At 34.5% G+C, this 144,179-nt stretch overlaps 1 protein-coding gene across 1 annotated transcript; it reads left to right on the top strand.

Annotated features, from left to right (window-relative positions):
- The first annotated feature begins 36,509 nt into the window (after positions 1 to 36,509).
- On the top strand, positions 36,510 to 98,643 carry LOC143234218 (rho-related GTP-binding protein RhoE-like). The gene is made up of 6 exons (XM_076471403.1): positions 36,510 to 36,780; positions 65,338 to 65,499; positions 78,220 to 78,307; positions 85,834 to 85,943; positions 92,754 to 92,888; positions 95,582 to 98,643. Exons 2-6 carry the CDS (start codon positions 65,404 to 65,406, stop codon positions 95,816 to 95,818), a joined length of 666 nt encoding a protein of 221 aa, XP_076327518.1. The 5' UTR covers positions 36,510 to 36,780; positions 65,338 to 65,403; the 3' UTR covers positions 95,819 to 98,643.
- The last annotated feature ends 45,536 nt before the right edge of the window (positions 98,644 to 144,179 follow it).

Below are 144,179 nucleotides of genomic sequence, written 5' to 3'. Positions count from 1 at the left end.
CCATCACTGATTTATATACATATAAAAAAATATAAAACGTAAGTAAACAGGACACTTGCTACTTATTTATGTCTATCTTTTTCAACTTCAGTTGAAATGTTTGTTAATAACATCTGTTCAGTCTGTAACAAAACTTTGTTTACATATCAACACCGGAAACGGAGAACCGTGAGAGACAACACACCACAGCCATTGACTGGTTTGTTTGTTTATAAACAGCTACACAACAGACTATCTTTGTTCTGCCCACCACGAGTATCGAAACACGGTTTTAACGTTGTAAGTCCGCAGACATGTCGCTGTACCGCCAGGGGTCGCTATTGATTGGAAATGACTGAATACAAACGCAGTTTTCTTCCTGGAGTATACACGGGTTTTGTATCATCACGAGGAAAAGAAGGTCCATGCCTTTTCTTACTTTAAGAAAGATAAAATAAGAGTACACCTTAAAAATGTGTATTTGGGAGAAGCTACGTACGCGCAAGTTGAATTTGCATTTAAAAGCAACAATATAATTTTGTTATAAGATGACTAAGCTTGAAAGACTTAAAAATATGATTAATGAAACAAATTACTGTTATACTTAAAACAATCACATATCGTAGGTTGAACGTAATTTACGCACCGTGTTATCAAATAGCTTTTAACGAGTGTTATTCTTCATTTTAGGGCAAGTTAAGAAACGTTTAAATCTGTCCTATAGGTTCTCTTTAGTATGCGTTAGTAAACGTTTAAATCTGTCCTATAGGTTCTCTTTAGTATGCGTTAGTAAACGTTTAAATCTGTCCTATAGGTTCTCTTTAGTATGCGTTAGTAAACGTTTAAATCTGTCCTATAGGTTCTCTTTAGTATGCGTTAGTAAACGTTTAAATCTGTCCTATAGGTTCTCTTTAGTATGCGTTAGTAAACGTTTAAATCTGTCCTAGAGGTTCTTTTTAGTACACGTTAAGAAACGTTTAAATCTGTCCTAGAGTTCTCTTTGGTACACGTTAATAAACGTTTAAATCTGTCCTAGAGATTCTCTTTAGTACACGTTAATAAACGTTTAAATCTGTCTAGAGGTTCTCTTTAGTACACGTTAAGAAACGTTTATGTATCTCAGAACGCCTGGTTTAAGTATTAACACTTTTACTAATAAAACAGAGAACAAGGTTTCGTTCTTCTTAGGTCATCTTTAGGTCAACACAGACAGTTTACAACTGACCGTTGCCGGGCACATACATGTCTTAGCGAAGAGAGTGTAAACGGGCACGGAATTGTAGGGGGCGTTGTGTTAGATGTTTGGTTATTAATTAGTATAGTTATAAAGGTGTTCCTTTATATTTGTTTAATTTTGGTTTTATTTGTTAAATAAGTAGGGTTTCTTTGATTTTCCATTTGTTTGTATTTGTTTCCCTACTTAATATCTGGGTGTTATCTATGGTTATCATGTGTTTATTTGCTTTGCAATAATTAAAAATGTGTGTTGTTGTTTTTTTTAACTTTTTGAACCTGGTTTCAATTCTTTTGCTTGTTTCTCCACTGTAGAAGTCGTGGCAGTTGAAGCATTGTATTTTATAAATAATGTTGGTGTTGTGTTTGTCAATGTAGTTTTTACATAGTATGGACTTTAGTTTCGTACCTGGTTTTTGAATAAAGTTGGTATTTACTGGAATGTTGTGTTTTGTTATAAGTATTTTTACAAATGTTGGTTATTTTTTCGCTGATATTGGGAATATATGGTATGCAGCAGTGTAAGGTTTTGTAGTTTATTGTATTGTGAGGTTTATTATCGTTTGTTTGTTGTTGATCTAGGTGTGTGCGTATAATTTTTCAACGGTTTTTAGAGAAAATTTGTTGATGTTGATGAAGTGTTGTTTTATTTTGTTGATTTCATTGTTAATTTTATCAGGTGAACACAGTTTTGTGGCTGTGTTTATTTTGTTTATTAATATGTTGAGGTTTTGTTTTGTTTCATGTGCCGAATCCCAGGGAATGTATAATCCAGTATGGGTGATTTTTCTGTGGATTTCTGATTTGAATTGTGTGTCGGTTCTAGTGATTTTGAGGCTAAGAACTGCTATTTGAATAGTTTTTTCCTGTCCACAGGTGAACTTAATGTTAGGGTGTATAGAGTTAACGTGTTTGAAAAACGTGAATCCAGCAAATGTATCATCAACATACCTGTGCCAGTGTAGTGGTGGGTTTAAGGTTGAATTGATCCTTGAGGTTCAATCTGTGTCATAAAAATATTGACTAGAACTAGTGACACGGGATTCCCCATACTTAGGCCATTAATTTGTAGGTAGTTTTAGTGGTAGTGAATTATATAAGGATTGCTAATTGGTTGCTGGAAATGTGTATTAATGGGTTGGGATCTTGAATATAAAGTTCTAAAGCTATCTTGCAGGTTTCAATGGTTGGGACTTCTGTGAAGAGGGAGATTACATCAAAACTAGTCATTAATGCTTTATGGTTTAGTTGATTAAGAATAGATTTAAAGTTAAAAGAGTCTTTGAAAAAAAGCCGGCAAAACTACCTACAAACTAAATGGCTTAAGTATGGGGAATCCCGTGTCACCAGTATGGGGAATCCCGTGTCACCAGTTCCAGCCACCATTTTTATGACACGGATTGAATCTCAAGGGATCACTTCAGCTATTTAGTCTTCTAGAGTCTAAAGGAGTTCCAGTAAATTTTTTTATCTCTGCTAATTCCGACTGGTGTAATTTTTTCTATAATTTTTGTTGTTTTTACTTTACGACCATCATGAATACCTTGTTTGCACCATAATAATTGATCATTGATTACACAGCTGAACATATAGCAAACATTATTGGAAATAATTATAAAAAAAATTAATAAATTCGGTATACAATGCAAATATTATAGAATTTTTCTTCCACTATGTAATGAAAACGAGCTGTATCATAATACTGTGACGTATTGATAGTTTACATTATGATTGGCTGTCAAGCAACCAATTAGACAATGAAATGTCACGGTAATGTTTATAAACGTGCTGGCATTCATACTCTTCCCAGCAGGTGTGTTGTGCAAGTACTCATAGCTCCCGGGGCAGAAAGATCACATGACAAAGACGTAGAAACTTAAATTTTGGGTGGTAAAGGTACTCTACATGACATATTGAGTTACATATTAACGCGAAGTGGTTTTGATGAATGTGTAGCAGTTCTAAAACCACTTTTGAGAGGTAATCAAGCCAAAATTATTAAATGGGAATCAAGTATCAAATAATGGAATCAAAGATGCTGCTTTATAGATGAATCCAAATTCAATTTGTTTAGCAGCAATCAGCGATAGTCTTATTGGATGTCAAAACTTAGTACAATCGCATGGTCAATTAACAAAGTCTTTTGTGTAACAGAGTAGGGAACCAATAATGTTGTAGGATGTTACTGGAAAGTTACGTAAAATTGATGATACTTCAATCTCTGACAGTTAGAAGCGTATTCTTCTCCATCGTGTTATTACACCAGGAGTAAGATCTGTTGACTAGAAGCATATTCTTCTCCGTCATATTATTACATCAGAAATATACTAAAGTAAAAAGATTCATCTTCCGGGTTAACGCTGATCTCAAGCATGCAGATATACCAAAACGACATCTGAGAAGAAACAGAGGCTGATGTGGCACTTGGAATGATAATTTGGCAAACAATAGGTCCCGACATGAATGTTATTAATTCAGTTTACATGTGAACTTAAAAGTCGAATGATGCAAATAAATGTTTTGTAAAACTTATATGCATGTTTTCTCTTATATTTTATGTTATAATGTATTGTACCAATGTCAAATTGACCCCTTACTTGCATTACTCATTGACTATGGCTCCTGGGTTATGTGTGTGTGTTTATGTACACACAAATACACATTCACATGTTCACTAAAGGATTGGTTTGTTTTAAATTTCATGCAAAGCTACATGAGGTCTATCTGTGCTAACCGTTCCTAATTTAGCAGTGAAAGACTAGAGGGAAGGCAGCTAGTCATCACCACCCATCGCCAACTCTTGGGCTACTATTTTACCAATGAATAGTGAGATTGATTTTAACATTATAATGCTCTCACGGCTGAAAGGGCGAGCATGTTTGATGTGACGGGGATTCGAACGACCTTCAGATCACGAGTCGAGCGCACTAACCACTTAGCCATGCCAGGCATATGCGCGAGTGTAGGAGACACAATCGTAATGACTAACCTTAATCAAAGGTAACGCCCACATTTTTACATATTTGACATATATAGCAGCTGTAAATTATATTATTATATTAATTTGCTAGGGGGGATGCCCCCAGACCGTTCTAGATTGAGCGGCACGGAAGTTGCTTTCAGTAGCTCCTTATGGTTTTAATCTCTTATTGTAAATTCTGAATGTTTCGCCAAGCATACCCACTTTGTAACTCCTTCCTGTACCACTGTTAAAATAAGTAAAGAACCCTCAGTAATACTTCAATGCTTCTTCAATAATATATGTTCATACACTGGCGGTTTTATTACTTTCATTTTAAAGAACTGAAGACACGGTAGCAGTATTCTTTCTAAACTGTAAAAAAAAACACACACACATACACGTTATACGGCAGTAACGAAGCTATGTTAAACACATTGGGCGTTGGATCTACAGAATATTGGTTAACTTAAAGGGTAAAAAATGCAGGAAGAAACGAATGATTTAAAATGAGTTGCTACAAAAGGAAAATTAAAAAAAATTATACTTTCAGTCAAAATGAGAACTATGGTTGAAAACAGAAAGAAATTAGCTGTACCGAAACACACACCGATTGTTTAAAAATTGGAAGAAAGATAAAAAAATAAATGTTTATTACTTCTGAGAAGTGAAGATCTATATGTCCTGAAAAAAAAAAAACAATAGTAAATTGGTGTTTCAGAAGAATGCCAGAGTGCGAAACAAAGAATAAAAAACAGTAGTTAGTTAGTTAGCGTATTCATGAAGTTTTCCAATAGAAGAAACGTAGGAAAGGCCAAAGAAAGTCTAAAAACAGATGTAGGTAATTAGAAACTAGCATTTCCCAAGTGATTAAGAAAATCTTATAAGGAAGAAAGAAATTATACTAACTCCTGGAAACGGTGCTAACCCAAGTTCTGTAGTTTTTCCCAGAATAACGCTGTAAGTGAAAACACATTCTAAATATTATAACATTCTTCTTTCACAAAAAACAACGTATCGGAGAACAATAACGTTGAATTACAAATGTTTTTATAACTTATCTTAGCTACAGCCAATATAGATTTCATATTCTATTAAAACAATAAATATAATAAATCATATTTGTTTATCTATTATTCACTTTTTAACACAACACAAAACATTGATGTGTCAACAATAATTATGGATTACAACTAATGCTAAGGTTTCCTGATGTCCACCTCTGATATCTCGAACGGTTTCTAAAGGTTTATGTTGCCTCAACACATCATTGTTGGGCTGTAGTTCATGTTGGCCAAAAAGACTTATCAAGATAGAAATAATAACTTGGAACACTATGCAACTCTGATTCTACCAGCGCAATAAACAGTTTAAATGATACATTATTCTCGTTTAAAAGTCACATTAGAGTGTGTTTTTTTTGTGTGTGTTTTTTTCTTATAGCAAAGCCACATCGGGCTATCTGCTGAGCCCACCGAGAGGAATCGAACCCCTGATTTTAGCGTTCTAAAACCAGAGAGTTACCGCTGTACTAGCGGGGGGCCACATTAGAATAAATGTGACGTGTAGGTGGAATTTCAATTTAAAATAAACAAACAAGGCTAGGAAAACCTCTGAATCGATAAGTTAACTCATGCTCGAATAATTTCTGTCAAAATTTGAACAAGTCAAAACACCTGTTTATGACAGGAACCAGGTCAATATAGAGGGTGCTACTGCACCCTCATTACCCCTAATACTTGCGTTCCTGCATAAGCCATCGGTGATGCTACAGCAGGAGTTGAAGATTAGTTCAACCCATGTTACTTTTGATAAAACCCACTTCGAGCCCAAGTGGCTTAATTATTAAGATAAAATTCATAGACAAACACTTAAACACATTTAATCCCAAAACATATCATTACTGATTGATTGAAAAAGGCATGGATTTTCAATGCATTTTCCAATTACTGACAAAGTTTTATACTAATGGATATCATAATTGTTGTAAATGGAGTTCAATTAGGACCTATCAACCGTAAGAAATGTATAACTCCACTTAAAAATGCATCATGTATCTCAACTAATTACATTTCAAGATTAAATGAATAACATGGGTTGTCCTACTCACGCCGCTGGTACAGCGGTAAGTCGACGGACTTACAACGCTAAAATCAGGGGTTCGATTCCCTTCGATGAGCTCAGCAGATAGCCCAATGAGGCTTTGCTATAAGAAAAATACACACTCTTGTCCTACACCCTGAATCTTCGCTGTTTTTTGGTACTTGAATTAAAACTTTGCTGAAAATGTGCACATGATAAGATCGTATCGTCAACTGACGTCATGCGTCTATAGTAATTATCTTTAAGGATAGTGTAAAACTAACTCAGTGATAAATTGTTGTGAAGGGATACACCTTGCATGATGGATGTCTCTGGACGCCGAATGATGGCCACAATATTTTATATTGCCTTATTTAAAGATCTCAGGTGGTCCGGCATGGCCAATTGGTTAGTGTGCTCGACTCGTAATCTGAGGGTCGCGGGTTCGAATCTCCGTCTGACCAAACATGCTCACCCCTTCAGCCGTGGGGACATTATAATGTGATGGCCAATTCCACTCTTCGTTGGTAAAAGAGTAGCTCAAGAATTAGCAGTGAGTGGTGGTGACTAGCTGCCTTCCTTCTAGTCTTACACTGTTACATTAGGGGCAGCTAGTGCAGATAGCCCTGATGTAGCTTTGTCCAAAATTCAAAATAAACAAACAAAGTTCCCAGTGTCTTAACAGTAAGTCTAAAGTTTTATAACACTAAAAAAAAGTACAGATAGCCCATTATACAGATCTATGGTTAACTACAAACAGCTTTATTTACTTAATCTCAGAGATCATTTCATGGTAAAGCTCTAAAGTTTTGTATATCATAACATGGTCTTAACCAGATAAACATAGGATTATTTAGTAAAGTTAATTTGGTTGTTTCATTTCTACATGAATCTGTTTTATTACAGCAGTTATTTTCTGCATTTCGAATTATCCTGGAATGGTAATAGTAAGGCATAACCTTGGTACTAACGTCACAGTTAACATTTCCATACTGGATAGTGTGGGATAGTAATGGTATGGTAGAGCATTAGTAGTAAGTGAGGCTATCTGGACACATGAAGTAGTCAAAGATGAAGAGGTCGTAATTCCAGTTTTTACCATCACACATTCAAGCCTAATTTCTGACTTTACAGTATTGCAATGCCATCACAGAAACTCTTATGGCTGAAATAATGGAACACAGTCCTTTTCAATAAAAACAATGTGTGCAAGAGTGTAGTGCTGTAACCCTATCCACTAGTAGATCTCTTTCAGACTACCCATCAGGTACCGCGTCACTCTCCCTTATGAACTGGTGTCAGGCACCACAGTAAGTGTTAGAGCATTAAAATGATGGCGTGTTTTTGTCATACATCATATGACTATTAAAATATGTATGTGGGATTAAAGCACTTAAGATATATTTTCCAAGTGTACTATGTATGTAAAGTGTGCCCCCCAGTGGCTCAGCGGTATGTCTGCGGACTTACAACGCTAAAAACCGGGTTTCGATAACCGTGGTGGGCAGAACACAGATAGCCCATTGAGTAGCTGTGTGCTTACTTCAAAATAACAACAGAAAACAACATGTAAAGTTATACATTTTTAAAAAGGCTTATTATTTACATAAAGTAGAATGAAGGTACATAGAAGGTGTGCAAAGCGTTATTAAAATTAAAGTTATTAATGCTGAAGTGCAGTTGGAAATATAGTAAATTAGTAAAATATGTTTCTAAAAATGTTTTAAGTGATTTTAATGTGCTGGCCACCTAGATGTTTTTTCTTACTGCTTAATTTAATAGAAGTTGAGTTGGATATTTCATTTTGATGTGTTTGTGTTTTTCTTATAGCAAAGCCACAAAGGACTATCTGCTCAGCCCACCGAGGGGAATCGAACCCCTGATTTTAGCGTTGTAAATCCGGAGACATACCGCTGTACTAGCGGTAGGCTTCATTTTGATAATATTACGGCTTTAATTTCGAAATAATATAAGTAACTCAAATAGTTTTCATATATACATATTACTTAAAATAAACTTAGAAAACTAGAAATAACGTTTCCAATATAACGTCTTTACCTTATTATTGACGACACAGGTTTCTCGAGTTTTAGCAGGATTCCGACACTATAAAACTACATCACTGATTTTATATTGATGTTGTTAAGTGATACAGATCCAAAGGACACAAACATTTGGAGAGAGGGACTTTCATTGTTTTCCATGAGTACAGAAGGATATGCACAGCAAAGCACATTTAGGACACCAGTTTGTCTGCTTTAAACATTCTATTAGAAGCAACGTTCCTGTACAATGGCACGTTTACGTGAAGTCTGTAAAGATATAAAAACTCACTACAATGTCCTTTGCCAAACATGCCACTGTTGAAATTGTATAGTCTTGCAAGAGTCTGGCAAACTTGACCATTATCAATGATCAAAGAATTTGTAACAAGAATATCAGTGAGATTAAATCGCCACTCTTGTAATATGTGATAAACTCTCACTTTGTAACCGAAATCTGTTCGATATAACTCCAGTAGATAAGTTTTAAAAATAGAATCATCATAGTTACCTCATCAGACTGAACTTTTGTTTGTTAAGTTGAGTAAGAATACTTATCATCAGTGACTTTGACTGAATATTATATGCAAAATATACGACAGATATTTCTCCATAACGTGAACTTCGATTGGAAATGTAATGATCACAGTTATGTCGTCTTTACAATTCATTTGGTTCAGTTGTACGTTTTGGGATAACAAGGAAAAAAATCGAGTTTTGATGCCATTGAAAGGCTCAACACAGCTAGCTGGTTGTGTAGATATGTGCTTAACAAAAACAAATAAATACATCTCGGGTTTAGTTACTTTGAATTTTAATGAAGTTTTAAAGTTTGCTTAATAAATTCATCGGTACTGTTTCATGTTTTATTTACTCGTATAATAAACAGACTTTAACTTGTTTTTCCCCCTTTCCTATTATTTAATTTATTTTACTTCTCAAGAAACTAGCCTCCAGTAGTTCAGCGGTAAGTATGAAGGCTTATTATAACGTAAAAATCAGGTTTCAATCCCGTAATGGACACAAGATAGGTAACCCATTGTATAGCTATGTATTTAACAAAAACCAACTAACTGTAATTCTTAGTTCATTTTTTTTTTGGAGGGAACAGTATTCATGCAATTATTAATTTTCCTTTTACACTTATGAAATTTGAGGGTGGCCAACACCTAATGAAGTACATAATTATAGGCTGTATTACATTTATTCTCTTGTTACGTATTACAGTTTATCCTGGACGAGTCTCCAATTTATTACGACTTCAAATAGCCTGAAAATTTAACTCGGAAATTAATTGAAAGCCGATATGTATCAAATTTATTATATTCACCAACAAGATTGATACACAGTTTTCTTTCTTAACACAAATATATTTCAATATGCGATCAGTAATATTTACAATAACAATTATCACAAATAATGATTTATATACAAACGTTTCACAAACTTACCGACAATATTGAGTCTTTTATCCAGTTTGAAACTGAATATTTCATCGAAGGTTCACGATGAGTGAATTACTTTCGAGTTGATATCAGTACATTTTATTAAGAGGGAGCCAGCAAGCTAACTCTCCATTCTTCACTGGACTTACGCCATTTACAACGTTTTCATCACTAAAATTGTATAATTTTTTGGTAAAAATTTTTATGTCTAATGTGAATTCGTTGAAGCTAAATATTTCGTAACGTTCAAAATCTATAAAACTTCCTGGTTAAATATCTATAGTTTCTCGATTAATAAGTTTATAACTCCGATGTTTATAGTATACATACTAACTGTAGCAAACCAACAATATATACTGTCTCTCCGCATATTGCGATGGCTGCCTTTTAAAACTATTAGGCAAGATTCTCGAAACTTCAGTCGGCACAATACTGGAAATCACTAGTATTTACATACACAGATAGCACGCTGTTGATTGTTACATACGAGTTGTTTTTATCAATTTAGTGAACAGGCGTGATATCTGCGATACACATTTAACAATATAAGTTACATGCATTTCTAAATATATATTTAACTAAAACAAACATTAATATTTAAAAAAAATATATAATAGTAAATCCGTTACACACTGTGTCGTGTGGTACTCAAGGTTTGATTTATAAAATAAAATACATTAAAGTTTGATCAGTTGTACCAAAAAGTCATTTTAAACTGTTCACTGCCAAGTATTTCATCTGCTACAATACAACTCTAATGCTTCTTCATTTTGTAACATTTTCGTGACGCCATTTCGGATCGAAAGTGAAACAATTTGTAAGTAGGCCAAATGCATGTATGGTGCTGGCATCTAGCGTTGAAGTTAGGTATTATTGAGAACGAATTAACTCGTCCATGGCACTGTGCTACCGATCGGCTTGGACGAGTTATCTCGTCTACGGCACTGAACAAGTTAAACTCGCAGGTGAGCTGAATAGCCTTTTCAGTTCAAGTCGATGTTGTTGTTCTTTCCTTAAAACATTTACAGAGATTTATAAGTATTAGTGTCATATATGATACAGAAGGAACGTCGATTCTACAGTATGAAACAAACACGTGAGAAATTCACTAAAATTTAATTCAAGTAGCTAGACGAGCCTAGACAATGTGAGGAGTCTGTGATGGTCAAATAGAACAGTAATGTGATAATTGAATAGTACTGTGACATGAATGTGACTTCACCGGAAACTGACATCAATACTACTCAGATTGTTTGTTTGTTTTCTATATTGTAGCTTGCGTATATTTTATGTAATATGATAGTTATGAGAACTTAAAAGTTGTGACTATTTTGTGCCATCTACGTTTGTAGTTGCTTATAATGGCATCAGGTTGTATTATATTACCGTTAATGATATAAAACTAACAAAGAAAACTAAGGCTTTTTAAATAACTACTTTATTGTTACTAATGTTGTTTTTTAATATATATTTAATGATATGTTTTGCAGTAAAAATAAAGAAAAAACTAATTATACAAAATTCACTTTGAGCACTACTTACGAACAGTAGTGATGTGCAATTATGTATACATTTTGTTTGTTTGTTTTGAATTTCGCGCAAAGCTACTCGAGGGCTATCTGCGCTAGCCGTTTTTAATTTTGCGGTATAAGATTAGAAGGCAGCTAGTCATCACCACCCAACGCCATCTGTGGGCTACTCTTTTACCAACGAATGGAGGGATTGACCGTAATATTATAACGTCCCCACAGCTGAAAGGGTGAGTATGTTTAATGTGACGGGGATTCGATCCCGCGATATCCAGATTGTGAGTCATGCACCCTAACCATCTAGCCATGCCACGCCATTTGGAATTAGAATGAGAGCAAGGTATTTCTTTAAAAAATTAAAGTTCGTTTTATTTACTTTCCTAAAAACTTATATTTTAACTGCAAGCAAAGCCTGCTATTAAAACAGTATAGACTTAGTGAGTGTGATACTTCTGTTATTAACAAATTGTAGCCTTAACCGTTTCAATGTATTTGTTACTAGTAAAGCGCAGCAGGATTAGAAAGTTCACATATGAAGAAACTATGGCACAGTTTTATTCTTTGGTGGCCACCAAAATAAATAATCTACAATATATTCGTTTTTCTAATTATTAAGAAACTAGAGAAGTGTATTATTGAGGCTGTAAGTTACTGAGGTTGAGAAATCAAAGCTGAGACGCGTCAAGTGACACAGAAAGATGAAAATTGAGAAAATTTTCAATATGTGTTTTGGACATTAACCTGTTCAGTGCCGTAGACGAGATAACTCGCCCAGGCCGATCGGTAACACAATGTCACGGACAAGTTAATTCGTTCTCAATAATACCTAACTACAACGCTAGATGTCAGCACCATACATGCATTTGACCTACTTACAAATTGTTTCACTTTCAATCCAAAATGGCGTCACGAAAAAGTTACAAAATGAAGAAACATTAGAGTTGTATTGTAGCAGCTGAAATACTTGGCAGTAAACAGTTTAAAATCATCAAACATTCATAACATAAAAAACTTGAATTATAAACTACAACATTCATCGACATAACATAGAAACGCACGATATGCTTACTTTTATTCGGTTTTAGCGATAGCGTTATATTTATCAACATTCAATATCGGGTCATGGACTTAGTAACGACGAGATATGTGTTCCAGTAGACAACAAACAGCATTCAATCATGAGTTTGAACCATTGTCAAAAAACGTAAACAATGAACTTACGACTGACATGAATCTCCGATCTGTTTGGAGACGAATGGGAGAAAGACGCTTCAAGACCCACGCTCAAAGCCAAGGTGTTCGAACAACTAACTTAGTCTGATGTGTTTTTATATATAAAACTTTGCCATGACTTATTCTCTAAATATCAGTACATTCCTTGTATATTCGTCAAATAGATAATTATAATTGGTTTAATTAAGTGTTCCCCTGGTGTATTTTCATAATTTTCTGCAAACCAGTCTTCTTCACATCAAATGTTTTGCATCACTATTGTTTTAAATGATTCATAAAATCAGAAATTAAAGAGAACAGGTTAAAAGCTTTTGAAATGTAAAATTACACGAAAAAGCTTGAAACCTTTTAAAGCATGCTGCGGGGTGGTGTGACTAGAAAACAGTCCTGGATGTACACATTTCTACTAGTTTGTTTTATGTTTAGAATCACCGCTGTATCCCTATTCAACATAATTAGATATTTTATATACTAAAAACTAAATAAAAAACTTTTCTCGTTCATAAGTAATTGTTAAATGTAGTATTATAGATAAATACCGAAACTTTACTGTCAGATAGTGTATTGGATTGAATAGGTACTGTTACTGCAACATCACAGCACGTGAGCCTCGTTTTGCAACTAAAAGTAAGTATCTTTGTTTACTTAACCATTCGTCAGATTCCCTCACGTTTTCAACACAGTACAGAACGTACAGAAGCACTTCATTTATGATATAGGTAATGGATTTAGCAATAAAAATTAATGACGTTTAGATAATCTGACCTTCAATCGTTTTGACGCATCTGTTAATATAAAAATGTGGCCTTAATTGCCTTGCTAGCTTTCCTACTAGAAACGTGTAGCTTTAACTGGTTTGATTTTACTGTTACTGGAAAAGTGAAACCTTAATCGGTTTAATATTTCTGTTACTTGAAAGGTGTATCTTAATCGGTTTGATATTTCTGTTACTTGAAAGGTGTATCTTAATCGGTTTGATATTTCTGTTAATATAAAGGTGTATCTTAATCGGTTTGATATTTCTGCTACTAAAAAGGTGTATCTTAATCGGTTTGATATTTCTGTTAATATAAAGGTGTATCTTAATCGGTTTAATATTTCTGTTACTTGAAAGGTGTATCTTAATCGGCTTGATATTTCTGTTACTTGAAAGGTGTATCTTAATCGGTTTGATATTTCTGCTACTAAAAAGGTGTATCTTAATCGGTTTGATATTTCTGTTAATATAAAGGTATATCTTAATCGGTTTAATATTTCTGTTACTTGAAAGGTGTATCTTAATCGGTTTGATATTTCTGTTACTTGAAAGGTGTATCTTAATCGGTTTGATATTTCTGCTACTAAAAAGGTGTATCTTAATCGGTTTGATATTTCTGCTACTAAAAAGGTGTATCTTAATCGGTTTGATATTTCTGTTACTTGAAAGGTGTATCTTAATCGGTTTGATATTTCTGTTACTTGAAAGGTGTACCTTAATCGGTTTAATATTTCTGTTACTTGAAAGGTGTATCTTAATCGGTTTGATATTTCTGCTACTAGAAAGGTGTATCTTAATCGGTTTGATATTTCTGCTACTAAAAAGGTGTATCTTAATCGGTTTGATATTTCTGCTACTAAAAGGTGTATCTTAATCGGTTTGATATTTTATTAATATAAAGGTGTATCTTAATCGACTTGATATTTCAAAGCGAACTATAATTATTTATCACACTCTTTGATGCACTATTTATTTACTACAGCTGTGTTTATCATGTTATACCATGTCAATGTCTTTCTATTTTTAAAACATGTTTTACTTTCTTAATGTTAACTATGAAAGTTATAGGTTCTCTGACAAGGGTAATTTTAGGTAAAACTGTTTTTTCTTCTTCCATAAGAGAACTAGGATCTCGGTTGTTATTTTTCTAAAGTTTTCAGTTATATCTCCCTTAAAATAAACTACAATCTTATCATAATCAGAACATTTGAGCCTTGGGAGAATATAAATATATAAAACTATTAAGTACCACCCGCCCTCTACAAGGATCTGGTTTCTGTTAGAGAACAGTAAACGTACTGTGCATCCCCATCCAGTCCACTGTTACTTGAGTAGGTCGCCAAGTAGCTTACAACGTACTCTACTTACTAGTGTAAACTGCTATATTTATCCATTTTTTTTCTAATCAAGTGTTAGAATTGAGAATAACTGTTGATTTAGAAGTGTAACATTAAATAGCCGTATAGTAGTGTCGAAGTAGCCGATTAAATGTTTACGGTTTTTTTTTGTCAGTTATAAACAAGGAAGAGATGTAATTTGACACATTTTGAGCAGGAAAGGGAAGGTGTATGCAGACGAGCATAGTTGGGTGTAGTTAGTACGTACAATAGTATAGTATTACACAGTTGCTAACACAATGTATTTACGTTTCAGATTGCTATGATATCATCAATAGTCTCAACGCATTTTATTTCACGTCACTGATTCTAATATAGTAGGCACAAACAAATTTGTGATTTTAATATAGTAGGCACAAACAGATTTGTGATTTTAATATAGTAGGCACAAACAGATTTGTGATTCTAATAGTAGGCACAAACAGATTTGTAAAACTTATATACACCTTTTTAAAATGTTCATAAGCTACTGATTTTACTGTAGTAACCTTATCAATAATAAACAGAAGACTTTAGGAGTGATATCCTACCCCTTACTGGCCATAACATAAAATTTTAAACCTATCGTGATTATACGTAACTACAGCCAGAACAGCTAATATTTAGTGTGTCCTATTTTGCATTCATTTTCACATTTTCGATCAACAAATGAAATCTCTAACTAGGAGGCTAAAACCTTTTTGTTTCTTATCCACTAACATTTGCCGAAAAGTAAAATTATTGGTTAAAAGATTGATAAATGGCCGAATGTGAAATGCGTGGTGTTAGTTACTGGTGTTATTTCCTTAAAACAAAACTATACAATGGTTTTTCTGCACGCTCTCTATCGAGGGAAATCGAACCCCAGATATTTGTGCTGTAAGCTCGGAGTCTTACCACTGATGCACCGGGTGACTAGAAAGCGTGACAAACTAAAGCTATTTAGGTGTTTGCCACAAAATTCTATTCCTACTATATGGAAAACACTTAAACTGTACATTCATTGATTGCCACTAACTCCTTATCAAAACAAAGTAACTACATAGATCAAAACTAGAAAGCAATCTTGTAAAGATTGCACCTCATTTTACATCTCACTCTCATTATGGGTGTGCAGTGTGAAACAAAAACTTACATCTCACTCTCATGGGTATGCAGTGTGAAACAAAAACTTACATCTCACTCTCATCATGGGTATGCAGTGTGAAACAAAAACTTACATCTCACTCTCATGGGTATGCAGTGTGAAACAAAAACTTACATCTCACTCTCATGGGTATGCAGTGTGAAACAAAAACTTACATCTCACTCTCATCATGGGTATGCAGTGTGAAACAAAAACTTACATCTCACTCTCATGGGTATGCAGTGTCAAACAAAAACTTACATCTCACTCTCATCATGGGTATGCAGTGTGAAACAAAAACTTACATCTCACTCTCATCATGGGTATGCAGTGTGAAACAAAAACTTACATCTCACTCTCATTATGGGTATGCAGTGTGAAACAAAAACTTACATCTCACTCTCATCATGGGTATGCAGTGTGAAACAAAAACTTACATCTCACTCTCATTATGGGTATGCAGTGTCAAACAAAAACTTACATCTCACTCTCATTATGGGTATGCAGTGTCAAACAAAAACTTACATCTCACTCTCATGGGTATGCAGTGTGAAACAAAAACTTACATCTCACTCTCATGGGTATGCAGTGTGAAACAAAAACTTACATCTCACTCTCATGGGTATGCAGTGTGAAACAAAAACTTACATCTCACTCTCATCATGGGTATGCAGTGTGAAACAAAAACTTACATCTCACTCTCATCATGGGTATGCAGTGTGAAACAAAAACTTACATCTCACTCTCATTATGGGTATGCAGTGTCAAACAAAAACTTACATCTCACTCTCATTATGGGTATGGAGTGTGAAACAAAAACTTACACCTCACTCTCATGGGTATGCAGTGTGAAACAAAAACTTACATCTCACTCTCATCATGGGTATGCAGTGTGAAACAAAAACTTACATCTCACTCTCATTATGGGTATGCAGTGTCAAACAAAAACTTGCATCTCACTCTCATTATGGGTATGGAGTGTGAAACAAAAACTTACACCTCACTCTCATGGGTATGCAGTGTGAAACAAAAACTTACATCTCACTCTCATTATGGGTATGCAGTGTCAAACAAAAACTTATAATAATGATAATGGTATTTCTGCTGTTATCGATAATTTCGTCCATAATCCCAATAATATATTACAAAGTTTGGCAACGTAAGAAATTTAGGTCAGTCCCACGTTTATATACCAGGCTTACAATACAGAATAATCATCATAATAATAATAAAAATGTCAGAAGGACATTTTAAAAAATATATATATAAAAATACAAATATGTGAATTAAAGATTCAGTTATTGTTTGTTTACTTATTTCTTATTTCAGAAATTCAAGCAAACTACACAAGAACTGTATTGAGCTGATAGATTAGACAGACGCAGCTAATCAACAGTACCCATTGCCAACTCTTGAATTTTTATTATCGAATAGAGGGGTTTGACTATTACTCTTATAACGAAACTATGGCCCCAAAGTGCAGAGTGCCATTTTACGTAAAATGGATTCACAGTTCTGCACGCTAACTACTCGTACATGCACACTTTCTGTTTAATTATTATTCACATTGATTTATCTAGGGAATAGTTCATTTTATCAGAATGGCCATTTCAATTGGAGGCCCTTGGACAAAATACAATTTAAAATGAGGGACAAACACTTAAATCTTTTTATGAAAAATAAAATGAAAAGCGATAGAACTTGTACTTTATTACATGGTCCAAATAATTATCTGTTTGTAATTTACAAGTTTTCAATGACTTATAGAAATTCTCAGACGTGGTATAAAATTATTAACGTAAAATTCAGGAAGTCAGAATTTTTACGCATGTAATTGTTTACATTCATGTCAGGTAGATTGTGTAAGGCGGGAAGTAGTATGGTTTTTCTTTCGACTGTATCAACAGACACTTATAAACTCCAAACATTCACTTTGCACACAGTTACATACTCCAAGTAACAGACAAAGTTAGATAAAGAACGTGATGCTGCCGGTGTACAACGGAGACCAACTTCGGTACATGAACTTGGATCTGAGTTCTGATATTTGAAAAACTGGAAAAAGGAAAAAAAGTTATTAAACGCACAGCTGAAATTATGGGCTTTTCATCAGTAAACGCTTAATGAAAGTTCGCTTTTTTCTCAGCTATTCGAGTTGGCAGGATGAGAGTTATGTAAATCATTACAAAAGTCAAGATTGTGAGCCCCCATTCACTGGCACAGCGGTATGTCTGCAGACTCCCACTGCTAAAATTCGAGTTTCGATACGTGTTGTGGGTAGAGCATAGGTAGCCTCTTATGTAGCTTAATTACAAACAAACAAGATTGTTAATATTATAGAGTAATTCTAAAAAAAAAATAGTAAATTATTAAGGTATACGATTTTAAACACACTTTTAAGCGAGTGATGTTTAACCTTGCTGGTTAATTTAAAGGAAGTTGAGTCGCGTGTTTTGAGTTGTGTTTGCGGATTACGTTTGACTTTAATAAAAAGCGGTCTCAAATAATTACTGCTGGATATATGTTTCCTTTGTTTAAAATTTACTTACAAAACTGGAATTAGTTTTTCATATCTTTATCAAAAGTGCTGATAATACAACTGGTAAGGCTCAGTTTCGCTAGTCATTTAACTTAGGAAAGCACTAAATAATAACTTAGTTTTAGAAAAAACACTACATAATGACTAAAGTTTTGTTTGTTTTCTCCTTTGTTGTTAAGCGCAAACTTATAAAACTGGCTATCTGCGCTCCGTCAACTGCGTGTATTTAAACCTGATTTTTAGCTTTATATACCCCTTTGGATGTACCGCGAAGCTTTCGGACGAAACAGTTGAAAAAAAAAAAACTTATGGACAAAATTACATGATAGAGCAAGTTTTCTTTAATCACTCAGATCAAACAAGTTACTACTTAATGAATATTATGTTGCGATGTCCACCATTCGTTGGTAGAAGAGTAGCTCAACTGTTGGCGGTGGGTGGTAATGACTAGCTTCCGTCCCTCAAGTCTTTCACTGCTTAATTAGGGACGGATAGTGCAGATATCCCCTTTTGTAGCTTGCGCTTAACCTCAAATAAACATGTAATAACTTTTGTTAATAAATCCATAATTACTTCATCAGATGCTAGTTATATATCTTGCTTTATCGAATGTAATAAGTGATCCACGTAACTGATTGTGTCTCTAAATTAAAAGACAAACGTCTATTAAAAAAATGGAATTGTGTTCAGTTTCAGTGTATTTTTCATTACCCCTCTAGGGAAAAAAAATCCTAAAATAATAGAACCTTGTACACCGTCGAACAGTTTCCAGATACCATTGATAATTTATGGTAATCGAGATAGCCAGTTTTGGGTTATGGATGCCAACGCAGACATGCATAGACACAAGATATGAATCATCTCTTTAGAAATATTATCAATCAATAAATATGTTTGTTTTAATTCTTACAGGAAATTCTCGATCTCCTTTGTACTTTATGTGTATAAAGCGAATTTAATATCCTTATCTACATAGATATGAAATACCGTATTTCACGCCTTGTGGAAGACGCACCCTAGTTTTCGAAAGACAGTTCTAAGAAAAAATATTTTGACTCAGCAACCAACACCTTGATAAAGTTTTGACTTTTTCAACGTACTGAATAAATGCAGTCAAATATATCATATTCTTCACCGTATATGAACAATGTTAGTTAAATTGAATGTTTTACGCTATTGAAAATACAGGGTGTTCGGAAAGTCACTGTGCACTTATATATTTATTAACAGACATGTTTCAATATAGAATACAGGGGGTAAATATGAATGACAATTATAAACAATGTTGAAAGTGACCCCCGTGACAGGCTTGGATCCTTCTTATTTTGTTTCTAAACACCGCTATCAGTTGCTGGCTTGAAATAGACTGAATGAATACTGTTATCGCTGCTTTCAGAACTGCAAAGTGACTTTCCGAACATCCTGTACTTGTAATTGGTAAGTAACAAGATTACGATCTGCATAAGAAGACATTTTGAGTAGGCCTAAAGCTAACCTCTTGCTTTACCTCCTCACTTCTGTCTTGGAAGACGCATGGGGATTTTTCAAGGTATTTTTGAAGAAAAAAGTGCGTCCTACAAGATGTAAAATATGGTATATATTTATTTTTATTCGTGTTACTAAATTACATCAATCAAATATGACATAATTATACAAAATAACTTAGTTTCATTTTCATGAAGAAGCGACATCTGGACGATCCAAATGATATCAACGTAGACTAAAAAAACAAATAAAAAACGCTTAATTTTAGATTTAAAATTAATTACGACTATTAATAAAGTTAAAATTGTTTGCTGTTTTATTCTTAATTAGTGTTATAAGTTCTCAGAGTTACCGATGAGCCACCTGCTTAACTGAACAGTGATAACGAAACGTTCAGACTTAAAACAGGATAGAGTTGTTAATGAAATGTTGTCTGACTATTAAAAATAAAACATAGATACCTGTCGCAGACAAACTAACTAGTAAAAACAAGACGTACTTACTGGTGACGGAGTAACTAACTAGTAAAAACAAGACGTACTTACTGGTGACGGAGTAACTAACTAGTAAAAACAAGACGTAGTTACTGGTGACGGAGTAACTAACTAGTAAAAACAAGACGTAGTTATTGGTGACGGAGTAATTAACTAGTAAAAACAAGACGTAGTTACTGGTGACGGAGTAACTAACTAGTAAACACAAGACGTAGTTACTGGTGACGGAGTAACTAATTAGTAAAAACAAGACATACTTACTGATGACGGAGTAATTAACTAGTAAAAACAAAACGTAGTTATTGGTGATGGAGTAATTAACTAGTAAAAACAAGACGTAGTTACTGGTGACGGAGTAACTAACTAGTAAAAACAAGACGTAGTTACTGGTGACGGAGTAACTAATTAGTAAAAACAAGACGTAGTTACTGGTGACGGAGTAACTAACTACCAAAAACAAGACGTAGTTACTGGTGACGGAGTAACTAACTAATAAAAACAAGACATACTTACTGGTGACGGAGTAATTAACTAGTAAAAACAAAACGTAGTTATTGGTGACGGAGTAATTAACTAGTAAAAACAAGACGTAGTTACTGGTGACGGAGTAACTAACTAGTAAAAACAAGACGTAGTTACTGGTGACGGAGTAACTAACTAGTAAAAACAAGACGTAGTTACTGGTGACGGAGTAACTGACTAATGAAACAAGGTATAGTTACTGATAACAGAATAATTGACCAATAAATATAAGATGTAGATAGAATTCATTAATGTATTGATATCAGTATTAGTTATTGCCGTTTCAACCTCAATAACATCTTATGCGCACATGCGCTTAACGGCCACATCAGAGAAATATAAGAGGCAGGAGTAGCGGTTTCTAATTTTAAACTACTAATCAAAGGGAGGACATACAATCAGCAGTACCGTCTGTCAAGAAAATAATCCACTTTTGGAACGTAGCTGAAGGCGAGTAGCGTGTTCATTAGCATCGTTACACGAACATAGATTGGGTTTTGGATTGTTTTGAATTTCGCGCGAAGCTATTTGAGGGTTATTGCGCTAGCTGTCCCTTATTTAGCAGTATAAGACTAGAGGAAAGGTAGCTAGTCATCACCACCCACCGCCAACTCTTGGGTTACTCTTTTACCAATGAATAGTAGGATTGACCATCACTTTATAACGCCCCCACGGCTAAAAGGACGAGCAAGTTTGGTGTGATGGGGATTCAACTTGAGACCCTCAGATTGCGCGTCGAGCCTAAACCACCTGGTCATGCCGGACGACCCGAACATAGAACCTTCAGCTCCATTACTGATATCAAATCAAACTTGTTTATAGTCTGAAACACGAACAACCAGACTTATGACACTGAACATATGCATAAAAATTCTTATTTATTTACTCAAGTTCCATTAAACCGAGACACTCGAAAGAACTGAATACACTGATAAAAATAAACACACCTTTTACTTAAGTTTAACGCAAACAAGAGACTGAAAGGAACGAAAATTTTGAGTAAAAATATGACTTTTATGCAGACTTTAACTCTGTATGAACACAGGTACTTCAAATAGCACACAGAGATACTTGAGTAAGGAAGCACATTATGCTAAAATAATAATAGTTAAGCAAACAACGATCTGTCTTCTTCAGTTCAGTTGAAACATGTAGTATGTTCGTTCCACCATCAATAAAACTCTTCCTTATGCTTACAAACAGTTGTTTGCCTACCTATTATCAACCCATATAAAAAAAAAAACGTATTTAAATCATAATACGGATATTGGCGACGTATTATTTCAGCATAGACAAATAAAACGCATTTGTTTTTCTTATTCACTTTTATCTATCTCCAATGAGAAAAGAATAATAAAGTATATAAGTACTGGCTTTTATTAGACCGTTGATTTGGAAGCCGTTATTACTCACTCTTAGTGGCACAGCGGTACGTCTACAGATTCACACCGCAACAAACCGAGTTTCGATACCCGTGGTGGGCAGAGCTCAGATAACCCATTGTGTACCTTTGTGCTTAATTCCAAACAAATAAAAAGTCGTTATTGTTACATATTATAAAGACATACTCTCTACTAAATGTGATTCAATTAGTACGTCTAGTTTATTTTCTTAAGAATCTGTTTAGTTTTGTTTATGAAGCATTTCGAAAGCACTAGTCGTCAGCTTGAAAGTATTCATTTCTCATTTTACAGAACGTATCTCCTGATATGGCAAAGGTAAGTATGAGAATCTAAAACACTAGAATCAGGGCATCGATTTCTCGGGGTGGACAGAACTTTTAAAGCTCATTGTGTAGCTTTTTACGCTATAAAACAAATACAGACATTTAAACTACTTATTTATGTTTGATAGCAATCAGAATTTTTTTGATTTCATTCAAGTTCATATTATATTTTGCTAGCTAACATACCCATTACATTGGAAAGACGCAAGTGTCCCAGAAGCACCAGAGTGACATGTCTGAACACCTTTATTCGTCTTCTGTGGATACTAAGGGAAACACGCCTGGTTTGATGAAAATCATTTCAGGGGTTCGCAAATTATAAGAGTACACACACATACATACGGATTTCAATACTAGAGAACCATTCGAGATTTTCTTTGTTTCCGTTGGTGTTTTGTACACAAGAAAAAAAATTAATAAGGTTTCATTTTCAGCCCATACGTATGGATACCCATAGTTCATTTTGCTGTGTATGTGTGTTTTTCGTATAGCAAAGCCACAAAGTGCTATCTGCTCAGCCCACCGAGGAGAACCGAACCGCTGATTTTAGCGTTGTAAATCCCGAGACATACCGCTGGACTAGCGCGGGGTTTCATTTTGCTACCTTCAGCTAAATATGCATTTTAATACATTAATCAAGGGTCAAAAACAGAGAATATTACAGTCCGTGTAAGATATTCTATTTAAGAGATGAAATCAACAAGGAAAATAAAATTTTTTTTTAAAGCCTTCATAAACACATACGGCCGGGCATGCCTTATGCTCGCACTGATAATATAAGGGTTCATGAATCGCGCCTTGTTGTCGAAACGCGCTCTGCATTTTGAAGCCGCGTGAGTGCGCTACAAGAATAATCGTTAAATCGGTCAAATAATAGTAGCCAACGAGTTGGCGATGGGTGCTGTTGACTAACTGCCTACCTTTAAATCCAGCAGCTCGAAGTAAGGAACAGCTAAGTGCAGCTGACCCTTGTTTAGTTTTGCGAGAAACTTCTAAACAAATAAACAAAAATATAAACACCTACAGCGTGTTTCCACATTACGTCTTCATGTAACTTTAATTGCTCACAGTTTCTAATTGTTTCGAAATACTTTAATATATTAAACAACACGGATTATTAATTATTATACACAACCCACTGCTTCTGTGTAAAAATAAAACACGAGCAACAACAACAAAAAAGAATTTTACCCTTGTATTTTTCGTTTAATTTTTCTTAATTAGTCTTAGTAAAATACTGTAAAATATTAAAAAGATATAAGGAAGTGGTATTGTTTGGTTACTCGGTATTTTATTCCTAAGCGGCACCTTATGTGCACGTGAGCTAAATGGCCAAATCAGAGACCCCTAAGACTCAGCCACAGCCGTTTATAATTTTGAATCACTGATTAAAGATAGAAAGAGCAGCAGTACTCGCTGTCACAAAAAGGCTTTTCTGTCTGACTTTGAATTGAATAATTCAGCCCTGCACGATAAGAGTTAGGCCACGCTAGGCCTCGCGATCAAAAATGGCTCAGTTGATAAACATATTTTAAAGATCGTCTCTCTTTCCAAGTAACATTCACTGATTAAGTGAGCTAATGCAAGAAATATTGAAAATTTATCACACAGCCTTCTTGCACCAATGCTTTGTAATGTTCTAACACCTCATGTGTGTATTTTCCGATATTTAAAGAAATATTACAAAAGGAAACAGAAAACGATAACCTGAGCTTTTTTCAAATGATAGACATTATTTCTTTAGGGGTTATTGGGTTTCCTTATTTCGATATATCCTTAAGCGATTTTTTAAATGTTATAAATAATTTGAAGATATAATATTTTCAGGTCTTTATACACTACTAGCTGAAATTAGCCCCACTCTAGACATGACTGAAAAAAGGTTTGCGGTAATTACGTTATCGTGCTTCCCTCAAGCGGTGTGACAATTTGGTTCGTGATACGAATCTGCAAACGAAGTGAGACAACTTTTCCAAGAAAATCGTTGAACTGAAGTAAATTGTAAATATCAATAAAAACATGCATGCAACTGTCAAGCAATTTAATCATTTTCGTTTATCTTTCTGTTTATTAGGTCTTTTTAACAGCAGGCTTGTCCTAATTCATGAATGGAAGATATAAATACATATGCAGAAAAAACAAGAGATGGCGCTAGTTGTACTCTTAATATATACTTTTTTTTTTTAATTTAATTTCGCGCAAAGCTACTCGAGGGCCATCTGCGCTAGCCGTCCCTAATTTAGCAGTGTAAGACTAGAGGGAAGGCACCTAGTCATCACCACCCACTGCCAACTCTTGGGCTACTCTTTTACCAACGAATAGTGGGATTGACTGTAACATTATAACGCCCCCATGACTGAAAGGGCGAGCATGTTTGGTGTGACCGGAGATCGAACCCGCGACCCTCGGATTACGAGTCGAACGCCTTAATCCACTAATTAATATACACATAAACGTTTTTATGTTCGCACTTCGACGATCACAGTAATAAATTGATGGGCCTGGCATGGCCAAGCGCATTAAGGAGTGCGACTCGTAATCTGAGAGTCGCGAGTTCGCATCCGCGTCGCGCCAAACATGCTCGCCCTCCCAGCCGTGGGGGCGTTATAATGTTACGGCTAATCCCACTATGAGTTGGTAAAAGAGTAGCCCAAGAGTTGGCGGTGGGTGGTGATGACTAGCTGCCTTCCCTCTAGTCTTACACTGATAAATTAGGGACGGCTAGCACAGATAGCCCTCAAGTAGCTTTGTGCGAAATTCCCCAAAAAAAATAAACAAATAAATTGATGCGGGACTGACTCAAACAAATAGCAAGTATTACAAAAATTGTCACAAGTAATTGAAATGTATTTCATCGATAAATAGACCTTACGTTCAATTCAGAGACAATATAAATGTTATTTATAATCTGTATTATACACAATACGTACCACCATGCAAATATAATTAATAAAATATCCAAAACCAGTTGTTAAGTAGGTGTATTGGCAAATACTTCAATTATTGGTAATACAATCGTGAGTAACGTTTGATTAAACATTGAGATAAATGCATACAAATCAGATCAAAAAGTAATTGCAAATTAGAGTTTGTTTGTTTGTTTGTTTGTTTGTTTTGAATTTCGCACAAAGCTACTCGAGGGATATCTGTGCTAGCTGTCCCTAATTTAGTAGTGTAAGACTAGAGGGAAGGCAGCTAGTCATCACCACCCACCGCCAACTCTTGGGCTACTCTTTTACCAACAAATAGTGGGATTGACCGTAACATCATAACACCCCCACGGCTGAAAGGGCGAGCATATTTGGCGCGACGGGGTACAAATTAGAGAAGCGAATCTTATAAAATAAACTTTTGTAAAGTATTCAGTCTCACAAATCAATGCACACACACACAAACATGAAAGATTTTTTAAATAAAAACCTATAACAAAAAGATTACACAGAATCACCTTCTGTACACCCCTGAAATCGACATTTCAGTTACATCGATGTTAACGATATTTTCACTAATGTTGTTGACAGGAGCGTTGATTTTTTCACCCGGTGGGGGGATGATTTTTGCAACCACTTATGTGAACTGTTCAATTTGCAAATTGGTAATCTCTGATTACGTGAACCTAAAAGCTGTTAACGTGCAGTCACAGAGTAATCTTGTTGTCAGATACTTCGAGGTTTCCATGTAGGTTTGTATAAGTGAGGTGTTTTGAACAGTTATCAAAATGTTAATAAAATAAAGACAAATGTGTCACAAATTAATTGCCACATGAATTTATTCCTGCACAGTGCACAGTATAAAAGATGGCCATTATACTTGACAAGGTTACAAACAACTTTCATTGCATGAATTACGTTTTCAAATATTAATAAAATTAGTAAATACCCTTGATAAGTTTATATCTACTGAAAAACTGTTCATGTTGTTTGATAAAAATAATTGAAATGTCTTTGCGAACTCTTGAAAATTACACATCAATACAATGTAGTACATAATTATTCATACTTTTCATTGAAGTAAGATTCATTTAGTCCTCTAGTCTACATGTTCCCAAACGTAGACCTCCTTTGTGATGATCTGTTCATAAATTCTTTCATAAGCTCTTCTATATTTATCTTGTCGATCTCATCTTTGTGAATGTGACAAACTGCTACATGGTTGAGGCTGCACTGAGACATAGTTGACCTTAACCACGTCTTCAACCGTCTCAATGCAGAAAAACTGCGTTCATATTCGCAGCTGGATACTGGACATACAAGCAAAATTTTCATGAGAAGAAACACTTCACTAAACATCTGCTGGCTTGTTTCATGCATTTTGCAGTAAGCATCCTTCGCACCTTTCAGAGATACTGATTTTGTTGTTCTTTTGAACATGGGCAATTGAAACTCGAGTCGTTGTGCAGAGATTTCTGGATATAAGTTTATAACCGAGTTGTCAATCTTGCCAGATGTGATCATGTTCTCAAGTGCCTTAAGTCATTGTTGTCTGCTTTGAATCTTGTTGTAATTTTCCTCTGTTCGCAATACCCGCAACGACTCAACTGTCATTGCAGATGCTTCAATCATGCCAGATACTGTCGCTGATTTTGCTTGGAATGCACGGTTTAGTTCCTCTAATGCAGCTAATGGATGCTGAGCCATCAACAATCCTAAAACTGTCTTTCCTTTGTCAAATCTGTTCAGCAGACCTCGTGCTTTTACTGCTACATCTGATTTTTCATTTGCTAATTCAGACAAAGAATCAACAATGTCACTGTAGTGATTGTTAGCACATGTAATTGCAGATAGGCGGCACAACCAGCGTGTTGGACAGAGTGGGCGGATGTATTTAACTGGACCATTGTGGCTGTCTGACGATACAATACTTTCAAAGATTGTCTTGTATTTGTCTGACTTCTGAAGCAAGACACCAAGTTCATGTACCCACTGGATAGAATCTCAAACACATTCACAAGCTTCAACTGCATGTTGCATTATTAAATTAGCCTTGTGTGCTCCGTAGTGAAAAAAACAAAGCTGACGGTTGCTTCACTCTTATTTTTGCCTGGCATCCACTGTACGAACCATTCATGTTAGCGGCTCCATCATAAGTTTGTGCTCTTAATCCTGACAGTGGTAAATTGAGTCTAGTCAGTACATCAAGTTTTGTCGAGGATATTGTTTCACCAGTTGTATTGGAAACACTGTATAAACCAAGAAATGTCTCATGGACGTCAATGTTCTCATCTACGTATCGTACACATATTGCTTCCTGTTTGGCACCTGTAACATGTTGAGTGCCATCAACCATTAATGCAAAGATTTTACTTTGCTGCACTTTGTGTGCTATGTTTCTCAGTATTTGATGGCTGAACATCTCCATTATTTCATTATGAGCCTGGGGTGATGTGAATGTGGTTTTCTTTGACAAGTAGGCCGTCAACTCAGGATCTTCCTCTTCCAGGAGCTTCATTAACTGCAGGAAGTTCTCCTCCGTATCAGTATGTCCACGTAATGCTAAACCTTGACGCAGTAAGAAACGTAAACTTTTCAATATTTTGGCTAGACTTCTTTTGCATTCTTCCTGCTGCTTCTTTTTTCCATCATGTAACTGGACAGTCACTGGAGTTACATCAAGTGAACCTTCTGGAGATATAGCGAATCTGTACTGAGAGGAGGACTGGTGTTCGTTGAATTTCTGTTTTGCCTTTTTCCAGTTGCAAAAACCGGTGAATGTGAAAGTATACTCCACTGGCCTCTCCAATTTCCCTGTAAAAAGGCCTCTATTTTCAGCCTTGGCACAATGAAAGCATATGACTTTTTGAGTCTGATTGTCTAAGTGCAGCCATGGGAACTCATGAAACCACTTGCCCTGGAAGTTGATATTTTAAGATTTTGCTTTCTGTCGTGGTATTAGTTGTGCGTCTGGATAATATGGCTTTCCACACTGTATCTGTGGAGTGTCACACTTTTCATTACTGCACAAACTTGTTTCACAACTATCTGGTGGTTCATGATGTGCAATAGTTGCACAAGCATTTTCAGACTCGTCCTCCGATGAACATGCAATTTCCTCTGTATGGCAAGTTTCTATTCCTTTGCTTGAGGTTGTTGGATTATCTGCATCTGCATTGTAACTTGTACTGTTAGTAATTGGCTTGCAGAACTGTCTAATATCGGAAAGTTTCGGACGCTTGCTTGTCATAATTGGAATCTGTTTCCCAGATGACTCAACAGGATAAAATAGTCTTTATTGAAAAACTCTAACGTACAACGAACGAAGATAGAACAGAATGGAAGTAGGACTGAACTGTACAATGTATTTAAGTCGAACGCGCGAACCTCACAGTGACTATCGAGCCGACTGACCGCCTGGGCATCGCTGGGACAATAATGTGTGCTAGTTACAACACAAGTAATTGCAAGTTTCTCGAAAAGTACTTAAACAATCACAAATATATTATATTCCTGTTAAAGCTCATCAAAACGCAAACACGTTGTGATATAATGTTTATAAGCACGTCTATTAAATTAAAACACCTAAACAAAAACTAGCAATACAATTCAAGTAGAGGCTTCAGGCCGTTGAAATTGTTCCTTTTGTGTTCTGATTATACAAGAAAATACAATATTTTTACTATCTATGATATAAGAATATATTGTTCTTTTACCATAAAGCACCAGCACTTTATTAGAGGGTGGTGATAATCTGAAATTTAATGGATTAATGAGGGCCACAAACACAGGTCTAATGAGCCCTGTTGTAAAATCGAGGCTCAGACTAAAGGGAGCGGAGGGGGGTGATGTAGGGCGCGTCTGGATCCGAGTGGCCCGAACCTGTCGTTAACTGTACACTAAACGTACACTACGGTCAGCAACTTCGGCAGCTAAGGAGAGTAAGGCATTAGACAATAAAACCGGCTAGACATGCATAAGAACAAATGGCGTGGGAAAACCACACAATATACAGGTAAGATTGATGCAGCTACAAGCTACAAATGGCCTGCCAGATCTAGATCACAGGAGTTTACGCTTTGGAGTAATATTTTCGAATTTCATGCTCTGTTCAATCTGTTGTGATGAAAATATTACTTAATCTTACACTACGTACAAGACGTAGGTAGATTCTGTGATAGTGCTTGCAAGCCTTGCATGTATACTTAGGCTTACTGACTGATTCTTACGAACTATCGTTTAAATCGAAAAACTTAGAAGCACGCCTATATTAAAGATGTACATTTCGCCTACTGACAAAGCCTACATGTAGGCCTAATTATGTAATTCGATTGGTAAGATCACGAGAATCACAAGAATAAACACACAATTTGTAGGCCTGTGATGCAATAAAACAATTCAACAGACCAAACTGTGAGGGGGAATGATTGTATGCACCATACCCCCCACCTAAAATGAAGGGGGATGTATCCCCATCCTTCCAGGATCTACGCCCCTGGTTATTGATATTTTATACAGTTAGGTTAATTCAGGAGATTTAATCTAACCCTAAATCCAACTACTTTGGTAACTAAGCCTACAATACAAAACGGTATTCGTGTTAACAAATAATTCAAATATTCTAAATTATTTTTACATTTAAATGAAGACAAATAATAATACTGGATTTTTAAAATAAATTTGGGGTTTGTTATTAAAGTTTGTCTGCATTAAAACTTTAAGAAAGGTAATATGAGAAGATTTTACGCTTTTTAGAAAATACTCGATTTTATGCTCCAGGCTCTGAGAAAAATTCATATCATTACAATTTAACATTTGCTAGTGAATTACAATGTAATTTTATTACTTGTACGAAGAAATGAATAGATTAAGCCTACAGGGGATAAAAAGGTAGTCCAGTAACAAAGCGACCAAGGTTAAAAACTACTCACTAGACTTCTCTTGAAAACCTAAGGCATCGCTAGATATTGGCACATGGATCCTATGTCCTGTTTCTATGTAATAGTGCCCCAAATCTCCAGTTGGTTTCTTAAAAATTATAACAGAAAAACCATGATCAGTGTTATTCTGAAATGCCGAAAACTTCCCGAGCTCCAAATCTTTTATGCACCTAGCGACGTCTCAGATAAAATCTGCAAACTAAAATTAAAAACGTTTTATATTTATATATTAAAACATTTATATTTTTTTATTTTTCTCTACTTTAATTGATTATAAGATATTTATAATGATTTAGAATTTCCTTAATATGTTTTATTATTTAAGTTTTGATTTTTAAAACACTTTCACTCCGAAGAGGAAATCCTGAACGTCTAGATGTTCTTTATATTTTCATTAAAAGACAATGTTCAATTAAGCGAGATTTGAAATTCAAAATGAACCTACGACAAAACATTATGAGGAATTATAGGTTGTGTTAGCTGGAACGGAGTGTAATTTACAGTGAAAGTCCAACAATCAGACATCTGATTGCTCTTTCGTGCCTACATTAGAAAGGAGTGAGAACAGTACAACCCTAGGGTAAACGTTATAGAAGCTGCGAAATACAACAACAAATTCTCCAAGAAAGTTAATGACTATCAATATTACAACATGCAGATTTCTGTGTAAGTTTCACCCGGAAGTGACATATGTAATATCCGGAAAGGCGTGTACGATTGAATTTCTCGTTCAACTTTTGTTATACAGTTATTTCCCAAAAGGCAGAAGTCTAACAGTAAGTAACTGAGTTGTATGACTTTATAAAGTCACATGGAGAAGGTGAGAGACGATGAATGAGCTAAAACTTGCTAAGCATATCGACAGAATAAAAAAAAGGGTAACCATAGAAACAGACTCCACGAGCGGATGAAGGTTTTATAAAGGGTTACAATAATATTGCCAGATGAATCTTTTAATTTACCAACTGTTTCAAAAAGACAGTTGGCACATTGTACCGCTCTTTGATATGGAATGTTAATATCATAATATGATTGGTATGTGATTAAAAGCTGAACCCAAATATTTATAACTTCAGTTAACATACAGTAACTTGGAATCGAATAAAAATATTGTAGGTTATATTACCGTGTTTGATGTTTATCTGTTTTACACAATAATTTGTATTTTAGATGTTTGTTTAGTAAAACTCCAAAAGTTCTGTGTTCACCATGAGTATCGAAACCCAGTTTTTAAATTTTAAACCTTCATACTTATCAATAAGTTACTATAAGGATATGGAATTGTTTAACAAATTCCTTATTAACAGAGCAACAAAAAAGTATCGCATTGTTTAACTTGGATTAATGTTGGTGGGTACAACAAACTACGCGGTCTGGCTAACTTATGATTTGTTTCTTTAAAATTAATCAGAAAGCTACACAATGGGCTATCTGTGCTCTTCCCACCACGGGTATCGAAACCCGGTTTTAGCGGTATGAGTCCGCTAACTAATGAATTACTATTTGCTGCAAAATTATTATTAATTATATAAGTGTAACTACCAGTTTTGCTGCCAATTTTGATTTCAATACTTTAAGTCCCACACTCTATTCTTTGTTGGTCGCACATTTTTTTCACATCTAAGGTGGTTCTGGTTAGATATCATGACTATTTTTAATTGCACACTAACAGGGCATAGCGAGTAAAAAAGTGAAGCTCGATGGTAGCCCACATTAACTTTGGGATTGCAGCCCTATTATTCAGAATAAATATATACTTTAGAGAATCAGCCACAATTATATATATATATATATATATATATATATGGTGGTAGTTTATTCTCTCCAAAACAGTGTTAATAAACACCTTTATAGTAACGCTATGGAATTTAGATAACAGTTTCTTGTAATCCCCGCACGAAATCGCAATCGGTGCAGCTGTATCAAGCATCATTATTTACACTAATTACTTAAGTCAATATCACGTGATGCTAAACGTTTTTAAATTAAAATAATTTGATAAAATTTAGTAAACTTTTGCTTAAATGTTAGCAATGAATAATAACCATCCACCCCTTTGATTCTTTTGAAAACTTGAGCTGGAAACTGCTAATCTAGTTTGCTTGGCCTAAACAGTATTTCTGTATCTCCACAAGTTTTCACTTTATAGTTTTGCTAAAAGTGGTTCATTGTTACTCTCAGGAGCAACCGTAATTAAAAATTCAAACTGACAGCTCAAATGATTTTTTGAGTAGGCATGCGCAAAATTTTGGCCAGAAATGAGCGGTTACTGTTGAAATGTCTTGTACTTGGACCAAATTTAACACTTAATGGTAGGTTCTAAAGTTCTATCAGTGTACTAAACTTAGAAAACAATTCACGAAAGTTAAATAATAATATTTTATTATATAAACTTCGGTGCAAATAAAAAAATAGAAAGAAATTCAATCATAATTACAGATTTTATATTTCGTTTATTTCTTAATGGATTGTTTTGAAATTTAATATGTGAAGTAATGCTCCCGTAGAGTACGCTACTGATTGTTTTGAAATTTAATATGTGAAGTAATGCTCCGGTAGAGTACATTACTGATTGTCTTGAAATTTAATATGTAAAGTAATGCTCCGGTAGAGTACACTACTGATTGTCTTGAAATTTAATATGTGAAGTAATGCTCCGGTAGAGTACGCTACTGATTGTTTTGAAATTTAATATGTCAAGTAATGCTCCGGTAGAGTACGCTACTGATTATTTTGAAATTTAATATGTGAAGTAATGCTCCGGTAGAGTACGCTACTGATTATTTTGAAATTTAATATGTGAAGTAATGCTCCGGTAGAGTACACTACTGATTGTCTTGAAATTTAATATGTGAAGTAATGCTCCGGTAGAGTACGCTACTGATTGTCTTGAAATTTAATATGTGAAGTAATGCTCCGGTAGAGTATATTACTGATTGTTTTGAAATTTAATGTGAGTAATGCTCCGGTAGAGTACACTACTGAAAATATATTATGGTTTGGGTTGTCATATTCCGAGCTACAGAAAGTGAAAAATTGCTAAACTGACACTCTTATCAATAACACATAGTGTATCCTGCAAGTTCTTTTGACCGCATAACACACTACTACGTGTCTTGATTCAAAGTAAAATTCAAATCAGGCTTAACAAAACAAAATAAGTGTATTATAATATTGTGAAGCTTTACCAGTATGTGACTCTACTGTAGTTTTACCAGTATGTGACTCTACTGTAGCTTTACCAGTATGTGACTCTATTGTAGCTTTACAGAAACGTATACTGTTTACTCTCCATTTATTATAGTGTTGCTTTTACTAAAACCTTTATTACATAAGCATATATTCACAGGATTAACTGCGATTTACACATGTTAATACGAGATATGTCCCTAAAGATGCAAGTGGTAGCCCTAGCGGCGGATATCTAACGGATATCTCACGAAGTAATGCCACAATGCTATTCACCTAGATGAATACATCATGTTTTCGAAGGATAACATGTCAAAAACAAAAGTAGTGAATTTTCAGTTTCTCCTTGACAGCTGAAAATCTTATATAGTTCACCGTTTAGGACAGCAACTGGCTTTTGATCCCAACGTCTTGCACAGGTCTGGAGCAGCACACTCACTCGCAAAATGGAAGTCACGGCTAAAAAAGAGAATCTTCCGACCTCAAACTTTATTATGATAAAGTAAAGATTTTAACCAGGTATAATAAACCTAACAACAAAAGAGGATCTTAAGTTAAGTAAAGCTAAGAGCCAAACCTCCACAAGCTTCAAGTTACACCTGATAACACTATGTAACACAAATTTTGTTCCTGGATAGTATGTGTTATTTCTTAATTGCTTATGTTGTAAAAGTACAGAAAATGGCCATTATTCCCTTTAAACTTTGCTTTTGTGACCTGGGTAATGAATTTTAGAAATTAACCTATTTTTCTATGTAAAAATGGACAAATTTGCACATTTTCATTTACATAAGGTCTGAATAAAACATCATATGAATCAAGATTTACATGTATTTATACTAAAGTTATACAAACATGTTTAGAAGTGAGTAGTTTTTCGAGATTTACGACTGTAATGTAAATCACTTTCACGTATCAACCCCCAAACATAGTCTCCCATCATGTTTTCGTTATGCGCTTCTTGGTAGCAGGGTTCAAAGCCCAGTATATTTTAGTGGAAGCGCTCGCCCTGCTCCTCAAGTATGCTCTCATGTTCTCCTTGAATTTATTTGAAAGATGAGCATCAAGGATATGGACTTTCAGGGACTTCCTGCAGCCCATTTTGCCGTAGTTCTTCACCAGAGCCTCAACCAGTTCTGTATAATTTTCGGCCTTGTGATTGCCCAAGAAGCCCTGAACCACTACGACAAAGCTGCCCAAGCTTTTTTGTTCTTTCCTACTGAGCTTCTTGGGGAATTCTATGCATTTCAGGATCTTTTTTTATATGTGGTCCAACGAAGACACCAGCTTTGATCTTTGCCTCAGACAGCTCAGGGAAGAAGTCTCGAAGGTACTTGAAGGCTGGAGACTCTTTATAAAGAGCTGTGACAAATTGTTTCATAAGACCCAATTTTATGTGAAATGGTGAGAACAACATCTTCAGATAGGTCTATGTATTCACTAAGGCAACTAGAACCAAACTGAAGTGGTGAGTGATGAGCCCCTGTATATATATTACTATGCAAAGTTCTAGAAAATTCTTGTAAGTTCTACAACATTCTAGAAAGTTCTTGAATATTTTTGTAAGTTCGAGAAAATTCTCTAACGACAATTCAGCACTGAGTCTACCTGTAATGTTCTGGAAAATGGGTAAATTTGAAAATTTCGTTACCAAGGTTACAAAAGCAAGGTTTGAAGAAAAAAATAGATCTTTTCCATTTACTTTAGGCATAACCAATTGGGAAATAACACTTTATGCCCGGAAACAATAAAAAGTAAACATTTTGTTACGTAATGTAATCATCGACAAAGATGGCTCAGGAAACCGGAATATGAGCAATCTCGTTTGACCAAGTACTTTTAAAATCTATCCACACCTCTTATAATAACTCCAATAGATCATTGTGCGTTCGCTTTGCTTAAACATGTTCTTCTGAAGCTGACGCTCACGTAGAGCACAGAGTTTATCTACAGACTACCGACTGTCATGACGTGTGGTTTAAAATTCTACTCCTACCTTTTACTGAAACTTGTTACAATGGAAAATATTAGGTAATAACGTAAAACTACACCCTTCAGATTCCGCATCATCAATGACGAAGAAAGTAGTTCGTGATGCTAAATCAATTAATCCTTTATACATTATTACTCTGAAAGTAAAAGAGTAAGAATGTTCTTACTTTTTTCACACTTAATACAATGACATTTATTTAGAACAAAACCATGTATATAGTCTTAAGAATAATTTATCCGGTTTTGAACTTTCACCGTTCTGTTTACGATAGTGTGATTAACTTACCAGTAAGTACAATATTAAAACAAAATATTGGCGCATAGCAAGTTATAAGCGTTATACTTGCAACATGTCTATGAATGCAAAATAAAACTGATAAAATAAGGGAACATTCTAGCTTGATGAAACTGTAATACGTCATATTTACTGTTGATAGTCCTTTCTGGCTAGATGAAGCTATAGCACTGTTTCTACAAGTGAAGTCGTTTAGTAACACGCTGTGCTTATCTGCGCTACCCATTCCTTACCTTTCATATGTAATGGTTATCTATATGGTATCTGTTACGCATTGTTTATAAAGTTGGTAGCTTGTAACAATAAGGAGGCAAATAAAAACTTATATAAAAACTCGGTTGCATTTTCCCATATAAGCAAACAAGTCTCCAAAAGGATACCACACGAATTGTACTTTTTTTTTTTTACAAATTTCACACATGTGCATCAAATTAATAAAATATTTACCTATAAGTGAGCAATACCCGTGATAAGTTCCTCACGAATTTCTAAGAACAGCAATAAGAGAAGATTGGGCCAAGTTGATAGGTGTTTGCTGTAGACATTTCTACCTCGAGCATCGGTTTCACCCGTATAGGAAAATGGACTTCTCTTCAACTTGCGGTGCTCGTGTTCGGATCTAATTTCCTTATCAGTTCCCGCCTCGCTCGGCGTGGAGAGCACGTTGATTTCCGATCGAGTCATACTTGGTTTTGGATTTTCAACTTTTCATTCATTTGTTGGTCATCTTGTGCCTTATTAACTTACAACACATTTTCGAATAATAGTAATAATACAAACCAGTCACGTACCATTTGAATGTTCCACGAACTATCATTCCGTTTTCTGACTCAGAGATAAGACAGTAGCCGATCTGTAGATTCAGTGTGGAGAAACACATCAACGGATTTTTCCTATCTCATGTAAAGTAAGTATTTGATTTTGCTGTGTGACAGATGTGTCCTTATTCTATATGTTTTAATCATATATGGATCAATTTATATAACAATGTAGTTAATTAACCTTTGGTATAGGTGGATGAACTCAGAGACATTAAAATTACTATAGTGAGTTTTTTTTTCCGTTTATTTAAGTTGAAAATAATCCACTGGGCTATGTGTGCTGTTCTCACTACAAGGAGCAATTGATTGGTTGGTTGTTGTTAAACACAAAGCAATACAATGGGTTGTTTTTACTGTGCCCACGAAATATATCGATTTATTGACTGGGTGTTATTAAACATAAAGCCACAATGGGCCATCTGTGTTCTGCCTACCATAGGTATCAAAAACAGATTTTTTGGTGCTGCAAACGTGCTGAGCCACGGGAGAGGACAAGTTTTCCACTATTTTGACTATTTCTGAAATAAAACATATTTTATTTCTTTTTAAACTTATTGCCTTCAGAGAATATGCTAAATGAATCCTCAAACCAATAAGTTTGGAAACATGAAATATGTTTCTTATATTCAGAACATCAGTCCATTATTTTAAAATATTCATGTCTGTTTTATGGTGTCAGTTAATCTTTAGCACGTTTACCATAGCCGATGAACTTTAACGTATATATATATAACATGTTTCATTGACTTACTTTTATTCTCTAACTACTTTGTTATAATTCGTACTGAAATAATTTTTCAAAAGAAAATAAAAAGATATGACAATAATTCTATAGACATCAAACTAGCCTAAGTTCAGTTATCGTTTATTCCACACTTGAATTAATCTTGTAATGAATGTATTGTCACGTGGTAGTGGGAATATACATGGAAATCAACATTAATAATGCCGTGTTTCTCCGACAATAAGACCTACCCATAAAATAAGACCTAGTGTGATTTTTGGGTATAGTTTTAATATAAGCCCTACCCTTAAAATAAGCCCTAGTTAAGAGTGGCAGGAAGAGGAAAGAAATAAAAAAAAATTAATTTATTAATTAGTTTAATAGTTAGTTAATTAGTTTGTTTAAGTATTAATCAGTTAGTTTAATAGTTTATTTTAAATGGTTAGTTTAATAGTTTTACTTTGTAACTTCATTTTTTTAATATATCAAAATAAGACATCTCCCGAAAATAAGCCCTAGTGTCATATTTTGGTGTGAAAATTAATATAAGCCCTGTCTTATTTTCGGAGAAACACGGTGTTTGCAGTCTGTAAGGAAATTAATTATTAACTGCTGTGTATAAAACTGTCACGTGCGTTTTTCTTTATCAGATTGTATAGAAATTACTATTAAGCGTTCGGTACACATACTTCTAATTGGGGAAAGAAAACTATTAAAAATTGAATTTTTCCCCTCAGCTATCCTTATTTGTAAACGAAAGGAAAGAAAATTATACTCGTTTTCTAATAATGACTTTTAAACGTTCCACTTTTTTTAATTGGATACATATGTAAGAGGGAAGTAATGAGACATTGTGGGAAATTTGTTAAGCGCATATTCGATTTTTTTTTTTTTTTGTAACTACGCTATACATTCCATTCATTTGTTCAAAAACTAGGTTCCGGTTTGTTTGGAATTTCGAGCAAAGCTACACGAGGGCTGTCGAGAGAGATTGGTTGGTTTGGTTCGAATTTCGCGTACAGCTACACAAGAGCTATCTGCGCTAGTCGTTCCGAATTTAGCAGTGTAAGACTAGAGGGAAAGCAGCTAGTTATCATCATCCACCGCCAACTCTTGGGCTACTCTTTTACCAACGAATAGTGGAACTGATCGTCACATTATAACGCCTCCACGGCTGAAAGTGCGAGCATGTTTGGTGTGACGGGGATGTTAAATAAAAAAAAAATTATGTAGGGCTGACTACTGAACTTGAAAAAATGGAACCAACACAGATATCTCTCGATCCGGCTAATAATGACATATCAGAATAAGCTGTCTCAACTTTACATAGAGAATAAAGTCCTTACATTACTGGCTTTCCTAGTCTGTCTATCGAAAACTTGGTGTTTTAATAGAATCACAGTTTTCATCATTATACTTTTCCTTTAGTTAAACTTACAATACTAATTTTATGACTATTTTACAATAGAATCACATTTTACGATTGTAAATTCTGGTTGCATTTGTTTTGCTAGTGAGGAATTGTTTTCTTCGTTACTAAAATATAGACAGCTCAGTCTGCTACATATTAATTAACGATCAGATGATATGTCCACTTCCATCGCTATTTTGTTTAGTTTTCATTTTGAAATTCAGTAGCTAGCCCTACATCAGTTTTTCTATTTAAAGTTAATATTTATTCTTGATACTTCTTGTTTACTTTTTATAAGATGGCGTACGTGAATGATTGGGCTATGGAGTGTATTTAGGAGCTTTATAGATTTTGCATAGAATAGTAATAAAATAGGTGGCCAAAGACGGTGAAGACTGTTTTTATCTAAGAGTGATGATAAAATTATACAGTTACTGCTGGAACTAGATAGCCGCTAGGCCTACTGAAGAAAAATGGTGATGAATGAAAATAAGAAAGTTAAGTTTCGGTTAGTCGCCGATTTTCGATTTTGGGACGATCTGGATTGCTGAAAAGCGGCATACACACTGGAGGTACAACAACTATGCCACGTATCTCTTTATATCTAACTTGTGATGACCTGTAGAGAAGAAAATCCAGAAGAGTTTTGTATTGCTTTAATACTGACGCCCATGCCATCTCTACGTAGAGAGTAAGTAACGCACTATCAGATTTATATTGTCTTTTTATTTATTTATCTCTCTTGATGGGTCAGCGGTAGATATGTGACCTTATAACACTAAACATCGGGTTACGATATCCGTGTTGGGCAGAGCAAAGATAGCTCAGTGTGTAGTTTTGTGGTTAAACAAAATTCTTCTTATTTCAACATTAAAAATAGTATATGGTAACCACTTTCCTGTTACGACTTCTGAGAGTTACTGTGTAAATAGGCCTAACATGACCAGGTGGATAAAGCGCTCGACTCCTAATCTGAGGGTCGCGGGTTCAAATCCCTGTCACACCAAACATGCTCGTTCTTTCAGCCGTGGGAGCGTTATAATGTCACGATTAATTCCACTATTCGTTAGTAAGAAGAGTAGCCCAAGAGTTGGCGGTAGGTGGTGATGGCTAGCTGCCTTCCCTCTAGCCTCACACTGCTAAATTAGGGACGGCTAGCGCAGATAACCAACGTGTAGCTTTGCGCGAAATTCAAAAAACAAACAATACTGTGTAAATAAAGGTCTCGTGTTTCTTCAGTTTTTAAAGTTATTCTTACTTATTGATCTTTGACTGGTGGTGTTGCACAACACATCCAAAAGGGAATGGAAATGAACTGTCGTCAAGAAATGGTAACATTATGGAAACAAATACGATTTCTGTTATTACTTCTGTATTTTTTCCTTATGGTGTATGAACATGTACCTGCAAACGTAATCTCTTTCTTTATGCGTTCATACATTTTCGTATCTTCAATATCAAGAAAATTGGCATATGTAGTGTAGAGTCGAATACGCAAGTCATTATCCGCTGTGAAAGTTCTATCTGAGGCTAACATTTTTTCAATAAAGTACAGTTTTTAAAAACCAGTCGTGTGTGAAAATTCTTTTAGATTTTTGTACGCTTTATCAGAAATAGAAACACAGAAGAATAGATAGAAAAAAAAACATTTGAAAGAATTGTAATAGGAATGTGGAATAATCTTTGTACTTCGTTCAAATGACTATACTTGAATACAAACTGAAAAAAACAAAACAATGATGTTATTCACGTGGATGAGCTTGGATAACCATAAGATGTGTTCTATTGTATAACCTGGAAATCTAGTTCTTGTATTCGTGAATTTCCTTAATTTTAAAAGAAGAAATCGTGTACGTGGCTAAGCACTGTTGTTTTGTTCTTGCACGAATTACAAATACTAAGAAGTTTTAATTTCCGGGTATTTCTTTATAAACGTAACATCGGATTTATTTCAATGTGTATGTGTCACTAGTGAAGGTACCTTAGATCGTATCTAATGTAGATAATAAAGGGATTTATTTCAGCGTGTGTGTCACAAGTGAAAGTATTTTGAATCGCATCATATGTAGATAATAAAGGGTTTATTTCAGTGTGTGTGCGTGCGTGCGTGTCGCTACTGAAAGTATCTTAAACCGTATCATATGTAGATAATAAAGGTGTTTATTTAAATGTGTGTGTCACTAGTGAAAGTATCTTAAATCGTTTCATATGTAGATAATAAAGGTGTTTATTTAAATGTGTGTGTCACTAGTGAAAGTATCTTAAATCGTTTCATATGTAGATAATAAAGGTGTTTATTTAAATGTGTGTGTCACTAGTGAAAGTATCTTAAATCGTTTCATATGTAGATAATAAAGGTGTTTATTTAAATGTGTGTGTCACTAGTGAAAGTATCTTAAATCGTTTCATATGTAGATAATAAAGGTGTTTATTTAAATGTGTGTCACTAGTGAAAGTATCTTAAATCGTTTCATATGTAGATAATAAAGGTGTTTATTTAAATGTGTGTGTCACTAGTGAAAGTATCTTATCCTTTTATTTTAGTTTGATCAAAATGTTTTCAACCAGTCAAGGCTAACTATATAGATCATATCTCATATGTTAATTTTGTTTTAAAATGTTTCAACCAGTCAAGGCTAACTATATAGATCATATCTCATATGTTAATTTTGTTTTAAAATGTTTTCAACCAGTCAAGGCTAACTATATAGATCATATCTCATATGTTAATTTTGTTTTAAAATGTTTTCAACCAGTCAAGGCTAGCTATATAGATCATATCTCATATGTTAATTTTGTTTTAAAATGTTTTCAACCAGTCAAGGCTAACTATATAGATCATATCTCATATGTTAATTTTATTTTAAAATGTTTTCAACCAGTCAAGGCTAACTATATAGATCATATCTCATATGTTAATTTTGTTTTAAAATGTTTTCAACCAGTCAAGGCTAACTATATAGATCATATCTCATATGTTAATTTTGTTTTAAAATGTTTTCAACCAGTCAAGGCTAACTATATAGATCATATCTCATATGTTAATTTTGTTTTAAAATGTTTTCAACCAGTCAAGGCTAACTATATAGATCATATCTCATATGTTAATTTTGTTTTAAAATGTTTTCAACCAGTCAAGGCTAACTATATAGATCATATCTCATATGTTAATTTTGTTTTAAAATGTTTTCAACCAGTCAAGGCTAACTATATAGATCATATCTCATATGTTAATTTTGTTTTAAAATGTTTTCAACCAGTCAAGGCTAACTATATAGATCATATCTCATATGTTAATTTTGTTTTATACATAAATTGTAAATCTCGGAGAACTCAGTTGCTCTTAGGTTTATATAATGTATAGTATACAAATGAACCCCAAACTAGTGTGTGATAATATTTTATTCGTCACACAAGATGTTGAGACCACTCACTCTGAGCGATTTGGGAGATATTTTTCGTTCCGTTTTTAGCAATATATGGAAATTAAAATAAGTGTGTCTGAGTAAGAAACAGAGAATAAACAGCATGGAAAGACATCACAAAAACTTTAGACTGATAATACGTGTATCAGTCATTTATCCTCATAAATCAATAAAGTTTCTGTTTACCGAAACAACAGTGGTTAAAAGACTAACAGATAAAGTAAGACCACTGAAAGGTATTACAGCGAAGCATGTTAAGTAACTAACTTTAACAACTAATATTTCTGTAAACTAGTTATCTGGCGTCAAGTTGTGTTTTCAGCATCAGAACCCGCTTAGATTTTCTCACACACAAAAAAACCCTCTTCGATTACTTATATTATTGTTTTTTTAACTGCTCGATATTAAACCTTTATTTCGTACAGATACACATATAACACGAAGAATGTTTATCATATTCATAAGATGTTTCAGCACCTGTCTTATTAACCTTTTGTGTTTTGTGTACCTGTTATTGGAGTTCATTATGTAAGTACCCACAAGCGATAATTTATCTGCATTGCTTGTAAGGAAATAAAATGTTGTCTTGATTAGCGAAACGTCAACGAAAGTCAACCGTCTCCTTTATTCGTTTTTAGGCTAAACTACCCGTTGAATAATTTTTAAGAGCAACTATATGCATGTGAATTGATCGTATTGTTCATTGGTAAAAGAGAGTCGCCTGAACCCTGGAATGTGATCTTATGATGAAACACTAGATGTGGTTTCTGTACTATTACACTATTAACCAGGATAGAAAGATAGTCCTGTGGTGAAATGAAGAATCTCCAGGTGTGGTTTCTATATATCAACCAGGTTATAAAGAAATGTTGAAATGAAGAATCACCAGGTATGGTAATTCTGTACTATTACAATATTAACCAGGTTAGAAAGATAGTCTTGTGCGGAATTTATAGACTGTTCAATGTCTTTAGGAAACATTATCTGCACGGCCTGCCTCACAAAGCCGTTCATTCAGTTAAGCCATGTCACATAAAGCTATTATTTTATACATTTGTTGTCGTACTGTCTGAGCGATATGTAGCTGTGCACGTGACTTAGCCATGCGTGTATATAAAAACACAAAATAAATAATTCTATTAATACAGTTGTTATTTTTATCTCAAGCTTTCTTCCTTTACAGACGATTTTACACATAGTGTAGCTTGTTGGTTAGGGCGTTCGACTCGAGACCCGCAGCTTGTGGATCCGTTTTTAGCATAACTGTTCTTATATTAGGATTTCGATCTTTGCTTTACAGTTTGTGTTTGTTTTGTTTTTAAACACTTGTGGCCATACGAATAGTTTTCTGTTATGCGCTTTCTATTCAAATCTTAGAAATTTGCCAAAGAAGTCGGACACTTGAACACGCAGCCGACTGGACACTTAGAGACTCTTTTTCGCAACATCTGTTCTTGTAAATTACTTCGAATGGACTTCCATAATCAAGTGTATTTTGAAACACGATTTCTCGAAATATTATTCAAAAAACAAAACAAGAAACAATCACTCAAACATACTGCATTCGTTACTTGAAGATACTGACCTTCGGCTGAAGGTCTGTGTAATATTAGAAATGTCAGCTTAGTCCACGTGGTGTAGTAGCACGTGACCATGACATTAACAGTGCCGCGTAAATCTTCCACGTCATACAAAAACGACGTATAAATGGAACGACTATAGATAAGTTTTTTAAAATATATTTTTGACATGGAAGAGCTTTATGTGATGATTGTATAACTTTTCATTATTCTTTTTTATGCGTGCAAAGCACAAGTAAAAACTGGATACAAAAAACAAAGATTTGTTTTGTTTGTAGTTTAAGAACGAAGCTACACAATGGGCTATTTGAGCTCTGCCCACAGTTGTGATTCTGCTAACATGCCACTGCAAAGAATAAGAAGTAAGATGAATAAAGTGTTGGGTTAAAACAGACAAACACACACGAAACTGTAAAACAAAGATCAATTTAAAACTGTTTTCTATTAGATAGCTTTCTGCACCGGAAGCTACTGCAGTTCTAGTTCGTAAATATAACAGAATACCTCAGCAAGATTTATTTTACGGTTCAATTTAATATTTACGTGAAAATTGTTTCTAAATATTTTTATGAGGGAGGGAGCTGATATATAAAATATAAATCTTTTTCTACAGATTTTTTTTCTTTTCTGGAATATGACAGAAATTTTCCAGCTATGACATCTGTCACGAAGAGAGCCAAAACTATAAAAATACCATAACGTGCAATTTTCTCATGGCTAGGTGGGTTAAGGCGTTCGACTCGTAATCTGAGGGTCGCGGGTTAGAATCCCAGTCGCACCAAACATACTCGCCCTTTCAGCCGTGGGGGCGTTATAAAGTGACAGTCAATCCCACTATTCGTTTGTAAAAGAGTAGCCCAAGAGTTGGCGGTGGGTAGTGATGACTAGCTGCCTTCCCTCTAGTCTTACACTGCTAAATTAGGGACGGCTAGCGCAGATAGCCCTCGTGTAGCTTTGCGCGAAATTCAGAAACAAAACAAACAAGCAGTTTTATCCAATCGGATTAGTAAAAGGTTATCCGAAGAATATGATTTTTTCGATATACCGAACGTGCAGCTCTCGTGCCGTCAGTAGCATGCTCAATCTGTTGATGCAGCACGCGACTCTAAAAGCTAAACCAGTGATTCCCAACCTTTTTTATGTCCAGCACCCCTAAAAAAATTTAATATGTTCTCACACCCCTCACAGTAATTATTTATTTAAGAATAAAGGTGAAGGTGGCCAAAACAAATGTTATATCGCACCCCTGGTTGGGAACCACTGAGCTAAACTAACGCGTTTATCTGCTACAAACCCTAGTCAAACAGGTTTCAATGGGATATTATTTTAGTGTTCGAATAACTCTGGAAATTCTCTTCTTCATGTTATTTCACGAATGTATACCCCTAATATCCAATGCTATTCTGTTATTTATATTACTTAAGAAGAAGAGGCCTGCGTGAAGAGGTTTTATTAAAGCAAAAACTAATTTGTCGTTGTTTAAGAAATGAGTATACCGGGTGTAGGCTTAACATCTGATTCTGTTCTCGGATGCCTGCTTTACCTAAAATACAGTTTTCCTTATAAGGTTGAAATATTTGTTTCTATGTTTTCGATTGTCTAAACAAGTGCTGTCTGCCCATCGCCGTCCCTAATTTTGAGCTGTAAACTAAATGAAAGGTAATTAGTTAACTGCAGTTATCGCCAACTCTTGTCTCATCGAATAATGAGATTTGTATGTTACTCCTGTAGCTCAGCGACTACCCTAAAGTGTAGCTCGCGTTCTGGGGAAACTGGTTTGTTTCGAATTTCGCGCAAAGGTACACGAGTGCTATATGCGCTAGCCGTTCCTAATATAGCAGTGTAAAAAAAGACTAGAGAAAAGGCAGCTAGTTATCACCACCCACCGCCAACTCTTGGGCTACTCTTTTACCAACGAATAGTGGGATTGACCGTCACATTATAACGGCCCCCACGGCTTAAAGAGAGAGCATGTTTGATGTGATGGGGATTCGAACTCGCGACTCTCAGATTACGAGTCCAGGGCTTTATGGAGCAACGGGTCGTGAACCAAGAATTATCGGATTCTCAGCCTGGGTACGTTATCCACCAAGTTACTTCCGACCAAAGATGTGAAGGAAGGTTCTTCTTTTTACCGACATGTAATACAGCAAGTACTGTATAGAAGTATATTCTTTTTTCTGTAAAACCTGTTTATTATAAATATGCGTTTTGATACTCTTGGGAAACACAAGCCCCTTGTGTACATTTGTGTTTAATCTCAAACAAACAAAGAAAATTTTGTTAGTATCGAATTGGGAAATTATGTATTAACGTATAGTTTTTAAGATACGGGTCCTTATGATTTGACCTTTAAAAATGTACTTTTAGTCGTAAATGGTCGGAGTTCCATACGATGTAACTATGCAGTGGAACTATTGCACATCGTATTTAAATATCTTTACATTATTAAATGGCAAGGTTATCTGATTAGGGTCTATATGCTTATGTTTGTTCAATCACCTTTTTATAAGTGAGTGTGCACGAGTGGTCGCATATTTGAAAACATTAAATAGAGCCGAGACACCACCTAGTGTTAGATTTATACGTTACTAAAGTCTGGTCAGGCTTAATTACCACAAGATGAGTGAGTAAGCAGAAATCGTCTTTATTAGTGCTTTTGTTAAATATTAGCTTGTTGAAAGCTACCACTTCAAGATTATAAATCATGTAATTTCTAATAAAGTAAACATTGAAGTAACTATATATCTTAATAAATAATTCCTCATATCCATGAATTACTCCCAAAAGTTCTAATTTTTTATTCATTAGAAGTCAGGCCCAAAAAGTGGTTCTTTTGACGAACTCTGTTAGGCATAAGAAAATAACGTTTTATCATATTTATATTTACGTATGTTAGAAAAGATACATTCCAAGAATGCGACACGTACGCAAGAATAACTCTTTGAGACTGTACCAATAACGTTACTTTCATACACCAATTAAAGTTTAATTAAGATTATAAAGACAATGTATGATGCATATATATATATATATATATGTGTGTGTGTGTGTGTATAATTTTGGCTTCGTATTTCATAGAAACTTTGCGTAGCACCTTATTATTAAAATATTCTGTCACTGTCAGGTTTGGGTAGTACTGAGGGGAGAGACAAGGTTGTTAAATCCTAGGTTTCGTAACTCGCTATCCCTTTTCGGTTAGAAAAGGGTATTTCAAGAACTAGCAGGAGTTGCCATTAAATTATAAACTAGGGATTGTACTGTACAGACATCTCTTTGAGTAGCTTTGTGCGAATTGTGTAAAACAAGCATACAAACAAATGACATAAGCAGTTGGACTCAACGCTGTAAATACGTGTATCTGGAATCATTAAGTTTATCTTATAAAAACTGTAAAGTATGCGTATTTGGCATTATTAAGTTTATCTTATAAAAGCTGTAAATACGTGTATTTGGCATAAATTAGCTTGTCTTATCTTAAAAACCTGTAAATTGTCCATAAATTAAAGTGCATGACGCAAAATATAAAACGATAAATTATAACAAATATTTTAGGCTTAAGTAATAATATTAACATAATATTATATAAAATGGGTAAATACATAAGGTTGTAGACGAGTGTATCATAAGAATGTTACTGCTTTGAAGCTTGTTTTCTTTACATACAGCCGACTGTAAACTAAACCAGGAGTCAGTTAATCATGGTGGATCTGTCAGGGCCTGAGTCAAGGACACATTCTTTTCCCACGCCCATTTGGTAACACCGGAAGCTAAAGTAGAGAAGTTTTTTTTTTTATCTCTCAACTGTTTTAACGATCGTAGCAAACAGTCAAGGAGTGTCTAGCACTCGGACGGGTTAATGGTCAGTCAGTCTACTTACCCATTAAAGTAACATAAACCAACATCTTTTTATCAGCATTGACATCACTTGAGTTTTAATAGAATTCCCTTGACATCTTAATGCTTCAGCAGTAATTCTGAAGGCTTATGACGTCAAAACCTGAGTTTCAAAAACTGTGGTGATCACAGCATAGGTAATTCATTGTGTAACTTCATACTTAACCATAAACGAACCGGTAAGCCAAAGTTAAACACAGTTCATTGTGTTGTTTTATTTCAACAAAAAACAAACAAATATTAAAAGACTTCTCAAAAATCTCATAATAGATTTAGCTCTATAGTTGTATTTACATTACCTGAGTGTCAGCGTAATACTTTTATTTGTATTTACATTACATAAGTGTCAAAGTAATTTCATTACCTCTATTTACATTATTCAAGTGTCAGTGTAATTTCTCCATCTTTATTTACATTATCTAAATGTCAATCTCCCCATTTCTATTTACATTGACATTTCTATTATTTCTATTGACATTATCTAAATGTCAATCTCCCTATTTCTATTTACATAACCTGAGTGTTACTGTGATTTCTATACTTGTATTTACATTAGCAGAATGTTAATGTAATTTTCCTACCTGTATTTGCATTACCTGAATGTTAGTTTAATTTCCCTACCTGTATTTACATTATCTAAATGTCAGTGTAATCTCCTTACCTCTATTTACATTACCTGAGCGTTAGTGTGATTTCTTTATTTGTATTTACACGTGAGTGTCAGTTAGGTAATGTAAATAGCGGTAGAGAAACTAAGTGTCAGTTTAAACTTCCTACCTTTATTTACATTACACGAGTGTCATTGTGATTTCTTTACTTGTATTTACATTACCAGGATGTTAATGTAGCTTTCCTACCTCTATTTACATTACCTAAGTGTCAGTGTAATTTCTCTACTTGCATTTACAACACCTGAGAGTCCACTGTTAATAGTATTAGATAACAATAATTACCAAGTGGAACAACCCAACTGTTCCACTGTTTAGAATGTTGTTCAGAAATCGGTCATTTGCAGTTTGCCACCTTTTATTTTTGTTGCAAGTAAACATCTCGTAATAATAAACAATATTCTTAAACCTTAAGTTGAGTAAAAAAGATGCTCACACAAAAAAGTGAATACAAAGTGGGTAGTATTACTTTAAAATAAGAATAAAAAACATTTAAGTGAGTCAACATGGGAACAAAAACGCAAGTTAAAATAAGTTTATGGTAATATATAAGTCTCATTTCTGGAAATATACCATATAGTAGTTTAATTACAGGTGAAATAAATTCCACAGTAAATAAACACTTTTGAACAACATTCCAATCTGATATAATTTTAAAAATATCACAAAATATGTGAACGAGAACATTACAAATCATAAAAGAATTCCAACTTTATATAACGCTAAGCCTTTTTTATTCTTGTCACTATAGAATGACAGTGAAATGTTTTCGACTGAACTTAGTACATTGCGCTTCCTGGTGGGGTAATGAGTACGTTATAATAGCGAATATATTTTCTCACTATTCGCTCTGACAACAAATAGTAACGTCGCTGGCTTTTTTATCGTGAAAACTATTAATTATGCTCAAAGAAAATCAAAACAAAAGTTACTTACATTATTAGGCCTAACATCTATGATAAAAATGAGAAACAAACGCTGCATCTGTGAAGGATAGTTTAAGAGGAACAAGAAGTTACAGCCTGATTGGATCTTCACAGACGTTAGGCCTATTTGGTTTACAGTAATCCAGAGTCCAGAATCGTAACCTTGAAGTATTCATACTGTATAGTATATTTAAGTAGCTGAGAGATCTTTTGGTCTAGCATTGGCCAACTCCGATGACGACATCGAGTGTTGACATAAGGCCTCCTGGGCAGCGACACATCAGAGATAGGGAATCGATCTCAAATGGTATTTTGAACTCGGTACAGTTTTCCACCTAGTATCTAGATATATCTTACAATTTAAATGAAGCTGCAATTTAAGTTATAAAATTATTGAGTTCACGCATTAAGTTATTAATTATTGGTTCCGGGTAATATCCAACGGATATCATCATATGTGAGGGAATTTCAAAACTGGAATAAACAAAAATAAAGAATCTTCATGGGAGGGTAATATTCATAATTGTTTGTTTTTGAATTTCGCGCAAAGCTACATCAGGGCTATCTGCAGTAGCCGTCCCTAATTTAGCAGTGTAAGACTAGAGGGAAGGCAGCTAGTAATCACCATCCACCGCCAACTCTTGGCAGCTCTTTAACCAGCGAATAGTGGGATTGACCATCACATTATAACGCCTCCACGGCTGAAATGGCGAGCATTACGAGTCGAGTGCCTTAACTACCTGGCCATGCCGGGCAAAAATTCATGATGAATTCTATTTTAATACTGTCATAACGTTACAACGATACCAATTGAAACCAGAATATACCGAAGACGAGATGTTAATAATGGAATAACACACACACATCTCCACACAAACTGATAAAGTAATATATATATGCTTTTTTAATTACTTCTGATAACAAACAGCTGCAAGTATTGTAAAGTGTTTGCGTTACATGAAATAATTATGTCAACAATTTTTAAACTTTCCAATACACTAGCATGCTCAGGGTCTACTACTATGACATTAGTCGATGCCGATAAAGGTATGGCTAAAATACGTCACAGATAAACTCCGTCCGTTAAAGCATGGAAGACCTCTAGCACCTGTGTCATGTTGATTTTTAAATTAATTTTCAAACTCAGTGCCTTTTTTTAAAAGGATTTACAAGACAATTTAAATAATGGGAAAAACACACATAAACTAAAAACAAAACGTGTTACACAATTTTCTCTACTAATTTGTAAGGCTGAGTAACGAATTATTATGATTGGTTGATTCGTTGAGATAAGCCAGAAAGCCACTACCAAAAGAAATGAAACAAATAGACCAATTACTGTGGTCCCCTGATGTATCAGCGATAAGTTTATAGACTTACAACGTTAAAATCCAAGGCTCGATCTCCAACGTGAGCAGAGAACAGATAGCCGATTGTGTAGTTTTGCGTTAAAAACAAAGCACCAATAACTATGTCTGTCCGGAGTGATTGGTAAACGTACTGAATAAAAATAGACGAGAGAAAAAGGAATGTCAAAAGGAGGAGACGGACAATAGAGGAGCTTGACCTATATTATTATATTACGAAAAGACATCTGGGTATTACAAGGAAGAAGTAAGATGTCACTTAACACAAGGTGAAATGTTGTTACATATTAAAACTGGAACCTAATGATTGGTATATTTACGTCAATGTTGAATCCTTATAAAGTGTCATGAAAAATATATGAATAAATGAATACAACTGAGAAATCAAAGAACTTTAGATGGTAATTAGAAAAGAATAAAGACGGATGAGTTCAAAATATTATGTAGTGAATAGGCATGTTGACCATCTAATTCCATCCTACCAGTTTTTATTCAAAAGGAATGCGCAGGAAACAATGGTTAGCGTTCCAAAATGTAACTTCAATGAAATTTCGTGTCTAATGTTCCATTAACGCTAAAGAAAAAAACACTTTTCACTGTGGGTTCGTGAGTGCATTATAACAGTAACGGCTTAATTCAGTTATTTGATATGACAAGAGTAGCCCAAGGGTTAGTGTTGGGAGATGTCGACTAGTTGCATAGAAGGACTCTAGTCTATCATTTCAAAGTTAACTCCCATGAAAACAGTCACCTTTAGCCAGCAATTAATAACTGGATCTGCTCTGAAAAGTCTTCATCAGAGGTCCAAACAGTGATGGGACAAGATGCGTTTACACTTCCTGCTCTGAAAAGTTTTCATCAGGCATCCAAACAGTGACGGGATAAAATGCTTTGCACTTTCTGCTCTGAAAAAAGTTTTCATCAGAGGTCCGAACAGTGATGGTACAAGATGCGTTTACACTTCCTCCTCTGAAAAGTTTTCCTCAGGTCAGAGATCCAAACAGTGATGGGACAAGATGCGTTTACACTTCCTGTTCTGAAAAGTTTTCATCAGACATCCAAACAGTGATGGGATAAAATGCGTTTGCACTTCCTGCTCTGAAAAGGTTTTCGTCAGAGGTTAAAACAGTGATGGGACAAGACGCATTTATACCTCCAGCAGGAACGTTACGTAAAAAACAAGAACAAGTACTGAGAACGAGAATCCTCTCAAGGTCTGACCCATATAGCCATTTGTAGCTTCCTGGGAAATTTATTATCAATTGGAAGCAACACCATTCGGGGAGAGGAGAACGAAAACAATAATTTCTTTTGAACGGTTTGCAGAAAGTAAACCAGTCAAATACTGACAAATATAAGTGAACGATATGATAAATGAAACTGTGAGTTGTCTATACAGAATACAATTAATAGTTATGGACGGCCAACTAGGCTAAATATAAGGAAATGTTTTCATTAAAGTTGTGACTACATAAGGATCGATTTTGGGACGCTTGTACAAGTGTGTGTCCATTTCTTTTTTTCATCGGAATAAAAATAATTTTTTGATGTGTTTCATGGCAAAAGAACGAATAATCAAATGTTTACTGTAAAAATAACTCGAAGACAATTGCTGTTGTCCACCTTAGTGTTAATTATTCATTTTTGCAGACTCTCCTTATATAACCCCAAAATAGTTTATTCAAGATTAATTATCATCAATTGAATGAAAAGTGTATTTTTACGCACCACTTACGTATTGATATTCTTTGTTTAGCTGTTCGCAATTTTTTGTTAATTGTTAAAAGTGTAAAGACATTTTTACTCATTCATGATTCGGGAATCATGACAAGCAGGTTTCAATTAATTTTATTAGTTATTACCATTACTGTTTTCAAAACAGTTTTAAAATTAAGTAAATATATAGTGCCACCTCCGCCTCTAATTGCTCAGCTGTAAATCTGAAGGCCATACCAGATTTACCATTATACGTTTATTTTAACACCTAAGCTTGATTTAATATAGTTTTATTTTTTGCATGTGACGTATTCCTTGACTGTATTGCGTAAGTCCCGCCTGTTTTCGAAATTTGTAGAAGATTCTTGAGAGTAAGAATCAACAATATTTATTTTACAAAAACGCGCTAGAACATTGTTGAAACTTCGGAAAACTCCTGTGATTCGTATGAAGAGAGCTAACGGAGAGATAGAAGATTATTAAACAGCTATAGTCAGTGTGCTATAGACCTCGGAAGCCATAATTGTAATTAACGCCTATTAATCGGATAACTACAGAATTTGACCAGGAACGTTTATAGATTTGGTATGCCCCCCCAGTGGCTCAGCGGTATGTCTGCGGACTTACAACGCTAAAAACCGGGTTTTGACACTCGTGGTGGGCAGAGCACAGATAGCTTTGTAGCTTAATTGAAAACAACAACAGATTTGGTACATTACAAAACGTTAAACTTCAGTGAATTAACTTCGGACTTTAGTATTTCTACGAGGACATAAGATATTGTCGACGGCGAAAGTTTACAGATGCTACAAGCTAGCTAGCCGTCAAAAGAAGTGCACAGGTGTATGAACAAAGAATTATTTATATGGAAAAACGGCTCGTTTTGGTTGAGAAAATATTTTACGTAGAGGAGCGAACAACGTTTCGACCTTCTTCGGTCATCGTCAGGTTCACAAAGAAAGAAAGAGGTAACTGACCGGAAGCTGACCACATGTTTGAAAGGGGTTGTGTAACTGAGTGTCGGAATGTAGAGGGCGGGCTTAGATGTTTGAATATATAATTTTATATTATTTATTTTATTATTATAATTTATTATATTGTTTTTAATATAGGTATAAAGGTGTTCCTTTGTATTGGTTTATTTTGGGGTTAATTTGTTGTATAATTAAGGCTTCTTTAATTTTGCATTTGTTTATGTTTGTTTCTTTATTTATTATATGAGTGTTTTCTATGGTTATGTTGTGTTTATTTGACTTGCAGTGTTCGAAAACGTGTGAAGGTGACTTTTTATGTTCTTTGAATCTGGTTTCCATTTTTTCTACTTGTTTCTCCAATATAGAAGTCGTGGCAGTTATTACATTGCATTTTATAAATAATGTTGTTGTGGTGTTTGTCAGTGTAGTTTTCACATAGTATAAACCTCAGTTTTGTGCCTGGTTATTGAATAAATTTGGTATTAACTGGAATGTCATATTTTGTTACAAGTTTTTGCCAAATGTTGGTTATTTTTCTGCTGATGTCGGGAATATATGGTATGCAGCAGTATATGGTTTCGTGATTTTTTGATTCGTGAGATATATTTACTTTAGTTGGTTGATTTTGCTTTTTGTCTAGGTGTGTGCATATAATGTTTTCTACGGTTTGAATTAATTTGCTCTCCGTGAACATTGATAAAAAGACTTCGTTCTTGACCAGATAGAAGACTTAGTATAGTTTGTAAGTTTGTAAAACTCTTATATATATCAACCATCATTTGTAATAACTGTTAGTAATAACCATTATTATAAGTTGTATAGTTTTTTGTTTGCATAATAAAATATATTTGTGTTAAAAAAGAAAACTGTGTGTATTAATCTAGTTGATAAATATCATGAATGTGACACATATTAACTAAATTTAAACTTTCGGTCATTTGAAATAGTAATACGTAACGTACGTAGCATAATAAATCGGATACTCGTCCGAAATAAGTTATAATACGTAACAGTGTTTCGATAACCGCGCTGGGCACAGTACAGATATCCCATTACACATCTTTGAACTTAGCAACAACCAAACAAAAAACAAGTACACTACTGGCCAAAATCTTAAGGCCAATGAATATAAAGAAAAAATATGCATTTTGAGTTGTTAGACTCAACCACTTATTTGAGTAGAGCTTCGAAAGATGAAAATAAGAAAAGGGAAAATAAAAATTAAAAAACTTTTTTTAGCATTTAATAGGAAAAATGTGAATACTATGAAATTAGCCTAAATACTAGCTTGTCAAAAGTTTAAAACCATACCAAAAAGAAGTCCAAAACAGAGTAGAAAATGCCCAACAAGAGGTCTCAATAGTGAGTTGCACGGCCGTCATTGCGAATAACTTCAAAAATTCGCTTTGGCATGGTCGATATAAGCGTTTGCAGAAGGCTGGCTGGAATGTTATTCCAAGTGGTGAAGATGGCTTCACGAAGATCATGCACTATTTGGAATTGACGTTCATTTCTATAGACTTTCCTTGCCATCCACCCCCCAAACATTTTCAATAGGGTTCAGTTCGAGCGAACACGCTGGATGGTCCAAAAGAATCAAGTTATTCGCCATGAAAAAATCCTTTGTCATGCGAGCATTGTGGATTGCAGCATTGTTCTGCTGAAAGATCCACTCATTTCCACACAAGCGAGGGCCTTCAGTCAATAAGGAAGCTCTCTCCAACATGCCAATGAAACCAGCTGATGTTTGACGCCCCTGTATAACCTGAATCTCCATTGTTCCATGGATGGAGAAAGCACCCCAGATCGTGATGGAACCTCTTCCACTGGGTCGTGTAGAAAATGTCTCCGGTGGGATATCCTTATCGTGCCAGTAACGTTGGAAGGCATCTGGACCATCCAGGTTACATTTTTTGTCATCAGAGAAGAAAACCTTCTTCCACTTTTCTACGTCCCATGTTTGGTACTTCTAAGCAAAGTTTAACCGAGCTGTTTCGTGGTGTGGAAGGAGGCATAGCCTTTGAAGACGTTTACGGTTTTTAAAGCCTTTCTCTCGTAGATACCGTCTTATTGTTCTTGAGCTGCATTCTGCGTCCGTAAAGGCCTTAATCTGGTTCGACGATCGGCTGGTGTCTTGCTGGACAACCCGTCGAATCCTTTTTCTTAACGCCGGCGAAATTTTCTTGGGCCGACCAATTGAAATTCTCGTTCCGTATCCATCAGGGTCTTTTAAGAAATTTGCCACAGCAGTTTTACTACGCCCAATCTCACCAGCGATGGCACCTTGAGAGAGACCTTGCTTTTGTAACTCGACAATTCTGCCACGTTCAAACTCTGTCAACTTTTTAGCCTTTGCCATGTTTTTATCCAATGTGTTCACATTTTCCCTATTAAATGCTAAAAAGCTTATTATTTTTATTTTCCCTTTTCTTATTTTCATCTTTCGAAGCTCTACTCAAATAAGTGGTTGAGTCTAGCAAAGCAAAATGCATATTTTTTCTTTATATTCATTGGCCTTAAGATTTTGGCCATCAGTGTATACCAAATGTACACCAGCTTACACTGAATTTATTAATGGCTTATGTCTTCAAAGCAGCAATTAGAAAATTAAGACCAACGCTAAATGTGGTCTTTTTGTCGACTTTAGTACCTTACAAATTAAACTGTACATGTTGATTACTTTTCATTTCTCGACTTATAATCTGAAGGTCGCGGGTTCGAATCCCTGTCACACCTAACATGCTCGCACTTTTAGCCGTGGGAGCGTTATATAATGTGACGGTCAGTCGCACTATTCGTTGGTAAAAGAGTAGCTCAAGAGGTGGCGGTGGGTGGTGATGGCTAGCTGCCTTCCCTCTAGTCTTACACTGCTAAATTTGGGGCGGTTATCGCAGATAGTCCTCGCGTAACTTTGCGCGAAAATTCGAAAGCGAAACCAATCTAATCTGCCAACTTATATAAGAACAGCTTACGCTAACCGTCCTTAATATTAAACTGATCGACGAAGTTGGTCAATAATAACCTCCGTCAACACTTGCACTAATCAAGTTTGAACGAACTTGAAGAGGTTGCCCATGTTGTGCTTGGCAAGTGACGTCCATAACATTACTTCAAAGTGGGTTTTACGAAACACCAATGAAGAGCAGTTCATCATCGCCAACAAACGAAAAGCTCCGTTCACTCTCAATTGTGGTACGTTTTAAGTAATTTCAGAAACCAGAATTCTCCTCGAACAAATACAAATGTTTAATTAGTAGTTTATATAACTTACAAAACTCCGGCTGTAAAGAGATTTAGAGTAATAGGGCGCTTGGAGGTCCTAACTTCACTGTTATAGTACGATACGTTTATATGCGCGCGTGCGTGTGTTTGTGGCCGGCACGTGACTTTTTGAATTGACATAATTGTACTCTGAAGTACTATTACGATCATCATGGTTTTCTGTAGGACAAAGCAGTAACCTTTAACGACATGGCATATAAACAATATATCACAGGAAACGCTGAATATGACAGCTTCAAACAAACGTTATTGTATCTCAGTCGTGAAAAAAAAACAACCTCGAAGCCAAGCGTATTTATAAAATATGCCTACCTTGCGTATTGACAAGTATGTTTTAGATTTTATCGTAGGTTGAGAACCTCAAATAGTGAGGAAACGCGCCAAGTATTTGCTTCATGTCATACTGTCCAAACTTGACGTATTGGTTTAAAACGTTTTCCACGTTTATTTCACCTTTCAAGTAAAAAACATTGAACGAACAGTGTTTTTGTTTCTGTTTTATGGTAAATTGTCATAATGTGGTTTTACTTTCATTCAGGAGAATGGAAGCTAAAAGCAAAAGACCGTCATTCAAAAACAACTATTATTTCAGTTCGAAACGTACAGTGAATCCCAATCTTTTGGTTTGAAGAAATCCCTTTAACATTATCTTTCCATTACAAATTAAACGGATTTAAATAATGATACTGGCGACCTAATTTGAGTCGCGTAGGAGGAAGTTGATATTTGAGAGAACCATCAAAATATATTGAAAAGTTTTTAGATTCTTTGAAAAGACAGATTTTGATGGATTAAGAAAAACAGACATAACCAAAGAGAAATAAAGCCGTAATTCTGTTGGGTAACGTAAGTTTATTGCAACTGGATATAATGTTTAGTGTATTAATCCGCCTTTATTAGTGTTTGTATGGCTAGGTGGTTGAGGAACTCTACTCGTAATCCGAATCCCCGTCACACTGAACATGCTCGCCCTTTCATTTGTGGGGGCGCTTTAGGGTGACGGCCTATCCCACCATTCGTTGGTAAAAGAGTAGCCCAAGAGTTGGCGGTGGATGGTGATGATTAGCTTCCTTCTCTCTAGTTTTACACTGCTGAATTAGCTTTGCGCGAAATTCAGAAACAAACCAAATGGAGTTTTTTAAATAAAAAGAAGAATGTTTATTGTATTCTTTAGCGAATATTGTTAGCTCGAAAATTATGCCTTTCACTTCAATGAAAACAGATACCTGATCGCTCAAATTTGATTCATCCAACTATACGAGTTCATATGGTACATCATGTCCTTGAGGAGTTTTAATCTATGATCGGAATACTTTTCATCGAAGTAGGACAGATTAATAAAAAATTAGTTTCTTAGTTGAAAATGATAGCCAAATCATTCAGTGTAATTATTTCATGTGATTGAATAGCAGGAAATGAACTAATTTAATGGAATCTTTATTTTTGGCATATCAAATTAAAAATTAATTCTAATATGTCGAAAGCAAATAGTGCAAGGGTTGAGCTATTGCATATTTTTTAACTTCAACATTGAATAAAATGTTATGATACAATTCTTTCTCAAACGCAACTTATTTTGCACAAGTTTGTTTATTCGTTTTCGAATTTCGCACAAAGCTACATGAGGGCTATGTGCGCTAGCTGTCCATAATTTTTCAGTGTAACACTAGAAGGCAGGTAGTCATCACTGCCCACCGCCAACTCTCAGGTTCCTCTTTTACCAGTGAATAGTGGGATTAATCGTAACATTATACCGTCCACACAACTGAAAGGGTGAACATGTTTGCACAGAATAGAAAAAGAACAAACATAACGATATTGCTATCTTTAAATTAATTTCAAAATTTATCTTTCTCTCTTATCTATCTATAACTGTCTGCTCGTTTGTGTTGTCTATCAGCAAACATGGTATAAGTATAATATTTCATTTATATCTAAAAAAAAAATCCGTATATTATGAAGAGAGAATTCTTCAAAGCATGTACTCTGGTTTTTGTATCAACTGCACACGTGGTCAGCAGCTGTGGCTCTGGCAGTGGTGAGAGTTGTTTATCCAATGAAACGTGTTTCAACACTGTATACTTTTCTTCCCTTTCCGACGCTGTTTACTGCACGTTAATGAACTTGATAAAGGCGAAACTGGGCATGATACATCATTTATTTATTTGGTATTTCTTAACATGATGGCATTTTGATGTTACACCTAAAATCAACAGGTCTCACTTGGTAACTTATTTGAATATGTTTTTGAGTATTTTCTTAATAAAGAAACTTAAAAGATTGTCAGACTATAGTTTAAGAGAGAGAGATAACGAAAGGAAAAAAAAGACAATTACAATATGTGAAACATCAAAAAATTATTATCAGATAATTATCTGTAATTAGTAACTATAAATAGACATAAGTTACATATGTACTTCTGGATTTGAAAGTTATAACATTACTGTGTGAAGTCGCCCAATCATGAATTATCTGTAATCATTAACCAGAGACAGACATAAGTTACAAAACTTGCTGGTTGCAAGATTCCCAGTCCCTAAATTATCTTTTCTGGACAATGAAAACATGACCCCTGTTACTCTTGTTACACCATTGATACGTTGCATAAGATTACGAACAATGTTATGTTGTATCTGCTTTTCTCTTTAAGTCTTCATGTTTGTTACTATTCATGTTTACTATGTTGCTTGATGTACCATAAAATAAACACTTTTTTGATTGAACTCAAAGTTCAACCTATTTCACGAATTGTGAAACATTCCGATACCGTCTGAAAGACAAAAGTCTGTGTAAAACCGGAAGAAAATATTTTATATTTTTAAGCGGGTGAAAACATTATATAATAAAAATAATAATTTTAGACTTCCTTTAGTGATAACGAGCTCACAATTACAGGAGATTCTTTAACTGCTAACAAATAAAGGCTGTAGTTGTTCACGAATAGCAAAAAACATTTCTTGGAATTTTACTCCTTAAAGCTAATAAACAAGAATTTTATTAGCATAAATTTATAATCACCAAATTCAAAATAAACGTAGTTGAGCGTAAATCATAAGTACAATAACCATCATTTGTCACAACAAGATGAAACGAAAGTAGAAGTAAACATCAGAGAAGTTAAAATTATTTATTTTCAGAACACTTAGATTTTAAAAACAAATAATTAAAAAGTAAAAAGTAGAAAAAATGCAGTGAAAGTAAGTGAATTTTTTTAAAAGGCGAGAAAAAGGTATTTAAAAATTTTTTAAATTATTTTAAAAATAATGTTATTGATAAAACACGTTTATATATATATGAAAGCTGTTATACAGTAACTGAAACAACTGTGAAAATCTCAAAAAATCACACACATTAATCAGAAACAATGATAACTGGATGATGAATTTATTAATGGCACAAAACATTATCATAACTACACAAGAAGAGAGAAGAATGGTATACAGTAAACCAGAATCGTGTTCATACATTATCAGGTTTTATAAAACCTTCATATCTCTCACAAGTTTCAGATCGATAATGAATGTTTCATCGGCTTATTCACTGTCGTGATGTCACGTCACCACTTTCGCTGGATGCTCGGTGCCAAGAAGAATACCTTAGTGGATCAGAATCTGTTTGTACTTGTCAGTAATAAGGGTGTCATCAGTTTTATTATGATTAACCACACCTTGGTTGAGATGCAGGACCGTATTTCTGCCAATTATTCACTTTGCTTCACTGTATTTAGTGTTCCCTAACTACCATGTTGTTCGTCTTCGACAAACTGTTGTTGGTTCTTGTCATATAAAAAGTAAGAGTTATTTATAAAGACATAGGCCTCAGATTTCCCCATTACACTGTTGTATCAAAGTATAAAATGTAAGAGTTATTCATAAAGACATAGGCCTCAGATTACCCCATTACACTGTTATGTCCTAGTATAGAAAGTAAGAGTTATTCATAAAGACATAGGCCTCAGATTTCCCCATTACACTGTCGTGTCAAAGTATAAAAAGTAAGAGTTATTCATAAAGACATAGGCCTCAGATTTCCCCATTACACTGTTGTGTCCTAGTATAAAAAGTAAGAGTTATTCACAAAGACATAGGCCTTGGATTTCCCCATTACACTGTTGTGCACATGTCGATCTTTTCGGTTTGATCACCTCTTCCCAGAATCTGTTTTCAATTAGCTACACGTTCTTTGAGGCTAATGTGTATTTTAATGTTCACTGGTAACATTAACACCTGTAGATACAGCAAGATCGCTGGCAAGCTCTGTACGCTACTGTTTTCTATATTGTATAAGGCCTAACCTGCTATGTACTTAACACTACGTTTTTGAGAGTTTTAGATTTGTATTGTATCTGAATCACTTCTATTGTTAACAGTGTGAGCCATGACTAGAGTAACACTACATCTACAGTGCATAGTATGACAGACTACCTATACTTTTGTAGTCAGAGAGTGCAAACTATCGACACGTGACGATTTTACACTGTTGCAATTCATTTTCACGTGATTTAAGATATAGTGTTCTCACAGCGTCTGTTTTTTGTTTTTTTTTAATTTCGAGCAAAGCTACTCGAGGGCTATCTGCGCTAGTCGTAATGCAGAGAAGGATATTCTCATACTGAATGTCAATTAATACTGGTTTGTTTCCTTTTGAATTTCGCCAAAGCTACACGAGGGCTATCTGTGCTAGCCGTCCCTAATTCAGCAGTGTAAGACTAGAGGGAAGGCAGCTAGTCATCACCACCCACCGCCAACTCTTGGGCTACTCTTTTACCAACGAATAGTTGGATTGACCGTCACATTATAACGCCATTACGGCTGGGAGGGCGAGCATGTTTGGTGCCACCAGGATTCGAACCCGCCACATTCGGATTACGAGTCGAACGCCTTAACACGCTTGGCCATGTCGGGCCCCTGTTTATCATACCTAGCTACAATTATTTTCAATACTGTAGACATTATATAAAAATACGCAACATATCTTATTGGTTTTGGAGATAATAACAAAATGAAACAACTCTAAAGCTGAGAACGTTGTGGTTCATTCAAAAGTATAAACTCCAAATTTATTAACATAATAAAACAAACCGTTAAGGCCTTGAATGTCGTATAAGATCGTACGTATTAATATATAGAAAAAAAAATATGTTGTAAGTACACAGTTTGTATTAAGCTGTTCTACCACGATTCCAATTTCATATTTCATACCCCCCCAGTAAATAATTTACCAGGTCGCTCTTCTGTTACTCAATAACATCCATAATCTAATTTGATTGGTTAAAGAATACAACTAAATCAATACTTCTTAAAATAAAATAGTTTTCAAACGAGACCCAAAACTCGAGTGCTTATAAACAGCCCCCTGCTGGTACAGCGGTATGTCTACGGATTTACAACGCTGAAATCAGGGGTTCAATTCCCCTTGGTGGGCTCAGCAGATAGCCTGATGTGGCTTTGCGTTACTAAACCCCGCTTACGAATAGTTTGCTATTCTTATTTAGTCTTTATTTTCCTTAATAAAGCGCTCGAGTTCTGGGTTTCGCTTGAAACCCATTACATGGTTTCAATGTGATCATGTGTGTTGACTCCTTAATTAGAATTCTTAAAACAAGATAAGAAGTAGAATTTATGAATCATATGTTTCAATTGTACGAGTAATTCGTTATGCTGTACAAACAATCTAACTTATGTTCCTTTACGTAGTTTAGTCTATAAGTTTTTTGACATATTTGTAAATCTTTGGCTTTTGTTGTTTCGAATGTGAGTCTCGCATTAGTTAAGTTGTTGATAATGTTGATATAAGTGTATGTTTCTTTGTTTTGTTATTGTAAAGTCTCAACGGGCTATCTGTTGTGTTCACAGAGGAAAATCGAACCCCTGATTTTAACGTTTTAAATCCGAAGACTTACGACTTATCCTACTTGGGGACATGTAGACATATACCTATCATGACTTACCGGTTAACCGTGTGAGTGTTATACTGTGATGGTCGATCCCACTGATTGTTGGTAAAGAGTAACAAAAAATTTGGCTTCAACATTAGAGACAGCTAGCGCAGATAACCCTTAAATAGCCATATATATATATATATATGTATACAAAGAGAGAGATATTGTAGTTTTCTCTATTTTCTCTAGATTATTAGTTCACATGACTTTCTGTTAGAAATATCAAGTTAGTTTTTTTATTGAAGCTTATTCCTGTTAGAAACATCAGCCCAATTTCTGTGACGAAACCTGTTTTTGATAGATACATCAGCCCAGTTTCTTTAACGAAACCTGGTTTTATTATAAACATCAATTAAGTTTCTTTAATGAAATCTGTTTTTGATAGATACATCAGTCAAATTTATACAATGAAATCTGTTAATATTATAGAAGCATCAGCTCAACATATTTAAATTCGCCCCTGTTAGAGAAATCAACATTACTTTTAAAATGAAACCCATTAATTTTAAAGCAGTTAGTCTACTTTCTATTAGCAACGTTATTCTAGACTTCTGAAGCGAAACCTCTGTCGGTTAGGAAACCTTATTGCCTGTACGTTATTTTTCCCTGAATTCTACTAATATTTGGATGTGTACAAGTGAATCACGATTTATTTAACTTTATAATATTGTATTTTGCTTACTATAAAAAGAGCATTTATCTGGTTTTCTTAATTAGTCGTATAATCATAAACTTATCTACTGTATAATTGGATTACATAACATATTCATTTCTTATTGTTCATGGTCTGTTTTTTAATAGTACGTTGAGTAAATGCACTGATAAACATATGTTACTAAATACACGATTTTGTTTGAACACAACATTGTATAACCATCATAAAATGATTTACAAAGTAGTTTCAAATATAAGACACGAAACGAATCTGTAAAACAATCAAGTCAGGTTAACTAGATTCCCACATGAGCAAACTTGCCTGTTACGTAAATTTTTCTCTTAATTCAGTAAAAGTAAACAGATTAAAAATATGACCACATGAACAAACTTGGCCTATTACGTAAAATTCTGAATAAATTCAGTAAATGTGGGCAGATTAACTAGATTCCCACATGAACAAACTTGACCTATTATGTACATTTTTCATTTAATTCAGTAAAAGCAGACAGATTAAAAATATGACCACATGAACAAACTTGACCTTTCATAACATGAGCTGACTTTTAAGCCCCCTGTAGTTTTTTAATCGGTTCTATCAACAGCTTAATGTTATCACTACTATCCATAAAAATAAAGCATTACGTTTCTCTACAAACTCCTAATTCAGAGTTTTTACTGACAGAAAGTCTAGAGGCATAAACAGTTTTTTCCATTGACTCAAGTAATTCATCTTTTGTATATCAGCAAATATCTATATTTTCACCATGAATTAGCGTAGGAACGTAACAGAACAGACGCTGTGATGTGACAGACAGATCGATGCTTTGAATGAACTTTGGGTCGACTAGTTGCTCATAGGTTCATCACTATTTTCAGTAATTAAAAGCCTTGGGACCTTTTACAAATTTGCACGTGATCTTATTATTTTTATTAAAGTATTAAATAATTTTTATTCTTTAGTTTCCATGACACGTCATCGAGTTTATGCGTCTGACTTCTTGACTTTACAATAAAGATACAAATTTAGATACATAACAAGAAAACTTAATTGTTCAGTTGTATTTCTTCAACCTACATTCGCTCATTTTAGCCCCCCGCTAGTACAGCGGTATGTCTCCGGATTTACAACGCTAAAATCAGGGTTTTGATTCCCCTTGGTGGGCTGAGCAGATAGCCCTTTGTGGCTTTGCTATACGAAAAACACACACACACGTGCTCATTTTATGAATTAGTTTGTCCGTTTCCATCATGAATCACTTTTTGTGTTTTCCCCATTCTTCAACACAGATATGAACATATCGAATAATGTTTAGCATAAATTCACACCTCAAATATTTTATCATACAGCAGTTCGCTACAAAACGGTTTATCGTACATCAGCACACTAAATATAGTTTAGTAGACACGAGCACATCAGGAAACTTTAATATTTTTATTTTTCTGAGAGAAGAATATTCTACATTAAAAGGCTAAATATTACATACATTCGATGTATAAAAACAAAATCTGACACCTAGATCAGCTTTAGCGTTATTTGTTCATGTCATTTTGGTAGAAGCTACTTATTGCTTTCTGTTTCCTCGTGCTTTTCTCTCTCTATGCCCACAGGTAGTATTCAACTCACACACGTTTAGAGTTCAGTTTGAATTTCGCGCAAAGCTACACGAGGGCTATCTGCGCTAGCCGTCCCTAATTTAGCAGCTAGTCATCACCACCCACTGCCGACTCTTGGGCTACTCTTTTACCAACGAATACTGGGATTAACTGTCAGATTATAACTCCCACACGACTGAAAGGACGAGCATGTTTGGTGTGGCGGGGATTCGAATCCGCGACTCTCGGATTACGAGTCGAGCGCCTTAACCAAGTTGCCATGCCGGGCCTTAGAGTTTAAACACGAGACATTGAACAGAAACTTTGTTGAGTGACAAATTCTTGAAAAACTCGTATTAATACAGGCCGTAATAAATACAGAACATTTTAGGTTCAAGAAAACGAATTTTGCAAATTTGTACATTTATTTTAGTAGCTAATTAGTCGAAAAAAGTGATTTATTGTAAATACTTTTCTTACAGGTATCTCCTTACCCCTATCCGTCCATATATCCACAATACCTGTGATAAACCAGTGGTTGGAAGGGGATGGAAGAGTTTAGTTGTAAGATCGTCTTGGTAGGAGATAGTCGTTGTGGGAAAACTGCTCTTATCCATAGATTTACCAATGACAACTTTTTAGAGGTAAGTAAAGGCTTACTATAAAAACCTTAAACAAATTCGTGATGACAAATTATAACAGTTTCTAAGACGTACAATAAATGTTTCAATGGTGACGTTGACGAGTAACATAGGCTTAATGACAGCAAAAGTATTCACGAACAACAAAACTTTTGATGATTGTTTAGGAATATTACTGAAGAGGGCGCTAGTATCAGTATAACATTAAAAATATTTTTAAATGTTTACAATTATCGAAGATTTGGAAATATAATGGTTATGTAAATATAAATAAATTTGACGTTGTTTGGTTTGGTTTGAATTTCGCGCAAAGCTACACGAGGGCAATCTGCGCTAGTCGTCCCTAATTTAGCAGTGTAAGACTACAGAGTAGGCAGCTAGACATCACAACCCACTGCTAACACTTGGGCTATTACGCCCTCACGGTTAAAAGGACACGCATGTTTGGTGTGACGGAGATTCGAATCCGCGACCCTAAAATTACCTTAACCACCTGGCCACGTCGTGCTCAAACACAATTTAATTGAGTGATTTCACTGAAGCGTCAGTCTCTGAATGTAGTTCTTCTTTGACTGATTTTGTGTATAGAATATCTAGTTACTTCAGTTCTAACTTAATATACCTCTCTGTAAAACGAATCAGATTTCAGTATTGAAGAAATATATGACTAAGTTGGCAGGGAATCTAAACAAGGTGTTCCTATAACAACTTTATTTTTGTGTTATACTGAACAGTCTGTTAGTTCATCAATAAACATCACCTTGAAGGTAAATATTATTTATTAACAACGCACCTAAGAACTAGTGTAACTGCCGTAGCTGTAAATACTGAAACATACCGTTTTATAATAACACACTAATGGTAAGTTTAGTTTATGAGAAATATCACCATGAAATATATATTGTTTTATAGCAACAACCAGAGTTAGGTTTAGTTCATTGAGACGTATCACCTTGAAGTAAATATTGTTTTCTACTAAAGACAAGATTTATACTGATACATCAAAGAAGTTTTCAGTTTACTACGTTATGCTGAAGAAGGGATATCTTAGTTAAATCTCCTTAGAGAAACAGTTTACTAAAATATACCAGACATTAGAATAAACAAAATAAAATGATAGTTTACTAAAATATACCAGACATTAAAATAAACAAAATAAAATGATAGTTTACTAAAATATACCAGACATTAGAATAAACAAAATAAAATGATAGTTTACTAAAATATACCAGACATTAACATAAACAAAATAAAATGATAGTTTACTAAAATATACCAGACATTAAAATAAACAAAATAAAATGATAGTTTACTAAAATATACCAGACATTAAAATAAACAAAATAAAATGATAGTTTACTAAAATATACCAGACATTAGAATAAACAAAATAAAATGATAGTTTACTAAAATATACCAGACATTAGAATAAACAAAATAAAATGATAGTTTACTAAAATATACCAGACATTAGAATAAACAAAATAAAATGATAGTTTACTAAAATATACCAGACATTAAAATAAACAAAATAAAATGATAGTTTACTAAAATATACCAAATATTAAAATAAACAAAATAAAATGATAGTTTACTAAAATATACCAGACATTAAAATAAATAAAATAAAATGATAGTTTACTAAAATATACCAGACATTAAAATAAACAAAATAAAATGATAGTTTACTAAAATATACCAGACACTAAAATAAACAAAATAAAATGATAGTTTACTAAAATATACCAGATATTAAAATAAACAAAATAAAATGATAGTTTACTAAAATATACCAGACATTAACATAAACAAAATAAAATGATAGTTTACTAAAATATATCAGATATTAAAATAAACAAAATAAAATGATAGTTTACTAAAATATACCAGATATTAAAATAAACAAAATAAAATGATAGTTTACTAAAATATACCAGACATTAACATAAACAAAATAAAATGATAGTTTACTAAAATATATCAGATATTAAAATAAACAAAATAAAATGATAGTTTACTAAAATATACCAAATATTAAAATAAACAAAATAAAATGATAGTTTCCTAAAATATACCAGACATTAAAATAAACAAAATAAAATGATAGTTTACTAAAATATACCAGACATTAAAATAAACAAAATAAAATGATAGTTTACTAAAATATACCAGACACTAAAATAAACAAAATAAAATGATAGTTTACTAAAATATACCAGATATTAAAATAAACAAAATAAAATGATAGTTTACTAAAATATACCAGACACTAAAATAAACAAAATAAAATGATAGTTTACTAAAATATATCAGATATTAAAATAAACAAAATAAAATGATAGTTTACTAAAATATACCAGACATTAAAATAAACAAAATAAAATGATAATTTATTAAAATACACTAAAGATAAAAGTTCATTAACTAAACGTCTAATTTTCAAAATGTATAAAAGAAACAATAATGTTAACAATTCACAGTTCATTCGTCATGACTGCGAAATCTCAAACAACTTACCGCATCACTTCGCAAACAAACAACAAACATACAATGTTAGTTTACTAAAATCTAATGACGAAAATTTTAGTTTACGAGCAGTTTACACACACCAAAGGAAAGGTTAGTTCACTAACTTAACATACCAGATAAAGGTTACTAAGCTAAAAAACAAACTACGGGTGCTATTTCTTTAGTAACACAAAAGTAGGTGTGCTGACTCACGTACGAAAATATCCCACACGTAAATACCGTGAAGTTTAAATTAGTTTCCTAACATATACTGTCAACAAAACAACAGTATTAAATAAAAGCACAAAACAACCTTTCTCTAAGTTCTCTGCACATACAACTTGTATTTGTCTTCAAGATCTGCCTCCCGCTAGTACAGCGGTATGTCTCCGGATTTACAACGCTAAAATCAGGGGTTCGATTCCCCTCGGTGGGCTGAGCAGATAGCCCTATGTGGCTTTGCTATAAGAAAAACACACACACACACTCTTCAAGATCTAGTAAGGACCCGCTATGGCCGGGTGGTTAAGGCACTCGACTTGTAATCCGAGGGTCGGGGTTCGAATCCCCGTCATACTAAAGATGCTCGCTCTTTCAGCCGTGGAGGCGTTATAATGTGACAGTCAATCTCTCTATTCGTTGGTAAAGGAGTAGCTCTAGAGTCTGCTGTGGGTGTTGATGACTACCTGCCTTCTCTCTAGTCTTACACTGCTAAATTAGGGACGGCTAGCGCAGGTAGCCCTTGTGTAGCTTTGCGTGAAATTCAAAACAAACCAAATCAAATCAAGATCCAATAGCCAACCATAAAAGTTTAAACATTTTCATGCTACATAAAGCCAGTTTCTAAAACATGACATGAACTTGTATATAGAATCGAAGTGCTCATTGAAATCAACATACGAAACCAATATTATTATAATTGACTAAAAATTGCACTTGTAATAATGGTATGTATGGCGTGTTACTTGTTCTTTACCTAATCTAATAGACATTTAAAGAGCACGTGTCGTTCATACTACTAGGCTTTAATGAAACCTTCAGCTGACAAAGTGTTAGAAATAAAGTAATTTATTTTTCTTTTATCAGAATTATTATACATAATAAAGAAGCATAGTATCATTAATATACTTACTGTTCAATGGAAAAACTATTTGAAAGAATGTAACTTTTTATTATAATAGGCACTATAAATAACAAAATATAGGCGCTATAAATAACAAAATATAGGAACTACAAATAACAAAATATAGGAACTATAAATAACAAAATATAGTATCATTAATGCTACTAATTTGTTCCATATTTTTAGCCGACAAACAGTTTGAAATAATTCATTTTGTTTTATTTTTTATCATCAAAATTATAATAGTGTTTATTACATTAGAAAAGATGAGATATCACATGTAACAAAAACCCTTACTATTGCCTATATTACAGAAAATATGAAACACCAGATGTAACAAAAACCCTTACTATTGCCTATATTACAGAAACGATGAGACACCAGATGTAACAAAAACCCTTACTATTGCTTATATTACAGAAAATATGAAACACCAGATGTAACAAAAACCCTTACTATTGCCTATATTACAGAAACGATGAGACACCAGATGTAACAAAAACCCTTACTATTGCCTATATTACAGAAAATATGAAACACCAGATGTAACAAAAACCCTTACTATTGCCTATATTACAGAAACGATGAGACACCAGATGTAACAAAAACCCTTACTATTGCCTATATTACAGAAAATATGAAACACCAGATGTAACAAAAACCCTTACTATTGCCTATATTACAGAAACGATGAGACACCAGATGTAACAAAAACCCTTACTATTGCCTATATTACAGAAAATATGAAACACCAGATGTAACAAAAACCCTTACTGTTGCCTATATTACAGAAACGATGAGACACCAGATGTAACAAAAACCCTTACTATTGCCTATATTGCAGAAAAGATGAAATATCAGATGCAACAAAAACCCTTACTATTGCCTATATTGCAGAAAAGATGAAATATCAGATGCAACAAAAACCCTTACTATCGTCTATATTACAGAAAAGATGAGATATCAGATGTAAGAAAAGCCTATATTACAGAAAAGATGAAACACCAGATGTAACAAAAACACTTACTATTGCTTGTATTACAGAAAAGATGATATATCAGCTGTAACAAAAGCCTATATTATAAAAAATATGAAACACCAGCTATAACAAAAGTCCATATTACAGAAAAAATGAGACACCAGATGTAACAAAAGCCATTACTGTTGCCTACATTACAGAAAAACGAGACACCAGATGTAACAAAAACCATTACTATTGCCTATATTACAGAATCGATGAGACACCAGATGTAGCAAGAACCCTTACTATTGTCTACATTACAGAAAAACGAGACACCAGATGTAGCAAAAACCATTACTATTGCCTATATTACAGAATCGATGAGACACCAGATGTAGCAAGAACCCTTACTATTGTCTATATTATAGAAAAGATGAGACACCAGATGTAACAAAAACCCTTTTTGTGATCTTTCGTTTGATTCACTCTTTTGTTTTCTTTTTTTTCATATGTAAAAATAATTCAGTTGTCATTGATTCCGAGGGGACATGTAGAAGTGACTGTGTGTCACATTGGGTTTCATATTGGCATTTTGGACAGTTGTAAGAGTAAGATTTAAAAAAACAAAAACAATGGTAGTGCACGACTTAAACATCGCTGTGCACACTCTTGACATAAAAGCACACTTGCCTGTTTTCAGACAACAGTGTTAATACTACGACCAATTAAAACTGTTGTTTTGGGTTATTTTAGGTCTTATTAATGTAGTGCGAGCCCAAACTGTGTGACTTCTTTATTTTGAAAGTATAAAGTCATAGCGTTTTGTCATAATTCTCTTTTTGGATGTTGTCGGGTGCTCAATGGGTTACTCAACTGTATTTTTCAACATTTAAGATGTATTTGTATTTTGCTGGTATATGTTTTCTCTTGTAAGCTAAGAAGAGAAACTGATAACATTAGTGGTGGTGAATCAGATAATAACTGGGGTGATCTGGCCTTTGGCTTACCATACGTGACAAATACAAGGAACATTTTCTGGATGTGGAGAAGGTTGTAAATTTGGCTTTGTGTGATTTATTGGTTTAATATACAAAGGGCGTTAGCAACCTTTGCCTTCTGACTGCTTCGGTGAATAAGATGTCACGTTATTGGTGGAGTGTTCTATAATTGCATCTCGTGTAACAGTTAGAATGGTGGTTTGCTCAAGCAGAAAACAACTTGAAAGAAGTCGTGATCTGTGCTTTTTGAATGCGCAAATAATGTTTGAGCAAAACTTTTATCTCCTTAGCATAATAGTGACAGTTTTTACCAAAAACCGTGATTTTTTAGAGGAAAGACTGCTTGCTATACACTTAACTGTGTATAACATCTCCATGAGGCCCGGCATGGCCAAGCGTGTTAAGGCGTGCGACTCGTAATCCGAGGGTGGCGGGTTCAAATCCCCTTCACACCAAACATACTCGCCCTATCAGCCGTGGGGCCGTTATAATGTTACGGTCAATCCCACTATTCGTTGGTAAAAGAGTAGCCCAAGAGTTGGCGGTGGGTGGTGATGACTAGCTGCCTTCCCTCTAGTCTTGCACTGCTAAATTAGGGACGGCTAGCACAGAATGCCCTCGAGTAGCTTTGTGTGAAATTAAAAACAAAAAAAAAAAACAAACATCTCCATGTTCAGCGAAAACGTTGCGTTGTACAGAAACACGGGAAGTGGATTGATTGACCGTTTCTGTGAAATGCATTTCGTTTCAATTGGATTATCTACGTTTGCTTTACTCTCATGCTTACTAACTTAAGTTGTTTGATTTGTGAGAGGTGAAACAGTGCGTCTTGGGTGCATAGTTGGCTACTGTTCCAGCCCATTAACTGTTTACATTTTGGTTTGAAGGCATATTCATGTACACACGGTAGTGACAGAATTTTGGTGTAAGTAATTTTGGCCTAATAGTCTATTTCAACTATATTCTGCTAATAGTCTATTTCAACTATATTCTGCTAATGGTCTATTTCAACTATATTCTGCTAATAGTCTATTTCAACTATATTCTGCTAATAGTCTATTTCAACTATATTCTGCAAGGAGAGACTCATTTTGGAAATTTAGTAAAACATTATTGAGTTTTACCAGACTCACAGATGGCAGATGTAGGTTACTATGGTAACGACAGACGAGTGTGGAGTGATCTGTTAAAAGTTACTAGTGGATGTGATAAAGTCTTAAACATTTTGTGCGTGCAAAATATACACATGTAATTATATGTATGCGAGATCTTGCATAGATATATGAAACTTTACACAAAATCGTACACGTTGTCCAACACAAAATGAATCAGTCACTGAGAATACCAGGAACATAAATTTTAAATGAGGACACTATCAGAATATTGATACTTTGACGTATGAAGATGTCTGTGGTTATCTACCTGTTAGTTTCATCAATGTGGTTACGAGGGTGTTTCAGTTTTTACCTTGAAATATTCATCAGATGGTTGATTTTTCAGAAATACATGAAACAAAACAATACAAGTAAGCGCATGGCACACTTGAAAGAAAAGATCTCTTTCTGAAATTTTGGCAAGTAACATTTCAGTTAGATTTGATTGAGATGTAAGATGAATTATCTGTAAAAAAAAATAAAATCTATAAACAGGCAAAGGGTGAGTTACACGAGTATGATTTCTTAGGAGCCATGCAATGAAAGTTTCATTTGGTTTTAGGATTAAAAGTGACCAGATAAGCCTGAAGATAAATGAGGAATGAAATGTATAGTTCAGTACCCTTATTTAATATGTGATAGTTTGTTAATTATTTTTTTTTTCTGTTCGTGCACATTCAGGTGTTCAAATGAGTTGTGCAGCTAACTCTTTCACTGGAGCACATGCAAATTGTGTTTGTACATGATTATCTGTGTTTTCTTGTGAGAAAGATTACTTGTATTTTAGTTTTTCATTGGCAAATCAGATAAGAGCTAGGGTCAGCTACACCCTTTACTCATAATACGCTACAAACATGTGGATTATTTGCTGGGCGTGAAGCAGAATGGAAATGTGGCTTTTGATATATTATTGTTTGTGAATATAAATACAAAAAACACTCTTGTCCCAGGAGGTTCAGATATTCATTTGAAGGTTAATTGCTTTTCCTCTTGTCTTACACTGCTAAATTAAGGACGGCTAGCGCAGACAGTCCCTGAGTAGCTTTGCGCGAAATTCGAAACAAACCGAACCAAACCATTTCATGATTTCATTGTAACAGATGGAATCTAGCAATACTAAGTTGTTCTGTAAACCAATCTCTTTGAAGTAAGGTTGGACAAAACGAATTGTCTTAGAAGACTATAGAGCTGCAATTGTTGTGGACCATTAGTTAAAGCACTATAGTTATTTATAGTGTGTTATACTGGCGCTGTACAGAAGGGTTTTGGAATTTCTTTGTCAGGATTGACCATTTTCAGTATACACTATAAGGTTTATATTTCGGGTTTCACTTAAAGTGAAACTGCAACAGTATGTATCGTGACATACACTTAGATTTGTTTTGGTTTCAGATAATTAGTGAGAGTGAACTAGAATGTCATATAACTTTCAGTTTGTCTTTTGTTCTATGCACGTTGCAAGTAACAAAGGGTTTATCTTGGTCGTGTGGGGAGATATTCTGTTAGTAATAAAATTAACATTTTCTATTTTAATAGATTAGGTGAAATTCATGGGTACTAAATTTTCCTATTAATAAATATGTGTTCATTTTCAAAATATGTAGTTCGAAATATAATTACTTTTTATAAATATATACATATGCCTAAATACATGCAAATGTATACGTATATGCTTTTCATGAAATTGGTAATTACTTCCTCGAATGGTCTTCAGACGAACATATCCAGCCAATCTATTTATATTTTACTTATGGAGGAAGACTCGGGATTTATAAGGTTTTATTTCATATTTAATGCTTTCAAAATGTGAACCTCGTGTAAAATGAAAGGTGAAACTACTTAAGCTTCTAATATTCTAAGGATACAGAACAAGAAAGCTTGTAAAAATAGCAGTCTCTATGACGTAAAATAATAAAGCATTTCAGCCAAATAATGAAACCAGATTAGAGGTATGGACCAACCACCGAAACAGAGGTTTACATGCCAGAGTCATCAGCATTAATTTAACTTTTCTGAGGGAATGACCGGCAAGAAATGTGGTCTCAATTAATTTGTTTTATTGGGATGAATACCACATAAGAAATCGATACACATGTTCATACAGTTTCCTTTCTAGGTAAATTGAGACCGGATTTTCTTGCATTCCAACAACAAGAAAATGAAATTCTGCCTACTGACTTTAATTGGATTGGGCTTAGGAGAGCATGTTATCTGTGAGGTTCTATTCACTTGTTATCAAACTTACCAGTGCTGATTGTAGTTCTTCGTGTGTACTTGACTGAAAAAAAAACTTAGACGAATGTCATCTAATTTCAAACACCCAGAAAAAAACCCTCAAATTAGTTACATTATGTTTTGTAATAATAATCTTAGGATTCGACTTTTATCAACATGTTTTATTTGGATTTCACGTGGCTTGGAAACATAAATGAAAATTTGAAGCATAATACGTTATTTAGTACGAAATGTAACAAATATTCATTTGAATGTGGGATCGTTCTATACGGTCTTCCCTCGTTAAAACTAACAACGAAAAACTTTCGCTAATTACACTTTCTATAATCCCGTGGTTATTTATGGCATTCCATGTGGCAGAAAAAAGGAATTGTATTCAATGAGCAACTATACGTGTGATAACTTGATAATGTTACGTGATTTGTTCATATATAGGTATGTGTGGCTGATACACCTTCCCGCTCGTGACTTCTCACGCCTACATACGGGAAGCCTACACGTTGACTTTTTATGCGTGAACTATAGGAAGAGTATTCATAACAATACACGTTAATTGTGTGTCTGTATATCAAACTGTCTCTCGCCTTATTTCACTTTCTTACATGGTATACTAAATACACGTCCTTGTTGCAATTGTCCTTTCTTGTTATAGAGGATGCGATTCGAATAAGAAAGAAAGAAAGAAATCGAGCTAATCTTTGAATCTAAGAAAAATGTATATCTTAGAGCATAATATTTGTACTGTGGTGCTTTTTTAAAGAATCTTTATGTAATGTAACAAATTAATTTTGTCCAAAAGTTGGCAGAGTGTTATTTGTACACAAAAAACTTGACGTAATATTAGTACTATAGAAAGAGCCGGTCCTCCAAATGTAAACATTAGAAAATAACATTGTAACTTACTGTTACGCAAGTTAAAAAGAACTTTACAAAATGACTTTCTGGTACGCCGTACTGTCCTACTTTCACCAGTGAGAACGAGGCAGTTGAACGTCAAGGTCTGATTTGAAGCCTTATTTTGGGTGAGCACACATCCTGTTGAGTTCGATTCCAGACGGAGACCCTTATTAATTACGTTGCGTAGTGTTGCTTGAGGCACGTGCACAATGTCTTACCTGTTACAATACAACGCACTTTGCATACTTGCTTGCCATAGTTTGTGTACGACTTGTTGCAAGTCTCTCTAAGAATGGTTCCGGGTTCCAAGTTCATTCATATTCTTTTGTTTGAAAATGCCACTAAATACAAAGGGTATCCTCTTCTTATAAATTGTAAATCACCTGCCTGAACATACCTTTATATTCCCAGAGTGTGTGTGAATATTTTGTATCATAAAAAAGTGTTACTTCCCCCTCTCCAAAGGCAGTCAAAACCTCTTATATCTCAGATAGACCGCTAGCATTGCCTATGTAGGAATGTAATGAAAAAAATGGCTGCCAGTACTGGAATACTACATAAACTCAGCTGAAACGTTCTACTCAACAGTCAACATAAGCTTGATATGAAGAGCCATTTCTTAAGTTATACCCACTTCCAACCTTGATTCGTGACCTTTCATCTTCGGACCGGAACACATTTCTACGGTCAATGGCCGTCAATTGATTAGCCGCGTTAAACACTGTGAAAGTACATTAAGAGCTTGGTATTGAAAGCGGGTAATAAAAAGCGCAACTACAACCACTATTTTGTTCGCTATCTTTTCCTCCGTCGCGCCAAACATGCTCGCCCTCCCAGCCGTGGGGGCGATATAATGTGACGGTCAATCCCACTATTCGTTGGTAAAAGAGTAGCCCAAGAGTTGGCGGTGGGTGGTGATAACTAGCTGCCATCCCTCTAGTCTTACACTACTAAATTAGGGACGGCTAGCACAGATAGCCCTCGAGTAGCTTTGTGCGAAATTCAAAAAACAAACAATCTATCTCTTCCTACAAAGTCGTCCTGACTATCACACAATGTATACCATATTTTAAGTATATAATACTGGGTTCATAAAGCATATGCAAATATTTAATGAGGTGATAAAAAATTAACGTAATAACATGTTATAAATTGTGTGCATTTTAGAATTTTTATGTTATTTATCATAGCATCCACCCCTACATTTCTTTGAGTTCTTATAGTAAAAGAAATAATGTAACGACCCATATGAACAAAGAAAGGGGTGATGACGTTTTTAATTACAACTAATTTCACTTAAGTGTTTCTCTAATGATTCAGTGTTATCTCCCTCTGTCTAGACATTTAGCGGTAGTAATACACGAAGATTCAAATTTCTTTCATAAGGTACTTGAAAAGGAAATCCACATTGTCTGCCATCTATTTCTTCATTCTTGCAAATCTCTCAGTATATATTAATTACGTTAAATTGTAGCTATAACAGTGGTTCTTGTGAAACGTATGGTTCTCTTTGAAGATATTTAATTGGACAATCATTCAAAACCTTATTTTTCACAAGTTGCACTCTTCATGAAATATGCATCTATAACGACTTAAAGTAGTTTAAATGAGAGTTCGCAGAATAGTTCGTTATCATAAGCACCACAATTCTCACGTAAGCAATGCATTTAGCTAGATTTTGTTCAGCGGATAAATGAAAACGTCTCACTAACAATTATTTCTACCTATTGAACAGTTAATCAAGCATGTAAAAAACGAGCAGTTATTTTCCTTTTGAATATGAGATAACTTTGTGAAAACAAGTAATTATTTTTCTTCTGTTGCTGTTTCGTGATTAATCAAGTTTGTGTCCCGGCAACTGATTTTAACTTTAACGACATATATCTTTCTGACATATATATCTAAATCAACATTCTCTTTATCTAAACATATTTGTAACACCATTCTTTATCTAAACATATCTAGAACACCATTCTTTATCTACACATTAAAACACCATTCTTTATCTAAGCATATCTAGAACACCATTCTTTATCTAAACATATCTAGAACGCCATTCTTTATCTAAACATATCTGGAACACCATTCTTTATCAATAGTCCAAAGGTATCTAAAACACTATTCTTTATCATCCAAATATATCTAGAACACCATTCTTTATTAATGGTCCAAAGATATCTAAAACACTATTCTTTATCATCCAAATATATCTTGAACACCATTCTTTATCAATGGTCCAAAGATATCTAAAACACTATTCTTTATCATCCAAATATATCTAGTACACCATTTTTTATTAATGGTCCAAAGGTATCTAGAAAAAAAACATCATTTAATAATGGTTCAGATATATTTTAAACACCATTCTTTATTATCCAACTATATCGTAAGGGCTTATAATGGGAATGGTACGTTTACCCCTACTAGTTTATATGTCACAAGTTTGGCCTGAAAATAAACTGTTTTCCTCTGTTGTGTATCATACAGATGTAATTAATACCTGAAATCATCAGTAATTAGTGAAACTTTATAATTACGGAACGGCAATTCCGCAATCATACATGTAATTAATGTGTTGTGAAAACTAGTATTAGGTTTCTCTACCTTACGAAATGTTTCTGGTTTGCTCTTAAACTGAGTACAGAAGCTTTTGTTTAAAATTTGTCGGTCGTTTTAAATGACCGTATGTTGTGTTAAGTTCGTGAAAACTTCCTTATTTGTGATTAAAATGTGAAGTTTATTGTCCACGTAAACCCACCTTTTTAAATCTTAATCAAATTAGCCGTTTAAAATCACGTTGTATTATAAATTGAAACGTTGTTTTTAATTATTTTATTAATGTTGCAGGTTTATACCCCGACGGGTTTTGAACGGTATACTACAAGTTACGAGGTTGGGGACTATACAATAAAATTTACAGTATGGGATACTTCAGGTAAGGAACTTCGATGGCTATATCTTTGAAGACGGTCCCTTTAACAGTTCATACATGTTGTAAAGTTAATAAGACTATACTGAAATGTCTTGTTAAGTGTAAGGGTGTATTTAGATATTGAACTATATGAAATGAATTCCAATTTACATATATGCATATGAGGTTCTGTTTCGAGGCCGAGGCGGCAGCTTTGTTTCAACTAAGCTTCACAGTTATATCCCAAATTAAAAGCAATATCCTTGATATGTTTGAAAGGAATATTACCATTAGTTGCGTGGGGGCCAATAAGTACTTACAAAATTGTATGCTATCCAGCGTACATTCGTACAACTTGCCTTGTTTAAAACGTCCTTCTATGTTGGTACTTAGATGATTGGTGATAATGTAAATTTTTTTAGCTTCCAAATGAAAGTGAATACACGATTACTTTCGATGATATTAAAGACGCAATGAAAGGAAGATACTCTCATAATATTGTCAACTTGAAAAGACGATAACTTTCTTCAACCAGTTAATGGCACAGTTAAACGAAACGGTGTAATTGTCAAGGTAGTTTATCGCCCCATTGTGTTCTTGACTGTGTCGAATTTCGGTGCCAAGTTCAGCCAAACTTGGTAAGAAAACTCTTTCGATCGTTTTATTATTGCTTTATGTTATACGTCTTTAGCAAATTGCTGCGAAATAAATCCATGAGTGCACTATTCAACCACTTTAAAATTACAAGAATAAAAGTGGAAAATGAAAAAAATTAATTCTTTCCCGAAAAAAAATTGTTTAATGAGTAATGACATACTTTTAGCTATGTCTGTTTCTTTTGTCTTTCAGAAAAAATTGTTTAATGAGTAATGACATACTTTTAGCTATGTCTTTCAGAATAATGTCTTTATTTCTAAATCCAATGTAATAATGTTAAATATTTTAAATTTACCATGTATGTTTAGGGGTGAGGTCCTTTTTCTAAAAAAAGTATGAAACTTGCACATAAAGACTTTAAGTGATTTACATAAAGGTCAAATGTTTATTTTTTTTAAAAAGAAGGTAGTGGAGGTTTTAGACTTTTTTTTAGAATAATGAGGTAATCGTTTGACCTGTCACACCTACATTCCTGATGATAGCGAAGAAAACAGTTACTTTACCATACATCACAATAAAAAGTTATATTGTGTCTTTTTCACAAAGAAAAGGTTCACATAGCTATTTATTTGGGAAAGGTAGACAGGAAACAGAAAACTGATTAATTTATAGAAGTTTTGTTTTTAACTAATGTTGGCCAGAATAAGGTTGAAAATAATGCATGATTATGATTTAGGGTCTGACTAAATAAACTCTAAATTATCTTTCACGTGAACGACGTGTTTAATAATCTTTTAATATATCATAAATCCAGCTGACCCGATGTATGTCACGCATTCCAAACTCTTTTTCATGTTTAGTTCAAGTTAGAATTTAGACATAAATTTTGAAGGTCATCTTAAAAGGAGCAATTCATAACTGAAAGTTTAAGTTTTATTACTAATTCTATTAAGTAGAATTATCTTTACTTAATTGTTGATAAAATTAAAATTGTCGTAACTCTTAAAATAAGAGAAAGGGTTTCCGTCTTTAAAATATTTAAATCGTTATAAACTGTCCCAGGAAAATATCAGCAATTAAGTTAACGTGTTAAAAACAATCAAACAAACATTATTCAAACTGCAGTGGATTCCATAAGAAAGATTTTCAGGTGTGACATTTTACTGGTATCAAATACATGATGTCTGACGGCCGAAACGTAAAGATTTGTTTATTTCAGTTTTGAAAGAGCGTGTAGTTTTGCGCGAAATTCAAAAACAAAACCAGTTTGGAAAATATTAAACTTTCGGGCAGTAGTTTATCTTTCCTAAAATACCAAAAATAAATATGAACTACAAAGTTAACATCAATATTGCATGTTCTTCAAATCCTAATATAATATAAATTAAGTGTGGTTAGTAAAAGGCAAATCAAACACCACACATACAGTTGGCGCTTTGGTGGCTTTATTTTCTACTTAACAACTGAACAACAGGACAAAAAAAATAATTAAATATTGCCTATCGATTCACTTCTATTAGGTGATAACAGAATATAATAATTTTTTCGACATCTATTTTAACGCTTTTCATATTCTTTTGTCCCCCCACCCTTCTTTTGGTTATCAAGTAGAATCTGCTAGATTTCTAGACATCATTCTAACAACATCTATTTTAACGCTTTCATATTCTTTTGTCCCCCCACCCTTCTTTTGGTTATCAAGTAGAATCTGCTAGATTTCTAGACATCATTCTAACAACATCTATTTTAACGCTTTTCATATTCTTTTGTCCCCCCACCCTTCTTTTGGTTATCAAGTAGAATCTGCTAGATTTCTAGACATCATTCTAACAACATCTATTTTAACGCTTTCATATTCTTTTGTCCCCCCACCCTTCTTTTGGTTATCAAGTAGAATCTGCTAGATTTCTAGACATCATTCTAACAACATCTATTTTAACGCTTTTCATATTCTTTTGTCCCCCCACCCTTCTTTTGGTTATCAAGTAGAATCTGCTAGATTTCTAGACATCATTCTAACACTTTTCACATACTTTACCCCAACCCCTCATTTTGGTCCCCAACCCCTCATTTTGGTTCTGTGTCAAATAGAATCTGTCAACTTTCTTGACGTTTTCTGTGTCGCTTTTCTTTAAGGCGTCAAGTGGAATTTCACAGTTTCTAGTACAACCTTTTTTTTTTTCAATCGATGCTTTATCTATTCTGCGACTTTCAAAACATTCCCTGAACAAATAAAATCACTGTCTGAGCAATTCGGTTAAATTTATAACAGCGGCTTTGAGAATGAAGCGTTCTATAAATATCTATTTCTCGTAATCCGAGAGTCCTTTCAGCCCCGGGGGTGTTATAATATAACGGTCAATCCCACTATTTGTTGGTAAAAGAGAAGCCCAAGAGTTGACGGTGGATGGTGATGACTAGCTGCCTTCCCTCTGGTCTTACAGTATTAAATTAGGGACGGATAGTGCAGATAGCCCTCGTGTAGCTTTGCGCGAAATTCAAAATAAAACGAAACAAAATATCCATTTTCTTTTGACGTCATAAACTTTAACCAAACTACAGAAGAGTTAATGATATCTTGGTAGCGTATATGTTCATCTGTTCAATTCTGCTTTTACAGAATTTTCCATTGCTGTGGATATGAACATAAGAAGAAATGTAAGCTCTACGTACTGAAATATCTATCATGAAAGTTGCCTCTAGCTTTTTTTGAGCTAAGACCTATTTTTATTTTGTTGCTTTGGAAAGATATCTAAATATTTCTTCATGAGAAAATATACCTTTTTCACTATAAATTCAATTTTGTATGGGACTAAGAAAACAACGACCTGAAAAATACCAGATTTATCTAAAAAAACTTTATTATTAAATTGTTATTTACTGAAGTGCAGAAAATTAGTTTTCATATAGCATTCGCTTTATTATTGTTTTTGGCCTAAGCCCTTCCTTCGAGTCTCTAATTTTATTAGATTGATTTTTCTCTTGTTGTTTGAGTAAGAGATAAAAAAGTTCTTTCATGAGAATATACCTCAGTCGTATTTATTTTATTGTACTATTTCTACTATTGTGTTGAGTGAGAAGGCAATTGTTTAGAGCGAAACCGTTCTATACCATTCGAGGTTCAACTTAAAAACAAGATGAACATGAGAAATGTACGAATTAATCTCGTGCTTGGGGATAAGAACATAGTTGAGAGACATGTTTAATAGTATAAATATTATAGAAGTATGCATTGTGTTTACGTATTTTCAGCGTAATTCTAAAAAAAACAAAAACAATTATACGTTGTACACGCACGTTGAAGGTTAATGAATTATCGTCTCAAATAACGAAAATGATACATTTGTGCATATATTCAACATATGTGTATAATGCCAAATTGAAGGTTGAGGAATTATAAATAAAATTTAAATAACAAATTTTAACAAAACGGCTAAGGCCAGTATTTTAAATATACTCTACAAAACAAGAAACGCAAAAGGGATATATTTTTTATTTTAAAGAGAAATATATGTAATAACGTTACAAGCTCAGAGTATGTGATGTTACACGTGTTAAGGTACTGATTGTCAGACCAATATGACAATAAAAGTTGTGCACTTTGAAAACGGAGGAAAACATCGGATTTTTCGCCAAAACGCATTCGTGTCCAATAAATTTGTTTGAGAGATCTGCATGTTCTGCAAGTGCAACATGTGCAAAATCCCTAGAAAAGTGACGGGCTATCGGTTTTCATAGCTCAGTGTTAAGCCACCGACACGCAATACAGTTACGCCAAGACTGACTGAAGCACAACGCAACAACGCCATTGGTCGCTTTGAAGCAGGCGAATCTCGATCAGATGTTGCCAGAGCTGTGAATGTCCACCCAAGCACCATCACAAGGCTATGGAATCGTCATCAACAACATAAATCAACTCGTGACCGTCCACGATCTGGCAGACCTCGTGTGACCACGCCCGCACAAGATCGCTACATCCGGTTACGTCACCTTCGGGATAGGACCACCACTGCGACGTCTACTGCCTCAACCATACCAGGGCTGCGTAGGATTACCAATTAGACCGTACGCAACCGTCTAGGAGATGCAGGAATCCGATCTCGACGTCCAGTCAGAGGCGTCATCCTCACCCAGCAACATCGTCAAACACGGCTGCAGTGACTCGGGCACATCGGGTATGGCCTCATCGACGATGGAGGCATGTTTGGTTCAGCGATGAATCACGTTTTATGCTTCGTAGGCAGGATGGAAGGACCCGTGTTTACCGTCGCCGAGGTGAACGTTTTGCAGCAAACTGTGTGCAGGAAGTTGACAGATTTGGTGGTGGCAGCGTCATGATGTGGGCTGCCATCGCCTACAATGCCAGAACAGACCTTTTGCACATTCGAGGGAATCTTACGGCTCAACGATACGTCGACGAGATTCTTAGGCCCCATGTGCAACCCATCATGGTGAACGTCAACGACGTTTTTCAACATGACAACGCCCGTCCTCACACAGCCCGACTCACTACTGTCTTCTTGAGACACCACAACATCAACGTTCTTCCCTGGCCCTCCAGATCACCAGATTTAAACCCCATCGAACATCTTTGGGACGAGTTGAGCCAACGTCTGCGACGGCGACAACCTCAACCGCATACTCTACCGCAGCTTGCAGCAGCTTTGCAGGCTGAGTGGACAGCCATTCCACAGGATGTGATTCGTCATTTCATCGCTTCCATGGGCAGGAGATGCCAAGCAGTTATTGATGCTCACGGGGGGCATACTCGTTATTGACGTTGAGTGACGTTAAACTTCAACTAGTTAGCGTGGACTTCGCCTTTGCAGACTTTGGATGTTCAGCAGTGAATGTGCAAAGTTTCACATATGTCATACAGAACTACACGGAATAAATTTGTTAACAATATGTCTCAAATTTTGCCTTTTACGTTTCTTTGTTTGTAGAGTATATATTTGAAGCCTATAAAAAATACGATATTGTGTAAATGCTTTAGCCATACGCACGCACACACGGAATGTATAGTTTAAATGGGAAACAATAAAACTCTGCTAGTAGATGATAATAATATAAAAAATATAATAGTAGGTAATGTACAGTACTATAACATTGTTGTCACAGTGTAATATTAGTTTTTGATTCCACCGGTAGGTGGGACCTTACTTCAGACATTTCTTTGTTAATCGCTGATTAAACTGTAATCGCGTTACTTTTAACCCAGCTTTATTCTTAATGACCAAATCGTATATGTTCTCACCGCTGCAGATACTTTAGGTAGTTATATGTAATTAACATAGGCTCCGAGAATGTGACTTGTTGTAAGTGAAACTCATGTTTAGGAGGATCAAACAACAGGTAACTCTTCTGCTTGGAAAAACTTTCAAACGAAAGCTAATTCTTACTTGCCTGTGTATTCGTTTAACGTGACACAAAAAGTTTAGCACAGAAAAATGTTACGAAAGCTAATTCTTACTTGTCTGTATATTCATTTAACGTAACACCAAAAGTTTAGCACAGAAAAATGTTACGAAAGCTAATTATTACATGTCTGTATATTCATTTAATGTAATGCCAAAAGTTTAGCACAGAAAAATGTTACGAAAGCTAATTCTTACTTGTCTGTATATTCATTTAACGTAATGCCAAAAGTTTAGCACAGAAAAATGTTACGAAAGCTAATTCTTACTTGTCTGTATATTCATTTGACATAATACCAAAAGTTTAGCACCGAAAAATGTTACGAAAGCTAATTGTTACTTGTCTGTATATTCATTTAACGTGATACAAAAAGTTTAGCACAGAAAAATGTTACGAAAGCTAATTCTTACTTGTCTGTTTATTCATTTAACGTGACACAAAAAGTTTAGCACCGAGAAATGCTACGAAAGCTAATTCTTACTTGTCTGTATATTCATTTAATGTAATACCTAAAGTTTAGCACAGAAAAATGCTACAAGATGTGGCTGGTTTATCGATCATCGATAATATTGGTTCGTGTATTATCGTTAGAAGTTTATTTTAAGTCAAACAAATCTATTTCGTTCTTTTCTTTTTTAACAAATTCTAGACAGTAAATCGATGACAAAGAATGGATACTGTTAAACTCAAACATTTTATTATATACAAATTAACGATTGAAATATGGTTAAGTTATTGGTGTGTTACTATTAGACGAAAATATATAAACGTTTTAACCATTGTCTGAGACACCCGCTGGTACACCGGTAATTCTACGGATTTACAAGTCTAATATCAGGGATTCGATCCCCCTCGGTGGAGTTGGCAGAGTGCCTCTTGTGGCTTTACTATAAGAAAACGTTTAGAAATATAATTATTTATTGCCATATATTTATGTTAATATTTTTCCGTCTGAAATTTGATATTTTAACAAATTTTAAAAACGCGTAAACCTTTTATAGCAGATTTAAACTGGAAATATATAAAATATGTGAAGACTTGAAAAATTGCAAAATTCTGCAATTGGTGTAAAGAAAAATCTAGGTGTTAACATAATCTTGTAATATGTTATATATTATTTGTTGTTGTTGTTTTGTATTCGGTTAAAAAGTGTTACTTTTCATTTCAGTAACCGTCAGATCTGAATGAGTAATAACGATTTTGTAAGTTATTAAATTCAATGTTAGGCTTAGAAAAAATACTGACGGGTCAATAAAGATACTTTAAATAACTGGCACCAAATAACCATTAAGAATAGTTTGATATTTTTAAGTTAAAATAGTTTTGTTATGCAATTTTGACATTTCATGTGAGAAGTGTAATTATATGAATATTAATAGGTACTTTACAACTTTCTAGAGTACCAAGAGAATTGAAACACGGAGTGCCCTCTCAAAAAGTTATATTTTATAGAATAACCTAATTAATATTTTAATGCAATATTTTCAAAGCTAGAGAAAAAATATTTTGACATTGTTATGTTTCTATTCATGTAGGTGCCCATGCCTACAACACCGTGCGCCCTCTGGCGTATAAAGACGCTAATGTATTCTTTCTGTGCTTTCTCATCAGTGATCCAGACACTCTAGACAACACTATTTACAGAGTAAGTTCTGTTATCTAAAGTTGTATTTGGTCATTACGATATTGATTAAAATATACTTAAATATCTATATACCGAAAACACATAGTAACCATTTTTAAAGATATTGTTTTCGTTTGTCAAATCTTTTGTATTTTCTGTATATGTCCCCGCTGGTACAGCGGTAAGTTTGTTTGTTTGTTTTGAATTTCGTGCAAAGCTACTCGAGGGCTATCTGCGCTATCCGTCCCTAATTTAACAGTGTAAGACTAGAGGGAAGGCAGCTAGTCATCACCACCCACTGCCAATTCTTGGGCTACTCTTTTACCAACGAACAGTGAGATTGACTGACACTTCATATAACGTCCCCACGGCTGAAAGGGCGAGCATGTTTGGTGCGACCAGGATTCGAACCCGCGACACAGCGGTAAGTATACGAATTTACAACATCAAAATTAGGGATTCGCTCCCCCTCGGTGGACTCGGTAGATAGCCCGATGTGACTTTGCTATAAGAAAAACACATTTTCTGTATATGGTCAGCCATATTTTTAATCATAGAAATAAAGATAGAAATAGAATTCAAACGTACAAGTTTTGAAAAGTGTAAAAAGCCATATTTCATTATAAAAGCTTATTTAATCTTTTAATTACTTCTGTCACGTTATGATAATAAATCACTAACCAAAAGTTTATACAAATTCCGTGAAGCTATCCAGTGTGTTGAATTAATTATTATACGTCACATTAACTTATCGTTTATTACCGGGAATACTAGTCATTACTATATATGGAAAAAATAATTATTATAAAATATAAATAGAAAAAAAAGTTTAAAATTTCACTTTAAAAATATCTTGGAATTTACTGGTTTTATTAATAGACAACAGAGTTTAGTATAAAAAAAAAACAATAGTTGGATCACTGAATTCGGGTAAAAGAAATATATATATAATTTAAAATTTAGACAGTATTGTTTGTTTGTTTTGAATTTCGCACAAAGCTACTCGAGGGCTATCTGTGCTAGCCCTAGAGGGAAGGCAGCTAGTCACCACCACCCACCGCCAACTCTTGGGCTTCTGTTTTACTAACAAATAGTGGGATTGACTGTTACATTATAACGCCCCCACGGCTGAAAAGGCGAGCATGTTTGGCGCGACGGGGATGCGAACCCGCAACCCTCAGAGTGGCCATGCCGGGTCGTTTAGAGAGTATCATCTTAAACGATCGATCACTTAACATTCGCGGGTGTTCGTTTCCGTCACACCAAACATGCTCGTCCTTTCAGCCGTGGGAGCGTTATAATGTACAGTCAATCCCATTGTTCGTTGGTAAAAGAGTTGCCCAAGAGTTGGCGGTGGGTGTTGATGATTAACTGCCTACCCTCTAGTTTTACACTGCTAAATTAGGGACGGTTAGCGCAGATAGCCCTCGTGTAGCTTTGAGAGAAATTGAAAACAAACAGTCATTTTTAGAATTCACTATCTGGATCTCTATCCAGAACAAAGGTTGTAACTTTCATATCTGTCCAAATTACTATAAATATAGAAGCGACTATTACATATTGTACGAAATAGATTTCGGAAACTAAAAGTAAACTTCACTTTATATGATAAAGATCTTCAACAAAACAACAACTAAAAAATTTATAATACGAACCTGACTTGTGAAGTCTGAATATATACTTATTTGAAGCGCATACAGCTGGCAATACTTCATAAGTTATTTTCTTTACTGTACAAGATTTCAATTACTTACCCCTACACTGAACTTTTGAGAGGTCTGAAACTTGAGCAATGCAATCTTTCACATAAATTCTATTCAGTGGATTCATAGGTCATCTCACACTACACTCTAGGGGTGTTACATACAGCCATGTATCATGTTTGCCGAGTTGAAAAATAAATAAAACTTTCAACTTGTTTTCAATGATGTCTGCTGACTTTTATAGAATTGAACAATTGTTTATCTTCTATAAAACAAAACATTATTTTTCTACCAACAGAAACATTTGTCTAATCCCATAGGACTGACGTTCTTATAATAAAAATTCAAAAAACATTTCACGTTTTGAAAAGTCATAATCATATGAAATGTTTTCCACCAATAATATTCTCTCTTTCTTTTTTGCCAACTAAATACCTTTTAAAAACTTCGATGGTTAATAGATCTCCAGTCCCCTAGGTGTCTCCGTACTAGTACTAAGCTTGAGGATTAAACGCTAAAATTGGGGATTCGATCCTGCAGTGTGCAAAACTCAGGTGGGCCTATTGTTTAGTTTTTGCGCTTAACAAGCAGATCCCAACAATCATCAAAGAAACTTCCACTTACTGGATGTTTAATCTAATGTTTAAGAATAATCACCTAATTACCCTTTCACTGGTCCGGAGTTTTAAAAGGTCACGTTCCTTATAAAGAACCCTTTCACTACTCCAATATTAAAGTATCTTAATGATCGCCATAGAACCACTTTTCTAATTTGATGATAAAATAAATCAGAAGTAATAGAAAATGTCTCCATTAATCTGATTTCAAACTGTTTAAGAAGTATCGAAGAACATTTTCACTGGTTCAACGTCTAAAAAGACTAGTTCCAGCAATAACAAGAAACCTTTTAACAAGGCCTAAGTTTAAATGATTACCCCCACCCAATTAGTCGCAAAAGAGCCGTTTGCTAATCAATAGTTTGGCATCAACATATGTTTTATTATTCCAGCAAAAACCATAGGTGCTCTTCAGTAGTCTCCTTAACAGAGCCAGTTGTTTAAATGAAAACCCCGAGTTGGTGTGACCAACTTAAAAAACTCAATAATCTAGTACCGCGTTTTATAAAGTACATACTTTATAACAAAGGAGAAAAAGATACCATCTATTTTGAGGACAGTTGAAGTTGTTTGGCGCCGTACAAATTTAGTTACGTGGTAAAATATTTGCCACACCCATCACTCCTAGATCCTCCCAATGGTGAATAGTTAGTCGCGTTTCCGGCTTTCATCGAGGTCTGTTTCATGTAAATTCGTATGCATCTCATTTGTGTTCCAAAACAAACAGTCCTTTATCCTATAAAGTTATTATTTCAGCTCCCATAGACCCATTGTTCCACTGAAGATAGAGAGTATTTACCGGAGACTCCGATCGCTAGTCTAGCGTTTAAATTAATCAATTACTACAAGAAAATTCCTTCTAAGGAAATCTTATTCACTAATCCAATGTGTGAAAGGTTTCACTGATCATCAGAGAATCATGTACCAATCCGATGTTTCATTTCCCAAGCATTCATCAAAGAACGGCTTCCATTGTTGAAAAGGGGGAAAATCTTAAGAGTTCGATGCTAAATTACATCGATAGTCATCAGAAAATCGAATTTATCGTGTAACGTTCAAAATAGCCAGTTATGATCAGATACCCACTCAGAAGCGTCGTAACCATCTCAGAATCTGTCCAATATTTTTATAAATCCTAAGGTCGAGGTGTGATTGGCAAGTTAGTGAGCCGACTTGTGCATCCACCGATTCACGGTTCATGTTCCTTAGCTGCCAAATCGCGTACCGTAGTTAGGGATCGTGGGTGCGTCGTAAGAGTAAAGACCAAATGTCATTGTTCGATTACAGTAGCTCAAATGTTGACGGTAGGTGCTGGTGACTGGATATCTCCCTCTAGTCTTCCAACCCAAAGTTGTGGACGGCCCGCACTGATAATTTCTATATAACTTTTACGAATCTTCGAAAAAAAACACACCAAGAAAGTAACAGGTTACAGGTTACTGATATTACAGTATTTAACATAACAATGCTAGTTCTTTGTTTTCATTGTCCCCTGTAATCATCTGAAAACACTTCCACAAACCTTTTTTATAACAACACCTTGTGAGCAGGTTAATTAAGTATATCATTTATCTGTTTGCTTGCTTGTTTGAAGTTAAGGCTACACAATGGGCTGTCTTTTCTCTTCACACTACGGGTGTGGAAACCCGGTTTTTTAGCGTTGTATGTCTGCAAAAATATCGCTTTGCCACTGGGGAAATATTTATCAGCTATCTACTGTTTAACTGATGTCTTACTTCGTCATATAATAGGTAGGTTTTACTCAATGTTGTTTTCTAATGATATTGTTTAGCAGTGGTATCTTTAATTACATGCTGTTCTTTATTTTAAACTCAATACATATCAATAACGTTCACGTAGACTCATAAATTATACCACATACTGAATTTTTACACTAAAATGAACAGAAGTTCACACCGTCCAGCCACCGGGCCCGACATGGCCAGATGGTTAGGGCGCTCGACTCGTAATCTGAGGGTCGCGGATTCGAATCCGAGTCACACCAAACATGCCCGCCCTTTCAGCCGTGGGGGCGTTTTATTGTAATGGTCAATCTCACTGTTAGTTGGTAAAAAAGTAACTCAAGAGTTGGCCGGTGGGTGGTGATGACTAGCTGCCTTCCCTCTATCTCGTCTTACACTCCTAAAGTAGGGACGGCTAGCGCAGATAGCCCTCGTGTAGCTTTACGAATAATTCAAAAACAAACAAACAAAACAAATCACCCACCGTTCTAACCAGCTACAGTAAAATATAGATCATATGGTGAAGTATCGATCGTATTTGATACACACGTCGTTCACCATTTGGTTTTGTCGTACCACGACAAAACAGATATTCAGGAACATATAAATAATTCAGAAAACTGTTCTTGTGCCTGAACGTTTTTCTCGTGAGCTGTGCGTGTCTCTTTTTGTGCAATTGTTTTAAAACGAATTAGTTTCTTTAATGGCCTTCAACTAAAACAGAAAAACAGAAGGCAGGGCAGAGCTCGTAGTTCACTGTTGAATTATGTGATAAAATACATTGTAGAATTTCCTGTTGAATATATCATTCCAAATAGTTTGAAGTAACAAAATGATATATTACTCCTCAGGATTTGCAGTTTGAAATTACAAAATAATGTATTACTCCTCAGGATTTGCAGTTTGAAGTAACAAAATAATATAATACTCTTCAAAGTTTGCAGTTTGAAGTAATGAAATAATGTATTATTCCTCAAAGTTTGCAGTTTGAAGTAACAAAATAATACAATACTCCTCAAAATTTAGTGTTTGAAGTAACAAAATAGTATAACAATCCTCAAAAGTTTCAGTTTGAGGTAACAAATAAATACAATAATCCTCAAAATATGCAGTTTAAAGTAACAAAACAATATAATGCTCCTCAAAATTTGCATGTGTCATTTAACAACAACAAAAATTCGCAAAATAATTTTACAATCATCATTGAAAGAAAAATTCCCAAAACTGGTTTAAGATTTGCATTTTCATAATTCCCTTTTCATTTTATCTATTATGAGTATGTGGCTGATGGATAATAATTTTAGACAAATGATTATTTGCCTAAATAAATAAGTACCTTGGCAAATAGTAAAACATAGTTAGTTATTCTGTTATTATATAATATGCCAAAACATTGACGAAATGAGTGCACGTGAATTTGGCATTTAGTCTGTTTAAGCAATGTTGGGAGTAAATTGTAATTAATGTATACATTTACATCAGGGTTAACTAATTTTTAAATTAATCTTTTTTATGTAATTAAATGGATTAATTATTTACATTTATTTGTGCAACTTCGTATAACTTCTAGCAGAAAAAATAATCTAGTTTTCCAAAATAATTTTGTGTATGATAAACTTTTCCGTATAAAAAATTATCTCTAAATTTATTAAGATAAATTTTACTAAGATAATTTTCAGTTCGTAGACAGATAAGATGTTTGGATGTTTAATGAAAAACAACAACAAACTTAGCTTTATGCCATTTGCATAGTCCTCTTTGGCTCAGTTATATTAGTCTGAATGGTTATAATACTAAAATCCTGGTTTCGATATCAGTGGAGGGCACAACACAATAGCCCATTGCTGTGTGTGTGTGTGAATAAACAAAATATACTTGTTTTCACAAACACTCAGCTTTTACTCAATGCTCAACCAGCGTTCAGGCATATTGTATTTTACTATTTGCCAAGGCGCTTAGTATTTGCCTTGGAAAATATTTATTTTTCTGAAATTAATATAAACCTATGATTCATGTACTGATGTTTTGTTGGTATCATCTAGGCTTAAACGAAGTATTAAAATTGTCAACTTCCTTGCTAACGAAATGATTATATATTTCATATGGTAAGTAGCTGATAAGACAATTCATCTGTGGAAGAAACAAAATATTATATCACTAAAATAGTGTTATCAGTTTTTTTAATAATATCAAACGTCAACAAAACGGAATGAATCACCGAATCATCTCACTAGAGATAATATTGTACAATGTTGAGTCTTCTCACTACTTTTAAAGATATACGTTAATTGTACACGTTTTAACACTTTCTGAAAGGAAGGTTTGCTTTATAAAGGTATAAGATACATACTGTAATGGGCCTCTGTTAATTTTTTTAAAACAGAAACGAGACTCTCGGTTTTGATTTGATTTGTTTTGGATTTCGCGCAAAGCTACACGAGGGCTATTTGCGCTAGCCATCTCTAATTTAGCAATATAAGATTAGAAGGAAGGGCAGCTAGTCATCACCGCCCACCGCCAACTCTTGAGCTACTATTTCACCAACGAATAGTAAGATTGACCATACATTATAATGCTCCCACGACTGAAAGGAAGAGCATGTTTGGTGCGACGGGGATTCGAGCCCGCGACTTTCAGGTTACGAGTAGAGTGCCTTAACCACCTGACCATGCGGGGCCGATTCTTTTTTTTAAGAGAAACAAGACTCTAGGTGTGTTGAGATAAAACCGTACTATATTTATGTTTGTTTGTTTCTTATGTGTATTACAGTGGCATCCAGAGATAAGAGATCATTCTTCCAATGTGCCAGTTATCTTGTGTGGCTGCCAAAGTGACCTCCGTACGGACAGTGACACCTTGACCTCTCTAGCAAAAGTTAAAAAGGCCCCAGTAAGCTCAGAACAGGTCAGTAAAATTTGAGTTTGGACAAACGTGCAAGTAAAACTACTCAGTCTTTTCAGGTTTTTCAATGCACGATTGCTAAGTTCACTTTACTGAAGCCTCATTTCTTTTAAGCCTAACTTTTTAACATTTTATTTCTCTCTTTCTGGTTAATTGTTTGAAATTTGTCTGCTTTTTTATGAATTCTTTCGCAACGGAAATAAATAAAATTTCTTTGAACTCTGGTTTTCTTAAAGACACCTAAAATAATTTGTAATTGCTTCTCAGAATAATGCACACCAATTTCACGCTGTTGGGTGGTAAAAAAAAAAATCCTTGCAGTTCCTATGGTATGTTATTATAATTTGTACTAGTGACGTTAACAAGTTTTTGAATATTTCTAAGTTACCAAAATAATAAATGACTTTGATCGTCGTCCTGAAATTGACCAAAGACCAAATAAAATGAATTAGCACCTAAATTTTAAATCCCTCGGTCACAAAAATGTTAATATCTAATTTATTCATTTCCAACACACACACACACTCACATATTAACTTGTATGATATCTGAAGCGAATAGATGAATTTTAAAATGTCATAAGACAAATGTAATTGTGGAAGTTGTTATTGACCAGTCTTCGATTAACAGCTTTAACAGCAACAACAAAAAATGTTCTGTGCGAACTTTGTAACCTTACCCAACATACATTAAACATTGTCTTTAACAATTTAGGGATAAGAAAAGAAAAACCCTTTAATAAAGATATATAAATGCAATGTATTATTTAGGGATTAATTGAATGTTTGTATTTCATTAATGACATAATTGTGTGATAAAATTGTACATTGACATTTTATATATTTAAAGTTGTTTTGGAGGACTTTATTATACGTTTTATAGTTGGAGGAATGTTTGGATGATTAAATATCAGCATATTTCAATGCTGTAATAACGATTAGGCATAAAATATTCACGAACTTGAATGATGTACATTGCCTGTCCACTTTTCTAGGATCTTCTTCCACGTTTTTGTAGTATGTTCCATTTATTTAGGCTTAGGAAACAGTGTTATCATATCGTATGTTGTTTAAGTCCTATAAATCAAAATATGTAGTCGTATAGTTAATAGTCTGCAAGACAGCAGTTAACGACAAGAAACTATCCGACTTTCAAAGGATCATTAGGAACCCATCTAGCAAAAACTTCCCTATCAAACATTTTTTTAATATTTGTTTTTAAAAGATTCTGTCGTCATGGGATATCAATAAAAGGAAATCTGTCAACCGCTGGTGAAAATAGGAAGAAAAAAAAAACGAGTACAGAGTCGAGTACGTTACAACAAGTTAGTTCCTTCAACATGGTTAGGATTCAACATCTCCAACTGTACCATGAGAAGAACATTAAAAAATAAAAAACTGTCATATGGCACGACCAGCGAAAACCGCTTATCTCAGATGCAAACAGACGGGCCTAGCTTACGTGATGCTTAAAGTACAAACGGTGGGCAATGAATGAATGACTGGAAGTGGACAGTGTTTAGTGAGTCGCGTTTAATACCCCCTCATTTTCTACGTTACTGGCGACAGAGTGAAAATATGGAGAAAAATTTTACGAGACACTTGACTGTGGTTCCTTTGCTTCGTCAGTGAAAATTCTGGAGTTGGTTTAGTGGTATGAGGAACTTTATCGTTGTAAAACTTTATCCTATGATTACTTTAGAAATACAAACAATGTCTGAGTGTAATTAAATGTTATGACCTCTATTCTACACTGCCATTACTATTGACAATGACCATAGTATCAAATCCATGTTGCTTGTATTGTTCATATAACACCACTCAACCATTAAAGTCACCTGATCTCAATTCGATCAGACATCTTTGGAATAAGCCTGAACATTGCATTCAACACCGTATCTTTCTGATAAAACGTGTACCACATGTAAACAACACTCTTTATCAGATGGATTAAATTCAAACTATATCTTCCAGCACCTGGTGAAGTGTTTGTTAATCCGACTTCACGCTGTTACACAGGGGATGGTTATAGTCCTAACAAAATGGCCACTCAGTTATACACTAGTACAGTATAATACATAAATATGTATTATAGGTTTGAGTGTGTACTCACATTGGAATATCCTTGTACGAATATAAATATAAAAGTTAACTCAAGAACTTGATGAGTTTAAAATGAACCAATAAATATTTTATCCCTAATGTATTGATATATGTTTGTGTGTGTATATGCGTGTATAAATTATACTGTGACAAGTCTAATCTGAATAAACAACTGGAGCTTTATGTAAAATATGGCTTTATTTATTTAATATACACATACATATAATAAAATCATGTTTAATCTATCAGAATAACCACTTGTTTTTATTTGAAATTCGTACCATATTATGTTATATGCCAAAGGTATTCCCTGTCCTTGAAATGAATAATTTATAAAATACTAGTTAAAACAGAGACAAATAACTAGAATAAAAACTGTAACACCTTGATAATTTTCACAAAAGATTACGTTTATTGATATATCGTAAAATAATAAAGTAATTTCGAAGTATAATGTCGTATTTTTACTATTTTCCAAGGAAAATACACTGGGCATTTCTACTTTACTGATGCATAGTGCTGTTAAAAATTCTTTCACATAGTTTAATTAGCTTGTTTGTAGTATAAGTTCCTAATCTATGAACCTCTCTCTAGGCTTTAGCTGCTTCCAGGCGGATTGGAGCCACAACTTACGTTGAAACCTCTTCCAGCGTTAGTGGATGTAGCGTAAGAGATGCTTTTGAGGTGGCAGCACTTGCAGCCCTAGGTAAACTGAATAAAAACCACGTTTCTGTTCCACGACAGACAACTTTAGTAAAGTCCAAATATAAGTCCAAGATTGACCTTAAAGATGACTTCCGCGATCGAGGAAAGAACTGTATCGTGATGTGAAAGTGAAACTATGTATTTGTTCGACTAGCAACGTGAACAATGACTCCATGTTGATTTGCTACCAGGTGTACCACGTGATTCACAAACCAAACGTTCATTTAAGTTGTATCATAAAATTCATCTCCTAATCGACTTTTAAAACACGAAAAAGCGAAATATGATCAAAATTCAAAGGCACAGTTGAAAATATTATTATAAACACAAAAGAGAGAAATAATTAAAAATGTCACTAATAGGAATATTTCTTTATTGCAATGTCATTAATAATGGCTTTTGATAAAAGCAAGCTAACCACGTAGATCAAGAATAAAGTCAACCTAATTATCAGTATAGCTAATTAGACATAATTTTATTACTTACAAAGTTCGATAAACACGCGGTTAACGATATTTTCTGCCATATGTTAGGCGGTTTCAAACGTACGCAGTGAAACTAATACAAGAAAACCCTACTTATGTATGCATTCGTACGTGCAATTAAAACATTAAATTTGAATTACTGCTAATAATGATGGTGTGCATGTAAGTAGATTATTACATTTGGGAAAATTGTTTAGTCGTATCAACATTTCATAAAACTTTCAATTGCCTCTGGACCATTGTTGTGCAGCTTGCCAAATGCACGACCTAAACGTGAATAGTAGTCACGTTAATTCAAATATCATAACTATAATAAATAAAGGAACGAACTGAGTTAAAATTAAACTAAAATAACTAAAATAAAATTAATAATAATCACAGCTGTACCTTAAAAGTTTGTCGTATCCCAGCCAGACAGATGAGCTCTTGTGCTGTGCGAAAGGCCTCGTCGACACTGAATATATCAGAGGTAGTTTGACTGCGTTATTACAGCATACTGTTTTTTGCTTTTACTTATGGGTTCTTATGGATTAATTGTGTGAATCTTTCTCGAATGAAAATATTCGAAATTGATGACTGGTACACTTGTCAGACAGCAACACATGAAGTAGAGTGCGGACACAAAATATTAGCTCCTGTAGGAATATGCCGTATTTAAAAGCGTCATGATTTAATGTTTGTTTAGGCAAAATAATTAACTGAAATAACAAATATTGAGGTGAAATGTTTCTCATTTCACTCATTGTGTTAAATTATAGCTTATTCGAGAGTGACTTATTTGGTGTTATCAGTGTTGATAAAGCCCCTTGAGGACGCCCTTGGCATGTCGTTGTCAGATTATGATATCTCTACCAAACGGTAGACCTTGCCTAAAATATTTGTTGAAGAGAAATGTTTGTTATTTCTGTTTATATTCGGTCATTGTGAATAATGACGATATCAGGGGCTTACCTCTTCCCAGGGGCACCATAGTTACATTCACGATAATGGCTTTTCTGTTGTCATGGTTACTGTAGTATAATGATTTTGGGGTTCAATATGTAACGTGATTTTTTCGTCGCTGAAATATTACGACCAAAAATATCTACTTAATGGTTTAATCGGAAGGCTAACGTGTCACAAGAAATCTTTACTTGTTCGTGTATCGTGTGTGAAACAAAAGGTATTCATAGTTATATTAAAAACAATTAAACGTCGAGAATAATTATTAAACAAGCTAATAGACACATTTGCTAAATGTATCAACATGACCTGTAAACAATCATGAGATATAAAGTTTATATATATTACCAAAATAGTTAAATTGATTTTTGTAACGTCAACATGTTTTGTAAATTATAATTGTAGCCACAGACCTAAAGTGACCAGGGTGTAATCGAAGACAACTTTTCGAAATCTGTAAACATGTTGAAAAACTATATAAATAATTAGTTCTTTTTGAAAATTAGAAGTTTGACGAATACGTAAAAGCCTGTAAATTGATTGCATAGTAGATCATTTTATTACCCAAACAAATCCTTCCTGTCAGGTGGCGCCATTGAAAACTCCAGAGTAGGGAAATATGCTTTCTACTGAAAGTGAAAACAGCATTGATACGTTTAGCTAAGACAGCCTTTCAAATAAAGGAAAATATAGTCGTAAGGCTTAAGAGTACTTACACACAATTAATATTAATTTATTTATAGACTCTTGGCTTTCATATAGTTGAAACAGGCTGAAATGCCAAGAATTTCTCAATACAAAATATAATATAACCGTGAATACCCTATTGATGGTTGGTTAAAGTACAGGTTTTATCAAGTAAACGGACAGAACGTGTGGGTCTATCAATTTTTAAAAGATATATTTTTTGAAATTAAACGTGTAAAAAAGAGCCATCGTCAGGTAATCGTAATATATAAAACTGAACATATTAAATAAAAACGGAATAAACTTTCTGTCACTGAAATAATGTTTGTATGAGTATCATCAGATTGGTGTGAAAAAAAGTTTAAATAGTGAGGACGAAAACGTAACAAGTGCTTCAGGTTGATGTGAAAGGCAGTGCTATATAAAAAGTATTAAATGAGTGAGGACTAAACCTAACAAGTGCTTTTACTGATTAACGTTGGTGTTTTAAATTCTTGTTCGCATCTACGTAGAACATGTACTTAAGCTTCGAGTACTAGTGGAAATTAAAGTGTATAGTTAAAAAATTATTATATCTATGTATGTGTGGATCTGTAAATAATATGTAAAAATGTTGCTAAGTATTGTGAGAAAAGTTGCTGTTATTCGAGCTAGATGCACGTAAAATGAAAGTTAATTTTCGTCACTGCGTTAGACCTAAATGTAGGGTTCTTATGAATGAAAACTTGTATATTGCTTAGGCCTAAATGTAAAGTTCTTACGAACGAAGGTTTGTATAACACTAGAAGAGATGGTTTATGTGCTAAAATATTAATAAAGTAATTTTCTTAGAAAAAATTGTGTACTTACATCAATTATTAACAATATAAGAATAATATAACAGTAATAGTTCTCGGTTTAAATTTTATATTTTTCAAGCGTGGTGTTAATTCCTTATTAAGAAGTGAAAGATAATGCTATTTTACCTACGTCAATAATTAATCAGTGCGATATTTTATTTTATATTAATAACATGTATTACCGACTTTCAGCGTTTGTTCTCGATCTTATAATTATCAATAGTGTTTTAATATGTGGTTTCTTGTGCATATTATTTTTTACAAAACAACACTGCTTTGGAATAATGACGTATATTAAACAAATACAATCCTAAAAAGCTTATTTATGTGTGCAGTTCACAGTATTTAGGCTTAACTTCTAAATTTAAAAAGCATTTCAAGCTTAGTTTTGAGGCCCAGCTTCAAAATCTTATAAAAAAAACAGCTACGTTTAACATTATTTCATGGCTAGATTATTAAGGTACTCGACTCGTAATTTGAGAGTCGCTGGTTCAAATTCCTATCACACTAAACATTCTCACTCTTTCAGCCGTGGGGGCATTATAATATGACGGTCAATCCCATTATTCGTTGAAAAAAGAGTAACTCAAAAGTTGACGGTGGGTTGTGATGGCTAGCTGCCTTCCCTCTAGTCTTGCACTGCAAAATTAGGGATGGATAACGCGTGTAGCCCTCGTGCAGCTTTGCGCGAAATTCAAAAACAAACATTATTTCTTAATAATAAAATTTTCATTAAGACCTTCCTTTTTATCCGAAAATATTCACAATCGAGAAATAAAATAAATTCATAATCATATAAAATCGGTACAATACTTAAAAGTTACATTTCAAGATTTTGCAACAATTACAAATAACTGTAATATAGACTATGCAATTATTGTTTAGGCACAAAATAACGTAAATTTACCATTGTCATATTTAGACAATTATAATGCATCTCACATAATTCACGTATTTTAAAGGACGAATCGAAAAGATGGAAAAGGTGGAAGTATCTGAAAAACAATTTTTGATTATTAAACTATACCTTTAATAATTTTTAAGTGTATAAATTGTATATCTAGCCTTACAAATGTAGAGAAAAATTATTTTTGTGTGTATATTTTCAAAGCTACAAGATCAGTTTCTGCTTTGTTTCAAACCAATTACTAAATAACTTTTTTTTTCTTCTTCTCAAATTAGATTTTGGTTTTCTGTCAATATTAGTCTATATCTTAATAAAATAGAATACTTGGTTGTTTTGAATTTCGCGCAAAGATACACGAGGGCTATCTGTTCTAGCCGTCCCTAATTTAGCAGTGTAAGACTAGAGAGAAGGCAGCTTGTTATCGCCACCCACTGTCAACTCTCGACTTACTCTTTTACCAACGAATAGTGAGATTGATCGTAACATTATAACGCCCCTACGGCTGAAAGGGTAAGCATGTTTGGTGTGACGTGAATTCGAATCTTCGACCCTGAGATTACAAACCGAGCGCCCTAACTGCTGGGCCAGAATACTGAAGTTTCCCTGTGTTTATTTCGAAGTTACAGAAAACATTGTTTCTATTTCTTATTAAAATAAAGCACATATATAAATATGTATACGTATAATCTAACTTTTTTATTCTACTCATCTCATACGAAGGACAACGAAGTGCGAGACCGGAAATATTGCGGCTTTTATCTTTGTAATAGAATAGTTCTCATGCAGTTTTAGTTTTTCTTTTGTTGAGCTTATTTATTCTTGTGCTCTTACCATAGATATATCATAATGAACAACTCTTGTATAATCAAAGACCTTATCTGCTGTCGTAGAGAATTGTCCCTTTACAGGTAATTCAAAATCCCAAAAACTACAAATATGAATATTTCACGGAAGCCATCTGAGTACGTTCCAGTAACTATCTAATTCTGACCACGTGCAATCAAACTTAGTAGTTATTGGTGTTTATTACTTTAGAATGGTGTTGGGCATGGAATAGTGTGCACCGAATTTGTTATTCAAGGATTCATGGTTTACGTCCCTTGCTCAGGATTTAGAGACCGTAAGTGGGTTGTAAGAGAAACTGTCAAATCCCACTATTCAAGGTCCGGCAAGGCCAGGTGGTTAAGGCACTCGACTCGTAATCTGAGGGTTGCGGGTTCGAATTCCTGTCACACCAATCATGCTCGTCCTTTTAGCCGTGAGAGCGTTATGAATTGGTAAAAAAATAATCCAAGAGCTGGCGGTGGGTAGTGACGATTAGTTGCCTTCCCTCTAGTCTTACACTGCTAAATTAGGGACGGCTAGCGTAGAAAGCCCTTGTGTAGCTTTGCGCGAAATTAAAAAAAAAACCAAACCAAACCCACTATTCGATCAGAATTGCCATAGAACTAGAATTTGCATGTCGTAGATTAAATTCCTTCCCTTTAGTTTATCTGTTCAAAATTAGGTACGGCTAGATGTAGATAACCTTTGCGCAACTTTACACGAATATTCGAAAGAAATAAACATACGTTTGAGTATTTTCTTTTGGCATAAATGAAGAGCTGTACATTTATATTATTTTAGATTTTCGGGGGAGAGTTAGTGACTAATAAAAGTGTCGAAAATGGGGAAAGACGTGTTTTAGCTACGTACAAAACATGAACATTATTAGGTTTATCTCTTCCATATGCAGCGCATAAAGAAAAAAAATATTTATTTACATAGAACTTGACGTAACTGCACGATTGCTGTTGATATCCGTACACTAATCTGGTATCGACTAATATATATCACGCAACTAAGGGTTTCTCTTTTCGCTAGCTTTCAGAAACAAATAATTATAAATCATTTTCGAAAGTCCCGCATGTTGTTTGGCTGGTTTTTTGTTTGTTTTTTATTTTAACTAGGAATATTATAATATTCCTTACCACAACTAAGAAAGGGTCCTATTTAACTGTGAACATCACAAAAGTTTGGAACATTTTGTTAACAAATACCATATTTTGCTTTTAACTCATTTTATTTATGTGATATAATGTACCAACTTACACATTTTGCGGTAACTCGGTTTCTAAGCTATGTTGCAATTCAGTTTTTTTATTTATGTTTCACAACTAACAATTATACAATACCTAAACATGTAAGCTTTATTAGCCGTAAACTTGTAATATTTAAAATATCCATATTGATAGCACTGCGTGTAATTTGTCAAACTAAAAAATATATAATACCAACAAATTTTTAGGCCTAATTTCATATTACTGTACTGTGGAACTAATTTTATAACTTAACGGTTGTACATCTCTTTCAAAATTACTAGTCCAAGTTGAATTAGGCCCCAAAATACCGGTAAATAACTCACGTGGATGTTATGTAAAAACTTCATAACCAAGTCCGTAAACACAAATAGAAAACATATGATACGTTTCGAAAGCATCTTGTACATCCATACACGAGCGTGTTTAGATGTGATAGACCTAGAATTCTGAAGCGTTTGACGACTTTGTGTTAGATTAACTGTTACATTTAGACAGAACAGATGATCTAAGTGGGTCTGATTTTTTTACAACATTAGATAAATTATTCATTACATAATACACTGCAACTTGATACACTTTGTGCATTAAATATTCGTCGTTGATAGCATTTCTAATGTGTTTGTTTATATTTGTAATTTAAAAAAAAAACATAATTTTTTTGGACGTTTATGACAAGATCCTAACACATATAGCATTAGTTAGTCGTCTGCACACGCGGATAAATTATCCAGTTTAATTGTTATTTTGATTTTGTGTAATACAATATTCCATTTCCGAATCTTGTATCTCTGTTGAAGTTCAACGCTTTTAAACAAACATTCGCCTTCTAATGGCATCCCGCTGGTACAGCGGTAAGTCTTCAGATTTAAAACGCTAAAATCAGCGGCTCGATTCCACTCTGTGGGCTCAGCAAATAACCTGACGTGCATTTGCTGTAAGAAAACATACACTCACGCCTTCCAATGGAATTTTACTCCACGTGAGGGAAAGAAAAACCTTTAAAAGTTATTATGTCTATCGTCTAAAAAACACAACAACCAAATCTCCTACATGTTTTCATTGGTATGTATTTAAGTACAAAGCTGTAGGTTATCTATGGTATGTTCACCAATTTTATCGAAACTTGGTTTTTTGACGTTATAAGTCCTATGACTTATAGCTGAGATACCAGATGGCTGGTAATCTAGACGATGGATAGGCATATAAAGGATTTGGTAATCGAGACAGTTCATTGCAATAAGATTAATTATAACAAAAAAGCTTTTATTAGCAATGTTCAAGTTAAAACGTTTTGTTTAGGTATTTATATCATAATAGTTTTGCCATTATAAAATATTATTAAAAAATGAAAAGTCAGGCGATTAAAAACTTACTCTGAAGTGAAAGTCAACGAGTAGCCAGTTAAATTTTTACGGACATCGCGATGTTGTTTACAGCAAACCCCTATCCGTTGAGATTAATACATTTATATATGACTGTTTGTTGAATTTTGAACAAAGCTATGAAAGGGCTATCTGCTCCAGCTGTTTATAATTTTGAACTAATGGACTACAGGGAGACAGTTAACCAACACTACTCACCGCCTACTCTTGGACTACACTTTTAGAACTCATAATGGTCTTGACCCTCACATCATAACACCTTCATGGCTGTTTGTTTATTGAACTTCGCGCAAAGCTACACTAGAGCCACATGCGTAAGCCGTCTCTAATTTAGTAGTGTAAGACTGGAAGGGAGACAGCTAGTCATCACGACCCACCGCCAGCTCTTGAACTACTCTTTTAACGAACGAATAATATTTTACCCCTTCCTCAGTATCCCTAGAGGTATAATTAAATACTGAGATCAAACGAATAGTGGGATTGCCCACAACATTATAACGTTCCCATGGCTGAAAATGTAAGCGTGTTTGGTAAGAAAAACTTTCTAACCCGCCACATTCTCTTTGGTAATTCAGCACCCTAACTATCTGGCCATGCCGCTCGACGATAAAAAGACACACTTCATAAAGTTGTGAACTGTTAGAATAAGACAAAAATAAACAATTCATAAATTTGTTAACAGAATAAGACAAAAACAATAAAAATAAACTATTAATAAGTTTTTGACTACAAGTCCATAATATAAAAATGGCAGAAGAGGACTTAGTAATCGAGATAGTTCTTTGTAATAAGATTAATTAACATTAAAACGGTAGGAGATGTTTTTTTATATCTTGAAGAAATAGACAATGAAGACAATTCTGTTTGAATTTCGCTCAAAGCTACACGAAGGCTATCTGCGCTAGTCTTCTCTAATTTAGTAGTTATAGATTAGAGGAAAGGCAGCTAGTTAACATCACCTCCGCCAGTTTCTGGGATACTTTTTTACCAATTAATAGTGAGATTAACCGACATATTATAACGCCCTCACGGCTCAAAGGGCAAGTTTTTGATGTGACGGAAATCCAAACCCACACTCTCAGATTGCAAGTTGATTTTAAAAGAAATTTTTAATACAGTCAGTCTTTACATGGAAATTATTAACTTATATTAGATATATTTAATGACATTTCCATTTAAATTATCTGTTAATCTCGATAGGAAACAGTTAATTTTCTTTACCACGTTAGATATATAATACTTGTTAGTTGTTTTTTTTTTATTATTACCATTAACTGTGAATTCACGAAAACTAAAACACGAGAGCCCTTGAATTTGCCACATGTTATGAGTTTCATCAGTTTCGGGAATTTTCACGTGTCACTAGTAACCATATACAAGGACAACTTAAAAAAGAAGATAGTGTTCGTTAATTGCTTGCGGTGGGTGAAGGACATCTTAGGTTTTGTACACAACTAACAACAAGTGTGATTCACCAGCTGCTATGATTTCATGAAAGACCACAAGAAATCAATCTTATGTTTTATAATTGAGTCAAATAATTAGTTTATACAAATCAGAAGGTTAACAATCGTCCATGTTGTTCTTCCAACTTCTGGTGGTTGCCAATAATGGTTACCTCTATACCTCGCTGCCTGCACAAGTTTTCCTAACACAAAATTCTCATCTTCAATCCTTTTCCTAACATCATCTAATCATCTGCCTGCCTGTTCTTCTTCTCTCTTTAGATTTACTTACCAGAGTTGTTGCCAATCTTCTACCAGTGCTAATTGTATAGAAAAAGTTATATCAGGTCTTTAAAGTATTCGCGTTACAAAATGACTAAAGGAACTAAAATTATTTACTTAATTTTGGCTCCTTTAAAATTGAAAAATAGTTTGTTTGAATTTCGCGCAAAATTAATACAAGGGCCATCTGAGCTATTTATCCCTAACGTAGGTGTGCGAGACCAGAGAGAAGGCAGCTAGTCATTATCACCAACTCTTGGGCTGCTCTTTCACCAACGAATAGTGGGACTGACTATCACTTTATAATGTTCCCACCCCTAACGTCTGAAATAGCGAGCATGTTTAGTGGGAGGGGGATTCGAGCCCGCGATCAGCAGATTGCGAGTCGAGCACTCTAACCACCTGGCCATGTCAGACCTATTTAAAGACGACTGAAAACTATTAGCATTATTTCATATATTTATCAAATGAAAATATTATTTTCGGATAAAACCCACGACAAAAAAATCTTAAAAAATAGCAGTATAATCCAGTCTTATTTTAATTTGTGTTGTGCTTTACCGAGAGTTCAGCTCGCTGTATAACAGATATTGAGATTCAAACGTCTTTAATTTCTGTTAAACAAAACATGATTTTTTACCATGAGCCTTCTTCTGATGCTGGGTCTGCAAATGAACTGATAAAATACAAATAATATATTTAAACGGAATTTACAAAAAAAAAAAAAAAGAACAAAGCATGATGACAACATGAATTGGATTTTCCATCACGTGCTCTTCTTTCGTCGTGAATTCAATTTACATTCTATCTTTGTTTTTGTCAGTTCATTTGGAGCTTGTGTTTTTGCGCAACTTACTTTACAGGCCTCCCGAATGCGAAATGAAATATAAAAATAAAACGCATCAAATGCATCTTTAATTCTGATGTATTTGTTTTCACTCAAGTTTTTATCACGTAATTCTTAATATGAGATGATACTCTATCATTCAAGTAATTATGTTACCTTGTCTTCTTTTTAACATAAAATACTACAATAAAATAGTTGAAAAACTTATTATTTATGATAATTGTTTGTTTCTTTTACTTTTGAGCAAAGCTACACGAGGGCTCTCTGCGTTAGCCGTCCATAATTTTGCAGTGTAAGACTAGAGGGAAGGCAGCTAGTCATCGCCACCATCTGCCAACTTGTGGGTTACTCTTTTACCAACGAATAGTGTGATTGACCATAACATTATAACGTATCCAACGATTAAAGGGAGAGTATGTTTGGTGCGACGGGGATTCGAACCCGCAACTGTCAGATTACGAGTTGAACGCACCCATCTGACCATGCCGGGCCGCATTACGCTAATTCCAAGTATACTTGTACTAAAGTTTACTTACTATTTAATGGTCATGACAGCACTAATGTGGTTTACTTGTACTAAACTTATTGGTTATGATAATACAAAAGCGATTCTTTGCACTGAACTTAAGAGTTACAATTTATAGGACGTGATAACCCTAAAGGGGGTTATTTGTATATATAAACGTGTCACAATTTAAATGTTATGACGCTCTTAAAGTGGTTATTTACAATAAGGTTACGCATCACAGTTTTTAAGTCACAATAATTCTAGCGTGAGTTACATGTTTTAAAACTGGTTGTCAAAAGTTAAAGGCATATATAATTACGAAAATGATATATTGCGCTATTTGCATTTAAGTATTTACGTTTTACGAAATTAAGTTCCTGACAGTATATCATTAAAATAAAATATTGAGTTGTTTTAGAAGTCAAATCAGGTGAATAATAAGTCTAATTTTTCACTGTGTTTTACAGAACAGGTGTAGTATAATTTTCAATAGTGTTTATGAATATAGTCCATTTAAATATAAATTTATTTGTGAATAGTGTATTTTACTCTCATTTTAAAATATTTTATATTTAAATCAATTTTACTCATCTTACTATAATGGATGTAGCATGTATGTCACTATCTATGCATGTAACCATAACTCATGTGTCATCTCTAGAATACCACCATAAAAGATTCAGACAGTTATAAGATTAACTGTAGCATCTGCAACGACCGTATCTTTATAATATAGCACAATGTTAAATAAAAGTACTGTCCTCACAACAAGAACGTGACTTTCACTAAGACTACGTTAGGGTTTGATTATATATTTATTGGTGCAACTTTTCAAATGCAGTGGTAATAAATTGAGGTTCTTAAAAACTGTCATTTTTGCAATAAACACTATCACTTTTAATATATATAAAATATTACAATTTATATCAGAAAATTCATGTAAAATATGAGCTCTGTATATTGAACAATTTTGATGCCATAAATTGTATCACTAAAGAGAACATTCCATATTTTCAGGCACCAGCGACTGATTAGTTGCTACTATTTTTTTTCCAGTGGCGACTGTACATGCCAGTGGCACAGTGGTATGTCTGCGGAAACAAAAGGTTACAAATCGGATTTTCATACCCGTGGCGAGCAGAACGCAGATAGCCTATTGCGTAAATTTGTGATTAACTTCCAATTGTAACTGCTTTGCCTACACAGTTTCACATTTTCCATTAATCAGTATTTTGATTAAATCTAACATCAAGGAAAAATCTATGTGAATATAATTAGTCATATTTTTAAAGTATAGTTTTTTTCACTTGGAATTCTTCCAAAAGTTTCTTTTACCTTCAACATCTTCCTACCGACGCCTTATGGCTTCTGACACAATTTAAGTTAGTGCACGTTAATGTTCAGCTCGTGCTGTTTTCATACGTTACCAACAAGAAAAATGCCTAAAATATATAAAGTTTGTGTTGAAATACGAAAAAATACACAACTGTGTCAATCCGCTTCCGAGTTAGTTTCTTTGTTGTTGTTTTCTGTTATTATTTACAGCTTTAAAAGTTTGTTCTAAGCCACCAAATCCTCACTTACTAATCCGACTAACTAGCAAACGTATACGAAACAATAAATAAAAGAAATCCTGAATATAATTTCAACGCTAACGAGGTTTTTGTAGTAGAAAATTATGTAAACTACAACTTTTCAATGCCTGTGATTGCTGTATTAGTTTTAGGCTCGAAGCGAAATTAAGCTTCAGATGATATACAAGTATTCATACTCATATTAAAGTAGTTCATACATTAATTAGTGTCATTATTTTCAATTAAAGCGAGTAGGCTTTGTACGTTTCATTGGCTTACGTGTCGTAAATATTCATTTACATTGATACTTTGTTGTTATTACGTTCAGTCAAGAAACCAAACCATCTAATCGTTAACCACTGTCAGATAATATTACATCATAAGAAATCTTAATTTTCGATAGCAAGGTCCAGCTAGGGAAAACCCTATTTGTTTGATTAATAACAATTCTTAACTTAAAAATCTCACTTTAATAGCATAAAGTGAGTGAAAAAAACGAATACCTCTAATTGGAAGTTACAGCTGAAATAAAATGGTATTTGGAATTTCCACGAGTAATAAAGAAACAGATAATTTGTAATGGTTTGAAGATCTTACTTGTAGTTTTTTATGGAATAAAATTTAAACGTAAACTATATCCTGTATTCTCTTAGTGTAATGTCAAGTAATTTTAAGGTGTATCACATTTTTAGATAATTTAAAGTAATGAAAAATTATCTCTGATCTTCAATTTTCCTTAATTGCGCAAATTCTTTCCCCAACACCCTCTGCACAAAACTGATTAATCCAACATATTTTTCTCGTGGAATAATTTCATTAGTGAAAACTAAATTGCCTTCTGTATTAACACAATAAATCAAACTGTCGTTCAAATCTGATACTTTACAAATTCTTCAAACCGTGCGTAATTTGTTTTTTATTTAAATAAGAAAGAAATGTACCTGTTTAGAACTAAAACTAAAAATTCGGTTTGACAACTTTCTCCTTTCTTGGTAGAATTATTCATGGATTTTTCTCCACGTTAATTTATTTTATTTGCGAGCTCTTAACAGAGTCTTCATAAGGCAACAATGTAATAAAACGAATTTTTATCAATCACTACATTGTTGCCTTATGAAGGCTCCGTTAGAGGGCGAAAGCTCTCATATAAATATTTTAACGTTAATGAAACGTTCGCACATTATTCTACATATTAATTCACCTACGTTATAAATATTAAAGAGTACTATATTTTTTCTTTTTTGCTTAATTTTACAGAAACCATACTTCTTTGAGGTAACAGGAGGAAAACCTTTTTTATAGGCATCCTGGATATAGCTTATTAACGTATTTATCGTAGTAACACTCGACTTGAAGTAACAGCAGAAAAATACAGCTATACGCAGGTTTGAGTGACACTTTCTTTGATCTGCCGGTGAACCTGTAACTGCTGTTTTAAATTTATATTCAAATTCGTGTCACTTAAGCTTGACAAAATCGAAAACGAGTTGACTTTAAATTATTTTGAAATTTGTCATAGAATACCTTACTTAAAACTTTTCCATCGCCTTCATGCTTTGTGAACAAAAACGTAATACAATTTGTTTCAGGAAATGTGCACGTTTCAGTCTCGAGCTAAGCACATCCGAAAACTACATCAGTACCTTTACGCGCCATTGCCTCCAAATTCACTTTCTCAACTGAAAGTGATAAAGTACTTACTATACAAACACACATCTTTGTTTTATTTGGTCTGTAATACTAATCTATATATATATATAGAGAGAGAGAAACTAATATTACAGACCAAATAAAACCAATATACGTCGTAAACGCTAACATAAATTTGAAGATGCTATCGTCAAGGATGGTTATATGTTTTCTTTTTGTTTCTATGCTAATTCCATACCACTAAGCTTCATTTGAATCAACAACAATAAACGATTTTTGTTTGTTTGTTTGTTTTGGAATTTCGCACAAAGCTACTCGAGGGCTATCTGTGCTAGCCGTCCCTAATTTAGCAGCGTAAGACTAGAGGGAAGGCAGCTAGTCATCACCACCCACCGCCAACTCTTGGGCTACTCTTTTACCAACGAATAGTGGGATTGACCGTCACATTATAACGCCCCCACGGCTGGGAGGGCGAGCATGTTTGGCGCGATGCGGGCGCGAACCCGCGACCCTCGGATTACGAGTCGCACGCCTTACGCGCTAGGCCATGCCAGGCCAACAATAAACGAAGACCACCTATTTGTATAAAATAACAAAACACAGCAACATACTTTCAATAAATTTCAATTATTTTGTTTTGAATTTTGCTGTTATTCCAAATAATTAAAACGTTATTAGACTACTTTTGGTATATTCATTCTGGGATACCCTGTACTTAATTGTTAATATGTGTAGGTATATCTTTGAATATCTGTATTCTTAATACAATCTCGCAATAAAATTATACTTATCACATACCTTCAACTGTTCATGCATTTCAATACATAAGTTATATTGAATATATGTATTCTCAATATGATATCACAGCATATTTTAATTCAGTTTGTTTGCAACTGTTAGTGCATATAAATACATAAGATATATTGAATATATGTATTCTCAATATCATATCACAGCATATTTTAATACAGTTTGTTTGCAAATGTTAGTGTATATAGATACATGTTTTGCACCTCTGGAAAATGTTTATTTTTAATTATTTGTTTTGGAATTTCGTGCAAAGCTACACGAGGGCTATCTGCGCTTTATTTTTAATACAACATCAACTTATACTTGTTAAATGGTAAATATTGGTTTACTGTGTAAATGCTGTAGAGTTTTAAAATTTTGCAACCTTCCCTCGTGTCTTCAGATTCTTCCAAGACATCAGAGTTAGGCCCGGCATGGCCAGGTGGGATAAGGCACGCGATTCTTAATCTGAGGGTCGCGAGTTCGAATCGCCGTCACACCAAACATGCTCGCCCCTTCAGCCGTGAGGGGGGGTTTATAATGTGACGGTCAATCCACTGTTCGTTGGTAAAAGAGTAGCCCAAGAATTGGCGGTAGGTGGTGGTAACTAGCTGCCTTCCCTCTAGTCTTACACTGCTAAATTAGGGATGGCTAGCGCAGATAGCCCTCGAGTAGCTTTGCGCGAAATTAAAAAAAGAAAGACATCAGAATCACTTAGATTAAAGACATCAGTGTTATGTACCGATTTAATAAACTTTTTCTGATTATGTGTTCTCCTTTTTACCTTGAATTTAAATATTGCAGTCCTACTGACAAAATTGAGAATGCTAAGCCTTTTTGTACACAGTAGTGCTTTAATGTATGTACATTTAACTTAATAAACGTACACCTATCCTATTCAAAATGGATAAACTTAATAGACGAAATTCGAATTATCTTGTTTCGCTCTTATAAACCATAAAGTTGTATATTTATTACAAATATGTAAGATTTATGCATTTTCCCTATACCTCCTGTGTCCATCTTAGACTTTGTCATTTGCCGGCCTAACATTTTGTCTTGAATCTGAGATACAAAACAACATTAAAATTGCATTCAAAATTTGGAAGGCGTATATGGTAAACGTAATTTTTCGATCTGGAACTGAGATTGGAATTCAAAATTTTTCATTAAGGAAAAACTTTTGCGAAAATTTGTTGTGTTGTAGGTTATGTTTCGAAAGGTGGAAGTCTGACATTTTGTGATGGTCATGGCTTAAAAACAAGAGCTTTGTTAAAAGCGTAAGAAACGTTATGAGCAGAGTAAAAACACGAGCTGAGCCACAGTTAATTTGTTGCAGTAGGTGATTGAATACTGAAGTAGTGAGTTTGTTAATCAGTAATAAGAAATACTTTGTTCGTTTTGTAGAACGAGATAATTAGGAAATAGATGAAATTGTTCTGTTAGCCTTTACAATGAACCGATGCTTACAGGGGAATTAGTTAAGCTAACTTGTTTAACATAAATGTTGGAGACGGGTTGAGTGAGTAGTGAAACGTAATTACGTTGTATATGATAATGACAAAAGCTTGCCGAAACGTCGTACATTTGTAATAAAGTCTGTTTCGCTACCAATTCAAGACCTCTCCAAACTTTATGTTTTAAAGAGTGGACTTCTCGTCATCAAGTCCGGCTTGTATAAGTTTTAATATAAGAAATCAGATATTTTTGTTATCATGACGTAAACTGGAATATGTATTGTTTTTTTTCAAGCAATCCGAAGGAACACGCCCAACAATAGAAACTGTTGTCAGTATTGGGATTATTTTCGTAAAAATAGAATACTTTTATTTGACAATACATTCAAAATATAATATAAATTATTAAACAGATAAGATAAAAATGAGATGGAAAAGTTATTGAAATTCATAAGAACAAGACGTTCTGTAAGGTTTACAGAATTACGAACAAAAATCAATTTGATCAAAAAATATCGAATAAGTCATGGAAAATGTATAAATTAGTTTACAAAAGCTGTAGAAGATGGTTAAAAAGCATCATAACAAGATCACATGGTGTTTAAAAGACGTCGTTAAAACACAAAAGGATTGTAACAATAGGATTTAAAGAAGCCACAGAAAAGTAAAAAACGACATGAACCAAACATTTGATCAACATCTGTTACCGTTGTGTCATCTATGAGTGAAAGGCTACTCAAGCTATGCCATTACTTTATCAAGTTATGAAATTTAGGAGTAGAGTTTGACAACATCAAGCAATAGAGAAGTCAATAGATTATAATGGAAAGGTGCAATGAATTTTACATCCACTGATCTGGCAAGGAAAAATGGAAAATTTGCAATGAAGAAAAACATAGACGGAAAGACAATATAATGAAGACAACCAACCTAAAGTTCAACAGAGTAGAAACCAGGGATCAAGTTCGTCCAAACTAAAGGTCATGTACCGTAATCATCTCTGGAGACACATCAATGAGAGAATTGTCAACTAGTTAACATTAATAAAAGTTTCAAACAAATGAAATTAACCTAAAAAGCGCCAGATTCCTTGTTGAAATCCAACAATCCAATGTATTACTAAGGGTGAAACAATCAGTAGGGTGGAATTGTTCAAAAGATATTATAATCCAGGAGAGGGCAATGTTGTACACAATGCACTTGTTTTGTTAATTCAGACTTTTGTATTGTTGTTTTGCCAGGGGGTAGTTTTAACATCACGTAACGAGCGTGGCTTACTAACTAGAACCTCCTGTTTCTGGGCGAGCATATTAAAGGTAGCAACTTTTAGAGTCAGTAAGTTCGGTTTGATGAATATGAGAATATGTGTTTCGACAAATTATTAACGGATACACCTTATACTTTATGTTAAGATATACAGTAGACTTAGGTTTATCCGCGAAAATTAGTTTAGCCAACTTATATAATTTATAGTTGAATAACTGAAACGTCTTCATTACCATTAAGTGGATTGAACTTCACATATTATTTTGTACAGAATAATCTAAGACAACCCTCTGAACAAAAGAAACAGTTACAATGGTAACTTAAACTTAACTTATCTAATATTTATTCTAGTAAATTTATACTTCAAGAATATTTTTCAGAGATGAGTATGTAATATGGTGCGCGAAAATTCACAACTTATTTCATGTACGGAAGAAAATAATGAATTACTATTTAGGCGTCTGCAAACTGGAAATTCGCCTCTTTTAACGTCAGCAACCTGTATGCTCTCCTTTTTACAAAAAGAAAAGTGTGATAGAGGGAAATGCAGTTATAAAAATATGAATGAAGTGTTTTGAGAACGTAACATCTAATATTTATAAAAAAAAAATGGTTTGTTTTGAATTTCATTCAAAGCTATACGAGGGCTATCTGCGCTAGCCGTACCTAATTTAGCAGTGTAAGGTCAGAGGGAAGGCAGCTAGTCATCACTACCCACCGCCAACTCTTGGGCTATTCTTTTACCAACGAATAGTGGGTTTGACGGTAACATTATAACGTTCTCACGGCTTAAAGGGCGAGCATGTTTGGTGCGACGGGAATTCGAACCCGAGACCCTCAGATTACGAGTCGAATGCCTTAACCCACCTGGCCATGTCGGCCCCGCATGGGAAGAAAGAAATTTGTTAGACATCTGTGTGTGTTTCTTTATAGCAAAGCCACCTCGGGTTATCTGCTGAGTCCAGCGAGGGGAATCGAACCCCTGATTTTAGTGTTGTAAATCCATAGACTTACCGCTGTACTAGCGGTGCTAAAGGGAACTTCTTAGACAAACAACAGTAATTTAACAATTAATTTAAGTAGCGGGCTAGTAAAATAAACTGACGACTAAAATCCATCACATTATCTTTAATATAAAATGTTTTATATACCAAAAGAGGAACCTGTTTAAAAATAAATATTTTATATTTCGTTACTTCCAGAATATAAAGTTTGTACCAGTATAAAAGTCTCACAATGTTGTTTTGTATATATATGTCTTAAACCTCATCAGCAAAACGTACTTACTGACAGAACTTCCAGAAGTTAGTTGTTTATAATAATATGACATCGACAACTTGATTTCCCATGATGTTACGTAATAAAATCTGCTTAAGTGAGTTATGTACTAAACTAAAATTACTTAAGATAAAGACAGAAAGATTAATAAAATTGTGACTTTGTAGTCGTTTGTTTCCTACAAGAATGAAAGCAACATATAACGAAGGTGTTTCATTGGTCTTTCTTGAAGTGCACACGTTTTAACATGGTCACTGTATCACTTAGTGTTGTTTGTCACTATATAACTTAGTACTGTTTGTAACTGCAAAATTTGGTATTGTTTGTTGCAGTAAAACGTGTAAAACTTATCACTCATATTATTCTACATCTAAATGATGTTATTATTTCTTTTATTTTGCACCTGATACATTTTCAATTAATTCTTTAATGCATTAACAAACGATCCCTTATGTTGAACGAATGAAACTCCGTTACATTTATATAATTTGATTCGGTTATTTTCAAGCACTGTACGCCACGTTGACTGTAGTAGATGCACAGATAAGTTTAGATGTTTATTTGTTTAGGATATTTGTGAAAAACTGAGCTAGTGTTATGTATACGTAACCGCCTGCACTTTTGAGCCATAAATTAAAGTAAAATCAACTGACTTTATCGTCACCTCTTATTTGATTGAATAGCAGGATCTGACTGTCACTCTTATCATACACCTACGAAAGTGAAATGCAGAGTGATTCTTTAGCAGCTGCTGGCTATGAGTCACGATTCCTTGTATTCACAGGTCATGCTTGGCTTCGTATTAAAAAAAAAAGAACCAAAATGTCTCTCCTGTTGTAGTGCAATAAATAATGGATATTTATGGTTTATAAACCAGTAAGAAAAATGTCATCAGGTACAGAATCACTAAAAATGGCGTTTCTCTGTTTGTGGGTCTTGTTTATCCACACTTGATTTTTTTTTTTTTTTGCATCTAATATATTTTCACTGTATTCCGGTTCCAGCATAAGAAACATTGAAGCTGGCTGTTGTAAAAATGAATTATTTTCTATCACTCTGTACTGCTGAACTATTTGGCCTAGAAAATGCTCACAGTCTTGTATATACTGAAAAATTTTCTATGAAGCTAAGGACGCTGAGCCTCGGATATTCTCATACGATTAATATTGGTTCTTTTGGACATCACGAGCTGTCAGTTGAAATTTTACAAATGGACGGCTGGTTCTCCCTTTCTCTTTAATGTATACGTACCTGATCTGATCAACAGAATGAAAGTCTTAATAGTGACGCCACATTCATATGTTGACGACGTAAATGTTGCAAACATTTCACACACTCTAGTGTGTAGGGTATACAAGAATGTAGCAAAAACCTCTGCCAGTGTACCTTAGTTAGCAAAATGTTTATCCAACTAGATAAAAACCATTTGGTTGTTGGTTATCATATCTCACACTGACATCACTCTCTTCATGCTAATCTATATACAGACAGAAGAGTTCCACACAGAACCCTGTTTTTAGCCTAGAGAATGGGAATGTATCTACATGTTCATTATGCGAGAATAGAATAAGATAACAGTCTTACCCTTGTTAAATACGTATCCTTGAAATGCAACAAAGGGGCCTCATTATTCTAACGACGGCAACAGAAGTGATCAGAAATGAGAGTGGAATCTACTTGGGGTCATTAGGAATGACAACATTGCATAGAATACAAAATATAAGTTCCAGAATAGTTGCAGGAACAGTTCAACCAACACTCTGACTCTTGGCTTAGGTTGAGTATCATTACTGTAAACATTCAGTTAACCAGTCGTTGCTCAATAAAATTGCGGCCATACTTCATCCATTACATCAGCACTTGAGAAGGGTTAGAAGAAGCAGAAATTTATAGACAAAAACAACTATTCATGGATAAGAAAGCCAAAAAATAAAAAAAATATGGGGGAAATATGTCTACTGGAAACACAAAAATCATAAAGTGAGTCAAAGACAAATGTAATTAAGTTAAACACGACTACCAACAGTATGTAGAAAGAAACACAGCCGAATTTAGGGAACTGATTAAAAGAAAAATGGCCGATAGTGATCACAGCAACAGATGGCTCAATTAAGAGAGAAATGTTTCATGAGCAAGATCCGTGAGGAAAGATGGACTTCTGGTGTTTGAATAGTCAACGGTCAAATCAGGGGATCTACTTCATTTGCATGAAGAAAACGATGACGCACCTGTCTGATTAACCAGTAACATTAAATTTAATAACAGTATCAAACTGGTAAATATCACCACAAATAGGTTTTATCCAAAGAAGATGTTCTCACTATTGGTACTATATTATGTTAATCTATATCTTTAGCTGTAGATACTCAAAGGACACAAAGGAAAATTCTTTAAAGAGTAAGTAGATCAACTAGTAAGTGGACACAGCTCGTAGGATTTCCAAATGATGTCGTTACAAAAATAGAGTGTACACTGAGAGAAATGAATAAAGTGTACACTGAGAAAAGTGAATAGAGTGTACACTGAGAGAAGTGGTTAAGAGGAAGCCCATGGGATAACAGGAGGTATGTAAGTGGAGTTAGAACAAAAGCATCAGAAAGGCACATATGCTACTTAAATCCAATTCGAGGAAACAGAATATGGGCTTTGGACAGTTCTAAGTTCTTCTAGAATACAAGCAAATAAATAAATAAGACTCACCTCTCACTGAGAAAAGACATTTGCATTACGTGTATACTAAAAATTGTTTGTGATTAAGTACAAAGCTAGACAATAGGCTGGCTATTTGTATTCTGCACGGTTTCTAGTACAAATATACCTCTGGGTGGCTACATATAATTATATGAGTCATAAAATGTCATTGAAAACTTCTTATGGTGTATGAGTCCAAAAGTATAGTGAGATAATGGCCTAGTTATTAATTTCTATGTTTATTAGTCATGAATAATTAATTATACGATTAAAAGAAATTTTAAATAGAAACCATTATCTGATCACTTAATCTGTACACTTAATAATTATTTTAGCTTAAGGGACACTTTTCAATAGTATCATTTGATTTATACACTCAAACAGTTGACTTGATTCAAGAAAATGTTTTGTAATTTAGTATTTTCAACTTAAACGTTATCTCATGCAAAGAACGGACTAAACAGCTATATCAGATATCTTAAGATTCAAACGTTGTCGTTCCTAATTGATAACTGGTGACCAGAGAGAGGGCGTTAAATCAGCAACACACGTGGCTATACCTGGATAAATTACTTCTTTTTTTTTTATAGTCTAGAGAAGAATGCCAAGAACGTGTTCAGCGGGATATTACGAGTTCGAAACTTGGTTCCCAAGAATTCAAAATCTAAGTTACTTAACTGGAATATAATTCATTATCTTGGTGACTGTACTATTCTAGGGTCCTGTTAAATCTGACCAGCCTAATAAGTTTGAAAAATTTCATCGAATTGTTCAGCCTCAGTCAGAATAATATTTTCAGTTTAGCCTATATTCCTATAGTAGCGTGTATGTGTTATCTAAATTTAGTTTGTTTGGGGAATTCTGAACTTTGTGCAGAACAACTTCAGGACTATCGACACCAGCTGTTCCTATGTTAGCAGTGATAGACAAGGGAGAAGGGAGCCAATCAATATCACTCACCGCCAACTAATGGGCTATACCTTTGCCAATGAGGAGTAGGATTTATCATAACATTATAACGCCCTTACGACTCAAAGGGCAAACATGTCCAGTGAAAGGGATTCGAGCTCGCGATCCCCATATTGCAAGTTGAGCGCCCTAGACTGTTTACTTTTTAATGATACACAGAATTAATGTAACACAATTTTTGTTGATAACAAAAGTACCACTTTCAATATTTTCAGCTCATCACATTTGTTGTGCTACGGGATTTTAAAAGAGAGTTACAATACGTCTTTCCTTTGAAAATGGTTTCAGTCGCTCACCAGTAAGTCTGGAGGTTTATAACGCTAGATATTTTGTAGTTTTGTGCTTAATAAAAACGAAAGTAAAAAATGTCTTCACTTGAATTTAAAATATTATTCCTGTTTCTTTATTCGAATTTGATGTGCGCCGAGTGTAAAACCAGAGACAGAACTAAACCCTTGCAACTTTTAAACTAATAGAATATTTCTAAAGACGAAAAATGAAAATAATTGAATAAAATCCATTAATAAAGTATTTTTTGTTAATCTGCTTGAGAGAAAAATAAGAAAGATATAATTTGGTAATGCGCTTACGTCTTCATCGAAAGGATTACTTCCAAGCTTTGAAAAATAACATGCCACCAGTTCAATGAGTGGAAATACATTCGATCTCTTAAGTCGCCGTATTGAATTTAAATGCATTAAGCACATGAAGTAATATAATGGTTTGGTTTGTTTGTTTGTTTGTTTTTGGAATTTCGCACAAAGCTACTCGAGGGCTATCTGTGCTAGCCGTCCCTAATTTAGCAGTGTAAGACTAGAGGGAAGGCAACTAGTCATCACCATTCACCGCCAATTCTTGGGCTATTCTTTTACCAACGAATAGTGGGATTGACCGTCATATTTTAACGCCCCCACGGCTGGAATGGCAAGCAAATTTGGTGTGACGGGGATTTGAACCTGCAACCCTCGGATTACGAGTCGAGTACCAGGCCGGTAGTATAATAAATAGAGACATAGAAACGGGTCCAGCATGGCCAGGTGGCTAAGGCACTCGACTCGCAATCCGAGGATAGCGGGTTCGAATCCGCATCACATCAAACACACTCTCCCTTTCAGCCATAGGGGCGTTATAATGTTACGGTTAATCCCACTATTCGTTTATAAAAGAGTAGCTCAAGAGTTAGCAGTGGGTGGTAGCGACTAGCTGCCTTCCCTCTTGTCTTACACTGCAAAATTAGCGCCGGTTAGTACAGAATAGCTCTCGTGTAGCTTTACGTGAAATTCAAAAACAAACAAACAAACATAGAAATGCCATCTATATCAAGATTACAAAATAATGTGCATTATGTGGTATGCCATTGAATACTAAACTACAATAGGTATGCTGTTGACTTAAAGTACTTTACAATACTGTTTGTCTCTTACACTCATCTGTCTGATAGTTTGTTTGTTTATAATTAAACACAAAGCTACGCAATGAGCTATCTCAGAAGACAGACAGTTGTACCACTTGGGTGCCTGTTTGATAGTCGGGCAATTTTATAATACTCTATTTAAATAAGTATAATATTATCGCATTCTTTACTTCAAAACATTCATGCGTTTTTACCTCAAAATATTCTAACATTTTTACCTCAAAATATTCTAATATTTTTACCTTAAAATATTATAGCATTTTTACATCAAAATGTTTCAACATTTTTACCTCAAAATATTGTCGTTTTTTTTCTTACCTCAAATCAGTCTCGAATTTGTACCTCAAAATATTCTCTTTTCTTCTTACCTCAATATATTCTGGCACTTTTTAACCTCAAAATATTCTTGTTTTTTCTTACCTTAAAATATTTTCGCATTCTTTATCTCAAAATATAGCTTAATCATATACATTGGCAACTTCTGTTGCCGGTTAGAATAGAATTGGCAAAGAACGATTACAATTGATTTACTTGTCATTAGATATTAGTATTAATCCTAATATATTTTTAACACCGTACTCCACACATACACCAAAGTCTTTGATGATTAGGAATTAATTATTTTTATATTTCTCCAATTTTGAAAAAGGCTTTTACAGACAGTGTTTCAACTACTATTGTTCATTGTATCCAAACCCGGCCTAATGAGTTCTGGATTGAGCGAAACGTGTCGTTAACAATGGATACGTTGATCCCAAAGTGGTTGGAATACAACTTTTGTACATTCTTATTAAATATATAATAGGACTAAAGGTAACGTCTAATGACAAATAAACTAATTATGATTATAGCAGGTCACCTTGAAATATGTATATACAGAGCGCATTTGAATAAGACTTCGAATAGCAACTATAGGATAACGTTCCAAACGTAGTTCTATATGTGAGGCTAGAAGAATGTTCCAAATGTGGTTCTCTATGTGAGGTGAGGATAACGTTCCAAACGTGGTTCTATATGTGAGGCTAGGATAACGTTCTAAACTTGGTTCTATATGTGAGGTTAAAAGAACTTTCCAAACGTAGTTCTATATGTGAGGTTAAGAGAGCGTTACAAACGTGGTTATATATGTGAGGTTAAGAGAATGTTCTAAACTTGGTTCTATATGTGTGGTTAAGAGAACTTTACAAACGTGATTATCAATTTATATGCAAAAACGGCTCGTTTGGGTTGAGAAAATATTTTACATAGAAGAGCGAACAACGTTTCGACCTTCTATGTAAAATATTTTCTCAACCCAAACGAGCCGTTTTTGCATATAAATTTCTCAACAAGTGGGTTTCTCGACATCACTGAAACGTGGTTATATATGTGAGATAGGTGTAATGGTAGTAGTTATGAAATAGTGACGCAAGAGATGGAGAAGCAGACGAAAAAACAGAACTGATAATTGAGGGGTGAAAGTGGAAATTCATAAGTACAAATTTATCATTTAAACCAAATGGAGAAAGTTTACCTGTATTGTATAAATGAGCCATTATTCTTCACGTTCACGTAATTAACGTTCTGTTGGTATTGTTCTAAAAATAAAAAAAAATATATAAGATGTGTAAAGTTGTGTTCATTGTCTAAACATTGTCTAGTGATAAGTCTGTGTTCATAAAACCAGTCACTGATTTTACGACCAGTCTCGCCAATGATCAGTGCACTACAAAAAGAGATATTAGTACATAAAGGATACTTATAAACAGGAATACGTAAGTATGACTGCAGAGTAATTTTTCTGGGTGAATTACAAAGCTCGATCCTTCACTAGTTGAACTACGTGTTACTCAAGCACGCTACGTGATACATTACTGAAAAATTCAACGAGAGAGGCATCAAATCACTAAATGAAAAAAATCTGGTTATACGGATACTCTCGAACCGTACAAGCGTTGTAAGTGTACTACGATAATGACGAGATATTGTATCAGAAGAACATTACACTGTCTAATAAGATATTTCCTACAGACAGGAATAGCACTAACATGATGTTTTTACGAGCGAAGCATTAACGTGCCTAGTATCTGCTTAAAACTGGTATGGACGTGAAGGAGGATACTTCCTCTACCATTGGATATTTCATACGAAATTTGTTCGATCAGATATAAGATTTCCTTCAACTAATGCTGCCTTTTGTTCTTAGTCTGAATGCTGTTTCTGATTGTTTGTAGGCACAAAGATAAAGTTCAGACTACTACATATTTGAGTCATTTTGTCTATCGATTCGAGACGTTATCCATTTCCCACAATTTGTCACACAGAGACGACTTCGTTAATTTATAACTTGCTTCTTAGTTTTTGTTTACATAATTAGTTTACTTTTGATAAGAAGTTATTAATAATGAATAGACAACTGCAAGTCGTTATTGATTATGTAAAACTACATGTTCGAGTTTTGCCAGTCAAAGACTTGACTTTTGCGTTAATTTGAAAATCGAATGAGAGGCAGAAATAGTTACGGAGAAAACAAAAATCAGTTAAGATACTAAATTAAACTGAAGACAGTACGTTGTATTTTAAAACATTCTGTGATTCATAATTAACTTACCTCGGGCTGTGTAGCACAGTGTTATCTGATAGTTTACACTACGTATTTTTCTTAGATCAATAGAAATACAAACAGAATATCAAGCAATACGTATTTGAATAAATGAAATTATGTAACTAAAAGAATACTTTTGTAGATCTTTTAAGACATGACCAGCACCAGCTAGTTAATGAATTTGACAGTGTACGAACTGTAGTGAAAATGTTGAGTATTCTTTCAGATTATTTTAGCAAGAATAATTCTATATATAATACTTTATCATTTAGTATTATAGCTGTTTTATCTTTGTTATGTCACTAAGAAGTATGTGCTCGATTGACACCTCTGAACTGCACCCCTATATCTAAAAAAATGGTTTTCGGGACTTGAACCAAGGATTTTAGCGTTTAAGTCCGTAAACTTATTCCTGACCCACTAAGAACTATGCATAAGTATAAAGATTATTTATTTGTTTTAACACAAAGTTACACAATAAGCTGTTCCTCCAATGACACAGCGGCATGTCTGCGCACTTACAACTCTAGAAACTGGGTTTCGATACCCCTGCTGGACAAATCACAGATACCATTTGTGTACCTTTGTGCTTAGCTTCAAACAAACATAACAAACTACCTGCGCTCTGTCCACCACGGGGATGTAACCCCATGTTTTAGCGTTGTAAATCCGTAAACTTACCCATGGCCCACTAAAGGATTATATACATTTATACAAAGTACAATTAGATGTAAAAATAACTTTTATGTTCAGCAATAAAAACATTATGAGAAAAAAAAATCAAATCTATTTTAATGAATTAGGATTAGTGTTAAGTATTGTAACATACAGCATTTAAATACTGACATGAATTTCAAGTGGGAAGTTTTAACGTTACAAAATTATATTGTATATTGTAATTAGGGAAAAGGGCCATTGTAAATAACGAAGCTCGATTGTTCTTGCAGTCTGTTAACACATGGGTATTTTTCACATATCACTAACGGGGTTTTTTCACGTACCTCGAAAGTGGTATTTGACTCACGAACATCACACTGTGCTTGGACTGTGAAACCGAGGGATCAATCAATGGTTTCCGGTTGTCGCAAAATAGTGCTCTGCGCTTTAGGGCTTTTGTGTGCTGTAAGAGTGACAGTCAAATTCTACTATTTGGACAAAAAAAAATAGCCAAAACGTTTTCGCTTGTTGCTGTTGACTAGTTGTTTATTACTGTTGACTAGTTATTACTGTTAAATAGTTGTTGCTTTTCTCTTCTAGCAGTTCGAAATTTGGCGGAGTTGTGTAGTTTAGACCGAATTTCTGAAACAAACAAACTTTAGCCGCACGTAATCGAGAAGCACAGGTAGCTATGTATTTATCAAAGTTAGTGTTTTGCAACACTGAAATATCTAGTAAACAACGTCCAAAATCAGAATTTCAAAAATAATTTAGTTTGAATTTAGCGCAAAACTACACTAGTAATCATTAAATTAGCATTAATAGAATAGAGGGAAGACAGCTAGTCAACATCACTCACTGCCAACTCTTTGACTACTCTTTTCCAATGAAAAGTAGGATTAACCGTTGCTTTATAATGACCTCGCGGCTGAAAGGGCGAGCATGTTCAGTAAAGGGTATTCCAATTCGTGACTTCAGATTTCGAGTTAAGCTCCCTAACCACCAGGCTATGCCAGACCATTTATATTAATGTAACACAATTATTGTTGATAAAAAAATACTATTTTAATGTTTTTCATCATATATGCTGCGTTAAGCGATTTTAAACGAAGTGTAAAATACTTTGTCCATTACGGCTGAAAGAACGCGCATGCTCAGTGTGACAGGGATTCGATGCCTCGAACGTCAGTCGAAAGCCCTAAAGACCAGGACATGCCACCCCTAGAAAGAGTAGTTTTCATAGAAACTTATACCTAAAGAAAAGTAAGAAGAGAAAAACACAGTTACAAAAACTGAAATCGAATAATAATAAAATGAAGTCAATAACTTCTTACCTCACGTTACGTATTTCTTTTTATCTAACTGCTGTTAAGACATCTACAAAATCCGAAGACGAGAATTATCGAAAAGAAATCAGAACTGAAACACAAACATAAAAACATTCTGAACAAGACACATGTGAAAACAAAACTTCACAAGTTCGGTTTGAAAACATTTCGTTGTCCAGCTGCTACCAATAAAAAAGAAAATAATACATGGTTCTTATAACGTAGAGATACCAGGAAAAAAAAACAACAAGTCAGGTATAGAAAATTCCAACAGTTTTGTTTTCTTCAAGAAAGTCCCGAAACAGCATAAACAATGAGGCACTGGTGCAAAACCAAAATAAATTTCAAACTTTGTTATCTTCCACTTGGAAGTCAAAAGAAATAAAATAGGTTAAGCGAGTTGTACCATTGAACCATCGAAATGTGACTTGAGGTTTGAAGCATCATTTAAGATACAATTAAGTTGCCTTCTTCAACACTGCGTAACAATGTTTTACACACAGAAAGGGGCAGGGCATGGCCAGGTGGTTAAGGCACTGGACACGCAATCCGAGAGTCGCGGGTTTGAATCTCCATCACATTAAACATACTCGCCCTTTCAGCCTTGGGGGCGTTATAAGGTGACTGTTAATTCCACTATTCGTTGGTAAAAGAGTAGCCCAAAAGTTGATGGTGATGACTAGCTGCCTTCCCTGTAGTCTTACACTACTAAATTAGGGACAGCTAGCGCAGATAGCCCTCATGTAGCTTTGCGCGAAATTCAAAACAAACGAAACCAATCATACAGAAAGTGGTGTCATTGTGGATTTAGAATGTTAATACAGAAGTATATCGGTGCTTTCGTATACGCCATGCTACCAGACTGATCAATAAACGTTGATGGTGATGACTATCTGCCTTCCCTATAGTTTTACACTATTTAAATTAGGGACGGCTAGCGCAGATAGCCCACACAGCTGAAAGGGCGAACATGTTTGGTGTGACGGGAATTCGAACACACTACCCTCGGATTACGTGTCAAGTGCCTCAACCGCCTGGCCGTGAACGGGCCAAAAGTAAATTTAAAAGATCACCTGTTTTGTAAACTTTCCACCATAATTACACCTTCATAGAAACTGTCAGTTTTAAGAAGATTTTTCTCAATCGCGATAACCCTAAACTTGCACATCTTTCTTGTCGTTGTGCATTTCTGTTGTAGCTATGTATTTTTTTTTAAATGAGAGAAAGAACGCTCAACTGAGACACTGGTAGCTGGAAGAGTCAAGGTTAACTTACACAACTCTGTAAGTTGTTGCAGGGATGCATCTAACTTAGCATTTCGCAAACAATAAAATAATTCATTCACTGGTTTTGTTTTCAAGTCATCATCAACGTATAAAACCAAAAGTTCACTTTTCAAACTATAAATATCAGAGGATTCTACACAATTATCTTATAATGATTTCAGTGCTAACTCAGTAAATAGTTTCTGTTCTTTTCCTGTTTTTTAGTGTCAAGAACCTTAAAGAATGCAATGTTTTTCAAGCTTTGAAACCTAATTTTATTTTGGCTACAAAAACTGCACTGAGAATTTCATAAAAAACTTCCTGTATGTTATTTTAATGTCTTCTCCGATATCATTTCTTATTCCCTTAATCCACCGACTGCTGTTCAAAATTCATCGAAATCTCTCTCATTTGTTTCAGAATAGTCACCATTTCATTTACTTTATTCATACAGTAGAATATATCAAATATCCTATTCTGTAGAACGTCATATATAACAATCGTATATAAAAGTAAAACTGGCAAACAAGAAATTGAGTTCAAAATCTCTGAGATTCGATAAAAGTGCTAATACACAGGTAAAGGTTTCAGTATCCCACTTGTCAAAATTATCAAAAATATTTTGAAAATAAGTCAACAAATTCTGCCTCGTATTCCAAGACATTTTCAACAGTTATTATAATTCCAAAGAGTCGGGGCCACTTTCGGGAATCTATTCTTCAGTTCAGTATCGGCCCGTCATGGCCAGGTGGTTAAGGCGCTCGACTCATAATCTGAGGGTCGCGGGTTCGAATCCCCGTCACACCGAACATGCTTGTCATTTCAGCCATGGGAGCATTATGTGACGGTCAATCCCACTATTCGTTGATAAAAGAATAGCTCAAAAATTGGCAGTGAATGGTGATGACCAGCTGCCTTCCCTCTAGTCTTACACTGCTAAATTAGGGACGGCTAGCGCAGATAGCCCTCGAGTAGCTTCACGCGAAATTCAAAAACAAATCAACCAGTTCAGTATTTAAAAGGTGCACACGCTTTGTTCATTTCGCAAATGCAAAGAGAATGATTAATTTTTGCAACGAATCTGCTACACTCTTCCATCTTCATCATAGATTGCGACGACGCTAAACTTAATATCTGTGTCATAAAATGAATAAAAAGAGTTTTTGGATACTTGTCTATAACTTTCTTTTGAAGTCCATTCAACTCATTGGACATCACGCTTGTCCCATCATAGGTTTGTGCAACAAAGTTTGACCCCAATATCTAATTCATCGACTAAATTAAATTTAGTCTTGGATTTACCTACAGCTGTTTGATCTGCACTAACATTTGTAAACCCCAGAAATCTATCGCAAATTTCACCATCTTTAGTCACAACACTAGAAAGCTAAGAACTGGTTCTTGCAACAGTAGTTTCACCTAAGAAAAGAGCCTCAAACGGAGAATCACATATTTCGTTTTTAATTTTATCCACCATTACTTCCTCTACACAATTAATAAGGTTATTCTGGATTCTGTTTGACAGACCAGAAAAAAACACTCAATTTTTCTGAATGGGATTTCAATAATGATTCATATTTTTGCACAAATTTACCAATTTCACAAAATTGCCTCGGTTATCAGACTCTAGTGATTCATCATGACCTTTAAATGATAATTGCTGCTCACCCAAATAGCAAAGTATATCGATTACTGTTTTTAAAATGACTATTCCTCTTAACCCTTTCACTGTGCATTTGCACGTTTAGTTTATATTGGCGCTTTAGTTGGAATACAATTCGAGATCTTCCAAATATAGGTAGGCCCAGATTTGAAAATATATGACTGGAGGAATTTTCATGTCTTTTAATTGTCTCGTGCATATTATTTAAATAATCAAATCCGTTTGAGTTCCATGTCCCAAATTCACTGTTAAATAATAAACACGTCTAACAGAAAAGCTTCTGCAAGTTAGGACAAGCAGTCAATCAAGATGTTCTGTCATATTGATTTACATTGAATTTTCGAACGCACTACTTTGTTCTTCCAGTCAGAATTAGATCTAGCATCGGTCTACCATTTCTGACGATGCTTTCTTTATCACTAAAACTCTTTGTACCAAACTTGTTAACTAATAACCTTTCAATAATTCAATTACAAATATTTCTATTATCTGAATGGTGACGCTTCACAAAAAAAGTATACATACAAAAAATAACAGTATCATTTAATACAATGGCTGAAGCACCTGCACAACACGTGCCATCAGAAAGGTAACAAAAACCACGAACGCGAAGTGCGGGTAATGAAAAAAGTTTTCAAATATTGTAAGTAAGTTATATATCAATTATTATTGTTCCTTATTATATTTGATTTGTTCGTTGTACATTTTAATTTATAAAATATTAATTACGAAACGCTAACTTATTTATAAATTGTTTATTTCGTTTAATTGTTTTACTAATTTAAATAATTTAATGTATAGACTATAAGTTATCAATAAGCTTTAATTTGGGCCAGGAGGTTAGGGCGCTCGACTCGTAATTCGAGGATTGCGGGTTCGAATTCCCGTTACACTAAACATGCTCGCACTTTCAGTCGTGGGGGCATTATAATTGTACGGTCAATCCCACTATTCGTTGGTAAAAGGGTAGCTCAAGAGTTGGCGGTAGGTGGTGATGACCATTTGCCTTTCCTCTAGTCTGACACTGCTAAATTAGGGACGGCTAGCGCAGATAGTCCTTGTGTAGCTTTGTGCGAAATTCCAAAAGAAACAAACAGTTCTAATTTTCCATGTATTTTGAAGTGCAATGAACTGGTAACTGATTCCTTGATGCCACATTAAAAGCCAATTTTACATTAAAGAGTTTTCTGTTTGTTTTTAAACACAAGTACGAAGTTGAAATGTTTTATTCAGAAAATTATTCACGTAAGAAGCATTTTATAGTTTTAAAAACATGTCACGTAACAAAAATGTTTTTAGTTAGAATTAAAGCCTTTTCTGGTATGACAAAAGTTAAATTCAATTCCAAAAAGGAAACGTTTTGCGAATTGTAATCCATATTCTTCCCAATAGTGTTTTCGTCCGTACAAGATGATTACTGATCATGTAAGGTACAGTAGAGGACTTACGTGTGAATGAGTTGAAAGTTCATAACGTCATATTTAGCTGATACTTAAAAATTAAAATTTTTAAACATATATTGGGAAAACACTGTTTCACTTGTTTCCATGGACCGCACGCCTTTGCCCAACAGGTAGCCAGATGTGGTTTTGTCGAATTGCTGGGTTCGAGACTGCAGGAATGGTGTTTGCTGTCACCAGGTACGAAAATTTCTGTTTTTTGAAGCCGCCAAGATGATATAACTAAATTCTTTGCACAAGTTGACAGTCTCTGTTTCTGTGTTGACATCGAAGGATTGTTCTCTGCTTTGGGTTGTGACCATGACCCGCAAGAGTGGCGTCTCTTTATTGGTTCATCAATGTTAAACCTCAAAGCTGTTATGTTACATAATGACAACGTTCACCCTTCAATACCTGTTGGCTATGCAGCACACATGAAAGAAACCTACGAGAACATGAAAATGTTGCTGAAGCACATCCAGTACAGCAAGTACAACTGGAATATCTGTGGAGATCTGAAAGTCGTTGCTCTGTAACTGGGACTGCAGCTCGTCTATACAAAGTACTGTTGTTTCATCTGTGAATGGGACAGTCATGTCAAAGAGTCACATTATTCTAGACAGAGCTGGCCACTCCGTTAAAAGTTAGTTCCAGGACAGAAAAATGTGGCGCATGAACCGTTTGTCGACCCGGCAAAGATTTTTTAGCCTCCTTTTCACATATGAAGAATTTCGTGAAAGCAATGAACAAAGAAGGCGAAGGTTTTCGTTATTTAAGACAGATGTTCCCAAGAATAACTGAGGCCAAGATCAATGAGGGCATTTCTGTTGGCCCTCAAATCAGACATGTTATGAGTGACAAGTGGTTCCAAGATCTGTTAGTTGGGCCGGAAAAGATTGCCTGGAAAGCCTTCAAAGACGTTGTTGACAATTTGTTTGGCAATTACAGAGCCCCACATTACATTCAGCTGGTAGACAAACTTCTCAAAGCATATAAAACAATGAAGTGCAACATGTCACTCAAGATTCATTTCCTCCACTTACACTTGGACTTCTACCCCGCAAATCTCGGTGCTGTCAGTGACGAACACGGTAAAAAGTTTCACCAGGACATTGCTACAATGGTTTGTGTGTTTGTTTGTTTTTTGAATTTCGCACAAAGCTACTCGAGGGCTATTTGTGCTAGCCGTCCCTAATTTAGCAGTGTAAGACTAGAGGGAAGGCAGCTAGTCATCACCACCCACCGCCAACTCTTGGGCTACTCTTTTACCAACGAATAGTGGTATTGACTGTCACATTATAACGCCCCCACGGCTGAAAGGGCGAGCATGTTTGGCGCGACGGGGATGCGAACCCGCGACCCTCAAATTACGAGTCGCACACCTTAACACGCTTGGCCATGCCGGGCCTGCTACAATGGAAAAACGATATCAGGGCAACTGGAATCCGTCAGTGCTTGGTGACTACTGTTGGACACTGCAACGTGATGCACCGGACATTGAATACAAACGAAAATCAGGAGCAAAACACTTTTAATTATGTTGAACTTAATAGCGTATTAGAAACATAAACGCAATTAAATACGTTATTGCCAGTAAGCAGTTAATTGTCTATTTCTCAGAGTTCCTACGTGATGAAGCAAAACCAAAATTATATTTGTGCATACCCACCAGGTACCTGTCACAATCAGCAAAAACTTTTCAGGAAGCAAAACTTTTGAAGAAAATTGTTGTGCAGTGTAATCCACTGTAGAGGGTACGGCCGATCAAACAATTCATGAGGCCTCTACGTCACAGATTAACTTTACAATTCTACTTACAGTGAAAAAAAATCTCTAAACATATACATATTCATTAATTAGTATGATAATATTATATGAACCCATATAACAAATTCAAGTAATAGTAATAATGATATATATTTATGTTTAATTTAAATTACGTCTACATACTTCTAACACAATAAGTTTTATAAAACACATTTTAAAAACACATTTTTAAAAAAATCTGCTTATACATTTTTATCAAGACTTTCTTCCCACGTTATTAAGAGTTGCTACTTGGAAGTTAATTAACAATTTGCAAATATATTTTAATTCACCGATGTAAAAATACCACCGTTGTGTTTGGTGCTTTTTACCTTAGCAGTAGCTTTAACTTCACAGGGACAAGTCAGAGATCACCTAGGTACCTTAGCAGTAGCTTTTGTTTTACAGGAACAAGTAAGAGATCACCCAAGTTTCAAGCATAGAACTCCCCAGTTTCTGAGTTACTGTAACTGATTACTGAAATCACGAGAAAATTATCACAATAATAACGCCTCCCAACTAAAAATGAGGAATGTTTTCAGCGACTCCAACATCGGATCTTCAGATACGCAGCCCGGCACAATTATGCACAACACACCGATCCCTGTAACTTGGTTAATTAACAATAGTTTTCCACATTGTAACATAAGAAAAGAAGCAATTAATCAAATGTTTGGAAACTGCTTCTAAAAAAATTAGACAACGTAACTACTTTTATGTATGTGTTCAAGTGTTTTTAAATACTTAAAAAAGTGTGAATTACAACTATTATTTAGGTCACTAAAATATTTTCAGAATTTCTCTCTCCTCCAAACTTAATAAAACATTACTTAAGCCCGTATTTTTATATAAATTACTATTTGAGATTTATTGGAACAAACAGAAAGCATTCTATTGTTGTAATTATGACATATACTTTATTTCCTATCTTAAAGTTATTAAACGACCGTTCTTGGAAAGACGACAGAATTTCGGATCGTGATTTAGCACTCGCTATTCACATCAAAAATTTTCTGTCTTAAACTTTAACAAATAAAGGTTGTTGGCTCGTAAACACTTCTCCAGGAGACCAGTTTCACTTTCCATCGAAGTTTGAAAACAAACAAACAGAGAAACAAGTAGTCACCAGAATATTAGCGCTTCTGACTTACAACAAAAGCTAATTATGTATGACACTAAGAAGAAACGTCTTAGTCACAGTTGGAGAAAATATTATTATTAGAAATAGTATCGTGAATGACGATAATCAACTATATTACCCTGTAGTCTCTCATCCGTTTTGCGATGTTGTAAGAATCACAATTTACTGTGACTTTAACGATGAAACATACCATTATATCATGGTATATGCGTGCTCTGCTAACAGTCGAGACCTATATATAACAAGTGTATACCGAGTAATTATATTAAAACTTATAATAAACGGATATTTTCTTTCAACGCTCAGAGTGCATTAAATTAAACCAAGTTCACTGCAGAAGACGAAGGAAAATGAATGAGAATTTTCATTCAGTATTGTAACACAACACATGTGTTCAGCTGGGTCAGTTATCTACACGTGTTATGTTGGGTCAGTTAGGTAACTTAAAAACTTTACTGTATATACATACGTACTAGGTGAGCAAAAGATTCTAATTTTTTTTTCAATTATTGTGAAGTAGATGAAATATTTATGATCTGTTGACATATGGTATTTAAGAATATTTCTTACCTGATACGATGTCATATTAAAGGGTTTGTTTGTTTGTTTTTGAATTTCGCACAAAGCTACTCGAGGGTTATCTGTGTTAGCCGTCCCTAATTTAGCAGTGTAAGACTAGAGGGAAGGCAGCTAGTCATCACCACCCACCGCCAACTCTTGGGCTACTCTTTTACCAACGAATAGTGGGATTGACTGTTACATTATAACGCCCCCACGGCTGAAAGGGCGAGCATGTTGGGCGCGACAGGGATGCGAACCCGCGACCCTCAAATTACGAGTCGCACGCCTTAACACGCTTGGCCATGTCGGGCCCGTATTAACGGGCTCTCAATATGCTGAAACATATTATACCAGCAGTTTTTTAGATGTTCAAAACCTATTTCATAACCATTTAAAACATCAAAAGTTTTTACAAATCCACTTCACATCTTTAAGTGGTTTACACTGTGCAGATTTATGCTTAATAACAGAGAAATGATTTTTTTTACACAGAGATCTTTTAAGTACGACTACGTTTTTTATGAGTTGTAACCTTAATTTTCGTATTATCAACGTATTAGTTTTAACATGATTTCTGTACGCCTCTCCTGATTGCATTTAGTAATATGTATTTATGATTTGCGAAAAGATAAGCTTTTACATAATTATTCTAAGGCGTTGGACCAGAAGTGAACATTTTACCTAATTGAAAATGATGGTGTAACTCGTGATGATAATATAGAGAGGAGTATTTTGATCAAATGATATACAATCACACTTATTTCAAAAGTAAGACACTAATGTCAAAACTTGTTACTTGTGGAATACTTTAAACCTGTAAATATTAGCACATTTTCAGCTCTTTACCTTATTTTGTTCAAAAAACGAAATTTAAGTCTCCGTTTATTGTTTGTTTTGAATTTCGCGCAAAGCTACATGAGGGCTATCTGCACTAGCCGTCCCTAATTTAGCAGTGTAAGACTAGAGGGAAGCAGCTAGTCATCATCATCCACCACCAACTCTTGGGCTACTCTTTCGCCAACGAATAATGGGATTGATCGTTACATTATAATACTACCAAGGCTAAAAGGGCGAGCATGTTTGGTGTAACGTGGATTCGAACCCGCGACCCTCGGATTACGAGTCGAGTGCCTTAACCACCTGGCCGTGCCGGGCCGCCACTGTTTAAAAGATAAGTAAAGCTTCTGAACAGTGTTTATTTTTGTTGATATCATACAAGTTAATTTCCAAACACAACAGGATCAACAAGAATAATCGAAGAAACAGAACGCTTTAATAATTAAACAAACAGAACACTCCAGGCAACCTGGAGTTCAGTTCAACATATAAAGGAATGGACATAAGCTGGTTATTCAAAACGCGATACATATTACAATAGAATGTTTTGCCAAGTTACTACAAAACTGCTCTACGTTTCATGGGTACATGCGTTATGAGAATGATGACTAAGCCCCATTATTCGATTAGAGCGCCGATTCTCAATCTGGGGAGCTAGAAATTGGTGCTGTCCAGCAGTTATTTTCCTTATAGTCTATCGGTGCTATTGGATGTTTTGCCTAGCTGCCATCTTTAAAGTTTATCGGTGCCAGTGGGTGCTGTTGGCCACTTGTCTTCTTTATAGTCTATCTGTGCCAATGAATGCCGTTAACAGATTGTTTTCCACGGTGCTAATGAGTGCTTTGTTTGTTGGTTTTGAATTTAGCAGTGAAAAAACTAGAGGAAAGGCAGCTAGTCATCACCACCCACCGCCAACTCTTGGGATACTCTTTTACCAACGAATAGTGGAATCAACCGTCACTTTACGACACCTCCACGGTTGAAATGATTATCCAGTACAATTCATCTGTAATCCTTGCTGATCCGAAATTTCTTTAATCTCTTACTCAAATCCAGCATTAAAATTAGGATTTAAATTCTTAAGTGTATTTACTAACCATGAACATTAAACTAATGTTTTAATCTGGCGAATTCTCAGTTTATACCCAGTAAATAATTATAAAGCTTGAAATTTATTTATTTTTATACTAATTGGAATGCAAAAAGGAGCTCAACCAACATATTTCCACGAGCCACACGTTATATGTCAAAGAGCCGCAGTTTAGCCAACCCTGGACGAGAATGCTATAAAACTAGCACCTTCTTGGAAAACAGAGTATTTTGGTGTACAATGAATCGTGAGGGGAGTGAATTATAACCAGTTTCACGTTTATTTAATAATCAATAACTGTTTAAATTCTGATGGTCAGTAAACAGGTTGGAAGTATAAGCATCGCTTTCTTTTAGCAGAATGTGTTCACTGAATCCGATTTCACTTGGTTAAATAAAAATCTACCTGCTCTCAGTGGCACAGCGGCATTTCTGCGGACGAAGAACAGTAGAATCCATGTTTCGCTTCCCGTAGTGGGCAGAGCACTGATAACCATTGTAAAGCTTTGTGCTTAATTACAAACAACAGCATAAAGTTACCTCATATTCTGATAACTCAAGTGGGATCTGGAGCATCTATTTTATTAATTGTTCAGATTATATGAGAGTTAAAATAACCATGACTCATTTAAAACTTGGAAAAAACTACGGACATTTTCGATATGAACTGGACATTGTGCGTGTGTGAAATAGATGAAAAGGTCAATCCGCCCCTTCTAGGGTTCAAGTATAGCCTTCCCTAATTTTGGAATCCTAACCAGAAGGAAAACAGCCGTCTAGCATTTACTCGCCACTACAAGGACTTTGCCTGGCTCTTTGGAACGAAGGACGAGATTTACTGTCACTTTTATAACCACTCACAGAAGAAATAGTGAAGCGTGTTTAGCGGACTCAAATACCAAACCCTTTCAATCCGTAGTTCGACACCCTGACGATTAGTCTGGCCCCTTCTTGATAAACTAAGAAATGTGTTGTTATTTCAAGTCATTACTTACATTTCTGTTTCGATTTTTCCTTTTTTGTAGCCTCAACATGAGCGGCACTTCTTGTTCATTTATAACACTATGCAACAACATTTTTACTTTTTCTTGTTCCTGGGCAGAAATCGTTATTGCCCAATTGCTTATACCTAAAGAAAATAGAAAAGGCCTATTTTTCTCTTCAAACTTTTCTTTGTGACCTGGGAGCGTATAACGAAAACATGATGGGAGACTATATTTGGGGGCTCATATGTGAAAGTGATTTACATTACAGTCGCAAATCTCGAAAAACTACTCACTTCTAAACATTTTTGTATAACTTTAGTATAAATACATGTAAATCTTGATTCGTATGTTGTTTTATTCAGACTTTATGTAAATGAAAATGAGCAAATTTGCACGTTTTTACATAGAAAAATAGGTTAATTTATAAATTTCATTATCCAGGTAACAGAAGCAAAGTTAGAAGGGAATAATGGCCATTTTCTGTACTTTTACAGCAAAAGAAATTAAGAAATAACACATACTATCCAGGAACAAAATTTGTATTACGTAGTGTAATGATAGTTTATTTTACAATTTTAATAACATACAGTAATGTTAACTTAAGTTCGCCTGAGGAAATGTTACGTTAAGGACTGCTACCATTTCGAATTCTAACTATATCAATATTAATAGTAGGAAGACATTTTAATTTTCATGTCGTATTCAATACTGAACAAGCCAGGTACAGCTCTCTTTTCTCCGGGTCTTCCTTAGCAATGATTGTATAATATTAAAAGTTTGCCTACTATATTATCGTTTTTATTGACGTGGATTTTTTAAAAAATGTCTGATTAAATTTAAACGCTTTCGGCAACTACTTCAATATTTTAATAAATACATGATATACTGAGCATGAACATGAATTACAGGGTATTCTGAGTTCGTTACTGTTTTAGGAATAATAAATATGGGTCTTTCAAAATAATTTAGATACAGAATGCTGGCCCTGATATGACCACGTGGTTAAGTCACTCGACTCATAATCTGAGGGTCGCGAGTTCGAATCCCCGTCACACCAAACATGCTCGCCCTTTCAGCATTGGGGGCTTTATAACGTGACGGTCAATACCACTTTTCGTTGGTAAAAGAGTAGCTCCAGAGTTGGGGTGGGTGGTGATGACCAGTTGCCTTCTTTCTAGTCTTACGCTGCTAAATTAGGAACGGCTAGCGCAGATAGCCCTCGTGAAGCCTTGCCCGAAATTTACGAACAAACAAAATGCTGTACTTTAGTGGTACTTTGTGTAATCCAGCCACTGGAATCGTCAAAATACTCAAGAGGGTGTGAAACGCTTAATAAACAAAAAAATTATTCAATAGATATACCTGAGGTAGCTGTGTATAATCGAAAATGAATTAATAAAATAATATTTCACAATGTTCATTAACCTCCCCCGCCACACGGGATGATTGAACATCTCTGAAATACAAATGACTGGTCATTCAGTCAACCCGTGTAAATCAGTATTAAACTAGCTTAAGAATGTTATAACTCTAATAATATTCAAATCTCGATCTTGCAAGTGATACAACACAGTTAATACGTTGGCCAATTTTATACCCAAAACAAAAAAGCACCTAGGGGTAACAAAGTACTTTTTTGTATTTATTGTCATTAAATATCCAAATAAATATGTTTTTACCATTTTAAGATTTTTTTACTAGATAAAATAGCCGTAATAGTACCTTTCGTTCATAGCTGTTAAGTCTTACAATTAATTTTATTCAAGGAAGCTACGAAAATAAAATAATAAGAGAAAAGAAATTCTGGTTGGTTAAGTTTATATTCAGGTGGTAGACAAAGGTAAATGTTTCATTTCTCTGTTTGCTTACTCATAGTTTCAATTTATTGCCAGGTGAAACTGTACAATTACCACTGTTTTGTATTTAAAACATTTCACGTTTTTGAGGTTTTATAAATTTCTATCTGTAAACTAGTTTGGCATTGGAAGGTATATGATATGAATGTTATTAAAACTGCGTGCGAAACTGTATTTTAAATTATTCAAAGTTGTCCTTTCATTCTGATATAATAACGTTTAAGGAATAATCCACTTATGATAAGTTTATAGTGATGTAAATACATTTTGTAAAAGAAAGTGACACTGTTTTAGGTTAAAAGGTTGAGTCTCTCTGTCTTCTGAAATACAATATATAATTTGTTTTCTATGAATTAATATTATTCGAAGTGATTGACTGATTATTTGTAATTAAGCACAAGACTATACAATGGGCTATTTGTGCCCTACCCACTACGGGTATAGAAACGTGGATCCTAGCAGGGTGAGTCCGCAGACATACCGCTATGCCACTGGGGGACCGTACTTTAAATGATCGTTACGAAACAGGTATTTTTAATAGGAAGAAAATCGTATTTCAAGGCCTATTCTAGCGTATTTCTTTCTTTCTTTACGGCAAAGTTACTAAAGCTGTTTGTTGCCGTTTCTAAATTTTAAGTGTCCATTAAAGGGAAGGCGACCAGGTTGCAGGACCCTCCGTTTACTGAGATTGTTCGAAACATCATAACTCTCCAACGCTGAAACGACGAGCATGTTTGGCTCTGTGTTTCAATCCCATGACTCAGATTGCGAATCGAAAATCCTAACAATTAAGCCATGCCAGGCCGTTCTAACAACAGTTACAAGAGTGAAGAACATTAAATTACCAAAGTCATATGCGTTATTGAAAAAGCACATATTTCAATTTAACGTCACAATTATAAAGAGAAGAGGAAAAACATTTTATCGTGTAATAGAACCGTTTCACCTTAAGCAGTGCTTGATTGTTGTTGTTGTATTTCATCTTAGTTATAATTATATAGTAGCGAGAAGGGCGAACTGTTGTAATTTTATTCCGTTTTCTAATTTCTCGGTTGACGTTTCGCACAGCTCAGTAACTGCATGTTATCCTATAACGATAAGTGAACAGTTCCTATGTCTTTGGTAAGTTTTGCCTGGAGTGGGTATACATGTTAAAATCTGAGTGAAGTAAATGATATAGCTAAATATTTCATAGAATTATTACTAAGGAAGTAACAAGGGAGAGAAGAAGGAGGTAGGTTTAATTAGAGTCCAGTGCACATTTGTGAAGTTACTAAAAGGTTTAGAATGGGCCCAGGTAAGCCTTTTTGTGTTAAGATTTAACGGATCTTACACGTTGACCTATCAGTGCAAACTTCGTGATTTTATCCTTGTTAGCCCGGCATGGCCAAGCGTGTTAAGACGTGCGACTCGTAATCTGAGTGTCGCGGGTTCACATCCCCATCGCGCCAAACATGCTCGCCCTCTCAGCCGTGGGGGCGTTATAATGTGACCTGTCAATCCCACTATTCGTTGGTAAAAGAGTAGCCCAAGAGTTGGCGGTGGGTGGTGATGACTAGCTACCTTCCCTCTAGTCTTACACTACTAAATTAGGGACAGCTAGCACAAATAGCCCTGAAGTAGCTTTGTGCGAAATTCTAAAAAAACAAACAAAAAATAACAAACAAACTTATCCTTGACAAGGCCAACAAACCCAATTAAATTTTCTGACGTCACTAAAGTTTCTGATATAAATTCCCAAATGTCTACAGGGTGGCCCGTAAGTCCCTACCCATCCATATGGTATTATGTTATATTCAATTACGCATGTATTATAAATTTGTTTCTTTTCATCAGAAAAATATGGCCGATGTAAGCCCATTTACACTTGAAGAGCATATTGTGACAAGTACGTCGCATAATATTATGCAGCGAGAATGAGGGACAGCACACAGATACACTGGATACATAAGATATATGGATGGGTAGGGACTTACGGGCCACCCTGTACGTGTTCTCGCTATTAACTTCATTTTAACGATATAAGTTACTGTAATTAATATCTTACGAAAACATTAAAGATTATTTGATAATTAGTTAATGTTCCCTGGTATTTTAACACTACCAGGGAAAATACTATGCTAACGAACTGTATTGTTCCTATTATAGACTTCAAGCAAATAAACGTATTAGTAAAGGTACTACCAACTTGTGGAGTATGAATGTTTTTTTTTGTCTGAGCCAGAAACATTAAAAAAAAGAATCGATTGTATCAAAGGAAAATTCTACCACAGTACTTGTTTTGTGGCATAGAAGATGAAACATAAGTTTGATATGTTTTCAACTGTTTTAAACATGCGAATTAACACAACAGAGAGGGGATGTAGCTTTTACATAAGTCATGAAGAAAGAGAAAAATCGAAAGGCAGGAAATGTGATACGGACATAAAACCTACCATATTTAATTAAAGTAGATGTTTCCCTGAAATGAATAAAGAAATGTGGCGATTTTTTTATTAGAAGACCAAATTAATGACTTATTATATGTGAGAAAAAGTTCGTTGCGCAATATTTTAAAAATTAAATATAGTATTAGAGGGCCATGTTAGCGACGCATATTTGATAGTTTAGTTGACTAATTACATGTGGAAGCAGCTGTCGCTTACAACAAAAAGAGCACAGCTTTAATCATTCCATGTATGAAAAATAAAACTTATTGTACAGTTTATATCAATAAGAAATAGTACCAAATTTGTACATGAATTTGTTTAATAAAATTAATAAATATTGAGTAAAGAAGCTCGCATGGTAGCAATTTGCAAAGAGCTGAAATTTATCAATTATCTGGGGGTTGACAAAACAGGTTCTGCTGTCAATTTGTGCAAGTAAAGTACAGGGTGGCCCGTAAGTCCCTGCCCATCCATATGTTATTATGTTATATCCAATTACGCATGTATTATAAATTTGTTTCTTTTTTTCAGAAAAATATGGCCGATGTAAGCCTATTTACACTTGAAGAACATGGCGTCGCATAATATTATGCAGCGAGAATGAATGACAGCACACAGATACACTGGATACATAGGATATATGGATGGGTAGGGACTTACGAGCCACCCTGTACATCTGTCGACACTTTTTTTTTTTTTACACGTACTCATTACTTTAATTGCTCTGTATCATCGATAAGAAAACTGATTTTGTATTTGTTGACAGAGCTAACTTTGTATCTTTTTAAAATTGCTTTCCTACTTGTTGACTACTGGCTTTGTATTTAGTAGCAGAGCTAACTTTGTATCTTTAAAGTTGACTTCGTATTTGTTGACAGCGTTAACTTTGTATCCGTTTAAAGCAGAATTCGTATTTGTTGACAGAGATATTTTTTTATCCGTAAAGATAAATCATATCCTTATACTGACTGCTCCTTTACCATCAGCGAAAGAACAGCAAAACCAATAAACAAAAAAAATGTAGAAGCTTCATTACAATATGTATTTCAAAGCGAGTAATAAGTTACTTCACGATTGTTTTAGAAGCTTCATTACAATATGTATTTCAAAGCGAGTAATAAGTTACTTCATGATTGTTTTAGAAGCTTCATTACAATATGTATTTCAAAGCGAGTAATAAGTTACTTCACGATTGTTTTAGAAGCTTAATTACAATATGTATTTCAAAGCGGGCCTGGCATGGCCTAGCGCGTTAAGGCGTGCGCTTTGTAATCTGAGGGTCGCGGGTTCGCGCCCGAGTCGCGCCAAACATGCTCGCCCTCCCAGCCGTGGGGGCGTTATAATGTGACGGTCAATCCCACTTTTCGTTGGTAAAAGAGTAGCCCAAGAGTTGGCGGTGGGTGGTGATGACTAGCTGCCTTCCCTCTAGTCTTACACTGCTAAATTAGGGACGGCTAGCACAGATAGCCCTCGAGAAGCTTTGTGCGAAATTCCAAAGAAACAAACAAAATTTCAAAGCGAGTAATAAGTTACATCACGATTGTTTGTTTTTTTTAATTTCGCGCAAAACTACTCAAAGGTAAAAGAGTAGCCTAAGAGTTGGCGGTGGGTAGTGATGACTAGCTACTTTCCCTCTAGTCTTAAACTACTAAATTAGGGACGGTTAGCACAGATATCCTTTGAGTAGCTTTGCGCGAAATTCAAAACCAAACAAGAGAAATTTGAAGCAAATAGTCGAATATGTATATATATATATACATATGTATAAGAAGAAACAATAACACTGTACAAATACAGCGATACCCTCTTCAGTATTTTTCAACCCTTTGTAAAAATGTCTGAAATATATGATAGGAATAGTCTTTAGAATAATAATAAAAGATATTAACATTCAGAGAAAAAAATTGTAACTTTTGTTAGGGGGAATTTAAAAGTTGAATTTCATCATTTTGAATGATATTTTTAGTTTCAAGGTGCAGAATGAATGTCTGAAAATTGACATTCGTTTGTGGTTATCCTTTAGAATATCGAAACTTTGTCATCTTTGAAGGAAAGAGGGGAATATTTTTAAGGAATTTAAACATTTATTTTTGAACACTCTCCAAATACTCCTTATGCATCATATTAGAATACGAATATATTCTTTTGTTCTGAATAATATCGCATGGCCAAGTTGTGCTACGTTTACTGCTCTTCGGATCTGTATTAATTATACATTGTGAGTGTATAGCACGACTATTGTTGGATAGTGTGTTTTGCAAGACTTAATAAAAAAGAAACAACTAAGAAAACACGAGAAATTTAAATACCAATATTTAGCTGAGAGGAAACTGGAAGCTGTCCCGTGTTTTCCAAAAAGAATAAAAACCACCCATCATGCAACTGTTACGAGTATTTTGTAATGAAATACTAAACTATTTCTCAAATTAAGTATGCCATTCAATACTGAGAAGGATATTCTCATACTGAATGTCACTTAATACTGGAAAGGATATTCTCATACTGAATGTCACTTAATACTGGAAAGGATATTCTCATACTGAATGTCACTTAATACTGGAAAGGATATTCTCATACTGAATATCACTTAATACTAGTTTGTTTCATTTTGAAATTCGCCAAAGTTACACGAGGGGTATCTGCGCTAGCCGTCCCTAATTTAGCAGTGTAAGACTAGAAGGAAAGGCAGCTAATCATCACCACCCACTGCCGACTCTTGAGCTGCTCTTTTACCAACGAATAGTGGGATTGACCATTACATTATAACGTCCATACGACTGAAAGGGGAGAGTATGTTTGGTGCAACAGGGATTCAAACCCGCGACCCTCGGATTACGAGTTGAGTGCCTTAACCAACTGACCATGCCCGGCCCACTTAATACTGAAAAGGATATTCGCCCAGAAAATAGCTGAAGAGCATTTAAAATGATGAACTATGACCCCTAAGCTCCCGAACAAAATAACGTTTTCTTTATTTTTGGGGTAGGGAAGCGAGGGAGCAGTTTTATTAATTTTTGGTAGTAGTGTCTAGGCTTGAATCTTGTTTCCAAATGATTACTTGCTGTGCCTGGATCTATACGCAACTGATTCACTGCTCACGAAATGGCTGCCACATGTGATAAGAAATGTTTTGTACACCTATGCAATAGTCCCCCAAGCGGGACAGCAGTAACCCGATGGACTTATAACGTTAAAATCCGAGGTTCGATTATCCGCGTTCAACAGAGCAGATACGCCAACGTAGCTCTACTACAAGAAAACATCACACATATTCTGGACTTCACGACTAAATCAAATGGAGACATGTATTTCGCACTCAGGTCCCCGCTAGCTCAGCGGTAAGTCTTCGGATTTACAACACTAAAATCAGGGGTTTGATTCCCCTCGATGAACACAACAGATATCCCGATGTGGCTTTAAGAAAACATACACACACACTTCGCTTTTATTGTGAAATTACTCGTGAGTTTACTCTTATCAAATCCAACAAACTAAGACTTTTATCAGAATAAAATTACTTTTAAAGAACAAGTCTTTTCAAATTCTCGAGTTAAATATATAATCTCTTGCCACTCTAAATGCTCTTTAGAATAAGATGAATATACGTTCTTATTGAGATGGTTGAAAACACATTAACGTAATATATGGCCAAGTGATTAAGGCACTCGACTCTGAGTAATCTGAGGGTCGCGGGTTCGAATCCCCGTCATACCAAATATGCTCGCCCTTTCAGCTGTGGGAGCGTTATAATTTAACGGTCAATCCCACTATTCGTTGGTAAAAGAGTAGTCCAAGAGTTGGCGGTGGGTGGTGATGACTAGCTGCCCTCCCTCTCTTCTGTCCCCCACTAGTACAGCGGTAAGTCTACGGAGTTACAATGTTAAAATCAGGGGTTCGATTCCCCTCGGTGAACTCGGCAGATAGCCCGATGTGACTTTTCTACAAGAAAACACACCTACATACACCCTCTAGTCTTATACTGCTAAATTAAGAACGGCTAGCGCAGATAGCCCTAGAGTAGCTTTGCGCGAAATTCAAAACAAAACCAAACTTATTCCTCTAGTGCATTTATTGTAAATAGAAAAATATATATCGTTTGTTTTTTTAAGTTTCTGCTCAAATAATATTATTTATGTTCTCTTAGTAAGCTTTACGAACGAAAAGATAAACTCTTTCCATGGATTAGATAATTCACATCGAGTTAGCCCACTGTTGGTTTTTCTTTCTTTTTAAGAAGGCGAATTTGATCTGGCCATTAAATTATTCTGGTATTTCACCAGAGAAACACTATAAACGAATAGAACTACGCCCACCGATCGGTCTTCGACTCAAGCAAGCTTAGAGCTGTATATACTACTTCTAACTTTTATTTTTCCGAAGATTTGAACGGCGATGTCCATTTATGTGTGAGAGGTTAGTTCAGTTACCAGCCACTTACAGCTTTGAGTTCTACGACAGATCACCGGTTCTCAACTGCCTCTTCAAGTTAAAGTAACACGCGAACACACGCGCACACTGCTGTTCCATTCATGTGCACCAAACCTGAAGAGCGAAACGCTTTTTTTGTTTTCAAACTTGTTGTAACAACATATTAAGCTTCCAAGTTATATAAACGTGTTAAATTACGTAGGGATTGTGTGCATTTATTATATTAATGACATACATGTTTTACGGGCTTATAGAGATAAATGTCTTACACATATCTCTGGAATTATTTTAAAAGAAATCAGATTTCCAATGTCACATGAGCACGTTAAATTAAGGGCCAGTTTAATGATGGTAATATAAACTATCGTTCATTATTCTTTAGTAAAAGTAAAAACATTAAATAAAATATGAAGTAATATTATCTATGAATATATAAAAAAACTAAAGTTAACTGGTATATTCATTCCATAAAATGTTTCAATCAATCTTTAGTATATATATATTTTTTTTTTCAAGATTCTGCTAATTATTCTTGAAAATTTTCTCGAATCAATTCAATAGCACACACATGCATATATAGACAAAACTTTATACATACGTACATAAATATAGATACATTTGTTTGTGATTTTCATGTGACACACTTGTAATAAAACGAAAAAAATCCTTACATGAAATATTTCTACTTGTATTTTGAGCCCACGTTTATAAGCATTTAATCAACTATTATTCCAAATTATGTTATATCTCCAGCTAGTAAACAAATAGATGTTCCCAATTCTGTTATACCACCAGTTAGTGAATTAATAGGTGTTCCCTATGCTTTTATACCACCAATTACTGAAATAGTAGGTGTTCCCAATGTTGTTAGCAAACAAATGTCAAAGCAGTAGTTTCACTTAATTGTATTATAACACCATATTTA

The sequence above is a fragment of the Tachypleus tridentatus genome, chromosome 12, assembly GCF_004210375.1.
Source record: "Tachypleus tridentatus isolate NWPU-2018 chromosome 12, ASM421037v1, whole genome shotgun sequence".
Lineage (NCBI taxonomy): Eukaryota > Metazoa > Arthropoda > Merostomata > Xiphosura > Limulidae > Tachypleus > Tachypleus tridentatus.
The sequence above is the reverse complement of the archived record's forward strand: the minus strand, read 5'-3'. Positions and strand labels throughout refer to the sequence as shown.

Bases quoted from the DNA above. Each gene is read 5' to 3' on its own strand.
- LOC143234218 (XM_076471403.1), top strand. From the start codon at position 65,404: ATGGAAGAGTTTAGTTGTAAGATCGTCTTGGTAGGAGATAGTCGTTGT. The intron at 65,500-78,219 runs GTAAGTAAAGGC...TTAATGTTGCAG, and splicing joins CCAATGACAACTTTTTAGAG to GTTTATACCCCGACGGGTTT. The intron at 78,308-85,833 runs GTAAGGAACTTC...CTATTCATGTAG, and splicing joins TACAGTATGGGATACTTCAG to GTGCCCATGCCTACAACACC.